The sequence below is a fragment of the Lytechinus variegatus genome, chromosome 16, assembly GCF_018143015.1.
Source record: "Lytechinus variegatus isolate NC3 chromosome 16, Lvar_3.0, whole genome shotgun sequence".
NCBI lineage: Eukaryota > Metazoa > Echinodermata > Echinoidea > Temnopleuroida > Toxopneustidae > Lytechinus > Lytechinus variegatus.
This window is the reverse complement of record NC_054755.1, coordinates 16,188,016-16,300,705: the sequence shown is the minus strand read 5'-3', so window position 1 is coordinate 16,300,705 and position 112,690 is coordinate 16,188,016. Positions and strand designations below refer to the sequence as shown.

Genomic DNA, 112,690 nt, shown 5'->3' with positions numbered 1-112,690 from the left:
ACTTCTTGAGGTGCCATGAGCCTAATTACATCAGGAGGGCTCAAGATATTCGTTCGACCCAACCCATTCGAATTTTTTTCAATTTGATGTGGCTGATTGACAAAACTGTATGAATATGATTCAAAATCTAACACTGATTCTAGAAATGGTAACTACTGAACTTCCTTCGCCCAAATTGGGAAGATAAAAAATTGACTTGGAACTATTTTTTTGACTGGCGGACTAATTAGGGCTATTTTACTGTTTGAGTCGATGAATTTGATCCATTCATAGTTATCTTCATAAATGGCAATTTATTTTTAAAATGAGCTGGCTACGCTACCCTTTCCTGGTCAGATATGGAATGCCAGATATATATCCTATCCAATGGTAGTAAACATTCCACCCTCTAATTTCACATTTATTTTTTATGAATTTTTCAAAAGTGCCATTTTAACACACAAGTCTATGGGGAATGTTTTACGCGTGTGACACCTTGACTAAATCGAAGATAGTGACCTACTTGTCCGCTAACCGTTTCACGAAGCCCTCTTTACCAAGATCGGGTACAACAACCTCACTAAATATTTATGACACCTCCGAACCTGTCATAACTTCTTTCTTAATGACGTAGTGGCATCACGTGGGTAGACTATGACATGCAAAAGTGCCGAGAAATCCGGGCGAGAAATTTGAAAATTATAATCTTACGTAATCAATCATAGGCCTATATGTTGAAATTACATCCCAAAATAAGTGGGATAATGCATTCAATGATCATTGTAATACAAAGTAACTATGAAAACTGTTGGTAAAACGCCACAAAACCATTCATTTTGAAATAGTAAAATAATTTAATCGATAAAAATTCTACCACGTCAGGCCATCCATAACTGGACTTGTATTTGTCGTTTTCAGACCCTAGTGACATTTGGATAAATTCTAATCTCTAATTTGTGCATAGAATTTGTCAAATCGTAAGAGCGGTATCAAAGATTTATAAAAAAAAATGTTAAACTATATTTCGATGATGTTTGGAATCGTAAAACATTGCATAATTATCATAATTTTACAAATAAAACCGTTATGGTTTACTTTCGTAAACTATTAAAATTGGATATCCCGGGGGTACCCATCTCAACGTCCACATATGATTTTTTAGTCATGAAATAAATTATTCATAATTCCATTTTTCAGCAATTGAATGCCCCAGTCTTCATGGTCTAAGTATGTATGATGCATAATTTACCTGTGCTATTATTTTTAATAGATGTAATTCCCAATTCATCACAATATTTGCAATTTTGTCATAATTTTTCTTTTTTGAAAATTATGCTATTTTGTGACTAAGGCTACGTCTCGTCTGCTCTTTTTACCGATAGTATCGATATCAAGGTATATTAGTTAGGAAGCCTTTCGTGAAACAGGTTTAGTAAGATTGGAACTAACTCCGTAGTTTGTGGATAAAGATATGACTAACTTGTCCAGGTGTTGAGAAACGGGCCCCTGGCAGCAGTCTGTTTCGAGGAGTTTTTTTTTTAAATTTGTCCTCGTACACAGTTGGTAGTGGAGCCAACGGAGTTGCGCCTGCGGCGCAATCAATAAAACAGAGACCGAATAGCCGCTGATTTTCCTAGCTAGAGAAGAACTTTTTCAGATATTCGACATTTATTGCTGAAATAAAATGATTTAAAATTGGTACAAAACTCATATTCTATGGCCGTTGATATACACAAACTACAATATATAATAATAAATAGTTACAAAATTATGGCACTATGGCAAATTACTGGCAACCACAATTCAAAACAAGCCCCAAGTACAGTACAGAACAGTGGCGCTGAATTCAATATATTGCAAAAACACCTTTTCAAATACGTCTCTCTAAATTTGTCTCACCACCTTTACCCCCACCCTATAGCTGGATCAAAATGTTTTCCGATTGTATATACCCCCTCCCCCCCTCGCGGGGGGGGGTCAAATGTATTGCTGTACACACGCGTGGCCAAATTATTTCAAAACACCCCCTAAACGAGTTTTTCTCTATAAGTTTTTCGCGGGCTTTATTTACACATTTTTGCCCCTAAACAAGTTGTCGGCCGAATATGACCCCGGGAGGAAGCTTGGGGAAAAAACATACCCTTATCACGTTTGGCTATAGTCTTGAGCTAGAAAACTGAGTGGAAATTTTAAGGACTGTTTTTAGGAATTCATGAAGAGCAGACATATCCCAATGAGCGAACGTATTTTAAAAGGGGCAGTCACCTTAAATAGTCATGAAAAAGAAGCATAATGTCACCACATCAAACAATAATATAACTCGAAGTGCGAGAAAATATATTTTGTGTATATTGACTTAAAAAACGGAAGGTTTTAGTTCAACAGGATTATAAATCTCACAACGCTACCACTATAGGCCTTAAGCAAATTGTGTTTCAAAAAGTTAAATTATTTTCATGTATAATGATAGTAACATAACATAATATACAATAATTAATTCTTCCCCTCTATGTTTCTCTTTCTTTCTCCCTCATTTTCTCTTTTACTCCTTTTTTTGGGGGGGGGCACGTGGGTCAGAAATCACCGTCATCGTTGGTGATTAGCTTTATTTACTCAAATTATGATTTCGACCGTAATAAATCGTAACCATGGCAACAGAGATGTTCGGATAGGCCTTGTGATGGCTCGCATTCTGCCACTTCTATTATTCATTATCATTGTACTTTTTTTTTTTAATTATATTTTTATTGGAGAATCATCGAGGATCACAATATATACAAACAATTTTTACATGATTAGAAAACAAAATCAATAAGGCAGAATAACAGCAAAATGGTGCATTGATCAAAAGCGAAGTTCCGAGACAGAAAAGGATGGCCAGTGTACAGACCTTAGTTTACAAACCTCCAGAAAGTCACTATTTCACTGACATCGAAGACCTACAAAAAACAGGTAAACAACGCGCAGCTATGGCCGGAATAAACAAAGTCGAACGGCAGGGCGATTCATGTAAAAAATACAAATTGCCTTCCACCGCCAACACCCAGGCACCCCCCCCCCTTTATCATTGTACTTATTTCTCTCCCCAATTTACGCCCTGCCCTAAATCGAACAGGTCTGAAACCCATTGTAACCCTCACCTCAGGCTCATGGTCCTGAAGATAAAGGCGATTTAGGTCCAGGAAAGAATTGGCGAGCCCCCCCCCAAAAAAAAAAAAAAAAGGTGTTCACCACAGAATATAGGCAAGTTTGTTTGATTTCTGCCATACTATACCATCCCACAAAGAAAATCTTGGGGTGCTTTTTACCCCAGTAACCCCGCTCCCTAGGACTGTGCCGAGCCCTAACCCTACATCTTATACGAAAGAAAAACCCCAGAGCACCCATCGATGAGCAAGTCAAGTTTTTTTTTATAATTATTTGAAATATTTCGTACAAACCCATTCATGGACTGCTGTTATCATTTAAATTGTTACTGGGAGAAACGAAATCATAAAGATCCATGATCCGATCATGTCTTTTCTTCCATATTTTCCGACAAGCAAAAAAGGAAAAGTTGTACAAAGATCACCATCTTAGACTTTGCCGTCGAAAAAACAAATAAAAAGGGGTTAATAACTCAATTACAGATCCCACTTGATGCCACGGAGGGGGGCGGTGAACTTTACCATCAGTTGTTCCGTTAATGAAAATGATTAGAGCCTTTCTAACGCTCTTTTAAAAAACTTATAGGAATCATTATTTCAAATTTTGCTCCCAAAGTGCCCTTCTTAGCTAAAGTTATTCCTGGATCCATATACAAAGCAAACGGTAGCTAGGCTTATGCATAATAACACCTTACTGTTCTTACATAGTTTTTCACTTGTAACAAAAGGGTTTTCAGAAGGTTTCTTTTATCATCGAACATTACAAAAAACTTTCACACCCCCAGACTGCTTAATATCAATTACGAAGTCTGGGACGCCCAATTTTATTAGAGATTGATCCCTAATAATTATTGTTTTGGATTGTAACACATATAGCGTAAAGCCCCTTTCACAATTGGTGGTGCATATACTTACAACCGTTGCGACTGTGTACAACATTTTACCAAATAATCGCAAACGATCGCAAGAGCGATTGTGAAAGCCCTTTTATATTTACACAGACTGTGGACCTATCATACGTTCCGGCTAATATATATGTGGTCTACATAATTATATCTCAGGTCTACGATGTGATGGAAAACATGGTTATTCATTTACGATAAATAGCTGATGAACGTAAAAAAAGAATACCCTCTTTTACAAATTTGCAGATTTTTTGATGATTTATTTATTATTTTACTGTTTGACATTAGAATGTTAATAGCTTTTAAAAAGAAGTGCATGACCCCAAGTGTATAGAACTACTTTCTCCTACTACTATCTACTTCTATACACATTTCTCAACTAAATCTGGAAATTTTAATGAAATGTATGCAGATCTTGACGAATCAGTCAGTCAATTTTGTGAATGAAGTCTAACTCCCTTGATTCCGTCGCATTCTTTACCTGACTTCCAATTTGGAAATCTCCGGGGACACACAGGAAAAAAAACAATCACAATCGACCTATTTACCAGGAACCAAGGAACGGTTTTTAAGTTGGGACCAGCAATGCAAAAAAAAATCTTAATTAGTTGGTAATATTTTTTAAAAATTTGTTTACTGAAAAAGTGGAGCGGGAGTGAAGGGGGGGGGGGCGTACAAACCCCGGCTTACCGGCTCCGCCGCCACTATCGTGCCAGTGATGATTATAATAAAGATCTAGGGAGATTGTGGTAAAAATCTAGATTTCTACTTGATTTTAACTGCAGAACGTACTTCATTTACTGTTTAGTGCAAACTTGTGCGAAGTACTGCCTATGACTATTCAACTGAATGATTATTCAATTTTCGAAGGCGACAATAACGAATAGCGATCGCCGGTGTCATCTTTTGTCCATCCATTTTCTGAATTGCACGGAAGGCGACATATACTGCTTATGGCACGTGTTGGTTTGCAACAGAGGAATACAGTCGTGTTATTTTATATAGATAAAGGTAAGAAAACACAATATTTAACAATTCACGTCGCTGTCTGCGAAATAAAACATACAGGGGGGGGGGGGCGTGGTGATGTTTGTGCATCTCGTTTTATTTCGAGTATTACTCTATATAGAACATAATGACATTAATGACATAGTTATTAGCCCTAGATTTCACTTCTACGATGATAAGTGGTATATTCTATCTATCCTTACTATTGAAACATTCTCAGATACATTTGATAATTTAAAAAAATGCTTTATTTAGAAGCCTATCATGCCTGTATGGCAACCAAAATATAGTAAACATACATGTAAACAGTAGGCCTATATCAAACTAGATATGAAAAAAGGAACATCGTAGACGTATAGAGATAAAATATAAAAGCGCAATAATATATCGAACTGGATGTTAAACGCACAATCATTAATGTTGTTCAATTTGATTTAAAACAATCATAAAGATGATCATGATAATCACGATAATTACATTATGAAATAAGCCTAACCCGTATGAAATTTCAGTAAAAAACATGAAACGTACCGTAAGTAAAACTAAAATAACACTCCATTGCACGGTCCTGATAACGATTTTTTTCACTGGGGGTGCTCTAATTAAATCTAAAAAGCAAAGCCAAAAAGGGGGGGGGGTCACTAAAAAAGGTAGGTCAATTTGGTCCCGAATATGAAAAGCCCAAAAAAGGTTTTTCACTAAAAAAATAAGGCCAAATCGGTCCCGAAAAGTTTGATCATCTAATTAGCTTTTCAACAGAACTGACTTTTTACCAATTTGCAAGGTTCTATAGGCCAATATAATATTAAACCATTGTAAAAAAACTGAACACTAACTGTATCAGTGATCATTAATATATGACGACCAAGACGAAGAAAAAAATATCAGAAAAAACAACGAATCAGAAGGGTTATTTTTTCGGGGGTGGGGGTCTGGAGGTGGCAGTGTATGTATATCCTTGGTTATAGGATAACCATCATCATGAACATTGTGTGATTTGAAATTCGGTGTTGACTTATTGGTGTTGGTGTTAGGTCAATTTTTACACGACTATAACGCCAAACATTAAAATGAAGATGGTCCTTAAAAGTCGTGAGTTTTTGAGATGTCAATAATGTGAACTGGATCAGTTTTACAAACTCAGAATAGATTTTAGAGCGAGGAAGCAGTCCAAATTTCAACACCATTACCACCAATTCCAACACCGAGCTTGAAATCACCCAATGGGCCTTATTGGCTATGCAGACGAGATTGCAACACGATAGCTATATTTTATCCATATGTCATGTATGTAGGCTCGTTGTGTTCGTCCATGTATAGATCATTCGATCGTGTGTTATCATTATCAAGTTAATTTCAGGGTGTACAGCTTTGTAACGACAAAGTCAGAGTCAATAAACGTCGTCCAGCTAGAAGCCAGAAGTTCGGGTCAAATTTATAACCTACTTATTTAACACTTCTATCCCCTTATCCTATTCAATCCGAACAATTATGGGTAAAGAAATGATAGGCCTACCATCAATGTAAATACGCTTTTCATTTGAAATGTCACACATCATAAACTTTGAAAGATGTCGTCAATTCATTGTGGTCTATTATAGATTGAAGAGGTCAATGATGCCGGATCGTGCGAGTCATCATAAAGGAGACAAAAGTGTGTCATGTGATACGATGACGTCAGATACAGATGAAGACGGAGGAATTTCAAATGGAGTGATGACGTCAGAGCCAGGTGACTCGACAGGTGAAAAGCTTCATTGATTTTGATGGTCTAATTTATTACGTAACATTCTCAGAGTTCTTCAGAGATTGACTTGAACTTCATTTTTACAAATAGACATAACGACCAAATTAAGTACGTTATATACCAAGAATAGCGTACCAGCGGTCGATTTGGGTTGGTTTCTTTGGTTTCACTTGGTTTACACATTTGCTCTGGCTACAATCGCTCCAAAACAGAGACCATTGAAAGACCACTGAAAGACTTAAAACTGAGGAGGTCTTAAACAGCGGTCTTCAAGATCACTGAAATTTGTCATCTCTGCGGAATGGCTCAGAAAGACTCTTGAAAGAACTATGAAGGACTGGTGGATGTTTCTTGTCTTACTAGTCTAGTCCTATAGAGATCTTTCAGTGGTATTTCAGAGGAACTTTTTCCATGGACTTTGCCTGGTCTTTCAATGATCTTTGAATGATCTTTCTGGTCTCTCATGAGTCTTACAGTTTTCTCCGCGAAAATCTTGAGAGACTGTCGAAAGATCATTGAAAAATTATTAAGAACTTTGAAAATTTATCGAAAGCCCGCTGAAAGACCGCTGAAAGACCAATTTCCTGTAAGATCGTTGTAAGACTGTTTTGAACCATTACGGTTTTGGAGCCCATGAAGACCTCAAAGACCATTGTAGGTTCATTGAGAGACTTGAAAAATCAACCAGTATATCATTGTCTTTCAAAGGTCTTTCAGCGGTCTTGTTCTCTGTGGAATTGGGGTTTCACAGTTGACATGAACAGTGTGGATTTGCAGCGGATCAATTTGTCGCCCGAGCAAATATCATGGAATCGTAGCTGGAGCACAAAGGAAGCATTTTCAAACGTATTATAAAGTGGAAATCAACATTAAGGCAATTCAAATTCAGAGGGGTCATATTCAAAAATAATCATTTGTAAACGTGAACTTATAGCAATGTTTAACAAATTAAACAAAAGTCAAATTCATGATTTAATTGTGATATTACGGTTTCTTGATGAATATTTTCCTTTTTTGGTCTTTTTTCTCGGCCGTGAGCCCGTGAAACTTTTGGGGTACATAAGTTCTTTCAGTTTCATGCCCTCGTTTGAAATAAACTTTCTTCAGTATCTTCTTCACTTATATAATAAACATAAGTAAAGCCTACTAAGAAAATGAAATGGTATCCAAAAGGGTATTTGCTGAGAGGTGTATATTAAAAAAAAGTGTCATGTTTAAAAGATAAACATTCATTCATTCCGGGATTTTTGTTTCTCTTTCCATCCAAGTGTTTTTACCAGTTTCAGAAAGGAATGGTTTTATCCAATAACAATAAAAACAAGAAACTTAGGAGAAAGGGGAATAGTAATCATGCGTATTTGCGATAATCATCACTACCATTATTTATTTCCATGCACAAAAATTGATCACACAGCATCAAATATATTGACAGTATTTAACGGTGAAATAACAAACAATCCTTGCATGGGAGGGGACAGTCATAAGCACAAGAGCTTGAAAAGGGACACCCATGGTCATGGTCGTATTCTACTCCCTCCTTATCATTATGATCATATTTGATTTATCGTGATTATCATAATGTGCTGCCATAAATTATGACAATGTAAGTCATTCCCCACCGGAAATATAATTGGAGCCCCGGCATCGACACCTATTTACATGGCTTCATTTTTTGACGAATCTATGTCAAACAGAATTTTTAATAATGATGACTGATAATTATGAAGTTCTTGTACAACGCATCCATGTTACCCTTGAACGTGTCAGTATGCGTTTTCAAATGGATATTTTTACCCTGGCTTTAGACCCTCTTCAAAAACATGTTTAGCCCGTCAAACCTTTAATAGCACTAAGCATACGTGCAAATATACAAACAAGTTCATCCATCATATTCACAATAGTCGGGAGTATGTTTCCAAAAGCATGAATCCTTTCTTTCTTGACAACTTTTTCATATAACTCTTCACCCGTACCGAAGCAATGACAGTTTACCTCGTAATCCCTCGTATTGACTTTTACGGATGAGAAACTGCTGACAGTAGAAACTTTGAAAGTAATGTTCAACCATTGAGTTTACTCGTCGTCCGTAAAATATTTTTGTTTGTAGACGTATCTCTTGATTATTTGACTTTTAAAGCCAGACAGCAATCTAATGCGTCTGCTAATAACAATTTGTTGATGATATTATTGTGGTGAGGTGATCGATAATGTTCTTCTCTTTTTTCCCCTTTATTCTTCCCTCCCCCCTTTCTGTGTTAAAGGTAAAGGGAGGTAAACGTACATTCAAATTCAATCTCGTCCATGGTATGGGATGGCCACGCTCCAGGGGAGGGGGCAAATGGTTGGATATCCCGTGAAGCAACTATCTAAAGTGGAAATGGAAAAATTGAAGAAGCGTGGGGTAGGGGGTAGGGGGGAGTAGAAATTAACTATCATAGAGAGAGGTCTGACTTGTAAAACCTCAATCATATACCCCCGACTATTCATTTGATTTCAAAACTGTGACGTCACTTTTAGATTGTCAAAGTCGCGATCAGGAATGATGCTACTGGCGGCAGCCCTATGGTTTTAAAAGTAGTAGCAAAAAAAGAAAAAGAACGACAGGGAAGAGAAAAAGAATTCAACTATAAAAAAGAAGTCTAATTTGTAATAACTCTATCGCCATAAACAAATATCCATAGTTGTTAATGTTACGCTTGAGTTTATGCTGATAAGTTATCTGCCTTTTCAAACGCCTACTCTTAATATATCAATTTTCAAAGTAAATAAACAGTATTATATAGGCCTACATTCATTGTTTATTTTAAAGATGCAATAAATGAAATACTATTTAGTTGATTTTTAAACTATGACGTCATCTTTTTGGCCTTCCCCCATCCTATTGAAATACACTGGCGCAATCCCTGGGGAGCGTTTCATCAATATTTTCATCTAACAAGTTGTCAGATCTGACATCTTTCCATGATTTTGATTGGCTGAAAGGCACTGTTCCTGTAATAACTGTAGGATAAAATGGGACTTGTCGGATAAAACGTCCGACAAGTCCTTTCATGAAACGTCCCCGGGTCTTAATATTTCTTTGCAACCTAAGATGATAAATCAAGATTGCCCTAGTATTCAATAAGGGCATGTTCCCTTAGTAATTCTACCTTACAAAGTTTGTTTTTCATATTTTCTTCTATTTTACACAAAGTTTTTGTGGTCCTACATTTGATATTTCGAGTAAACCCACAACTAACATGGGCCAAAATCAATTTTCGGCGAGATTCCTTAAATATACGTTCAAAATAGCCTCGATTGATTCTTCCGCTAACTATTCTATACACAGAGTTCGTTCGTTTATAACGAACTCGTGAAAGGAACAAATCATGAAAATTCATTAAATACAAGATATGATATTTCGAATAAACAATATAAACTAACATTAGAAAATGGGTCAAATTTGTGACGCGCAATTGACATTCGGTTAAACTGTCTAGTATAGTTCATTTTTTGCTGTGCCTGAGCTAACCATTCCATCAAACATTAATCCTCATCTGAATGTATAATGCACCTCTAGCCTTGAGTTGATGAGTTCATGGTCATTTCAGTTCACTGGATTTGAATACGGAACAAGGCTTCAATGATTACTCAGCCTTTTGTTAGAATTCAAATGAACACATTGCTATAGATATATTCATTATTATATCTCAGTCATTTGGTTATGAAGGGAATGAAATCTATTTCGAACGCACCCCCCCCCCCCTCCCCGGTGATTATCTGTACCGCGTGCATGTTTCCCACGGGAGGAAGGTATATCTTACATTCATCAATATTTTAACCAACCTCTTAATAAGTTTTAGTTAACATGAATTATGAAAGAAAATTCTCCCTTCGTTTTGTATGTAATTTTCTTTTAATTCTTATAACCAACCAACCTCTTTTTTCTATGAGTGTGGAGGCCCAGTGTGTGTGGGTACACATGTATGTGTGTGTGTGTGGGGGGTGTCCAGAAAATCATTTAAAGGGGTGTCTTTGAGCATTGTGTCTCAAAATCTTTAATCAGGGGTTGTTACCGATCTTCCCAGAAGAGTCCTGAATCTTAGAGGGTTTTTGTTTATTGGTGCCTTTTTCATTCAAATACCTGCATACAAAAAGATTTTGCAGCATGGCTTTCCCAATGATACAGAAGCCGATGATGGGGAGGGGGGGTGGTAACTTTTATGGATTCCCTCTCAGACGCTGGTAATCTCGTAATAGTTAGTAATACTAATAGGGGGTCAACAACCGAACGCATTTCTACACACTTAAAATGTTGGGCAACATACTGTCCACTGTGTTGGGGGTAATGTATAATGATTAAAAATATATATTCTGGGCAATTATTATCCAATTGAGCAAATTTATACCCAATTATCAGCTTTTTATTACCCAAGTATTAGTTTTTATTACCCAACTTGGACATATTTTAACCAATAGCTGTTTGGACATGATATTGCCCAGGGTTGGTTAAAAGTGCGGCATATTATGATTCATTTCTCCATTCTTCTTTATTTCCTCCTTCTTATCTTTCTCTTCTCCTTCTTATTCTTTTTCATCCCCCTCGTATTCCTCCATCTCCTCCTCCCCTTTCTCCTTATTTTCTTCTTCTTCGTCGTCGTCCTCTCTTCATCTTCTTCCTCTTCTTTTTTTCTTCTTCTTTTTTCTTCTTCTTCTCCTCCTTCTTCTTCCTCTTCTTTTCCTTCTTCTCCTTTTTCTCCCCCTTCTTCTTCTTCGATCTTCTTCTTCTTCTTTGATCTTCTTCTACTTCTCCGATCTTCCTCTTCTCCTCCTCCTTTTTCTCTTCTTTTGCTTCAGCTTGCATCCGTACATGGTCTGCGTTGAAACCACCCACTTTTTAATATCACGTCCAAGGTTATTGTGTACGAGCGTGTCGTCCGTAATAGCATTTATTTGCCCCCTCCAGCCCCGCATCCTCAACTGGTGTAACAGGGCAGAATGAAGAATTTTCCTTTAACGCCACATTTATCCTTATCTTCCCTTAGATGAAGGCATTGTAATATCAGTCCTAAACTTACCACCGATGAGCGAGACAACGCCGCCGAAAATGACGACAGCGACGATGATGATGACGACAGATGGCGGGGCAAACAATCAAGAAGAGGACTTCGAAAATAATAAAAACATTCATCCAGATATTAAAGGAAGAAATGGATTCAAATACACAGAGAGTATCAAGGTACTCATTCCCGTCAGATTGAAGCCTAAGTAAGCATTTTCTCTTTTCTCTGGACGAATATTCCAGTTATTTTTTTATTTTTATTTTAACCTGTTGACTGCCGAGTTCTGTAAAACGCGTAGGCTTTGAAGAGGGAACGTTCAGTTGTGGTAGGTGAAGGGTTAAAGCGGACACGAACTGGCACCTTTAATAACACCCCCTCCAGTCCTGATAAACTTCTCGTTACTGACCATGCTTTTAACCCATAATGCAGCATTCTGAACATCAATTGTATTATAACCCCAACTTGAATGATAACCACTCTAGGTCAGTATACCCAATGCATTCATATCATAATATGTCTTTCCACTTTCTTCTCCTTCTCTTCTTCTTCTATTTCTTATTCCTCTTCTTCTCCTTCTTCTTGTTCGATCTTCTTCCTCTCCTTTTTTCTTCTACTCCTTTCCACCTAAAACAATTCCAGTTTCATATAAAATTATAGGCTAGTTTATTCTCTGTATATATCTCAAAAGGGATAATTTAAAGACTATCTGTTTATAACACGCAGTCAACGAGAGATGAAATACAGTGTTGGAAAGTTCGCCCCCCCCCCTTATACATTGTTATATCATCTGTGATGACTTTTTATACGCATGAGGAGAATTCGCTATAGATGTAAATTTGGCGTCGGTGACATATAACAATATTTTGCCATTATTATTCGTCATCCATAAAATATTCATCACCACAATAATTGATTAACTTCATATCTTTGATGATCTGCAGTGGGGTGATTTATTATTTCCCCCTCCTCTGTGACATGGCGACGTGTAACAAAATTATTTGATTATACCAAGACGCTTTTGTACACCCGGATGTGCTGTACCTCAGGGCCACGCAGCAATTTCAATAATTATTATTTGAAAATAAAGCTTAGAAATATTGCTTAAGCGAATGTTCACAATTATACGTGATATTCAGTCTTAGTAAAATTCAGTTTATGGGAAGAGATCTTTTAATCAAACCTTTAATCATTATTATTTGAAAATAAAGTTTAGAAATATTGCTTAAGCGAATGTTCGCAATTATGTGTGATATTCAGTCTTAGTGAAATTCATTTTATGGGAAGAGATCTTTTTATCAAACCCCATTATTTGAAAGTAAAGCTTAGAAATATTGCTTAAGCGAATGTTCACAATTATATGTGATATTCAGTCTTAGTGAAATTCATTTTAGAGGAAGAGATCTGTTTTTTTTATCAAACTCGATCATAGAATTGTAAAGAGAGAGAAAAACATCAAAATACTCTTTCATTTACATGATAACTCCCTTTTTCAAGTGTGGTTCAAAAAGTGGGTGAAGTCAGCCCTGTCGCAGGCGTTTCTCATGCTTGGAAAGATGCAAACCCCTGGGGGTTCCATAAAGTATCATGTCTATTCATCCTTACAGTGATTTATTTGAAGTTACGTATTGCAAGAAGATTTATTGTGAGGTAGAGGCGATGTCCAATGCAACGTGTGGTGTTTTGCCAGAGTTCTTTTATGCCTTAACTTTTGACCTGGAACGCTCAAATCTTTTGTTTGAAAATTGTATGAAGATCGAAGCCATAGAAATCAAGGCTTGTATATGTGTGTCAATTCTCTCGAAGATTATGACGATCGAGGGCCTGCATAATGTGGATCCGGGTCTAACCACAGCTTACTCTCCTCCAACAGCACACTTTTATTTGTATTTATTTATTTCGTTTTATTTATACAGGGTAGCCCCATCAGTAGTCTTGTACTGTTTTCCAGGGGGCCATATAAACAAATATTTACAATATAACAGACAAGTAAATAACATAAGGGAAAAAATAAACAGAACATGCAAAATAATCATATTGCTGATGTGGTTTACCGTACACCATGTGGAGTGTTATAGAAACAGTGGATAGAAGAAGAGAGAGACTCGACGTTTCGGACAGGTTGACTGTGACAGTCAACCTGTCCGAAACGTCGAGTCTCTCTACTACTCATCATCTCTACTCGCCGACTCAAGCCAGCATCTCCTCATCAGCTCTACTACTCAAGCTGTTCTCACTCAACATTCCTTCTGGTTTACAGTCCTTTTCAGGACTATTTTCAAGAAAGAATACTCTACTCTCAAATCTCCACTTTCTCGCCTATCCACTTCTCTTCTTCTATCCACTGTTTCTATAACACCCCACATGGTGTACCGTAAACCACATCAGCAATTGTACTTGTCACCATGCACAGGATGCAAACCTTCAAACAACATCAAAATAATCAAAAGGGAATACATGGAAAAAAATATGGTACATGAGTACAATGTAGGGAAGTAACGTTAATTCATCTTGATTTCAATCAGTATTACAATAGAGGAAAAACAACCCCCTCCCTCTACATTTCAATTATTTAAATTCAGGTAAATCAATGTGATTGCTACTCAATGTGAATCCTACATACGAAAATTCATTTTGCAGTAGTTTCTGCATTTTATTCATAAATCAATGATAAATTAACATGTACACATAATTCCAAACATATAAATGAATACAATTTAAATGTGACAATTGAAGAGATACATTGTAGATAATACTGAAAAGACTGATAATTAAATCATACCTCAGCGTGTGCTATAGTGAGTTCGGTAAAATACAGAGGTCAGCTAATATAAGCACAGAGGTGCTTGATGCAATATTAGCAGCCATTTACTTGTGGAAAGAAAATATGCAAATCATCAATTATTTTTAAAGAAATTAACAGAGAAACTCATAATTACTTCATGTGTGACAATCTTAAACGTGTATTGCATGTAATTAAGATAACACATACCTATCAGTAAAACCTATATCTGTGCTTCACATATTGATGTCTGCATGTTGCAGAGAGTAAAGGGCTATTTCCTGGAAGAGCATCACTTGAAGTACTGGGAACAAAAAGCATTCTTACTACTAGCACTTCTCACTGACAGGGGTAGGCATTCCAAAGTAAAGCACCATCGATTGATAGTGCACGTTTACCACACTCTGTCTTCACGCTCACTCTTCATTTTTTTTAACATCCGTAAAGTAAAGAAGCAAACACTGAAAAAAGTACACCCATGACACGTTTTTATTACGGATTTCATTCAAATAAATTCAAGATAAATACAACAAAATTGACAAATCTTCATTTTACATCGACAAGAAAATACAAAAATATTTACCAAAAAACTGAAGCAAATAAGGATGGAATGAAATACCTTAAAATATCATATATTTTTGTATATACAGAAAATGAGCTTAGCCCCGACCTTCTATGTAACCTAATAAAAACATGAAATTAATATTGAATGATTTGCAGAAAGAAATATAATCATTGTCCCCCAATCTATTTTATATTAAGCTATCACATGTAAAAAAAAACGCGTACATTGACATATACACCCATATACACGCACAGAGCCAAAAAACGCCTACACACATATACATTAACAAACATAACTATATACAAATATGTTTAGGAACATTTAATTTTTACATAGGGTACATAAAAAATCTGCAAATCAGATTGACACAAGAGAAGGGGATTTTGAAAAGAACTAGTACAAAACCAAATGTCAACAATCACACCAACAATTATACAATCGCAGCACACTAGACACATTCTACCTGTTCACATATAAATCTTTATTCACCTTCATTTCATCCCATTTCTGTATTATGTAAACTAATATTGCCTGACTTTGATGCCAGGCGCCTTTCTTCTTCCATACAACCCGTGATAAATGTCTGTATCTTAATGAAAGAGGGTACCTGGTCTTCAGCTCTAGAATTGAAAAGGGCATATTTTATAAACAGAATAACATAATGAACACATTTATGTCTATTAGAATTTCCAGGTATAATCATAAGAATATATCCATCCAGTTCACAGTTCTTGATTTAACTGTAAAAAAATGATCAATACAAAATTGCAACACAGGTTTAACTTTCATACAATCCACGGATATATATGAAAGTATGATTCAGTTTCTGTACAACAAACCAGTAATCTTATCTCTCTATCCTTTTATCTCTCAGAAAGGAAGTGTACTCACCGATGGATCACTCCGGGCTTCTATCGTACGTATGGATATCATGGATGTCTTCTCTCTTCTTCAAAGCTTATAAAAAGACTCTGGAATACTCCGACCTTGGACAGATCTCCAAGTATGACAGGGGCGACTATAATGCTGACAGGTAAATTTCAATTTAAAAATATATCATTTACTTTTTCGTTTTGATTCATTGTTTTAATTTTTTATATATATTTTTATTCATTCATTTATTTATTTATCTATTAATTTTGTTATTATTATTTATTTATGTATTTTATTTCTTCATTCATTTTTATTCAATTTTGTTTTATTTTATTTTACTTATCAATTTTAATTCATTTAATTTATCACCCTTTTTTCGGGGGGGGGGGGATTCATGGCCCCAAAGTTCCCGTGTTTAGAATATACTTTCCCTAGGTAACCGTGACATAGTTCTAATGCCTGAAGTGTTTAATTGCTGCGATTATTTGACAGTTTCGAAGATGCGAAATGTGTGGGTAAGTTTATATCACACCGGTCATGTTAATAGTAGTACTCAACCAAAACGACGTTTAATATATAATTTCTATGAATTGATTGTGCAGGTCCTACGTATTGGATAAATCACTCGATACATCTGAAACTAACTCTTCACTAATTAACGAAGATATAAGAGACCCATGGTAGAAGCGAAATGAATAACTGATCAATGTTTAACTAATCGTATATAATCATAATCTTTCATCGTAAACCATATTATGCATCAAATCAGAGGTCGCGAAAGCGGGGAAGGGGGGGGGGGGCTGAGGGGCTTCAGCCCCCCACACTTTTTTTCCAAAACCGTGTACAAAAAAAACGAAAACATTACCATATGACAGTAATTTTTTGCATGGTCACCCTACCACACACACACACACTTTGAAAACCGTTCAGCGGCCCCTGCAAATAACTTACTTGAAAAATTGATTTGTTTTGAATTTCCACAGACTTGAAAGACTTTGGAAGGAAGAGGTTGATTTGAAGGGGAGTGAAGAGAAAGCTTCCATCAAGAGAGTAGCCCTTCGATTCGTTAGAACAAGACAGATCGTATCAGCTGCCGTGCTAGTCGTCGCTCTTATGGCATCTTTTATCACTTCTGTGAGCAGTCAATCTACTTAAAGCCCATTTAATAATAATAAAAATAATGATAATAATAGCCAATTTTATAAAGCGCTTTTCCCAGAATGGCTCAAAGCCCGTTAGAGCATATTATTACCCCAGTTATTGGATTCATTTAAGTCCCGCACGAAAAGTGCACAATGTCCACTCCTTGGGGAACATTCCTTGCATTCCTCGCAGCCTCATTATGGCGCTGACAAAATCAAACATACAATATCTTTCGCTTCCTAACAGGTACCCATTTAGAACCTGGGTCGAGAGTGGCAAATTGTGGATTAACTTGTGGTAAACCATAACAAATATGACTACAAATCGTCAATGAATTGTGGAAGTTATAGAAGCTCTTATACTAGTTTATATCCTAAAGGTGCTCGGCAATCATTACTTTGTATTCTAAAGATTACTTACATTGTGCGTATGTCGGGCTGCATAGAATATCAATTACTGGTCAAAGCTATGATCATGATTAGACATTATGTGGAGTCCTTGGGGTGAGTACATTTTTGAATCACTTTCCCTTCATTCCTCATATACTCATTTTAAAAATGTCTTCTCCTTTTATAGGTAATCCTTGTACAAAGATTACTTGAGTACACTGAAGAAGAGGAGGTCGATCTCGGGCACGGTATCGTCCTCGTTGTCTCCATCTTTATTCTCCAAATCATCAGGATCACGGGTGATGTCTTTTCAAGAGCGTTCAACTGTAGGACAGCCACACGACTTCGAAGTGGGATGCTGACTATGGCGTTTCGCAAGCTGGCACATCTAAGGAGTCTACAGCAACACAGTGTTGGAGAGGTAAAACTTGGGGATTGTTTGATCAGTCGGTCAATAAATCATACAAGCAATCAATCAATCTAGCAATCAATCAATCAATCAATCAATCAATCTAGCAAGCAATCAATCAATCAATCTAGCAAGCAATCAATCAGTCAATCTAGCAAGCAATCAATCAATCAATCTAGCAATCAATCAATCAATCAGTTCATCAAACAATAAATCAAGAAATATTTAATCATGCTAGCAAGCGATCAATCAACCAACCAACCAATCAAGCAAACAATCAATCTAGCAATCAATCTATCAATCAATAAATCAACAAATAAAATTAATCAAGCAAGCAATCAGTCAATCTCCCAATCAATCAACCAATCAACATTCAATCCAGCACTCAATCAAATAAACAATGAATCAAGCAATCAATGAAACATTTAAACAATCAGTCAGTTACTCAATTTACCATAAAACCAATCATTCAATTAATCAAACAATCAGACAACAAATTGACCAATCAAACAATCAATTAGTCAATGTAAAATCAATCATTCATTTATTCAATCAATCCGTCAGTCAATAAATCGCTATTAGCTGCTAATAAGTAAATAATTACTTGATTAATCATCAATAAGTTAGTATGCCAATCAGTTAATCAATCAAATAAGCTGTGTGTAAACAAGATAATCGATCAATTCATTGATCAACCATTCGTTCATTCATTCATTCAATCAATAAATCCGTCGATCAATTAGTCGGTAACCAACACAATACCTATTCAATCATTCAGTCTGTCACCAAGTCAATCAATCAATGAAGCAAGCAAGCAATCTCATCTCTTCATTTTATTAGATCTTATTTATTATTAATGATCAACATGGCGTCGTCATCACCTTGTTAACTATGTTGGATTGATAGAAAACTTGTGCTTGAATTAATTCTAGTGAATATATTCGCAATAAATTCATGAAATATGAGACCATAATTTTCTAATCATTTCAAATAATTTCAACGGATATCGATGACTAACACCGTAGGATTATAAAGCCCATTGCTTCTTTATTATTACCAGATTGTGAACGTCTGTGCCAACGATAGTCAACGTCTCTTTAACGTCTGTGTGGTGGGGAACTTCCTAATCTCATCGCCGACTTTACTTCTCGCAACCCTCATCGCAACCCAGTTCATCGTCGGAACGGGGGCGTTGATCGGGACACTGATAACATTCATCTTCTTCGTGCCTTTGCAGGTAAAAAAAAACGCTTCTGATCCCTGGGGTCAAGATGAGGGGCAGCCCGGGGGGGGGGGCTTTGGCTTAGGGCACTGGACTTCCACAAATGTTTACACCCCCAAACGCAAAAAGAGAAATTGAAACGAAGGGGGAAAAAGGATTAGTTTTTTTATCATGTCAAAATCTGTTTGAAAATTAAATGTTCATTGTAAAAGAACAAGTCATTTCTTTGCTCGTTCGCTTCGCTCATTTGCATAAAAAATAGAAATGTTGCCCGATTCGCCATACTGTGATCCCTCAAATTTATGACTACTTGTAAGCAATCTTGGATTCTGCATCATAATTATTCCAACTTCCCCCACCCACGTAGTATGGATTGCTGGCGCACAGCACACGGTAAATCAAATTTATTTAAAATACTTTACAATGTTGCAACAGTTACATTATTCGATGCACTTTGTAAACTTATTTTGTTCATTTTTTGGAAGGCAACCTAAAATAAACAATATACATTTCTTGTCTCCTGTTATTCAGAGCATCAACTGCTACTGTCATGTGTGTCTGTAATATTTTTTCCGATTAATAGGCGGTCGCAGGCAAGATCATCTCGAAGATCAGGATTAAGTGTATCGAGATCATCGATGTTCGCGTCCAGAAGATGAACGAGCTGGTGACCTATATTAAACTCATCAAAATGTATGCTTGGGAAATACCTTTTGCCAAGACAATAAGAGGTACGCCATTCTAATCTACAATCAAGCTTTTCCAATGTTCATTGAACATCATGGCCCCATGTCATAATAAGCAGTAACTATTGTAACTTTTTCATTATGACAACTACCATGGTAACACGGCTGAGCAGACGATCAAAATCAAGATTTCGATGGTAGTTGGCATATTGGTAAATTAATTATTGTAAGTCTTGATGAAACGGATTTTTTAATTGTGTATTCGCTTGGTCTGAGAGCAGTTGGGCTATATCTCAGTCTAATTCATTTACCATTGGGTGTTATTTGCCATTAAGTATACATTACACACTCCTTTGAAGTTTCAGATTCTGTCGTATATTATGCGCTATATAAGCATTTATTATTATTAATATTTTTCGTCTGACAAACTATGAGATATTGTGACAACTTTCTTGATATTGCTTGTCCGAGAAGCTATGTTATTATGATAAATATCGGAGGACTCGAATACTACGGTGAACGTGAACAATTATTTTACAAAGTGTTTTTTAAACTCCTTCAAAAAGACATAATTTAACTGACTGCACAGGATGACCCTCAAAACCAACTGCACACCGATGGCATCTTACGGGAAATATAATGCAACAATGTTTAATCCGTCTTTTAAGACATAAAAGTCGGTCTTGTCTAACATTGGTTTCAAAAGCAAGTAACCGATTTACAAATGATTTCCGACAATAACATGATATTGTGTGTTGTTGTTTTTAACCATAGTAAGCATTGTAGTAATAGTTTCATCGATATCAAACGATCATTATCTATCATCTCTTTATCATTTCACCTCCTTTTTCTTAGATTTACGCCGCCGAGAAAAGTCGCATTTAGAAAAAGCGGGAATGTTACAAAGCTTCAGTCTGTCGAATGTTCCCATCATTCCAAGTCTCGCTTCTGTCTTGTCAATCATTATCCACATCTCTATGGGAAACTCACTCACAGCAGCTGAGGTAAGGCGTATATAACCCCATTGGCCGCGAACCGGGTGGGGTTTACAATTTTGTCTGGAGCCTATGGGGGTGTCTCGCCCCCCCCCCCCCCACCTCCCATCCGCTTGAAGGACCAAACATCTCATAAAATCGCCCCTCTTGGTATTGTTCTCTGTAAAAGAATAATATATTAATCATTCTTATATATCCAGGGAGCCGACTTCCGGTCCTATGAAGCTTGAGGAAGATATGGCAGGAATGGTTCGAAACCCAGTTATAATAAGTTCTATGTAAAAGAGATGCATTGATGCATGCGATTGGCGATGATTCTAAAAAGTAAGAAATATTGGGTGATAAACAAAAAAAGTTAAAGCCGTGGAGTTTAGATTACTTATAGAGCATCTGCACTAGATACCTAGCTGGAAACATTGTAAAATAGTGTTTAGGAAACTGCTCCCAGGAAAATAAAGTCTAAAACATCCCTACTACTCTGAAGATGTTATTTATACATCGGTTAATATAATATAGTAGCGTATACACGGCATGGTTGAGTCACGTGGTTCGAGAGAGATCCTTTAGCAATACAAATGAGTCTCGTGTTAGGAGTCTAAAATCTTGAAAACCACTTGTGTTCTGTCTCTGTTTTTTCTTCTTGATAAATTGGTATCATGGGCAGTTATTCCGTCATTTGTAAAATCATCTCTCTGGCGTTGATATCAAATGCTAAACATGTCTCGTCCTCATTCTCTCACTTCTATGCTCTTTCCCCAGCCATGAACCCAAATAGGGGACACGACGTTTGCTCCGGCGACAATTGCTCCGGGGTTTATTTCGTCTAAGATGGGGTTAGGGGTAGGGTTGCAATATGACATTATGGAAGGTCTGGGTTTGGTCTAGGGCTGAAGATGGTCATTCCGGTAGGGTTGTGGAATAAGAGCGGAGCAATTGTCGGAGCAAATTTCATGGAACCAAAATATGCTACCTTTTTGTATCCCTACAGGCTTTTACACTGGTATCACTTCTGAATGTTTGTCGAGCAGTAATTGGTCCCACTCCTTTCGCTGTCCGTATGCTGGCTGAATCTACAGTAGCACTAGATAGACTCAAGGTATGTAGATCCATGCCCCATGGTGATAATGGCAATTTTTTTTGCGATTGCAACGGAGACGGATTCTACAACACAGTAAATCTATTGAAACTACCTGTCAAATCACAATGAATAACTGAGAAGTCTTTGTCGAAAATGGATGAACCGGGACAACAGATCGTCCTAAGATTCAGAACTGACGAAAACTTGCAAATATATCGTATGTTGTTTTGATCGTTTTGATCCTGGTATATAGTGGGCTATTACGTTACCGAGGAATAATCTTTTAAAATGTTGTCAAGTTAACAACAATGAAAATAAATGTATTAAAAACGAAAGCTTTAGGCCGCGATGTAAATGGGTGATTTGATTGAATTCTACCGTTATCACTGGATTCCATTGCGGACAGTTAGCCCTCCCCTTTCCCTAAAAAGTTGTTCCACTGCTGAGTTAACACAAAATATTTTTTTTAAAGCAAGGAAAAAGAAAGGAAATGAAAGGGAGGGGGCAAAGTGTTGACTTTTCTTCTTCTTTTTTGGACATTATATAAATGAAAAAATATAAAACTAACAAATCTATTTCATTTTAAAAAGAGAAAAATCTTTGCTGGCTCACTCGTGACCCATAGATAGATAGATAAATGGTTTTATTAAAAAAAACAATTCATGGTAGCCCAAAGGCTAAATTTACATTGTTTTACATTGTAAAGATCTTGTTACATATACATGTAAGATAAGATATATACAAAGACCATTTTGAACAACATGAAAATTTCAAAGTAAACTATCAATATGCAAAAATCATAAAGATACAGACATACATAAGCCTCCAAACCAATTAAGTTAGAATAATAAAAGATAACTCATAAATATATAATGCAAATTAAAATCAGAATTAGAATTGAGGACAGGTCTGGAAATGGGCAACACCAGAGCAACGGACGCGACTCCGAGACATACCCCTACACCTCCGAAGCGCTACAGCCCAGAAATGCTCGGTCCCAAACAGCCACTTCTTAGCTGGACAGGCGCAAAAAAACCACCAGTCGCACACACGACGAGAAAGGCGCCGAGAGAAATGTATCCACCGGGAGCAATGGGCATGGCACAAGCTTGTCACACCCATCACTCCCAGGGAAACACACTCCTCCCAGCCACCCAACCCGATCGGATATGCGACCATAAGTCTAATGCGCCCGTCCAACCACGCAACAGCCGTCCGGAACCACACACCCCAAACTGCAGCACTCCGAAACCATAGGGGCCAGTCCCGATGTCGCGTCCGCCGCTCCGGTACCGCCCACACGACACCTATCCCTGCAAAGTCATGGCATAATGTCAATTGACATACATGTATGAATGAGATGTGAACTATACATACACACTGGTATTCCCTGACAGTGTAAGTTGTTATTGCACAATATAAATCAAACTGCTGCCCTAAAGAATTTGCATGGGCAGTGTACATTTCACACTCCATTCCAAAGTGAAGGAATTCTTGGTCATATGAACAAAGGAATCACTTAAAACTGGACAGATTAAGAGTTTTTGGAATGATATTCATTCAGGATATTAATAAAATATGGAATTGCACTCTTCTGAAACCTATCAGTTTTACAATGTAATTGTGAGTATTTTTTTACATGTCTTAGGTTAAAATCAATATTCCTAGCAACAGGTAACCAAGATGAGTACCTAGGATGTTTCTCTAAATTCAAAGCAAAGTCTAAACATAACTTAACCCTCCTTTGTTCCAAAGTTGATAAATTGCACATTTCTAGTGATTCCTCATAAGCAATGTACCTGGAACCAAGTATGATTTTAATTGCACGTTTTTGTATTTTTTCTATGTTTTCAGTTTGATTTTTAGTAAGATTGGAGTGGAACAGAGGAGCACAATATTCCACAATGGGTCTAATGTATCCAGTATACACAGTAATAAGATCATACATGGGTAAATTGAACCGTTTAAGTTTACGCAACATGAACAGTCGTCTATTGCATTTTTTTATCATTTCATTAACTTGAGAGTCCCATTTTAGGTTTTGTTGAAATAAAACACCCAAAATTTTAACAATACTGGTCTCATTCATTGGTATTTGGTCGATATTGAAATTTTGGTGTATCGGCTGTTTCATGAATGAAATAGTCATAAAAACACATTTACTAGGATTGAGTTTCATGTTATTAGCCAAAGACCAAGCAAGCAAAGAGTCAATCTCTCTTTGCATCTGAGAAGGTTTGTTTTGATTTCTAGCTTCTACAATTGTTAAATCATCCACATACTTATAGAAAGGTAGGGGACAATTGTTACAAGCATCATTTACCATAATCAAGAACAACACAGGGCCGAGCTTTGTCCCTTGCGGAACGCCCGCATTACAGTCCTTGACATCAGAAATGTGACCATTATATTTTACAGACTGTTGTCTGCAGTACAAGAAATCAATGAATAATGAGATTACACATGGTCGTACGTTCAAGCATATTAATTTGTGAATAAGAATATTATGATCAATTCGATCAAAAGCCTTAGAAAAATCTGTCAACACCATAGTTGAGATGTTTTTTTGTTTGTCAGCATTTGTATAGAGATTATGAAGCATAGAAATAAGATAATGACAAGTAGAGAGACCTGGACGGTTACCAAATTGATTGTTATCAATCTGATCGCATATATCCTCCAACAACCACTTAACAATGAACGATTCAGCAGTCTTAGCAAAGTAAGATGTTAAGGCTATTGGTCTTAGATCAGACACCACAGGAGGAAAAGATTTTGGAATTGGTACAATTTCAGAAAGTTTCCATATCTGTGGAAAGATACCTTGTTTAAAGGCAGTATTTATAATATGACATAGTGGAAAACATAATTCATAGGAAAACTCTCTAATAATTCTGATAGGTAGATCACCAGAAACAGTTGACTTCTGCAAATTTAATTTGCGTAATTTATTGTAAATATCCAATGGTTGTACTGTTGGACATTCAGAGGGTGATGGCAAATAAGCTGGCAAATTTGACCTGTCAAGTTTTGGAAGGTCAGATGCAATCGATAAAAACCTGTCATTGATAATATTTGCTACACACTTAAAATTTTGAAGTTCCTCATATGAGAGATTTGGTATATCAATATGTGTTTGAGATTGAGAACCATGAGTCATGAGTTTGATATGACGGTACCAATCAGCTGGATTATTAAGTTTAAGTTTCTGTATTCTTTTATTATAAAATTTATCCTTTGCCAAGTCTATGGCTCTCTGTACCTTGTTCCTATAATGTTTCCACAATGTTACATTATTATTTGAAAAAGCTTCTTGCCTATTTTCTATTAATGATTTAATTTTGCCATTAATCCATGGTTTGTCATTTTCATGAAATTTAATAACCTTAGTGGGAAATGTCAAATCTATGTGGTATTTTAAGACTTGCAAAAACATGTTACACATTACAGATACATCCATGGTATTGTACAATTCATCCCAAGAATAATGGGTTAACCAAGTTCCAAATTCCCGAATTCCACTATCAGTTAAAGGACGTACAATTTTTGTCTTTTTGCTCTTTTGATTATGAGATAAATGTCCATAATAATGAAGTAAAGGACACCAAAGGATACAGTTGTGATCGCTCATTCCCAAAGGTGACAAAATCCTCACTGGATTATAGGCAGAGCCAATATTAGTAATGATTTTATCCAGAATGTTTTGACCCCTGGTGGGTTTATCAACAACCTGCATGTAATTATTCAATAAAAGTACTTGACTGATATCTAAATCATTAAAATCACCAGTTATTATAAATCCAGCAGAAGAATATTTTGTCGATAAAGAGTCAATAGTAGACAAAATGTGGTCAATGTAAAGTTCAGATTTTGGATGCTTAGGAGGAAAATATACAGTACACAAGATAATGCATGATATTGACCGAGGTAATCGAGGTGGTCTTAAACGTATCCAAATAATCTCAATGTCATCGCGTACTTGAACAGAGAGACGCTTCGGATTGTAGATATCTCTTATAAAAGCTGCTACACCTCCTCCTTTCTTGTTGATACGTTGTTTGGAAAAGGAACTAAACCCAGGTAAGGAAAAATAATCAATTGAAGTGTTTTCATCTAACCAGGTTTCAGTTATGGAAAAAATATCAATGTTATATTTATGAACAGCAATGGCTATTTCATCAAATTTATTCTTGAGTGAGCGAACATTGGTTAAAAATACATTTGGTAAGTTATACTCAACTTTTTGCAATGAGTTATTATCACGTTTTAAGAATCTCAAGTTGCTCAGACAGACATTAGTTCTTCTATGGTTACGAGAAGATACACGCGGTCGTATTAATACCGATATTGACTTGGAAGTTGAGCATTGCTGAGAACGCGAAGGGCTTTGAGGTCTTCTTCTTCCATGCCCTTTACTTCCACGATGTGTTTTTCGCTTACGTGAGATTCCCAACTTATGGAATATCTATGTTTGATTTTCTTCAATATCCTTGAAAATAGTGAAAACGAAGTCATGTCCATGGTCAACGCTGTCATATTTTCTTAATAATTATGCCACTGGTCATCATCTCAAACTTTACTTGGTTGCAGTCAATTATGACCATGGAAAAGGCCAAACCGAATGAGACGCTTGAGGATACGAGTACAAACATGGCTGAAATCAGAGGAGGAGAGTTTGGATGGGATTCTTTTTCATGTAAACAAGATGGCACGCAGGAGGATACACTGGTGGAAACAACTTCCGAAGATAAGAATCAAAATGGAATCATCAACGTGGGCTTTAGCTCTGAACCAGGTAGGCCTATTCGTCTTGATCTGTTGTTGGTTAAATGTTAACATGCCATGTATAGTGAGTCAAAGTATTATTGACATTTATCTGTTAAATTGTTTGTCAATGTAATAATTTATCTATCAAAATATCTGTTCATTCATTCGTTCATTCCAATCACATGAATTACAAGAACGTAACATCCCACCGCTGCCACCGTAATTACAAAACAGAAATAAAACTAATCTTCGGGAGGAAAATGTAGATAAAAATTAATGTTTGAATGTTTATACGCCAGCTTGTATTATTTAACTTCTAATATTTTTTTTTCGAATCCCTCCCCTTCTCCCTCCCTCTCTTTCTCTTATCCTTCGCTTCTCTGGATTGCTTGCGTTCTGCTAGAAATAATAAAGAATGGTCTACACACTGCTGCTGATTCAAATGGGATTCAGCGAAAGACATCTGACGTCAAACAGCGCGATTGCAATGACATCACCAATAAATCCTCAAGTAAAATTGTACCTGTCCTTTTCGACGTGAACTTTGACCTTAAAAAGGTAATTGACATCTCACCCCACTTATATACATAGGTGTGATTTCACCTGTCTTTGAAAGCTGCATTTTTGTACTGTTGGATCGAAACACGATTACGTAAATTTGTAACTTTGTATTTCTCTATCTTTGATATAATTGCCCAAGATGTTTTACATGGGCGATACACGGATCACCACACCATTTCCTAAACATTGAGTTTATTTGATAAAAAGGCTCGCTTTGCCACATCGAGAATCACTTTTTTTATTTGTGAAGTATGTTTTATCATTTTAGCTGCCAAATCTATGAAGAACTTGTATGTTTTTATATAGCATATGCGATTCCACGGTCAGTAGCATTACACTTTTACGTGTCTTTTCTGATACTTGGTGCTGTCAAAGGGGTTAGTCTTTCCCAGTCTCTCTGTAAAGTTTATACTGTCACTTTATATTGGCAACCGAGGCTTTAAAAATACATACAGAAAGATTGTATGCTATGCAGGGTGGACCCCATGACTCTCCCAAAATCGGCCAGTCGCATTACACAAAGAAGACCAATTTCAATACCTGCAAAACGTTACTTACACATAGAAGTCTCAAATAAGACATTTGAATAAGGGAGGCAACTTAAAGTTTCTTTTGTTGATAGAAGAACTAGAGCCAGTCGCATTAGACTTTGTCCGGCATCTAAAATTTTACATTTTTTCTAACTCTTTCCGCACCCTATATTTGATGATTTTTCTTAAATATTATGTAAATGACCATTAAATTATCCAACTGAAAATTTTACAAAACATGCAATAGTTTTCTCTTATATTGAATTAAGTTCAATATATATATATGCGTCGGCTATACATTTTTGGGGATGATTAGGATTGTCGTATAAGGATATGAGTAAGATTTTTGTGTGTCTTATTTTGACACCCTTTGTATTAAAAAAAAATCCATTTGAGTTTTAATAGAAGATTTTGATCCAAACTTGAAATAGGGACACTTATACTTTCACTGAACTAGACTTTATACGACGGAATCAATAATTTATTGTTACCCTTTCAGGGAAAGTTGGTCGGTATATGCGGACCCGTCGGTAGCGGCAAGTCCTCCTTGATCAACGCCATCTTAGGTCAGATGGAGAAGGTCAAGGGCTCTTGCAAGGTCAGGGGGACATTTGCCTACGCTGCCCAGGAGGCTTGGATCTTCAATGCAACGGTCCAGGAGAACATTCTCTTTGGCTCTCCGATGGACCAGGAACGGTACGCCATGGTCCTAGAGGTCTGCAGCCTCAAACAGGATCTGGCGATCTTGACCAATGGAGACCAAACAGAGGTAATCCCGCAACTTCTTTCCTTATCAACTATTACTTTGGCTATTACTCTTTGAACTTTTGTGTAATACCTGCCGACCCAGGGAGCGTTTAAAGAAAAGAGATGTCCAATGTTTTTTTGTGCGTGTGCGTGTGTGTGTAAACCTGTGTGTGGGCGCGTGGCGGGCACAAGTGTGTTTATTTGTGTGAATATATGTGTGCCCGTAATCTAGCTCCATTTATCAGTCATTTTGTCAAAAGTAAGCAATCACAAGATGAAGATTTTTTTATCTCGAATGTCGAATAATGTGTTTTAAAAGATTCTAGGGAGACTATTAAAGAGTAAATACTAAAAATAAGAAATTATGGTGTTATCACAATCTTTAGAAATGGTCGGGTTTGAGTGTGTGTGTGTGTGATTGAACGTTGCGAATGTGTGCCGTGGCGGCTTAAGGGCGGGGTGTGTATGTAGCTGTGTGGTGGTGTATTTGGGTGTTGGTGACGGTGTGTGTGTGGGTGCGTGGGGATGAGTGAGGATCATTTATTCCACTTTACGAAAAATTTGTCTCCATGTTGGATATCGATTTCGTTTGTAGATAGGTGAGCGTGGGATCAATTTGAGTGGCGGTCAGAAGCAGAGGGTCAGTCTGGCTCGGGCTGTGTATGCTGATCATGATGTTTATCTTCTTGATGATCCGCTGAGTGCCGTAGATGCCCATGTCGGAGAACACATCTTCAAGAAATGCATAAAGGGCGCCTTGAGCAACAAGACTATTCTTTTCGTCACGCACCAGCTCCAGGTATGAAAAATATAAAGTTTGATTTTATTCCATTTATTCATTGTATGTAAGATTATTGTCCCATTACAATTTATTATTTATTCAGTATCTAATCCATAAAATATTTGGTAAAGGGCTTGTTTACAATCAGTGTATACCGAGCTGTCTCTCATTTGACTAAAAAAGTGGCTTTACCTTCCCTCAATTTTAGCGTGTGAGTTGCAAAAAATATTTATTTATAGTTTCAAATCGTGGGTCAGTCACGCATTTCTATAATTTTTGAGGTTAAATCTCTAATACAATCTTGACTGTTCGGCCCATAGCGCCTTTTCTTGTGGTTACATGCTTGACACTTTGTTTCATAAGATGATTTAATTGGCCACCCCAAAATAATAAAAGAAAACACTTGTGGTTCATTAACAATAGAAATTGGCCTTTTAACTGGCCCACGGATGTAGTCAGAGGGTTGGTAGCTTGTTCCACAACTTAGCAACAACGGGGATAGAATTACGTGACCCACATCAAGTAACACGAATGCGATATCCACTCCTGTGAATGATTTACATGTATATATAATAACGATGATGATAGTAATTGATGGCATTATACGCGATAGCTTTTAAAGAAATTAACCTTATTTGGTCCCATTTACCTTATCTGGGATGAGTCCAGCACGTTGCTGACAAATCATTTGCTGTCGGAAATTAACGCCATTGGTGTGATTCGAACAAATGACCCTACAATTGAAAACAAGAGAGTCGCAACTACAAGACAACGACTTAGCCTATCAATTTCACTCCCATCTTGAATTCGCTGCACTGTCTCCCTATCAAAAATTGGGTCAGCTTTAGGATCTTGTTGCTTGCTTTTCATAGTATTCTTGGATCAGCACAACGATACAGTCTTTCATTTATCAATTACTACAGACCAAGCAGGTCTTTGCGCTCATCCACTTCTGGCTTCCTTGTTATTCCAAAAGTTTCAAAAACTTGGAGGATCATTTGCTTTTGCATGCCCTACGTTGTGGAATAGCCTTCCTGAAGACATAAAAATATGTACCTCTGTCGAAATCTTCTCAAAGCTTTTTTCTTTGACTCTTAGCTCTTTATGCACCTTGATCACTTTACAGAGTGGGTTTGGCGCTTTATAAGACACATTATTGTTATTATTATTATTATTATATAAGATTTCAATTTACATTACCCCTGACTCAGTACTTACAAGACTGTGATTCTGTAGCCGTAATGATAGACGGACACATCAGGGAACAGGGTACTCACAGCGAACTAATGACACAGAAAGGAGAGTATGACAGACTTATCACCACTCACTGCAAGAGACTGGAAGACATAGTCGAAGAAACGGAGGACGAGATAGAAGATGATGATGAAGAAGTGTTCCTCTGCCCTCCTCAAGCCAAAAGGTACTTAAACATAAAAAAATGAATTTTTTCTGTGTAAATTGCCAAATTGTTGGGCTTTTAGTTAAGATACGTCCAAATTGTTCCTTAAAATTGCAAAGCGCCAACTTGACCTTTTAAGTTGGGGTTCGTAAATTTGCCCAGAAGCTCCAAATGATCTTAAAATTAGTGGAGGCCATGTTGATGGGCACCGTATTGAACCAAAAGTGAAGGGGTGCCTAATTGACCAAACTTAAGTGGGCGCCAAAGTGACATATATTAGAGGGCGCCCCCTTGGGTGATCTTGAAAATTGGAAGAGGGGGGGGGGGTAGGAGCAGCGATGAGGGGAAGGGAAGGGGTCTGTGAATGATAATATAATATTGATGTTTCTATGTGTTTTTCGCTTTTTTATCAACATGAATTATTATTTAAATATGCTGTCTGTATAATACCTACTTCTTTTATGTTTTATGTACGCAGGGAGCACAGGCGTATATCGTCTACCACTGTAGCACACAAAACTAACCGTAGACGGATATCATCTACCAGTATCAGTAACTTCTTAAATGTGCCGTTGCACACACGTACCAGATCATCGACATCTAGTATCAGCAGTTTCAGTAGCTTCGATGATGGTAACATCAACATTGACCAGGAAGGTACGATATTGTGTTAATTATTTTTAGTACAAATACGAGTAGTAGTTCTGTAGTAATAGTAGTAGTTGTAGTAGTAGTAGCAGTGTAGTAGTAGCAGTGTAGTAGTAGTAGTAGTAGTAGTAGTAGCATAGGCGGCGGAAGCGGGGGGGACGGGGGGGACGGTCCCCCCTAAATTTTTTGTTGATGACCTTTTTTTTTTTTTTTTTTTTTTTTTTTGCTTGTCAATTTATTTTCCTACGTCCCCCCTAAAAGTTTTGGGTTGAGAACCTATTTTTTTTTGGCTTGTCAAAAATTTTTTGGTTGTCCCCTCCTATAATTTTTTGCTTCCGCCGCCAATGAGTAGTAGTAGTAGTAGTAGTAGTAGTAGTAGAAGTAGTAGTAGTAGTACTAATAGTAGTAGTAGTAGCTCTAGTATATGGGCGTCAGCGCAGAGGATTATCTTTTATTCCTGGGCGGGGGGGACATCTACCCCCATACACAAGATAATCCTCTGTGCTGACGGCCATGAGCAGTAGTAGGGTATTATAAAAGCTAGCAGATTGTATTGATAGATTGTATTAGTGATTTTGCTCAGAATATTGATGTTATGATTTACATCAGCTAGATCGTCATGTAAGTCCTTAGTCAAGGGACGTGTTTCATGAACTAATTGGTCAATGAAGTGCATTGACTTGAGTATTATTACAACCCAAATGAGAATTGGACTAATATTAGACTAAGCCTAGACGAAACGGCAATTAAACCAAACTGATAGTAGGCCAAACGTGTTTTTCAATGTGGCATTAGACTCTCTCGGAAATAGACCAACTGTTTTGAGACCAATAGCATACAAACACTTAACCTTACAGGACATCTGACCACGTCAGAAGAACGATCCCACGGTTCACCTTCGGGAGAAGACTACCTTGGTTACATCAAAGCCATGGGAGGCTTCTTCGCTGTTTTCTCAATCCTCTTCACTTACATCGTCGTGATAGGGATGCTGACAGTAAATAACTGGTGGCTAGCATATTGGATTGAAAAGAGTAGCAACCGACCGGTGAGTGCATGAAAGTTTTAAAGACAACCCCAGTCAGAAATAGTATACAATGATGATAGTGATTAATATACACCATTTATGAAGCTCTTATACTGCAATGTTTCTGAGCGCTGCATGTGCCTACTTTTTTAAACCGGCTCTAACACGGCTACTCTGATCAGGCGCCTGAGTATTCAAATAATTTCTTCATATCGGATACCCACTTACTACACCTGGATGCAGAGTGGCAAATGTAGATTAACACCTTGCCAAAGGACGTGAGTACTGTGGTGGGAATTGAACCCTGATCCTTGGGGTTAAAAGTCCGGAGACATCCACTGAACCACAATACCTCTACACGATAAACGCCTTATTGCCAAAGGACGATAGTACTGTGGTGGGATTCGAACCATATTGTCTCACACAGTGTCCCACAGTGTGTTCACACTGTGGAACACAATGTGCATTAACATTTTAACAGTGTGAACAATATTACATAGTCCACTATGTGAACACACTGTGAACACCCACCTTGCTCGTGTCCACAGTATTACATTTTCTTTACACTGTTCAATTCGAGCATTTAAGCGTGGGTCACTTTTTACATGGTCCACTGTCAGAAAACATTTTGAATACTCGTGTTGTTAAGTTCCCACAGTGTGAAATCATCTTCACACTGTGTAATTTGAGCATTTTATCAGTGTGAATCACATCTTTACAGAGTACACACTGTACACATATTATTTGATACTGTGTTCTTGAAAGGTAAAAGGCGGTTCATGTACATGGACGCTTTTTTTTCCTTTTTTTTCTTTCTGTATGATATATAACCGCTAAAATCTTGGAATGAGTTTATATTTTGTCAAAGACTAGTCTCAATTTCAAACAAAACCCGCTTGGAAGAACACAGTTTCACAAAGTGTGATCACAGTGTGTTCGTATATTGGAATATGAGAAAATAATATTCACACTGTTAAAATGCTCAAGTTAAACAGTGTGAAGATATTTTCACACTGTGGACACCTCGACAGTGTGTCTGTTCACAGCGTGTTCACACGGTCGAATATGTGATCCACATTGTTGAAATAATCACATTTAACAGTGTGAAGATATTTTCACACTGTAGACTCCTCGACAGTGTGACTATTCACAACTGGTTTGGGCGACTACTTGAATATGGGATACACATTATTAAAATGCTGAATTTCAACAGTGTGGAGGTGATTTCACGTTATGATCCACATTGTAAAAACACTATAGCACATACTATGTGACAATTTGTTATTTCTAGTAGGGAATAAAGGAAAGACAATCTGCAAAATTCAGTTTTCGCACTTACTAAGATTCGAACCCACAAGCCGTCGAATTTGATCGGTCATGTTGGCACTGGGGCGTTAGGCTATAGGCCTTCATGTACCAAATGCCAAACAGAACGTTTGAAAAACTATGGTAATCATGACAACAACATTATTTTCCCCATTTTCTATTACCATATAACAAATGATGCACAGTATAATGAGACGGTCAACGGGGAGGCCCCAACGCTAGTGAATGATCCTAACCTTTGGTTCTACATGTTGGTGTATGGAGGAACTCTGCTTCTGATATTCATCGTAGCCGCCTTTAAGAGTGTTATCTACATGAAGGTAAATTATTTTTGTGCAATTTTAAAATATTCTAAAATGTCTACCTATTTTTTCAGAATAATTTATCAAACATATGTGAAACCAACGATATTGTCAAGTGTCAACCTCCCAGTTCACAAGAGAATGTAACAGTAATTTACCATTTACATATTGTTTAAGCATTTAAATAAATCAAAGGTTTAAATCTAACAAAATAAAGATCGGTAGGAATAATAGTAATAATCCTCAGTCGTTTGAAAGAACACTTAAAAAAACGTTTTTGCAATTTGGGGAGAAGTTTATTATCATATCTAACGGCCGTGCGCCAGCAAGGTATTTTTCTATTTATCACATAACGTATTTTTTATAATGTCTCCTCACTTTTTTTTTTCATTATTGTATCGTTCTGTAGAATTGACGTCATAGAGGTTTCCTTGATTTCAAGTTTTTGATAGATGTGTTTGTTTATCTTGTTTGCTTTCCTCATAGTTTACATTAAAGGCGTCATCCTCGTTACATGAGAATCTATTTCGATCTGTCATTCGAAGTCCAGTCAGCTTTTTTGATACCACCCCTACCGGACGAGTTCTAAATAGATTCTCCAAAGACATAGATGAACGTAAGTAGACTTAATTGTAGTCTGTTTTCTTGTTGTCCGTACATTCATCCCTCTATCTCGTTTTTCGATAGGCTATTTGGACAGATCAACTGCATCCTTGGTCCGTGTATTCATATTCGAAGGGAGGTCATCTGATTAAATTTTCGGGTAACCGGGTCAAAATTTAAAGAACTTCTTGAGCTGACCACGGAATGTGGCAATCCTCAGGAAAGAAGCTAGCTTGTCCCACAGGTTAGCAACAACATCACTGAAATGCATATAACCAGCACATTTCTTGTTATTCTCTTTTGTAAAGGGATATTTTCTCACATAATGACACTGATTAGATTAACATAATTCAGTGAACTCCTGGAGTAAAATAACCATAAAGATTGTGTTTGTTATCTTTGCATTGTTGGTGTACAGTCAAAATCTAACATAAGACGTAAATGAATTAATCAAATCAATTATTCTTGAAAATCATTTTTTTATTCGTAGTCGACGTCATGCTCCCAATCAACATGGAGATGAGCCTGAATTATCTCCTTACGATCGTCGCATCGTTGATCACCATCTCCATCGTCTTCCCGTATTTCATCTGCGCCGTCATCCCTGTCGCCATCGTCTTCGCCCTCATCATGGTCTTCTACCGCAAGGGCGTCAACGACCTCAAGCAGTTGGAGAACCTGAGTCGATCACCCTGGTTTTCCCATATCGGATCTACCGCTATGGGTCTGCCCACCATTCACGCCTATGGGAAGACCAATGACGTCATTACGAAGTGAGTCCTGTCTTCCTTGCGTGCCCAAGAACCGTACGGGGTTAATAAACAACCTAAAAAGGTTCCAAAGTGGATGTTTAAAGGGTAATTTACAGCATTTTAGGGAACCTTCAAAGTTTCTAATACAGGACAAGCATAGGACCCTCTTCGAACATTTTTTTTTCCTAAGAGTGTTCTATAAATTAAGTTCTAGAAGCACCTGAAAGTTAAGTGTTACTCGGAAACGGATGTTGTCCATCACCTAGAATGGAATCTATTTTTCGTCACTAACAGGACTTGTGAAATTTTAGCATATAAGCTCACGTGTTAAGTCATCACATTACTTTCTCAGACCGACAATACCCGAGGCAATTAAACCAATACTTTCTATTCAAAAAAATGTTATCTGCGCCCAAGAGAACTAGCTGTATCATAATATTTCCAGTACTCTTCATTCTAAGAGCTACTGGCGAAACTGTCTGAGAAACTGAATAGTCTGACTCCTTGATTTGATATCAAACAGATGTGAATGTAATAATGAAAATGCTGATGAAAATGTTAATGACGGCGCAGAACTGATAAAATATTCGATTCATTTTCATTTCAGATTCGTTGATCTTCTGAACACGAATGCATACCCTCTGATGCTGTTCAGAATGGCGAACCGTTGGGCTGGAGCAAGACTTGAGCTTCTTGTTGTTCTTGTAGTCACCATTACGAATCTTCTGGTTGTTCTCTATCACGGAAGGATACCGCCCTCAACGGCTGGTTTTGCCGTCTCCTACGCAATGCAGGTACTTTTTTCTGTCCGTCACCATGCCTTGTCTTCACGAGGCCCAGGAAACGTTTTGCGAAGGTTTTGCAAGGACGCTGACAAAAAACTTCGCAAAGTCCATAATTTATATTTTAAGCTAAAATTGCCCAAAATGTGCGCTTAAGTAGACCCATTAAGAAGATTTTTATTTTTATTTTTTTCACACAAAATTACCGGCAAGCGAAAAGCGAATACAAAAGTTGCAAATCTTCACAAATTTATTGTGAGTCCCTTGAAAGTAGGCTTAATACACCCACTTTTTCGGTTCATTGATGATGGTAATGGTAAAAAAAACGACACACTGTATCGGGTTGCTTTTTATAACACACTTATGTAATTAATCAATGGTAATTGTTGCCACCTTTGAGGAAAAAGAGATGGTAGTTTATAATTTCTCCAGGCAGGGGTACTTTACCAAGAGTACCAGATAAGTTTTTGACCAATAAAGGACAGTAATTTTTAAGGGGTTTGCGAGAAGTAAGAGCGTCTTTTACCGTTTGAAAGCAGTATAGGTTCATCTTTGTTAATAGAGTTTTGTTTTTCTTTGTAAATATTTTTGAAACACATTCATTTTTTTCTTTTTGAAAATGAACACTTCTTAAAAAAATAAAATCAAATTTCGTGATAGATTTTGTTACTATCATATTGACATACGTCTCCCTTTCATCTATTCATTTCTTTCTTTACTTTGTATTTGGGAAGGGGTGGGGTAGGCTATTCGATTTGTTTTTTATTAATTTGTTTTTTTTGGATCAGCATCTAGATACGCTATCTATACGCAATAGATTGCTACATTTCATTATTTTGAATTATTCATTTTTTAGTCAAGCTCAAGCCTCAATTTGATTCAATTTAATTATTTTCTTTGTCATCACAGCTTACAGGAATGTTCCAACTTACAATGAATATGCTGACTGATACGGAAGCACGCTTCTTCTCTGCTCAACGGATAATGCAATACATTAGGGTAAGTTTATGACTGCAAAATCTACAGAAAAACATCAAATTGCAAATTTCAACCACACAACATATTCCAATTTCACGACAATTTACAAAAAAAAATACAAAGTGGGTGATCATTTAAAGTTCCCCTCTGCAAAGAATATCCTGCGAACTGAAAATAAAATATTACTACTTTTCGTTTAAAATCCCTCTTATACTAATCTATTCTAAACTTCAAAATAATTGTTTTACCAAATGAAAATAATCATTAGTATTATAACGATAACAATGATGATATTAGTCATCATCATCATCATAAGTTATTGTAATTATTCATGTTATTATTATCATTATCGGCCTTTTTATTTTTCTTATCATTGTCATTATTATTGTTATCATTAATATTTCTCTTATTATCATTATTAATATCATTATTATTATTATTATTCTTGTTATTGTTGTTGTTTTAATGTTAACATTAAAATTAATGTGATCATTGTTATCATAATTATTATCATCATATATATTATTTTCATCATCATCATCTTGATCATCGTTATCGTTTTCTATTATTTTCTATAAGGAAATTGATTGGAACATTTTCACGCCATCTAACAAAAGTTACGAAATTTCATGCTGATTTGGGAAAAATACACCCATTCCGCATGGGTGGAAGAAACATTTTTTTCTCATGATCAATGCCCATAAATGTTATTGTTTTTGTTTGTACAAAGGATCTCAAACCCGAGGCCCCAGAGACTACCCAGACGAGCAGGCCTGAGAAAGAGTGGCCGAGCCAAGGAGAGATTCGATTCCATCACTTCCGGATGAGATACCGTGAGAACCTACCACTGGTCCTCAAGAATGTCACCTGTAACATCCGAGGGGGAGAGAGGATTGGTATCGTGGGAAGGACTGGATCGGGTAGGTGTTTAAAGGCGACCGCGAACCTTACGATTGCTCTGCGACCTGATTTCACAATAAAATGTATTAGAATTTGATGATAACATTGAGACTTGTAATATCTTACTCTGTAATGTTCTAAATGCATCGTACGAATACCTATATTCAAATCTGTGACTATGCTATCATCCTTCTTAGAATAAAAGCGATTTTTTAGTCGTAATGACGTCATATCATTGGTTACGATTTGAAACTAATTTGGCTTTTACTCCAAAATAAAGGCTTGTCATCTTTCAAAGTGGTTATAATAGTATTCTTTCAATTGATTTTAACCTCAAATGAAATGATATGTTCCATTCACATTTTCAAAAATGAGTAAAATGCTATTTGTTCCAAAATCGGATCGCGAACAGTCGTAAGGTGTGCGGTGGCCTTAATAGCAACTTTACGAACGACTGGTGACTCTTTCTTAAGAGTTAAATCAACACCTTTTGCACATCATTTACCACAAGAAAGGATCATCAGTCGTTCGTAAAATCGTTTGTACCCTACGAGCACCTTTATGAAACACCCACCAGCTTAGAAATCTGAATATTTTCGAGTTCGGTAAACAGAGGCGGGGAAAGTTGGAGCTATAGAAGCCACCAAGTTTCACTATCAAGAAAAGGAGCAGAAAAGGAAAGAAATTGAAAAGGGGAAATACATTGATACCTGATGTCAAAATCTATCACGAAACCAAAAATATTTCTATTAAACACGTCAAAAGTTTTGCTCCTTTCGTTCACATTTCATTTTAATAAGAAATTTCACCCCGTACTTCGTGTCTTGTCAACCTCAAATGCTTGTGTTAAACACGGTACTGGCACCACCGTATTTTTTGTGAAGTAAAGAGGAGAAAATAATTAAAGAGAAAGAAAAGGATCAAAAGAAAAGGTCGTTTAATTCGTTCAATACCTTAAAATATTCAATCGAAGAAGACACACTGGCGTCACCCCCTGTTCATCTGCAACCCCCCCCCTCTCTTTCCCCTGTCAAAATACTTTTAGCACCCTAACTCGTGGAAATGGTGTATCAAATGTTGGTCTCGTTCTTTCAGAAGTGAATCCATGAATTTAGAATAGGGGCAGAGAATATGATTTTTTTCTTTTCTTGGCTATAACGGAAAAACAATACAATGTAGAATCACGTTCTTTTTCGCGGTAAATTACCAATTCGTCTATTGCCAACTCGTCCATTCATCATTTGGTTTCCCTTCATTTAGTGTAATGCCATTTCGTCTAACAACCATTTGGTCCAATAATCACTTTGTCACATCACCACTTCGTCTACATGTATAACAATTTCGTATTGTGACCAGTTGGTCTTATACCCATTTTCTTGATTAATTTCTCCCAGTTATATTTAGTCCAACTAGACCACATGTTATATGAACTAAATGGCTATTGGACAAACTTGATATTAGACGAAATGGAGAGTGGACGAAATGGCAATTAGACCATGTGGATAGTGGACGAATTGATGGTAGAACAAATGATAATAGATGAGTTGGTATTAAACGATTTGGCATTAGACCAATTGAAAATATAGAATCGAGACAGTGTCGGATTCAGGATATGATTACATTCATAACTATTATCAAATGTGATTTACTAAAACGTGTTTAATTTTTCGTTAATCTCCCAGGGAAGTCATCTTTAAGCGTTGCCTTGTTTCGTCTGGTTGAAGGCTGTGATAAAGGCTCGATATCCATCGACGGGGTTGACATATCAGAACTTGGTCTATTTGATCTTAGATCTAAAATGTCCATCATCCCCCAAGATCCAGTTCTATTTATTGGTACAGTCAGGTAAGAATATGGTTGGCTTAACATTTAATAGGATGGAATTTCCTGAATGCCCGAAGGCAATTCCGTAAAATAATCAACCTTTTTGTACATCCAACCCCCATTTGTCTCAAATTTTACAGAAACTGACCAAATCATGGTCCATTATATACTGTCAAAAGAACAAGAAATCAGAGACAGAAAATATCACGAAAGTCCCACATATATGGGGTTGGACGTACGTACGTACATATCTTATGGAATTGCTCCCGAAAAAAAAACTAAAAAGCTATATACAAGGAATAAATCTTTTATTGCTAATATTATTTTTATTCATACTACGGTTATTATTATTTGTAATACTATTACTAATATCATTATTTCTACTACTGTGATCATCATCATTATCATAATCAATTATAATGAGAAATAACGTTGTCTCTCGTATTTGACTTATTTCTGTTACAAGTTTCTGCTTATTTAGGTTTTCATATCCTTCATGTGACATCAAGCGGAAATTTATTTTTTTTCTGTTATTATCAAATTTAGATACAATTTGGACCCTTTCGGTGAAAAGAGCGACAGTGATTTATGGCAAGCACTCGAAAAGGCCTACCTGAAAGAGAAGGTGAGTATCGTTTAGTGTCATGTGACAAGACAGTCATGTGACAGATCACCTATGGCATGTGATACGGCGAACTATCCTGACCCAAGCATCAGACCACTGTATGTTCGGTGAACATACAAGACAAATGTGCGGTTCAGTCTAAAATTTCACACAGAATAATCGTAATAAACATTGCTTGTATTATCTGACTTGATCATAATACGCCATATAGATAATATTTTATTTAGGGTCGTATTTCAAAGCAAAAATAAAGGTATGTTGGCTTACACTAAAATCATCACTCGGTCGTGATAAAAAATGCTCAAAATCTACCATGATTAATTTTTGGTACGTGGTCAAGTCATTTATTGCACTTTAACAATTTTAGTGATTATAAGATTTGTTTCTACTGTTCAGATTAGCTCGCTAGAGGGTAGTCTTGAGGCACCCGTCACTGAAGGAGGGGACAATTTCTCGGTTGGTGAGAGACAGCTGATGTGTATGGCAAGGGCGTTGCTTCGGAATAGCAAGGTAGGATATTGTGTGTATGGAAAGCCGAGTGTGTGCTGAATACATATCCAAGATTTCAGAGATTTTCTTTGTATTTATAATTTCAATATAAGACGTAATTAGGTCTACACCTTCATTAAAAAAAATCCTCTATTGATGATTATACAAAAAATTCAATTTTACCATTAGTATCATGAGCCATTTTTTAATTGATTAAAAAATAATTTTGTGTTCTGTTCAATTTATGCACAAAAAAATTTACGTTCTTTCTCATTTACATATCAAAAAGCAAAATTTTCATTCTCTCTTACATGTGTTTTTACGCTGTCCGGAGGTCACATACTTTCTTAAAACTTTATTGGTTAATTTACGGTCCTTTCTCTGTCTTATGTGCAAGAAGTTCTCATATTGTTGTTTTTTTTATTAACTCTTTTATTATCTCTCACAAGATTGAACAAACTTTATTTTCCATAAAAATTTCAGATATTATTCTTGGACGAGGCAACAGCGGCAATCGACACAGAAACGGATAGCTTGATCCAACAAACAATTAGAACAGCGTTTAGTGACTGCACCACCTTGACTATAGCACATCGGCTGAATACAGTACTAGACTCAGATAAGATCCTAGTTATGAAGGACGGACAGGTGATTAGCATTTTCTCTCTAATTTGTATGTTTTTTTTTTACGGCTTTTCAGTCAAATTTGACTATTAAAGCCGCGTTTGTGTTTGTAGTTTATAATGTTTCCTTACTCTGTATTTTCATGGTGAATGAAGTTTGTTTAACTGCAAAGCGCCTTTGTAAAGCAGTTTGCTATTTACTTATATATTTATTTATTCAATTATTTATTTATTCATTTATTCATTCATTCATTCATCATATTTATACAGGATTGAAAAGAAAATAGATTTCAGGAAGTGTGTAAAAACTGAACAGTACCGTGCAGTATTAAATCAATAAAACACAAGAAATGAATATAAATGTGTGTGGGGAGGGGTGTATATGGACCTGGAAGTGGGGACATTTCTTGTGTTTTTAACCCATCAACCGGGGACATCAGACAAAAGGTGACATCCCCTTTCCAGATAGCCATGCCAATTTTCTTTTATCTTAATTCGATTACTCTCGTATAGAAAATCCCTTTTTTTTTAATCCATTATATCGGTCAAACTCATGTTCTGTGTGTAGAAGTAGGACGCATCCCCAATTAAAAATCGTGCTGTTTGGTACCTATTTTGTCCTAAAATGTGTCCGTTAGTGCATGGATGATATTGACATTTGTGTGTGTGTGGGTGTGTGTGTAATAGTGCACACACACGTCCTCACTTTCCAGTGTGTTTTCTCTTTGATACTTTTGAAAGTGAGGGTGTGCCAGTGTAATACAGAAACATTAGAAACTGAATGAAATAATAAAAAGTGGAGAATATTTGGCTGTAATGAACAATTGAAGGATTTTATGAGGAAAATACACAGCAAAAACTGTGGTGTTAACCGGTGTAAATAGATGACCACACCAGTATTTTACACGGGTGTTAAATTGGTGGTGTTAGTTTTACACCTATAGGTGTTATTACAACACCTATGGTTGTTACATGTTACATGTACACTCTTCGGTGTTATGTTCAATCTCTAGGGTGTTATTTTAACACCTCAGGGTGTGGTCCTCTATTAACACCAATTGGTGTCAGTTTTAACACCACAGTTTTTACAGTGTAGAGTAAGTGAAATAATTCATGTTTTTATCGACCTATACAGGTTGCCGAGTTCGACTCTCCGGGAGCTCTCCGTGCAAACCCCAAATCCATCTTCAGCGGAATGTTATCCGCAATAGCAGCTGAAACTCAGGACATCTAGTGCAAAATAACTTCTCAGGACAAATGACGTCACAATGCAGTGTTACCGTTTCAGAACCCCCCCCCCCCCCCCCCGAGCATTTATATTGCATATCGTTTTCATTCTACACCGACTGTTTGCTGCACGATTTGCCAAATTTCATTACATGATAATCAAATAATGTTATATTACTAATGCGTTTAGACAATCTGTGGAGCGCACAGACGCACATAGCCATGTCGCGTTGAAAATTTTAGTCTCGATTTGATTGCAACAGTGTTGAAAGAACTCCGGATTTTGCCTTCCTGGCGCTTGGAAGCGCGGAAATCAAACTAATTGGGCGTTGCTAGGAACATGCATTTAATCGCAAATCGATTTTAGTCTCCTAAAATCAATTGAAAGTCATGCATTTTATTGCAAATTTGCACTTGATTGACGATCTACTTATTGCATCAATAAGTATAAATTAATTTGCTTTAATTAAAATCTATCAATCACTTGTAAATAAGTGATCATAATATCAAATAATCAAATAAGTGATATTCACCATTGATTATTTAGCACGTAAGAAAAGGGATCACCAGTCGTTCTTAAAGCCGCACTTAACTCACGACCATCTTTATGAATGACCCACAGGCAGTACAAGAAAAATTTTATCTCAGGTATAATTACCTGTCTGGAAGCTTTGCTCAGACATTACCTCTACCTCTTAAAGTTCTACTTCCATTACTTTTATCAGCTGCATTCTTGACATTTGAAAATGATATTATCATGTCACTTCAAAGTATAGCAACAATCATTGTATCAGTTTGTTTCCAATGTAAGGAGCTTGGTGTTATACCAGCGAAAAGCTGTCCCGCCGAGTTCCTACCGGGGGTACCATAACAGAAACAGAAATAAAAAACAGTGTTATCAAAAAGAATAATTATACATTTAACGTCAATCCTGACCATTTTGTTTATCGTGGCTGTCACTTTTATAATTTTCACACCAGCGTATGTTAGCAATAAGTATACCGCAGTACGAACTTGTGCGCGACTTGACCATCAAAACATTCATCCATCTTTCTACAACTTTTCATGGCTTTGCTTTAAAAATAGCGAAATAATGATGCGAACTGCGGGAGGATCTGTCAAAAAAGAGATATTTGAAATGCAGCTGAAGTATAGAATTAAAATTCTAATTAAAATTCCAGATATTAACTGATATTCTTTTAATGACAATGAAATTAAAGTAAAGATATTGACGTGTATATTTGTGTAAAAGTGATTCTTTAACAATATAATAATATTATAATATTACGGGTATATTTACCCAGGGAAGCCACTTCAGTTCTTAAAACTGTTCTCCCAGCGAGCCCTGCTATTATTATTACCCGGCTTTATAGCTGGGCTGCCTAGGTGCTCAAGCATTCATTGAACATCTTCCTACTAAGCCACCCCCCCCCACAAGTATACCTACCATCAGTACAATACCTTTGTGCTAAAAAAACAAATTATCTTCCATTAGTTAGTCTAGTTAGTCGGTGTTATATTAGATAGTGAATATGGATATTCAATGAATAACATGGATTAAGCTGACTATTCTGACGTGTTGAATTATTATGTTAGTGGCCCCAATATTGAGTAGTTTGTATTTGTGTGCGGCATTTTGTAATGGACGCTATATGAAGTGTCTTGGATTGGATTTGATAGCCTTGGTGTATTCTGTGTGATGTTTCTGTCCCCTTGTAGTGTATTGCCAAACTTTAATCATTTAGTATTCTAATTACAAATGTAATTGTAAAACCTTTATAACTTCCATTATACCTCGTTCCCACCAGGATGCGATCCGTAACGATTGCCCTTTCATGGCTAATCGCATTTTGTGGGAGCCAATCAAAATTTCTTTTACAATCAAAGAGCTTGCCACGACTTACCTCAAGATCTAATCAACCCTGACACGATCATTTCGAATACTACGCGATTTAGATACGCTTTCAATCGTGGCTCCGAATCGTTGTAGGTGGAAACAGGTATTATGTATCTCTGCAATTCATTTCAAACCTCATCTTCCGGCATTAATAAAGAAATTGCCAAACTTTAACTCCATCATTATGCAAGTTTTGTACAGATATAAATTGAGCGTTTCTCCATTTTTTTTTTGGTTGCGCTGCCTTTTAAGGTAAAATGTATTGTACTGACAGGAATTAATTGGAAGATCTATCTTTCATGCTCTATCATTGATTTCAAGCCTGTACTGTTTGGTATCTTTCATTAACATGTACAAAATGTAGATAAACATTGTGTTTAGCTTTCATAATTTGACAATGCTGCTTTCCTATATACCTATCTGGTCTTTCAACGGCTAAAGGATATTGCCAAAATTCAGCTGATTTTTTTTAGCATATATTTTTTAAATGCCATTCAATGCAAACTTTGTCTTTCGTGTATGTATTAAAAATTTCCAAACTTCTGTATTCTAATTATTGTACAAAATTGTTTAACTGAACATTATATACTAAACACCTTAACCGTCATTTTATGCAGAACTTTGTCTCGAATTTAATTATTGAAAATAATTGGATCTATTCTATTTTTATTGTACAAATATGTTTTTTCTGAATTATCAGGCCTCCGATGTGTCATAGCGTAATGTGTAAATCTAGGATCTCTTTATTTTTACATGTGTTTTTGAAACATTGCGATTGTATTGTGTCATAGACGAGTGATGATTTATAGTGGCAAAGTCGCTGACCTGCAATCAGTAGATCTTAGGTTCAAATCCGGCTGGTTCCCAGATTTTTTCTGACGTCTTTTAGAACTATTTTACAGTAACACGCTATCATGTCATGCCATGCAGAATTTCTATTTTGGTGAATAACTCAATTATTTGTACTTCTTTATGAATCTTCTATGAATACATTTTTTAAGTGCCATTCAATGCTTTTATATAAGCTCAATGAGTGCAAAATTTATTTCAAACAATTACTAAAATAAGGAAAATTACATTGATTCACAGAGACCATTGTAAAATAATTTTTTCAACATTTTCATTTTTGTGCCCATTTCGTCATTCGAAAGTAGCTGTATATCATATACATGTTACCCATGCTAATTATTTCTTATTTTTAGATCAAATAATTATAAACATTAATGTTGTTAGATTTTGGTTTTGTATAAGACTCACAATGTATATTTAAATGTCACTTGCTCATTTCAATGCAGATTTCAGATTCCATTTATTTTTTTAACATTCGCCGAACTTGTTGAATTATTTTGTAGAAAGATATTTTGTTGCAGTGCTGTATGTAGTATTCAAAAAAAGATTTCCTTCAGGAAATAATTGAATATTTTAAAACTTAATTCAGTTGTATTTCCATGTGCAAATACAAAACCTGATATTTTGTTGAAAACCATTTTTGACGCTTGCATTTTAAGGGGAATTTGGTCGTATAAACATTGACTGACGAAATTTGATCTTCAATTATTTCGATTTTTTTAAGTATACATTCCATAGTACAAAGCATTTTATGCGAAACTCGTCTTTCGTATAATTACTGAGAGTTTTCAAATTTCCAAATGAACATACATGTAGTTTCATCAAGTGATCAAATAATCATATTTCTATGTGTATTCTGTTGCTTCCATTATGTGATACCTTGGATAATACAAGAATTAATATCTCAGGTCGACATTGGAAGTCGTCAAATTCTATGGGCTTCTATTTTTGTAAACAAATGTCATTAAAGATGTTTGTAATTGAAGAACATTAAACAATGTCTGCTTGATTTATTTAGAGTTTTATATGTATTTTCTTTATACGTTTTGCTTTCCATGTATCATACTGTCGTAGTATATTCAGGTAAGAAAGATTGTCTTTACCTATATTTTCCCCAAATACATTGAATTACAGGGGTTACATAGGGAGACATAACGTGTGAATTTGTTTTGCTCTTTTCTTCGTCAAATTCTTACTCCTTTCTTCTCTTTATCTATTCCATTTTTCACTCCATGAAAAGTCAAAAGGACATTTGCCCCTGCCCCCTGTAACACCATCCTAACTTAGTTCTATGTCCTACTGGTCAATAAGTGTTGATTTACGTCAGAAATTCCACACATAATTATTTACCAGTGGGAATATGACAGAACGACCTTTGAGCCCTTTTTCTTTTATGGTTATTTCTTTCTGTCCCAGCCAATGGCCTTATAATGAGATCTATATTAATCGTTCGTCAATTCGGAACAAATCTTTGGATGTATTCTTTTATATATATTTAGCAGACCTTCCACAATGAAAAGGCGTAAATTATAACTGTTTCTTTGGAAGGATTGAATCTCTAGTTTTAATATGTTATCAGGTAGAGGCGTCATGGGGGGACATATCGATCCCCCCCCCTCCCCCAAAAAAGAGACAACCTGAAAATATAGTATGCTATTAAACTGTGGGTTTGAAAATGCTTTGCAAAGCACTGTAAAACAAATAAACTTAGCATACAGATATTTTTACATACACATTGGACAGTTTGGTATAATCTGGTGCGTAGAGCGGAAAGTTTGGGGCTTTTTTCTACCCCCCCCCCATCCGAAACATTGATCAACGCCCCTGATATTAGTCGTACATCGAACCCTTTCCAGCATCCCCTTAATAGATTGTGTGATAAATATATCAATATTAATATGGCATTATTAAAATCACGTATAGCAAGAAGCTCATTGTTAGAAAAGACGCGATTTAAATTTTGGAGAAAAACAGTACTTTTTGTCATTATGTTAATTTGTATAACAAAGTTATCAATCTTGATATCCGTGATATTTTATCAGGTTGGATATTTTGAAGTAGCATAGCAAATGGTTCACTGTTCGATGAAAAGACAAGGCATGTCGGACTTTTCGCGAAAAGAAAGTGGTTATTAATGAGTTCAATTGGACATATGCTTTTTGTTAGCGTGTATTCTTACACATTCTCACTGAAAACATATTACCGGTATTACCCAAAACCGCTGTCAAGAAAGTACTTATATACATGCATGGAATTGTCTTTGAGCTAGTATGAAATGTCTTTACGTAAGAACATTAACGCACATAAATTTGTAGTATTTATGCAACAAAAGCTTTTATCTCAGTATTTCTGCCATAATGCTATTTTTTTCAAGGCTGTTGGCAACGATTGCTTGACTGTTATTAACGGCTAATGAGCATTCCTTCTATTTGCCTTTCTCTTTTTTTCTTTTTTTTTTACCAAGGAGCGCTTATCGTTACTATGGTTTCGAGATGCAACTGGTAACTGCGTTCACATTGCCGCATACATCACCCGCTCAAATTGAGTGGAAATGTGTAAAGCCAGCGGCGGATTAGAGTGTGTGTTTGTGTGCTTTCGTGTGGTGCGCATGTGTGTGCTGTGGGTGTGCTCGAGTATGTATGTGACACATGTGTGTATACATATAATTAGAAAGGGGGAGAAAGAAAGAAATATGATTAATCCACATAGTCTACGTGTGTATGACATTGCAGCTTATTTTTCTTAGAAATTAGGGATGTCTTTACGAACAAAATGCTATCGGGTATGGTGCGTGTATTCAAATTTTAAATGTTATGCTGTTTGGTTAGGCACTTTTTATGTGTCTAGAAGACAGTTATTTGAATACGATCTAAATTTTTGGCCTAGTCTTCTGGTTTTGTTGGCCTAATCATTTTTTGTGAAATGTTTTCAAATCAAACTAGAATGATATGTGTGTGCGTGGTCTTTGGTCATGTGGGTGAGCGTATGTGTTCAGTTTTGTAATACTTTAAAGGTCAAGTCAACCTCAGAAAATGTTGATTTGAATCAATAGAGAAAAATCAGACAAGCACAATGCTGAAAATTTCATCAAAATCGGATGTAAAATAAGAAAGTTATGACATTTCAAAGTTTCGCTTATTTTCAACAAAATAGTTATATGAACGAGCCAGTTACATCCAAATGAGAGAGTCGATGATGTCACTCACTCACTATTTCTTTTGTTTGTTATTGTTTGAATTATACAATATTTCAATTTTTACGAATTTGACGATTAGGACCTCCTTGCCTGAAGCACAAAATGTTAAAATAATGGAATTCCACGTGTTCAGGGAGGAATGAAACTTCATTTCACATGACAATGACGAGAAAATAAAAATATTTCATATTTCATATAATAAAATACAAAAGAAATAGTGAGTGAGTGATGTCATCAACTCTCTCATTTGGATGTAACTGGCTCGTTCATATAACTATTTTGTTGAAAATAAGCGAAATTTTAAAATGCTATAACTTTCTTATTTTACATCCGATTTTGATGAAATTTTCAGTGTTATGCTTGTTGAATTTTTCTCTTTTTATTCAAATCAAGTTTTTGTTGGGGTGGACTTGTCCTTTAAATATCTTTGTAAAAAAATAGACCAATGTTTGTGTGTGCGTTTAGGTTCCGTATACAGAAGAATGAACATGTTTATAGGCCTATTATTTCATTGGTAGAGGTAAGTATACCATGCGAACGCCATAATTCAGTTTACCAGTTGTATGTGTATAATGCATTAACCCAATGGCGTCAAAACATTAAAAATTGGCGTCTCGCGCGCGTAAACCTTCCGGGGGCCCCACTGCCAGAGTGCAGCGCACACTTAATTTAATCACGTGTTGCGTTTTGTCTCACCATTGCGTTTATTACCATATACCTGTGCACTGAATGGATGTATGATTGGTCAGGGGAGGCGGGCTTAAAGTCATTCGCATCGCTCGGTTTATAAAGAACGACGGCGAAGAATTGTCACGAATCAAAACTGATGTGCCTTCACTGCAAGCACGCACGGTTACTATAACCCGCCATTTTTAAAGTGATCGGTGGAGACTCGAAAATTCAAGTTCTCTTCATCTGAATTGTGCGGGCTCTCAAAGACAGTCGGAAGCCAAAGAAACGCCTTTCCTGTATAAGAGTTCCACTTCATCCACAAACAGGTAAGGTAACGTATTGATTTAAGTTGTCTTCCACGTGACCTTGCATATCGGGGGATGATAATTATAAAAATATCCCGCATTTATGTAGTGCTTAACACATCGGAACGACGTCCCCAAGCGCTTTACAGATATATCATTACCCCGTTCATCGGATCCTTTTTTTTTGTTTTGAATAATCCTTGCATACCCGCAGACCATGTATGCACCTTCTCCACTCCCTGGGGAGCATTCTAACAAGAGTTGGCATGCTACATAAGCTTTCGCATCCTACCGGGTACCCATTTAACACCTGGGTGGAGAGTGGCAAATTGTAGATTGACGCCTTGCCAAAGGACGCTATATGGTGGGATTCGAACACACGACCCTCTGATTACAAGGCGAGAGTCAGAACCGCTGCACCACGACTGGTTTTTAAAGATAGCATCAAAACAAGTCGAGCCATGGGCCTGCTCCCTCCCTTTAAGTACAAATTTCATACAAAATTACTAAAATACCATGCAAAATACCTCAGACAAGCTTACTTAACTAAGCCAAATAATTGTCTTGATATTAATAATCATCTAAAAGTTTACATTCTTTGTCAATGGATGCTGTAAAGAGATCAAGGGAGAATAATAATTGATATGCCGCTGGTCTTAGTTAAAACAAGAATACAAACATTTTATATGATTGGATGAATTTTATATGATTAGGATGAATTCTAATTTTAATGCGTAAATCGCTTTCAAAATAATCTCAATTCTTTGGTCACTTTGAAGTCAGTATCTCCATTTAAATCAACAAATTTGTAGTGCTGACAAGCACGCGTTCCTAGCCACTGCCTCAAAAGCAGGGAAATGATCTCCACAACTCTGAAAAGAACGCAGTTTCATTCAATGTATTCAAGAAAAATCATAAAACACATCTTTTCCGCTAATCCCGCTTGCTACATTGGTCTTTCAATGTTCTTTAGTGTTCATTCGCATTTATAATGATGAATGTTTTGTTTCATTCTAAATACCTTGCATGTAATGAGCTTTGCATACCTATCTTATTTCTTTATCTCCTTCATCTGTTTTATTGTTGTCTCTGATGGTTTTAAAGGAACTGATTGAACAATCCCCTCAGGCTTAGTGTATAATTCCAATTTACTTTTATACTGCATTTTATAGCGTATATGACTCGTGGATGTAATTGGAGTAAAATGTCTCGATCACTTAATAATGCATGAATACAATCGTGCACGATGAAATTGATAGAAGTCAACAAACGGGCAAGCACATTTGAAGTACGTGAGCGGGTGTATGCTATTCGAGACGGAAAATGCCTGGAAATTCAATCTCATATTTGTAAATCAGCCGAGTGAATGTGCTTTCAGAGGATGCACTCAGCCTGTTTTCAAGAATGGTAATTAGATGGACAGTACAGATATCGGAGGGGGGGGCGTCCTTTAACGCTTTAAAAGGAAATAAAATGTGTCTCGTGTCAATATGAGCAAATGAGGACGAAATATTCCATATATTTCATTATATGATTCACTTTTCCAAGGCGAGCAAAAAATGGGAAAAAAATTATAGGAACAGCGAATGTTTCTACCAAGAATAGATTTGCCTTTGATAAGTATAGTGTACTATATTATCACAACTTCACTTTCCAAAAGCTAGAAGTGGCACAATTATGACGACAGGTTTAACGAATCTAGCGCCACAGGAGGAGATGAATCAGAGGTAGGGGCAATATTATTTATCTGAAAAGGGTCCAATAGAAATGTGGGAAGGGTATTCATAGTAACTTTTTACTTCGATGAATGAAAATAAAATGTTTGCAGAAATTAGACTCTGATTAAAACTAGAATATAAGGAGGCGACGGAACATTCGAAACGAATCCGCCACAAGGGCAAGTCCGCCTACCACGTGATTTTCCACTTTGTTGTGACTGTATGAAGGTTTTGTTGGTGATGTACTGTTAACCTGCCCAAAGGTAGAAACATACCTTGACGAGAAGTCATCTTCTCGGAATTCTAGAAAATTACGGCGACTCGTCCATTTCGAGGCCATCTTGTAGAAAAAATAACATTTTCAAATTTTCTTTTTTTATAGACTCTATTGAATGCAGTTATAATATTTTATTTTAGAAAGGTGTGATATTTACTTACTGAAATATGCCTTTGATACTTCAAAATATGTTGTATATTTTGCGAAAAACAAGATAAAAAAATGGCTAGGACTATTTCACTCCTTTTGCAAAAGGGGACAGGTCCTCCTCACCTCATCTTCGTATAGACCCATAGCCCTATATAAAAATATTATATAAACATGACATGACATTAAGTATGTCGATATATGTGCTAAATTATGATAACTTTACATAGATTATGGAACTAGAAGTCGTTGTTCCGATATGAAGAAAAAAGATGTTTGGTGTCTATGAACACATCATTTTGTTTCATATATCACTGTTTTCTCCTATGGGCGAACTCAACCCGCCTATCCGGCGATCTCATTAATTTTGTAAAAATCATTGATGAGGAGGTTGCTAGGTCTGTACAAATAAACTAGACGTACTTCAAGGTAGTGTGTTAAGCATGATGTTTGTAATAATGACGTCTATCAAATTTGAAAACGCAGAAATATTTAGAGGAAATTAAAGAGCTTGTTTTATTCATTTCATCCAAGATTATAAAACAAACATTAGCGTGACAATTTAGTAATAATTCATATAGTAGGGGAGAGCGGGGCGAGTCCATCCCCCTATTTTTCTCGTTCTTCTAGAATCGTCATTTCTTTAGCAGGAAGGTCGTGCTTTAGGATGTATAAAGGTCTAGGTAATATCTATATAGTACCTTATTTTCGGCGAGGACATGCATACGGTTTTGGCAAAACTTGCCGTAAAGAAATTTTTCTCCTGTGTCTGCATGTGTCTGTATGGGGATCTCATATTTCCTCGACGAAAATATTACCTAGATCACGGAGATTTCTGTGTTAAAAAAATGCGTTCAAAATACTGTAGAAAATGAAAGCGGCAACTAGTGAGTTCAGCGACCAAGCAAAAGCTTTTGTCTTTTAGGAAAGCAAAATCGAACAAATTCAAACATTTCATTGGCATTCAAAAGTGGAATTCGCATGGCCTGAAAAAAAAATAATTAATTCTCTTTGAAATGCTGAGGCGTTTACAGGCTGTACCTAGAATCACTAGAATAATGGCTGTGTTTGATTATTCGCAAAATTAATACAAAGTGTGTTCTATAGAGATAGGTCATGAGGCCGACATTGCTCGAAAGAAATATCAGAAGTTTGGTTTCTAAGTATTACAGCATATAAGCAACAGCATCGAAATGCTAAATTACTTCGAGCTTGTCGCGTTTTCTTATTCCGACGAGTACCAAAGATTCCAGTGGATCGAATGAATGCGATGATGTGTTTTACACTCCAGTCAGATTCTCAAATGTTATTGTTGATAAATTTGTCAAATCCTTCATGCGGCGATAAACGCTTTCGACAGTCACGTACTTAAGCTGAATCATCTCAATTATCTAAAAAAAAAACGAAGTATCCTTTTCTAGGAGCTCAATGTGCGATATAAGCGTATTAGAACTGTCATTTTTATTTTGTCATCAAACTATATGTAATTTGAAAAAAAATCAGGTTCAATTCTTTATTAAATATCCATTCAAACATAATCCAAAGTAATATATAAATCAGATCCAAATTTAAGGATAAAGAAAAGCAGTAGAAAAAAGCGTATGAAAAAATGAAAATTACAAACTAATCAAAGTCAAAGAATTTGCTGATTTCTAGTCCAAATTCTTGGTTCTATTTTCCAAGAAAGGTTATTACGAGGTTGCTGTAATTCCCATATCTCTAGAAGGAAATAGAAAAGAGGATATTTTTTATCTTTTAGTTACATGTATGTACATCAGAAAGTTCAATTTTCCGTAAACATTATGTACATCGGGAAGGTATGTTTTTCCTGTAACCATGTAAGAGATTGAAGATTAGGTTTACTCTGTCTTAACTCTAGATAATATAATGATGAATTCCTAATAGTCAAGCAGGGGTCGGTTACATGAAAGTTACTATCAATGTAGGTTTAACATTAAGTGGTAACTTCCATGGAATCCTGAATTTTGATTGGGTTTTGAGCCTTGTAACCATACAATTGGATGACAAAGTTACAATACAACGGGGCCCGGGCTATAATTCTACAGCACTTCAAAGTATTATATGGCCAGTCGTCACTCGTACAATACAAATCAACAAGCTATTTACATGATTAACAGAGCAGCACTTAAGTACATGTATGTCTAAATTTGTAGAGACAGATACATAAGACAAATTAAATATCAAATCTCCATTTTTTTTAAATGTACAGGTAATTTACCATTTTTCTTCGCCATAAAATATTCATTATCCTAAATTGATTTGATACGAGCTTTGAATTCCACAATATTCGGGGTTTTGTTATTAAATTTACAGAAGTGAACATAGTATTTGAAAGTAAGAAAAATGAATGTTAAAACTATTTTCTCCTTGAATACCAAATATCTTTAAAAAGGAGGAAATGATAATATTCGAATGTTGTTTTCTTGTAACAAGTTCTAGGCCTGTATTCACTATACCTCTGACAATTTTATTTCTTTTACTGTTCGCTTCCCTCCAGTATTGACTTTGTATAACATATACCCACGTACAACAAAACGAAAAAAGTGAAACGTGATATCGCAGCTATTGGTAGAAAAAGAACGCAGAAGTAACCTATATCTCGGGATTATGGGGATTTTGAAGGATTTTATACGAGTATTATAAGAAAGAGTCGAAGAAAATGAACGATTGTTAATGGGATTTTATTGACCGCACTTACACGCGACCGCTAACGAATCCGGAATGGGGGGAGGGGGCTCAAGACATCCTCATAACGTAGAAGTTTCATAAAAAACCCCACTACCTACAGGGGCGAATCCAGCTCCCGCCAGTAGAGGGGGGCGAATTGGTTTTTCACCCATATTTTCCCCGATCGGCCGCTTAGAGCTGATTATTGTTTGTTTCTTTGAAGGGGTTGTTTTCAAGATTAAAAAAAATGATTTCTTACCAATCCTCATTTGTTGAAAATGTTCAGGAAAACTGAAATTTATTGTCATGACTGTGGGGAATGCACATAACGCAACACAAATAGAAATTATATTTCTGTTTCCTCTAAGAAAGAACTTTTCAAGGATATCTGGGATTTCGCAGCGCAATCACTTCTTACATTGTTTATTCTAACTATACTGACAATTATTATTATGATTCGTGAAAAAATAAAAATGATGATAATATTGCTAATAATCATGATAAAATAATTAAACTGCTATTTATAATAAACTGTAATGATAATTATTATTATGATCTTCATGAAAAAATAAAAACAATGATATTGCTAATGATTATGATATAATGATAGTAATGAAACTACTATTGATAATAACAAAAATAGAAATTGCAATCATGATGATAATGATGATGATCATGTTAATGATGATGATTATGACGATGATGAAATAATGATGATGATAATAACATTTGGTCGATGCATAGAACTTATGAATGTCAGGAGATGTATCTTTGATTTTTACCGCCCTAATGTGATGCTTATCAGCTTATACTGAAAGCGATCTTCTTGATGCCTAAATTTCCCCGCTGGAAAGAAAACAATTTCATACAGCGTGTTCACATTATGGACTTTAAGAACATATTATTCACACTGATAAATGATCAAATTTAGCAGTGTGAAGAAATGTTCACACCGTGGACACCTTGACAGCGTCATCACACGGTGGACTATGTGAATATGTGATTCTCACTGTTGAAATGCTCAAATCTCACAGTGTGAAGGTGCTTTCACATTGTGTTCCAAACTGTGGGACTCCTTCCAGTAGGCTTTGGTGTTGGGGCATTTCGAGATCATGAAAATATTGCTAGGCAGTTTCCAGTAGAATTTTATTATGCATATTATTTACGAAAATGATTTTCGTTGACCCCAAAGGCATATTTTCATTTTTACTTCGAAAGGGGGCAAGGGGGAGGGACCTTCCGCCATCTTAAAAACCGCATGGCCCAGTTTATTTTTTTATACATGTGTAAACACATAGGCCTACATGTGCACGTATACTGACATTGTGGATAAACTTATGCAAAAATCGAGATAAACAGTATTTACAAAAGTCATATTGAATATTTGAAAACTGAATTATTTTCTCTTTTTTCTCTCGGATGTATCAATGCAGCATTTCTACCCATTGTATTTTCTCCAAAAATAAAACCGAGTAAAAGCGAGCAGTGCTGTCCAAGGAGTCGTTAGAAAAAGAAACTTAAAAAAAAAACCTGGTGTGCACTTTTGACGCTTCTTCAGTCCTCACATTCGGTTTTTATTTCACTGTACCATCTTCTCTTTCTCTAACTTGCGATGTAAACTATAATCAGATCAATACCATCTCAGAACATGTGATATTTATTTTCATTTTACATTTCTACATTTTTGTGTCACAATGAAAAAAAAAACCTTGTTACGTTGAAAGAGACTAACATGCACTGTTCAGCCTCGTCTCGGGTTCCCTGTCCAAAAATAAAATCTATGAATTGATTTTGAAAATATCAATTTGGCATTAGATGGTTGGCTTCATCATAGTGAAACATGAAACCACTCCTAAAACAATTACGTCGTTGCTATTCAAAATTTTATTGTGAAGTGAATTTCAACTGCATCGAAGTGGCTATTATTGTCCGCACTCAAATACATAAGTGCGATAGAAGCATGCATTGTGTTTCTTTTATAACTTGTGTGAATTCAACTTCTATTTCAGACAATGTCGAGACTATAAAATATATGCATTGCCTTAGTACATGCTGTCTATGACTGTATGGGGAGGGGGGGTCGAGGATTTGTGCGTGTTCAATTCTGAGCACGGGAAAGCCCTTGAGCTAGGTAATTTTGTATGAATGGCTTATATCTTCCATTAAATCAATGGCAATTTTGACATCCATTGTTTCATACTAACGTGAGCACGTATTTAAAAGAAATTTCATTGGTTTGATATTGAAAAATAATCATCAAAATCGAATTTCAAGATGTTTGAAAATTTGAACAGACTAACGTGTTTATTAAAAAAAATGATGTTGACATCTTGAGTGTTTTCTTCTATTTCATTTGAAATCAGATATAACACCTCTATTTCGCCTGAAGAATCATTTGAATAAATTCATAAGGGAAAAATGCATTCTCTTCATTTCTAAATTAATTTCTGAATATATCAAAACGAAAGAAAATCTACATCAAAAGGTGTGGCTTGTTTATTTAGATTCGAATGCGATAAAACAAATTTATGCAGAAACTACCGTGGACGCAAGTTCTGTTGAGCGGTAAATTGATATCAACGAAAAAATGCAACAGATAATATCAGACAATCCAACTCCCAGCGTCCTTCAGCGTCTCCCATTAGTATAATTGCATGAAAATAATTTAGTCACCAAAGTCGAGCTTTTCAAGCCTGTTGTCTGAAAGATGAAAACAAAATACAATGAACGTTATAGACTCGTAATCAGGTCGTAAGTCAAGTGTGGCGATTAAATTTTTTCATCAAACTAATCGATTTTAGCATTTCATTGAAATTCACGCGAGTTGTGCGCCGATCCAAACATTGTATTATTTTAGACCTTGGATATATATTCTTTAAAACATTCATAGGGATATGATGGCAATGAAAAGAAATTATAATGGTATTGTCTGTAAAAATGAATCGTTTTGGCTTTTCCAAAATAGGAAAGCGTTCAATTACATTTTTTCATTTTGCTTATGTAGTGAAGCGAATGTGCTTTTCAATGCAATTGTGTAATATACAACTATATGAGTGCATTAGAAGTGTTGAAGTAACGATGAAATGATTGTCAAAAAGCAACGATGGTGATGATAACAGTTAACGGTACTTGAAAAGTGATGATAGTAGAAAGTTAATAATAGGAGATGATAATAATAACAAAATATTAACAATGATAATGATACTACTACCACTCTATATTGTTACTACGACTAATGATAATTATGATAGGGGAAATAAGAACAACAAGAATGTTAATGATGATATTCATAGTAATGATAATAATGATCACAATCATAATGTAAGCAAATTATTATACCATGGCTTTACCTTAATCTGGTTTAAGTCCACCACAATATACATGAATCGCTTGCTGAATGAATTTAACACCAAATATTTTCTCCGAACCTATGACCCTCTTTCTTGAAGTCGGTAGTCAGAGTCATGAGTGCTCGTCGTTTGCATTAGCATACAAATTAGTGATGGTACTGGCAAGAAATATCCGTTAAAACAAGGTCCAGGATTACCAAGGTTTTCATAAACTGTCTTGAAGGTACACTGTTTCTGTTTCTGTTTGTGGTAACTCCCGTAGGAACTCGGCAGGACAGCATTTTTTGCTGGTAAACGCCAAGCTGGTATATAACCAATTACCTATGAAACATTTTACGTCTAGGTTAATCAGCAATAGTGGCTGACATGATAGACAACAGATATCACTCTTGGGCGTTTTTATCAAAGTGGAGACAATGGCAGAGTTGGGATTCGAACTCACGACCTTGCGATTATGAGTCCAATGCTCTAACCACTGGACCACACGACCCTTTTCGGAGGAAAATGCCATTGCACTTAATAATACCAAAGCAAAATAATATTCAGAGAGTTTTTTTTTCAATAATATATAGTGATTTAAATCCTTATTTTGAATTACCCTTTGCATCAAATTCTATACAATACGTCTACATCTACCTTAGATCACCTTCAAACAAACTTACACGTTCTTGTCAGAATACAGGCCTGGTCACGTGCTATAGCACATACCAATCAGCAATTAGCATCCAGTATATAATGACTTCACAATGGCAGCGAGCGAGTCCTTGATGAATTCATTATATGTCTCAATGTCATATTACTGAGTACTTCATGTTATATCTTTTTAATAATTTGATTAGGCAAGGCAATGATCCATGCCGTCTATAGTAGTACTATAGTAATAATAATAACAATAATATACAGTTCTTGTATAGCGCATATCACATTATGAATAATGTCTCTATGCGCTTCCAAAGGACTTGTATATTATTACCCCAGGTGAAGCTTGGCAGCCGTAATTACTAATATTACAGGTACCCATTCACCTCACCTGGGTTGAGTGCAGTACAATGTGGATGAACTTCTTGCTGAAGAAAATAACGACATGGCTGGGATTCGAACCCACGACCCAAAGTCAGAAGACTAATCCACTGGGCCACAACGCTCATTGAGAAGTAATGTTAGATTAAATCACCAAAGCTGTCTAAACCTATGTTGATTATGAAATGGTGATGTGGTTCAGCGGATCAGTGTCCAGACTTTTAATCACAAGGACCTGGGTTCGAATCCTACCGCAACACTCGCGTCCTTACGCAAGGCGTCTATTACATTTCTGTTTCTGTTTGTGGTAACTCCCGTAGGAACTCGGCATGACAGCATTTTGCTGGTAAACGCCAAGCTGGCATAAAACCAATTACCTACGAAACATTTTACGTCTAGGTTAATCAGTCATAATGGCTGACGTTATAGACGACAGATATCACCCTCGGGCCTTTTTATCAAAGTGAAGACAATGGCAGAGTTGGGATTCGAACTCACAACCTTGCGATTATGAGTCCAATGCTCTAACCACTGGACCACACGACCCGTTTGCCACTCTCCACCCAGGTATAGTAAATGGGTAATGGTGTGCATCGCTTTGAAAAATTGTATTAAGCGCTATATTGCATATTATTATTATTAAATCACTCATAATCAGTCATAATGGCTGACGTTATAGACGACAGATATCACTCTCGGGCCTTTTTATCAAAGTGAAGACAATGGCAGAGTTGGGATTCGAACTCACAACCTTGCGATTATGAGTCCAATGCTCTAACCACTGGACCACACGACCCGTTTGCCACTCTCCACCCAGGTATAGTAAATGGGTAATGGTGTGCATCGCTTTGAAAAATTGTATTAAGCGCTATATTGCATATTATTATTATTAAATCACTAAAGCCATCAATCCAATGGAATCAAATCCAAAGTTCATTTGATATGGTGCCTTTTTCTTTCGGTTACAAAGCGCTGCGCGCACACTGCTCCATGTTTGGGCCACTTAAGCAATAATTAATACCTCGGTCACATTTGCTCTACGGCGAGTCAAATAACAGCCGTTTTATTTATTTTTATTCAAACCACCTATATTTAGCTGGTACAAAAAATGTTTTCGACTCGCCCCAAGGGCCGCCGTAGAACAAATGTGACCAAGGTGTAAACACCTCAATACCTATGTACCTTACTTAAAGCTTTATTTTGCGGTCTCTTAAAATGAGCTGTCGATATGTAATTTTGTTTTTCGTTTACATTCTTCATTCCTGAAAACCTTGTGAAATTATGAAGAAAGTCGAACCATGTGCTCGTAATTACAAGCTCCCAAGACGTCCCTGACACCAATCACGGTATTCTTTTTTCGGTCGGTAGGTTGAGTAAATGAATACCATTAATTTTACTCAACAGTATTATATTTTATTTGTTCTGTTATACAGAACGCCTATTCTGTTATTTTCCATAGTTATGCTCATTTCATTTTATTTTTTTTTTCAATATTAGTATTTATGCTCTATTCTTTGTTTATATTTGAATATGTTACCATGTTTTATATATGTGTTTGTTCACGAAGGGCCTCAACGAAAACCAGCTTGTTGCTGATTGAGCTACCCTTCTTTTAAATATTTGAAATAAATAAATAAATAAATAAATAAATAAATAATTGAGAGAATTTTTAAGCCATCCGAATCATTGCTTCGTCTCAAAGTCTCATTTTAATCACTGAAATCACTGAAACCATTGACTGAATTTGACTTTTGTTGTGTTCTACACAATGAATGTACTGGAACTTAGTTTATCATGTCCTGCTTAGATTTTCTGATCATTCATTATTTTGTATCATACACCGAATGTGACCTATGGTTTTGGTTTGTAGTGCGCAATAATGAATATCTTTAAGTGAATTATCAAAGCCGTTCATACCCTCGTTACTTAAAACTTCTTTAATGATTGCTTACACCGCCCGTCATTTTCAAACCATTTATTTTTGTTTATACATTTTTATTCTATTTTGGAGGCCGTCTTGCATTTACAGAAATCAAACCTCAGTTTGAATGATGAAATCTTCATGATCCTGGTTGTTTACTTATGAATCCTTTAAAACCATCTCTTGAAACGACCATTGAATCGAACCTTTGTGGGTCAGCAGATCACATGTATGAAAACTTATAGAAGTAAATGAGAAAAGTGGTCCGATTCCTGGCTGTTTAGCGGTTACTAAAATCGACAACAGCATCTTCTGTCTGATGTCTTTGGTCCGCAGTTCTTAATATACGATAGCTTTTTGTCAATTTTTATTATCAAACTGGCACCCCTTTACTGGCGTCTATAGTAAAAGCAGGGCCCGTTGGGAGAACAGTTTTCGGAACTGAAGTGGCTACCCTGGGTAAATATGCCGTTATTATTATTACTTTTTAAAGAGAGTTTTCAATAAATAAGGAAATTCTGTTTGAATGTTTTTATCGAGGTAGTAGGCTTCCGTGCTTCGGTGTTCATGTTCCTGATTTTTATCGACTGTACAGTGGCGTAATGAACAAATAATTTGACGTTTCCCAAACATGGCGTGTGGGGAACAAACAATAAACAGGTTAAAGTTGCGTGCGAGCAAAGATTTTGTCCTTTTCGATACACAAATTCATTATTGTGATAAATTTTTACATATTCAGAAAACGATATCATATTTCACAATGTTTTCTTTCTTTTTTCTATTACAATTTTTCTTGGACGTGAATTCCCTATTTTTTTTTTTTGGGGGGGGGGGTGGGGTCCGGTGGTCTTCAAGTCCCAATGTTTGCGTTATTGCTGCTATGTATTGTTATGTTACGTTAAAGGGGAAGTTCACCCTGACAAAAAGTTTATTGTAAAAATAGCAGAAAAAATAATAAAAAATATTGCCGAAGGTTTGAGAAAAATTCATCAAATAATTAAAAAGTAATTAGAATTTCAATTATTTGATTTGTGACGTCATATGCGAGCAGCATTCCTACATAGCGAATGGTAAATAATCAATGAAATGTCATTTTCTCAGAAAATTGAAAATGGTTTTCACGGTACCTTTTGTATATCAATAGACAAATTACTTCACACCCGATCATGAATAGAAAACAAAATTAAGTCATCAGGAACCATACAGAATTCGAAATTCATGCATTTTATATTACATAACACATTGGGCAGCTGCTCGTTTATGACGTCACAAATCCAAAACTTTGAACTCTAATAACTTTCTTACTCTTTAACGGATTTTCCTCAAACCTTCACCAATATTTTTCAATAATTTTTCTGCTATTTTTACAACAAAGTTTTCTTCAGGGTGAACTTCCCCTTTAAGTATATCCATATATAAATTACCCACTATAAATTCACAATATTTATTGGTATAATTATTCACCAATGGCGTACTTAAAGCTTCTCAGTCATCTCTCAAACCAAGACCAACTAATGGATGGTGGTGGGAGGTCAACAGCGCATATTAACGAATACCTTGGAATGGATTATAAATGGCGCTCCACATGTCAACAAACTATTCATCATCGCCATTTCAATATTCCAAGGTGGCTGATATTATGGTGTCAATAGAGTAGCATCCGTCAACCCATGTATTTTATGCTCCTCGCGACAGCCACTCAGTTTGGCGCGTGCAATCACCATAGATGCTTAAGTCAATAGGTTTGTTTGTTCTTGCTATGCGATCCCTCATCTTTGCCACCCGCCTTCAAGAAACGGGTATTAATAGCCTTTAAGAACAGAAGGCGACGCGACAGGGATGGGGAGGTTGTCCCTGTGAATTTTCAAGTGGTGAAATATAGAAAAAGGGGGAGAAATGAGAAAGAAATGGATTAAAAAAGAGAAGCCTGGACCGTGTAACCCTTCAATACATTTAGAATTCGATTGGCGTTACGTTTACAGGTCGCTTTGCTTCCCTTTCAAAAAACATTTTGCCCCCCCCCCCCTCCCCCTCCAGCCTACGAGTGGGGTAGGTTGATTAGCAGGGAGTGGAGGGGGCTCAAAATGTGTGTTAAATATTTAGGTCGTGGATGTAGCAGCATCCGTACTAGTAGTTCTAGCGTTATTTTTTGAAAATGTTCAAAGAGAAGTGTTGAAGCAGTAGTGGCAGTAATAGTAGTAGTACTAGTAGTAGTAGTAGTACTTGTAGTAGTAGTAGTGGTAGTAGTAGTAGTAGTAGTAGTAGTAGTAGTAGTAGTAGTAGTAGTAGTAGTAGTAGTAGTAGAAGTAGTAGTAGTAGTAGTAGTAGTAGTAGTAGTAGTAGTAGTAGTAGTAGTAGTAGTAGAAGTAGTAGAAGTAGTAGTAGTAGTAGAAGTAGTAGTAGTAGTAGTAGTAGTAGTAGTAGTAGTAGTAGTAGTAGTAGTAGTAGTGGTAGTAGTAGTAGTAGTAGTAGTAGTAGTAGTAGTAGTAGTAGTAGTAGTAGTAGTAGTAGTAGTAGTAGTAGAAGTAGAAGTAGTAGTAGTAGTAGAAGTAGTAGTAGTAGAAGTAGTAGTAGTAGTAGTAGTAGTAGTAGTAGTAGTAGTAGTAGTAGTAGTAGTAGTAGTAGTAGTAGTAGTAGTAGTAGTAGTAGTAGTAGTAGTAGTAGTAGTAGTAGTAGTAGTAGTAGTAGTAGTAGTAGTAGTAGTAGTAGTAGTTGTAGTAGTATAGTAGAAGTCGGCCTATAGGTGGTAGTGGTATTAGTAATGATGTTAGCAGTAGTGGTAGTAGTGTTCCCATCGTCATCACCATCATTCATAACCGGCATTATTATCATCATTATTATCATCATCATTATCGTCATTCTCATCACTTATTCACTCATTCATCAATATCACATTTGTTACCAATCAAAAACTAACATGTCGCCACAAAAAAAAACATGATATGTCTCGTGAGTACATGTATCTATCAAAGATCATGCACACAAAAAAACTATTTCATATATCAATGCGTTTGAAGAAGCTCTTCAAGAGGATTTCATAATGTTCAATGTATTTTTCTCGGTCATTAAGAGCTGGTTGGATGTAAACATAGGTCTATGTATTAATAGAGACAGACTCTTTCGGTTGACATGGCAACACCTAATGGGTATACCGACGGGTTTTCATTAATCAAATAACGATTCAGAATCCCCTTTGCTTATTAATTTTTTTCCCTTGAAAATATATTCTCTCCATCACACATCTCGCTCTCCCTCTCCCTCTCTTTCTGTCCCTCACTCACTCACACACACACACACACACACTCACCCTTACCACTCTCTCTACCCCTCTCTTTCTCTTCTTCTCTCTCTCACACACACACCCACCCTTACCACTCTCTCTACCCCTCTCTTTCTCTCCCACTCTCACACAAACACACACTTATTCAATATACCCCACTCTCTCTCACCAACATACACACCCACAATTTATTGCTTCCAGCCTCTCTCTTTCACACACGCATATACACCGACATATTCTCTTTCTGTCACCCTCTTTTCCACACCCCCCCCTCGAACCCCTCCCTCTACCACCCATCTTCCCCTCTCTCTCTCTCCCTTGCTCCCTCTTTTCTCTACTCTCATCTTTCTCCTTCACTCCGCCAACCTCTTCGCTCGCTTTCATTTTCATATCTTTTGTTCATCCATATCCGTTGACGATTTTTATTTCTTGCTCGGTCATTCCCTCAAATCCATGCGATATATTACCACCCCAGACCTATTTGTTCACATCTTGCGTCTCTATTAACCTTGTTCATTGTGTTGACATTTACGCCCTTTGTAACAGGAAACTCTGAACGAGCCTGATACAGAAGCATCTTGGCAATACCCAAGATCACTCTTCATTATATCTCCGAATCTGCCAGAACTAAGAGCAACATGTCAGCAGGATCTAAAGGCAAGAGTGGAACAAGGTAGGCAAATCAAACTGATTTTTTTAAATTCATTTTTTGTGTTCGAGAAATAAATGTAACCATTAAATAAACAATGACGAATCAGCTACATTCAAAACTGAAATGAACTAACAGAATATAATTGAAAATTAGATTCATTTTTTTAGCACTTTGAACATATCATAATGGATAACCGTGGGAGTAAAAAAATCCCTGATTCAGTTAGGGGGAATCCCCAACCCCACCGAGACCCTTGCTGAGTCTACCACTTTTGCAGATTTCCATGTTGGCAATCATTTTTTCATCTTTACAAACCTATTATCTTTGATGTGTTTAGCAAATTTGTGTTTCCTGCCCCCCATCATAAAATGACCGAGTGCTTTTCAAAAATTATTTTCCAAATGGATCTTAATGGATACACACACACACAAACATACATGTATAGACAGGTAGAAAGATTAGTTAGATAGGTAGACATATAGAATCTGTTTCTTGTCTATCTAAAAATAAATTCAAAATGACAGGGAAAACATGACGAGTGCAACCAAATAAGAGTGAAGAGGCGTTACCTACACTTGAATGCACTCGAAATGACGTTTGAGAGGACAACTGGTAAATTTGATGCCGTTGATTTCCTGTCAATTTCCTGTTCTAACAAAAATCATAATTTGCGAATATTATCGAGGTGACTGTCGACTATCGTTGCGTTGAAACCATTAGCATGCATGCATGGCCGAATAGGAAAGAAATGAAGAGGATTTACTCTTTCCAGTATAATTTTAATATCTTTTTTGTACTTGCACTATGCAAATATTTCACCTGTACATCCAAATATGTTACCACCCACACGCAAACATCCGCACTCGCACGCACACACACCCCACATACACACTTCGACATGCGTGTCCTGACATTAGCAATAATTCCAGTAGTGAAGTAGGCAGATTATCTAGAAGGAGAGAGACGGTAAAGAAGAAGAGGAAGAAGAAGAGGAAGAAGAGGAATAAGAAGAAGAGGAAGAAGAAGAAGGAGAAGAAGAAGAAGAAGAAAAAGAAGAAGAAGGAGAAGAAGAATAAAAGAAGAAAAACAATAAGAGCAAGAAAAAGTAAAAGAAGAGTCGTGTGTTCTATTGGTTAGAGCATTTTGACTCATTAAGGTTTTAAATTGGTATCCCTGGTCTTCAAATGCCTCCAATTTGACTTAAAAACATGAATGAAAGTTACAAAAGTGTGTTTGTTCCTGAAATCCTAGTACGGATAGCTTCCTCTTACTACGAAGGTCTTCATACAACCAAGTAGCGCATAAAAATTTAAATTTTATGCTTATTTCGAGAGGTTTTGTTCATCATGTGCTGTTTTTTTTTCGTGCTTGTCATCCTTATCCTCAAACGACGTCCCCCATCTTGATAACTCAGCAGAAATACATTCTGGTCCGTTGCTAGGTTTCTGTTTTCTTCTCTAAATTAGATGCCAAATAATTCATTCCTTATTATGGAACGTCATCAATGCAGAGCTTGTGGGTTTTAACCTTTATATAAAAAAGAAAGCCCTTGAACGCGGCGTTTTGAATAGCCGAATCGCGTCAGCTGGTCTTCAAATAAAATACTCCAATCTCGCCCTTGACCGGAATAATATGAAGGTATTATTGGCGCGCAATCTCTCTTCGCATAAGAGAATTTGCTTCCATTTTAGGAATAGCTTTATGTGTATTGCTGATTGAGCATTTTCCCAAATGCAATAGCAAAATACATACTTGCATTTAGACAGGTGAAGGCGCCGGCAATAGTACATTATTGACATGAAATGCAGAGGCCTTTATTGAGTGTTATAGCTTGTTGCCCGTTGGCCATTCATTTCAAAGAATTGTATTTCATAACAACTTTATATAATGACTGTGCGGGAGATATGTTTATTTCATTTCCTAGAATGATTTGAAATATTGCCTTCGTTCGAGACATTTAGGCTTATAGTTACCCTGGAAACATTTTTTACATAGGTGCTGATGTATATGTGAAAACCAAACAAAAGATAATTACATGGTTTTCCGTACAGGATAAATTAAATGGGGAAAAAAGGGAGAAAAGGGGGTTTCGCTATACAGAAAACGAAGGTGATTTGGGTTAAATTCATGGTATGTAGCATACATACCAGATTTCCAGGGATGCTGCCTATAGTGCACAATCCACGCACCAGCCCCCCCCCCCTTGGCAAATCACCCCCGCTTTCCAAGGCCATATTATTTTATTCGGTGCATACCCATCCAATTCGAATATACATTCATAATGAGGTTTATAATATTGCAACCCCTCCCCCTTATTCCATACCTGCTAATCTTTGTAGCAGTATATTCCTTTTCCATTTTCAAGCACTAGTTTCCGGACTTACTATTCGAAAAAAAAAACCAGAAAGTAATGTTGGCGATACATGACATTTTATTTATCGACACAAAGTCTATAAAAAATATAATCGGAAACAATTTTGTACTAATACACCTTCGAAATTAACATAATATCTGTTTAATTGCATTGTTCCATGCATGAGTAAAAAGTGATGGGTCTTGTATGATAAATCCATCATTACTTTCCTATCTGAGCGACTTACCTTAGCTTTCCTTTCCTCAGTACTTTTAAGCCCAGGGAGAATTACAGTTAAGAAAAGGTAAATTGAGTTTCATTTGATTTAAAACAGAGGATTGGGCCCCTTTATTGACGTTGTCATGGGTATTTCTTCCGCGTGGCTTTTGCGGTAAGAACTCGAAACACACGGCAGAGAGGCTTTTACGACAGAAAAATCAATTTCGAAGCCCAGGCAAGCGGTCAATGATCGAATGTACCGTAAATAACACAGAGGAAGGCAATCGGATTGTATAACGATGCTACGGGGGGTAAAGACATCCGTGTGCAATGGCGGCGTATCCGGATAAGTACAGTCACACCTGTTTAACCGAATCCAGACTTGACATAAACTCACGTTCTTACCTTTGATGACAGACTAACCGGTCGTATCGGAGTGGGTTCCGTTGGTGTGGACATAGTGTAGGATGGTTATTTTGTCCTTTTCCTATTTTGTTTATTTCCGTTGACTTGTGTTTTTTTCAGCTGTTTTACATTTTGTTCCGTCTAGACTTGAGTTAATCTGCATTTCATTTCAGTACTGCCCTTGCAGTTTGAACATTATGAAGTTATTTGAGTTTAATGATATTCGGTTGTCATTCATTCTACTCTGAATGCCTTTCCTCTGATTCTCTTTTGTCATCTTCATTCCTTCTCTATTCTCTCTTCAGGTGTTCCACTCATTCCATCCCTCACCTGACTCCTTAGTTTCTACTTCCATTGTTACATAATCGCTAGACATCTTTGTCATCTTCATCTCAGTCTTTATTGGTTTATCTAATGAATTGGGTTCTTACATTTTAGTTCAACCCTTCCATTCATTCTATTTTGATTGGTTGACTCTACTTGATTTGAATATTTGTAAATTATTATGTAATTCTGAGTTTAGCTGAGGCATAGTCGCCCAGAGATTAAATCAGTTCACTACCAGACTTCTTCGGTTTCTGTTCGATTCATTTTGCGTCTCATATAGTTTCACTTATTTCCCATTTGGTTTGATGATCGATTGATTTGAACTGCTGATTAGAATTCTCATTTCTACACACCTATAATACAAACTTATAATTTGTCTCAACTTTACAACTGGTGGGAGCCAAACCGAACATGTTTTAATTTTTCAACCTTACAACAGCATCCGACAGTTTCACCGGTGTAACCGACTCCATACCAAAGCTAATTGCATTTTTACCCATAATGAGAGAATATCATTCGGTTCGTACTCGGTTTCGTGGGTGTGACCGCGCATACCACAGTCAAACCGGTGGAACCGATCCCCATACCGACAAATGCTAATGCAGTAATATCAATGAGAGCATATCGGTCAGTTCGGACTCGGTTTGGGGGGTTTCACAGTGACATACCACAGTCAGACAAGTGTGACCGAAACCCGATCGATCAAGTATGTTAGGTTATTACCAGTAGGATAACATCAGCCGACTTGAAGTTGGTTTCTTTGGTCAGAATGTAGCATTAGGAATAGCATTCGCTTGTCAGAGGCAAACTGGGAGTTCTCTACTGGAAAGAACACAGAATCCCCACAATGTATGCCACTGTGTGTTCATAGTGTGTGACACAGTGTGAAATCACCTTCACACTGTTAAATTTGAGCATTTCGTCGATAGACGACCATGCGAACACACTGTGAACAGTCCACTGTCGAGGTGTCCACAGTGTGAAAATATCATCACACTGTTGAATTTGAGCATTTTAACAGTACGAATAATATTTTTACAGAGTCCACACTGTGAACACACTGTGATCCCATTGTGTTCTTTCCAGTGTGGTTAACCCGTCTCTTACATTGTATGTGACGGGACACTTTTTCGAAACTATACCTGCATTCAATTTACGGGAGAGCGATAGATAATTAAACAAATATTGATATAACACTAGATACACTACATATCACTATATTTCAAAAATGTAACTTCTTTTAAACCACATGTCAAAGAGTGCAAGTTTTGCCCGCATTGTGACACCACCTTACAGCTCCCAACCTGTTGATACCACATTGTCCAAGTTAACAAAGCGAGCGAGAAAAAATAATTTCTTCTTTTCGTCAGATGGAGTGATTATGCTGTGTCTCCTGTAAACAAATTTGATATTCATTTATGTCCCGTGATGAAACATTGAGTTTGTATTAATTTATGTTCAAAATGAGTTCTAATAGAGGAAATAAACTTTATGGCCCGTATAATAAAAAACAGTTCCTTGTATAGCGCATACCACAATTATGAATAATGTCTCTATGATTTATGTAACAATTGGCTCTCCATACTTTAACCACAACTTTAAACATGAGTTTAAGTTAAACCCGACTTCAGAATACGGGCCTATATATTTATTACATTTTCACATATTACTGCTTTTCTGCTTAGAGAGGATTAAAATACATGTAGTTATGTAAGGGAGAGAGAAGGAGAGAGAGGGGGATGGAATACATTGTTCATAGAATATAAAGCATGTCGGTTGTAACCGTTAGCAACTGCGAGACAAAAAGTTTGGAGGTCATTTGCGAAACTGGGTTTTTGTTGGAATGTTTTTCATTTCCATTTCATTTAATTTTGCGATGTAATTTTGCTTTGCATTACCTTCATAACGTAGAAAGCGTGTCTTAAAAGAGCATTATGCTTTTATACCGCGCTGGAATGATCTTAAACAGTCTTATCAAATAAAAATACACGAATTTAGTAAGTGACGCACTATAAGCGTTGCCTTTCGCTCTATTAAAAAGAGAGCACATTTTTTTTCCATGGGGAAAGGATATTCATGAAACTCTAATAATTCAAAAGGATTCTGCCTCGATTATGTTTGAGCAAAATTGATTCATTTAATTGATTAGCTACTCTCAAAAATGAAATCTATCCCCTTAGCTACAATTAAAAATGTATTGAGTGAACTCTGAATAATCAATCATTGTTCCAGAGTACTCGAGAACATAAAACTCCAACCCTGCTCAAGGTACAGTATATGTTGGGGAAACGGATTTGGAAGTGCCCATTGTGTTGTGTGGCTGTGAACATAATGCGGGGAAAATTTACCATCATCGTGTAAGGGGCATGAACACCATTTATTACAGAGAGTTTTGTTACTGACTTTGCAGAAATCATATTCTTATTCTTTTTTTATGCACATTACATTATGGTAGTTATAAACAAAGCAAATCGTATCAAATAAATGAAATATGATTTCAGCTTTTTGACATATTATTTCAAAATAAATCATTGAATAAAATTAAATGATGAAGAACCATTTGCTAGATTGGCATTCTACTATTTTAGAGATATAGTTCATAATAATCAATAGATCTGTTTACCAGGGGTTTTCTTTGTGGAGCGTTGTGGCCCAGTGGATAAGTCTTCTGACTTTGAAACAGAGGGTCGTGGGTTCACATCCCAGCCATGGCGTAATATCCTTCAGCAAGAAATTTATCCACATTGTGCTGCACTCGACCCAAGTGAGGTGAATGGATACCCGGCAGGATTAATTCCTTGAATGCATGAGCGCCGAGAGGCAGCTCGAGCTAAAGCCGGGGTAATAATAATAATAACAACGCGCCTCGGAATAGAATATTTCTAGATAGATGGCGCTATATAAATGCATATTATTATTATTTATAGGGACAGTGGCAAGGGAGTGTAAACATGATGACGTCATATTCTCCCAATTTAATTATAGGTTTAATGCTTTTAAGAAAATATTAAACACGCACACAGAAATATATATAAACAATTTTTATAATCATCATCATCGATGCAAACTCAGTTTTCATGAATATGTTAACTTGAAAAAGAAATAATTTGAAAGCCTTTGACTTTACCCCCCCCAAAAAAAAAAAAAATGTTTGTTGAATCTTAGCATTAAGAGAAAGCCTGTAGGTAAATGAATATTTTGCATATAATACAAAATAATTTTAGTTACTTTCATTTTTAAATTTATCTCCACCATCATGATCATAGTCATGGTGATGATGATGATCATCATTATCATTACCAGAATCATCATAACCATATCATCGTCATCTTCATCATCATCATCATCGTGATCAAAATCATCTTCACAAAAAAATCAGCATCAAAATCATCATCATATTCAATCCCATCTTAAACATCATAATTTACTTGCTAACAAAATTTGTTACTTTATAACATGATACATCCTAATAAGTAGCGTTTTGAATTTCCGTTTCATTTTGAATCGATGAGTCTTTCCACTGCCTCGCATCGTCGGGTTTTTTTTTAACTCGATTATCAGAAGCACTTCGCTCGAAATAAAAATTGATTACACTCGTTTGTGACCATGGAAACAAGTTCGTTATTTTTCATCCACCACCGTGGCTGCAGTGGCCTGACACTCCTTTTTCTCCCTCATCTTTTGTAGAACTCCACGTCTGTGTATTTATGTCTCTCTCTCTTTCTCTCTCCCTCTCTCTCTTCTATATGTCTCCCATCTATCTCTCTCTCTCCCTATCTCCCTCTCTTTCTATTTTTCTCTATTTTTCTCTATCATCTATATATATCCCATCTCTAACTATCTCTTTCTCTTCCTCTCTCCCTCTGTCTCTCTATTTTTCTCTATCGTCTATATGTCTCTCATCTCTTTCTCTATCCCTTTCTCTTCCTCTCCCCCTCTCTCTGTTTTTTTCTCTATCGTCTATAAAATGTCTCCCATCTCACTTTCCCTATCTCTCGCTCTACGTCTACTCCTCTAAAACACACATTCGTGTATTATTTTATACATTTAACAATTAAAGTGGTTTTTTTTTATTCCAAATAGAAAAAAAATTGTTTAAAATTCCAAACAGAAAAAAAATGCAAACTCATCACAACGTATAAATATTCCATTTATTATTCTAACATTCCATTTATTATTCTAACATTATTCCCACATTCATATTTTCTTTTGTTATTAATTCCAAATCTTATTAGGTTTCCTTTTTTACTGCTTATACATCTTTTCCCAATACAATGTACTTCATTTTAAAGTTTATATTTACCTGGCCAATTTAAATGTATATCTAAATACCAATTTACTACAACTTCTTTAAGTTGTCCTGTAATTACGTTTCAATCACACTATATTGGATTGTTCTTATACATCAATTTCAATATGCTTTTTCTATATGAATTATTGTTTGTATTAAAATAATAATAATTTATATACATATTTTTATTCTTGGGTGTTTACATACAAGTCCAGGTCGGGGAGGGTAGCCTGCGGGCTACAGTAATTTATTTAACTTTTTCCTTTTCCAGGCAACTTGGACTTGTTCTGTAAACATCCCTTTTCACTTTGTAATTGTATATTCTCCTGTAAATTGATTGTAAACTTTTTTTGTTGAAATGCCGAATAAAATAATAATAATAATAATTTATGGCCCACCTCCTAACAAATTATTGTCACCATAATATGATACAAAGAAAGCATTGAAAACATGAATCGGCAGAAATGAGACTTTTGATGAAATCAGTTTGTAATTTGAAAAGATAAATACAACAAAACATAATCATGGAAGATAATAGCGCTTTATAAATAAAACGGTTATCAGTGAATGTAGGAAATGAATGAGTGTGTGATATAAAGCTAGGAGAGGAATAAAAACGGAATAGGGACATGTACAGCAGTCTATGTTGATTCTCTGCATTTAACTTCTTTTAAAGTATTTTTATTATTAAAAAGGCTTCCAAATTATTTTGAATCTACATGTATATAAATCAACTTCTCTGGTACTTCTTTGCTATTGGTAAGGCTTGGTTAACCACTCCGCAATTTCTTTATTTCTTCATTATTTCTTCTTTCATTAATTTATGTATCTATTTGTTTGTTGATTTAGTAAGCTACCTTAGTTATATGTTTCTTTTAATCTTTCTTCCTTCGTTCATTCATTCCTTTTATTCACTCGTTCCTTTCTTCTTCTTTCACTATTCTTTCTTTCTCTCTCTCTTTCTTTCTTTCTTTCTTTCTTTCTTTCTTCCTTTCTTGCTTATTTTTTCTTTCTTTATTTATTTCTTGCTTAATCTTTCTTTCTATCCTGGTGGATAGAACACAGTATGACCATAGTGTGTTCACATTGTGGACTTCGTGAAAATATTATTCACACTGTTAAAATGCTCAAATTCAACAGTGTGATGATATTATCACACTGTGGACACCTCGACAGTGTGACTGTTCACAGTGTGTTCGCATGGTCGTCTATGTGAATTGTGATTCACACTTTTGAAATGCTTAAAATTATCTACATGGAGGTAATTTCACATTGTGTCCTAGTCCCACACTGTGAACACACTGTGTCACATACTGTGTGACAATGTTTACTTTCCAGCATTATACCTAGCTTTATTTATTTATTGATGTTATTCTGCAACCCCCCCCCCCTGTTCTAACGGTAAATTGCCAATTCGTCTACTTCCAACTCGTCCACTCACAACATGGTCTACTTTCCTTTAGTCTAATGCCATTCCGTCCATCAACATTTTGTCTAACAACTATTTATTCCATTAACCATTCGGTCCAATTATCACTACGTCTAATCACTATTTCGTCTATTACCATTTTGTCTCATAACCAGTTGGTCTAATATCCATTTCATTTTCATTATTTTTGCACAATTTAACACTTAGTCCAATTAGACCAAATGGTAAATGGACTAAATGGCTATTGGACCAACGGGTTATTAGACGGAATAGCATTAAACAAGTGAAAGTAGACTATGTGGTGAGTGGACGAACTGGTGGAAGACCGAATGGTACTAGACGAGTTTGCAATTGGACGAATTGGCATTAGACGTATTGGAAATAAAACGTTCTAACATTTTACTCCATGTTTCCATTATTTCATGCGTGTCGCCTCGTGACCCAGCGATATCCAAGAAGCGTCGTATCTCCAAACACCATCTCTTGGCGCTTCGTAAGGTTCAATAAAACAATAGACCCCACCACCGGTATACTTTTAAAGTATACCGGTGGTGGGGTGTATTTTTTTCCTTTCGTGACATATTGATCGCTTTTCCGATAGCTGAAGAATTATTCATCGTTGGCAAATAAAATTTCGTCGTAACCTGGGTTCCTTGTTATAACTGTTCTTGCATGAAATTATAGCGGGAACGTAAAGGTTTTATGCCCCCCCCCTCCACCTCTCTCCCTCTATCTCTCTCACTCTGTTTATCTCTCTCACTCATATCTATTTGACTCTTACCATCCATCACTGTAAGCAACGTATCCTCATTGAAAGAAAATCTGTCTGACTTTGTCAAAGAAAAAGAAGAAGAAGCATAACAACAAGAAGAAGAATGAGAGAAAAAGGGAAGAAGAAGTAGAACAAGAATAAGCATAACAACAGGAAGAATGAGAGAAAAGGAAAAAGAAGGAGAAGAAGGAGAAGAAGAAGAAGAAGAAGAAGTAGAAGAAGAAGAAGCATAACAACAAGAGAAGAAAACGAGAGGAAAGGGGAAGAAGAAGAAGGAGAAGAAGAAGAAAGAGAGGTAGATGAAGAAGAAGGAGATCAGATGGTGATTATGACGAAGAAAGAAGGAGAAGAAGAAGATGATGAAAAGTGAAGAATATGAAGAAAGAATAATAAAATAAGGATAGATACAACAAGAAGAAGAATAGAAGAGGAATAAGAAGAAAAATACACAACAAGCAAGTGCATAATGGAAACACATTTTCTTAAAATACCTCGGTGGAAATGAGTTTTCCACGAAATGTTTTTGATTTTGCACTCATGCAGGAAATTCCCAGAGGTTTTTATTTGGTGATTTTAATGTCATTTTGGTATTTGATGTACTCCCAGGTATTTCTTGATGTGAAATGTTACGGGGTGAAAGGGTAACCTTACCTACGCCCACACTTTTCTTTCCTTTCATGACATTTAATTCCATATTTATCCACAATAACTGCAAAATAAACATTTCCACATCTTAAGATCATGAAAAATCGATTCAACTTACAGTGAAATATAAAATTCAACTAATATGTCAAAGCCACATGGAACAAAACAATATTTTAGACAAACTTTTTTTCAGTTAGGCTCTTATAACAGTAGCCTACATAAGGGGGGTGGGGGCGCTTGGAAAAGGGGGGAAAAGGCAAAGCATATGTTAACTATTTTCTGAATATTATGTCAAAATCTAACATAAAATTTATTTCATAATATTTTTTTTTAAGAATTGCTCGCAACCTTACTTTATGATTTTTTTCCCGGTACGCCATATCTGGTCCCCTAATTTGTTTTGGCCCATTACGCCACTGTGCTATAGTAAAAAAAAATACATTCGGGTAAGTAACTTAAGGTTCATTTAATTTTATATAGTTTTCTGCTTGAATGGAATATGAAATGATGGCGATTCTTTTGTTATATAGCGATAAGATTGATCAAATTTTTAGAAAATTATAAACTGATTGGAGTTAGCAATTCGCCGCGATTTATGACAGTGAATGTCCATAGTACAATATACATATTATGTCTGTTTATTAACAAATGATCACATAATTTGGGCATGTATCATATGTAAATATAAATATTCATATTTCAATCTACTGAAATTTTCTAGTACACCTTCATAGAATTTTTTTTAATACCATTCCCATTTCGTGTAAAGCTCTCAACTTATTTCATGTCACAGACCATTGCCTTGAATGTGTGTTTGATTTATGATGATTTTCTAATGCTTTGCCATACGTTTCAATTCTTTATTATTTAATTTGTTTGTTACACATAAATTTAATTACTTTTTCTCAATACGTTATATGGTAGCTTAAATTCAGTTGATATCTAAGAAGTGGTGTCCTTGAATAAACTTTGGGTATGAAACCTGATTGGTTTTTCATCATTATTTGTTATATACTTTGCTGTTTGTTTGTTTTTGTTAAGCCCGCACATCACCATGACAAATGTCATGTACAACAATTCATTTTAGACTCTCAAATTCAACCAATTGACCTACCATCTTTGTTTCTAATTTGATAAATGACTAACTGATTTGACTCAATATGCTTTCTTTCTTAAAGTATTAATTCGATAACTCTCTTCATATTACGATGAAGGTTAATTATATAGAAGTATTGTAATTACCTGTTTAAATTTATTGCTACTTTGTGTTGTTCCATGTAGGCACCAGCCAATGCAGAGAACATCACGACAGAATTTTCAATTCTTTTAGGTGATCCCCAGGCATTGGCTGGTGCTCAATTTTACATTTCTTTTGTAATATTTCTACTGCTGTCATGCTATCTTGCCTGGAAATGAAATAGATAAATAAATAAATAATTGAATAAATAGATAGATTACTAAATAAATGATTAATTAAATAAATAAATGAATAAATAAATAAATAAACAAACCACACCACCGCAACTGCGCGCTCATCTCCTGCACATGCATGGGTTGCCTGTACTCTATCAATGGCCGAGTAGCTCTTCATAATAGGATTACCATATGCGCTCAAGTAGGCCGTCAGACAATATTAAGAATGTCCAGTTTTCAGGTCTCAATAATCAGTTTCATGAATTCCTAATAGGTCATCTCGCGCTAAGGGAGAGGAATAGAGAAAGGGAGAGGAATATAATGAAAAAATAAATATCCTTACAATGCCCCGATGCTATAGGTCGAAATAACAATTTTATCAAAAGATCGACTCGCGCTTAAATTAGCGCTTTTTAGATCGTTTTATCAATTTTGTTCAGCTTGCGCTCGCTCATTCTTGATATTCATTATAAAAGAAATGTATTTAGAAATTAATGCCCAGATTCTCGGTCTAAATCTCAAAAACACACGCCCACATGTTAATTGAGATATGCAAATTGTTCTTATTATCCAGTTTCATATCAGAATATCAAAAATTTTCTTCTAGCGGTTTGCGCTTGCATTATCAATGTAGGAAGATACCCAATTACTCATCCTTTTCATGATTTACAAAACATGAAGAGAGTGTCCCGTTTTGAGGTCATTTTCCGCTCGCGCTTCTCGCTCGCATCAATTGTTTAATTACATATCTACTCTGCTCATGATTACAAAAAAGTGCTTAAAATGTCAATTTTTAGGTCATAATGTCAAAATTGTTCAGTTAGCGCTTCGCGCTCATATTGTTTGATCGTTGAAATATGTGTCGTTTTTCATGGTAACTACAAACAGTCCTTAACAGGTTCCTTTTCAATCAGGCAGAACGTATATTTCAAATTGCTGCTCGCGATTCGCGCTCGCAGTAATCATTTTGTTGCATGCACATCTGTTCACGATCACAAACGTTGCTCAGAATATTCAATTTTCAGGACAAGATACATGAAATTTTCAACAACAAAAATCGCGCTATTTAAATTAGGGCTTGTGTGAGATTACTCTTTATTTATTTTTGTAAGTATAGAACTAAGGAGTGAAGAATATCAATTTCTAGCGGCCGATCGGGGGAAAAAATGGGTTAAAAATTCCCCCCCCCTATTGGTGAAAGCTGGATCCGCCCCTGAAATCCCCAATTTAAGGAAAATACGTAATGAACGCATAATCATTATTTATGGCTGAAAATCTCAATATTTTGATACCATATTTATGTGGTATGTCTTCACGCTTGGATAATCAGCAGGTATTCTTTGAAAACAAATTTTGATTTGCACCAAAGTAAGGCATGACTACATTGGATGAATCCAGATGCCAATGATGTCACAATCCTACATGAGTTAGTAAACATATTTGCACATCTCTTTTCAATAAAAATTAATTTGAGAAATTGATCATAAACAGTACTTTTTAAACTATTAAAACGTAAATTATTGAACAGGTGTTTAAAATAGATTTTAATGCAATCCAAAATTTACATCACTGCAAAGAATACTTACTAATTATCCAAGCTTGAAGACATATCACATAAATTTGGTAATCATAGGAGAATATATTCTTTCAGACCATATAAAATAATTATGTGTTCGTGACATACTTGGTCCTTAATTTGGGGATTTTTGAGGTGTCAATTTTTTTTTGTTTTACTAACACGGTATATGTGTAATATTTATCACCCCATCTCGTGACGTCATCGCTAAATTTGGTTGTGATCTTAATCTAAGATTAAATCTTATGTGGAGTATCTTATGTTGAGCATTTTTAGATAACCACCTAGACATGAGGCGCCAGTATTGTATTATAACTTCGGAGATCTGAATAGTTGAATTTTGAAACTCGTATCAATTCAATGCTCCAGATTTATCAGTTCAAATAAATATTGATGCAGTCGTTTAATTTAATTATAGTTACACTTTAAAATCATTGTGTTCACATAAAGCTCTTGTGATATGTATGTGTGTTTGTGTGTCACAAGGGTGCAGTATTCTAAACACTCTTTCCTAAATGAACGATGAATGTCATGTTTGACAATCTTTATATATGTGTGTAATCTTCATCACTGCATCTCATGACGTCATCGCTAAATTTGGTTATGGAATTAAATTAAGATTAAATCTTGTGCGGAGTATTATTAGAACATCACTAAGGCATAGGGCACCAAAAATAGTATGGAAACCTCAGAATGGTTGATTTTTAACAATTTTCTTTCATTTCATTTATTGAATGATAGTGATAAAATCATTCACATTAATTATACATGTAGTTGCCGAGGTTTACCCCTATCTTTACATTCTTGCGTAATTCAACTCACACAGGGAATAGATTATCCGTATTGGTCTGAGGTTATTTATTCCACGGGGGTGCCAGGGTTTTTTTTAATAAAAAGGGCAATATCTCCTCAGGTTGAAGTCCTTTAATTTTAATATGGGTATTAAAGAATTCACAAGCAAGACCTCTTTTAATATTGTTACTTTCTTTTTATCTATATTTTTATTCTTTTTTTTATTTTTCCCTCCTGAATAAAATACCCCCGCCGACTGTAGTGTGAATATCCCTGGCGGATCCTTCATTAAGGTGATCGAACGACTGGTGATTATTTCTTAGGAACTACATCCACACTAATGGAAATTTGGTGCACACAAGTTACCTTAAGAAAGGATACCAGTCTTTCGTAAAGTCGCTCGTAACTTACGAACAATTCTATGAAACAGCCACCTAGTTTATATTTTTTTTTTTCAAATACAACAAAATATTGACTCTCCATTTTTCTTTCAATAAAACAAACTGTAAACTTACCACCTACAAATTCCTCAGCAAAACTAGGAAATACTGGACATTATTTTGGCATTAAATAACAACTTGTAAACCTGCCACTTTCAAAATTCCTCAGCAAAACTAGGAAATGTTGGACATTTGGCATAAAGTGATAGTGGATGACCATTAACAGGCTGAAGACAACGAGCATGGTCGGCAATGTAATTTTTTTTTAAATAAATCGTGCATTATTTTATTGACGGAAAATCATTAATATTTATGATAATGTCATTCTCTTTTATATTATTTTCCACAGAGTATTCAAGAAATCGAGTGCTAATGGAAAAGTGAGTATGGTTTTTATTTTTATTAATGTAATTGTTTGGTCCTCTCAAACCTTCATAAGAATATTTTTTAGCCTAGACCACAACTTAATCGACAAGGACCAATGGGTCATTTCATGGAGAGGTTTGACACTTATTTTCACCGACTAATTGATCTTAGTCATGAAGATGCAAGTATTTGCGGTAGCCACTTCAGTTAGGAAACTGCTCTACCAGCGGGCCCTGCATAACATAATATGTTATTATTACCCTTCTCAAATCCTCTCCTTCTCCAATCGAATTTGAATGCTGAGCACGTATTGCAAAAAGACAGAAGTTTCAATTTTTATAAGTCTATTATTACTCGGTCAGGGATCGAACCCACGACTTCCCGTTTATGAGGCGGCCATTTTAACACTGAGCCACCATGCTCGTGGGGGAAATAAATGAAATTCGAGCATTTTTCATATAATTTTTTTAAGTTTCCTTATTGCAAAAGCCAATGATAGTTTCGTTTATATAAAGGGAAGCGCAACCTGAAGAAAAGCCTATTGTAAATATTCCAGACAAAAATTATAAATCAATATTCGTGAAGGCTTGAGGATAATCCATCAAAGATTAAGAAAATTATTAGATATTTATTTTTTACTTGTGACGTCATGAACGCGCAGCTGCCCAATAATCAAGTTGTGGAATATATATTGCAATGCATAAAATTTCATTTTTAATAGCTCATATGACAGCGGGTCTAATCAACTTGTTGATATACTGAATGTACAATAAAAACTGTTTTCATTTTTTACCACACAATATATAAGGAAGCTGCTCGCATAATGACAGCACAAATTAAAAAAATCGAATTCTAATAACTTTTTACATATTTAATGCATTTTCATCAAACCTTCACCAGTATTTTTTTTATAATTTTCTCTGCAATCTTTACAAAAGACTTTTTCAGGGTGAACTTCCCCTTTTAAGAAATTCTGCCGAGCGTGGTGTCTTGTTTGCCCGATCAGTAGATGACTGCGATAAACCACAGAGATTGCATAATTTGATATTCAGTGATACACACCTCATGGCGGTGCGTTGCCGACCAGAGGAGATAATGATCAGTGACTCGTGGTTTGAAAACGTGAATGTACATCGGGGCGGGGTGATGTCGAAGGGGGCGTGTACATTCCTGAACGGTTGGGGAAGGGAGGGGAGGGGTGTTTTTTCCATGACAATATCTTTAGGCAATGTACGTTATTATATGAATTGATGATGGTCGGATCGTGATATAATTTAGATTAGTATCTTAAAAAATCAAAAGAAGTTCAAAAAGAAAGGAGTATTTTTTTAATAATATGGACTACGGATTCATACTCACTGTCCATGACAATTTCTTTAGTCATCGGCCATTATTATAGCAGTATGTGATAAAGAATTATCAAACGGGATAAACCAAAACACAGTGGGGGAAAAAGTGGTGAATGAAAAAGGGCTTTTGATAAAATTAGGGAGGTGGGAATGGATCATAAACTCTTCTCCATGACTATTTTTTTTTAGTCGAATACCATCATTTTACGAATTAATTATGGTCTGATCGTAAAGAATTTCACAGGAATAATCGATTCACAAAAAAAAATTAAAGAGACAAATTCAACAGGGATCAAAAGCAACAAATAGGGCCTTTTGTCATTTTTTCACATACAAAAGATGGGAAACTTGAGGTGAAAAAAGCACAAAAGATGAATTCCCCCACCATTGGCACGAGAAACTCGTGTTATTATATTGGCCTATAATCTACAATACAACGAATGGATGATAATCTTTAAAAATCTGTTTCACTTTTTTTGAAAAACAAGCTGCAGAAAAAGAAGTAAAGGAGGAAAAACTGATTTATATTAATGTTTGATGGATATTTGTGATGAATATCAAATAAATATATTTAATCTTGATTTTTTTTAAAAATCATTCTGACTAGATAAGGTTCAACGCACTGTCATTTCAGAATCCACAGCATATTTTAAATAAGGAGTTTAATTACAGAATATCATTTCCAACAATATATCTTTGGCTCGCGAATCAATTCATAACTTGGATCTGAAGTCTGAACGGTTGTGTAACTGCGCTGAGTGGATTTTGATGCATCAATAACCCCGTCAATTACGCTGCCAAATAATACATTAATTCATCCGCAGTCCCACGTATTAACCAAAAGCGGTACTTAATTCTCTTCAGAGGAAAACATGACAAAAATGAGATGGTAAATATGATAAAATACACCGTTTTCGATTCATTTTCCTCGATCTCCATACAGCATGTATGATTATTGAAACGTCTCATGTGAAATACAGCGAGCAATAATGGCTTTCTCTGCGTTGGTGAATATTTTGCAGTATCTAGATAATATTTTTGTCAAATTCAAAAACATATATATCGCTGCTGATGTATACGGTTGGAATTAAATCGAAATGAAATGAATGTTTTAAGCTTGTTTCAAGGTTGAGTTGATGAACATGTATATGCAACCCTCATTGAAAGCATTTTTTAAAAATAATCATTCGAGGATATATATTACGCGTGTTCAGATGAATCAATTAAAATGAATAAATCATTGTAAATATAACAGGGTTTTTTTTTGCTCTCGGGCCTTGAATAAGTTGTGGGGAGCAGCAATTCCTATCACAAAAAACAGACCGGTTGTTATTTTACCTTAATCTTAATGGACTTCAGTCTAGACTGAATGCTGATTAATTATTCGAAATGCAATCAGAACAAAATGAACAAAAATTATGTAATAAATGTTTTCCTTGGAGAGATCCAATTTTTGAAGAAAAAGGAAAAAATGAACTTTTGATATTGTGGATACAAAATATTGATGAAGATTGTGAAGAAAAAAATGTGATAATTAGACATCAGTACAGAAATGATAATAATAATAATAACCAATTTTTATAAAGCGCTTTTCCCAGAATGGCCCAAAGCGCGTTACAGCATATTATTACCCCGGTCATTGGATTCATTTCAATCAAGCACGAAAAGTGCACAATTTCCACTCCCCGGGGAGCATTCCTTGCATTCATCGCAGCCACATTATGGCACTGGCAAACCCAAACATACAATATCTTTCGCATCCTACCGGGTACCCATTTAGCACCTGGGTCGAGAGTGGCAAAGTGTGGATTAACGCCTTGCCAAAGGACGCTAGACCGCGGTGGGATTCGAACACACGACCCTCTGTTTACAAGGCGAGAGTCAGAACCACTACACCACGGCTCTTCCACTTTTCAAATGAAAATGAATATTTGAAAATATGGAATTATGCAATCAATAAAACCTGTGACAGAGTACATTCTTTTAAGACATTATCTAACAAAAAAAAACTACCAAAAAATATATAAAACTTGACAATTGACACTCTTAAGGATGTGGATACAAAATAAGATTTGGAGAACATAAAATGTAATGGCGCGACATTAATAATAAACAAGAACAGAACAGACATGAGTATATGAAATATGTGACAGGTTTTCTGGTTGTCTCTTCAAAATAAACGGAAATGAAATGACATCTTTTGCCCTCTACTACCATAGCAACGCCATGGTGTTGGACTGTATAAGGAACATACCGATGTTTATATATGTTCTGCGAGCCCAATCATTTAGAAGTATGATTGTGTGTATAGGATATGTGACAGTTTTTCCGATATTGTCTTTTCACCATACTTAAAATATAGTAATAACTTGTGTTTTCCACCTTGTTATGTTGCCATGGTAATGAAAACTACTAAGGAATATAGTAATATTATGTTCTGTTGGCCAAATTGTTTAGAGGTAAACTTGAGTGTATAAAATGTGTGACAGATCCTTCTCAACACGCTCATTCAAAACGTAAAACATAGTAATAGTTCGTGTGTTTTCCCGCTTTTTATATTGCCATGGCAACACCATGGGGATGGAAACCACTAATGAACATTCAACAAACAATGGTCAAATCATCCATGTGAAATAAAGCTATGTTTAGGATTAAAGGAGAGTGTGTAATTACGATGAAATGCTATTTGAAAGTGTGGCGAGAATCACCTAATTATGATGAATAGAGAAAATGAGGCAAAGCTCCTCGGTAGGATTGATGGTGGAATAGAAATAGTACACTTGTACAACTTGGCGCTATATTATCATTAAACAATATGGCATCTTTAAGTATCTCCAAAACATGCCGTTGCTGTGGTAATAGCGTTTTTTAATGTAAATAGAATGTTTACACGCTCTCAATAACAAGCCATTTTTATCTCTCCCTCCCTGTTAATAATGCTAGTGTTCAAGTAGTGATAGAAGTAGAAATGGATTATTATCATTAACAAAAGTAGTAGTAGCATTAGAAGTATTAGTAGTACTAGAAATCATCTTCGTCGTCGTAGAATCAGTGGTGGTAATAGTAGTAGTAGTAGTAGTAGTAGTAGTAGTAGTAGTAGTAGCAGTATATTTCAATTCAATTCAAAGTCTTACTAATTCGCATAAAAATGCACATACAAATATTAAAAAAATATGTTTTCCAATTTACAAACAAACATATTCAATATATAAAAAATACACTTTAAAACATTTATTTAAAGAAAACAATCCCAAGTGGTGATGGCAGTAGTAGTAGTAGTAGTAGTGGTGGTAGAAGAAGAAAAAGAAGAAGTAGTAGAAGTAGAATTAGTAGAAGCATCAGCAGCGGCAGTAGTAGTAGTAGTAGTAGTAGTAGAAGTAGTAGTAGTAGTAGTAGTAGTAGTAGTAGTAGTAGTAGTAGTAGTAGTAGTAGTAGTAGTAGTAGTAGTAGTAGTAGTAGTAGTAGTAGTAGTAGTAGTAGTAGGCAGTAAACTCTGAAAGTAAACAGGCCAAATTTCATATGATGTATATAGACAGTAAGGTTTAGTCTTTAAGACTCGATGCTATTATGCATTTTGGACTGAGAAACCAAAATACCATAAGATTGGTATATAACTGGAGGAGATACTCATTACGTAACTGATCTAATTGGTGCGATCTATGGTGACACTGTGTGTCATTCATTCATTTAATGAATCAATTAGCGCCTCACTGATGAACATCGACAGCTGATAACATCAGCGTTCGAAAATGAGAGAATAACAAACTTCTACTGTATACAGTATAATGTTGATTCTGTTCATTTCTTTTTCACCTCCATATTTTTTTGTGAGTATGCATCCATTAATTTTATGTTGTACATTTTTTAACAAAGCAAACATTTTTTCCCTCGATATCCTCTTAAGAATTGTAATCACTTGGAGAGCAGAAATATCATGTTGTGTTATTCGTTTGAAAGCAATGGACATGTCACTGTGAAAAGGCGCTATACAGTGCGTCCCAGAATAAACGAAACCGAGATTTAGCGATCATTTATCATAACTTAATCATAAATAGAATAGACAAATGACCTACCAATTTAAAGCTTAGAATCTCCTCTTTCATCTGATATTACTTAGGTTATTTCTTATTCACGCATGAGTGAGCAAAAACAATTTGAAGAAAGGATACCAAAAACTCATTTGGCGGGGGTATCTGGGTTTCAAAAAGAAAACCACATTTCTGAAAAGTTCAATATCTGCTCTTTAATTTGGTACCTCAATTACAGAAAATGGTCAAGAAATAAAAAAGTTCTGGTCATTTGAAATAAGGCTTGTATTTCCATAATTTCACGAGATAAACGTGTTTTCACCGGTTTCCCAAAGAAGCTTTCGGATGGTGAACAAAAGATTTAATGCATGGCTGATCGTCAACAAAACGGAGTGTCGAGTGAGTTTGAAAGCCAGCCTGGAGAACCTCTTCATTCAAAATTATTGAAATTCAAGCCTTATTTCAAATGACCAGAACTTTGTTATTTCTTGACCATTTTCTGTAATTTAGGTATCAAATTAAAGAGGAGATACTGAACTTTTCAAAAATGTGGTTTTCTTTTTGAAACCCAGATACCCCCCGCCAAATGAGTTTTTGATATCCTTTCTTCAAATTGTAATTTGAGTACCAGCAGATGAAAGAGGAGATTCTAAGCTTTAAATTGGTAGGTCATTTGTCTATTTCATTTATGATTAAGTAATGATAAATGATCGCTAAATCTCGGTTTCGTTTTTTCTGGGACGCACTGTATTATGGCTTAATGTATGTTTTCATATAAATGCCAAAATTTGTGTTCGCAAATTTTCCGTCTGACGTCTATTTTTTCGGGATTATTATTTTTTTTTTGGGGGGGGGGACATTTATTTTGCTGAATACTCCATTCTTGCTTCTCTTTCCCTTTTGCGCTCATTGTCTTTAACCATTCGCATTGTAAAAATGTTCATATTTTCAAATCTAAATTGCACTATATGCTTTCAGTCAATAATATTAAAAATGTGGGGGCGTCGAGGTATAGCGTTGTCTTTATTCCCCTCCATCTCTATCCTCTCTCTTTCTCTCTCCTCTCATTCCCTTCTCCCCCCCCCCTCTCTCTCTCTCTCTCTTCCTTTTAATTTTTGTCTCTCCCTCTCCATAATCAGATCATTCATTTTATGAAAATCTTAGTATAACAGACTTAATAATGCTTATTTTGTTTTTTCCCTGTATTCAGATTACAACGTATCTCGGGAAGCGAGATTATGTGGACCATAAAACACACATCGATCCTATTGGTAACTAGACCACATTTTTATTGTGATTGATTTTGCTTTCATAAATATTTCACACCATACTTTCAATTAATAATATTCATATTTTATGCATGAAAGTCTTAGGTATGTTAGGATCTATACCAGGTAATAGTTCCTGGTGAAATCAACTAAAACTGAGTCCAATGACCTGATTAGGAAACCTTAGTGGAAGATGCTTTTCTTTAAAGGACAAGTCCACCCCAACAAAAACTTGATTTGAATAAAAAGAGAAAAATTCAACAAGCACAACACTGAAAATTGCATCAAAATCGGATGTAAAATAAGAAAGTTATGGCATTTTAAAGTTTCGCTTATTTTCAACAAAATAGTTATATGAACGAGCCAGTTACATCCAAATGAGAGAGTTGATGACATCACTCACTCACTATTTCTTTTGTATTTTATTATATGAAATATGAAATATTTTTATTTTCTCGTCATCGTCATTAAAATGAAGTTTCATTCCTCCCTAAACACGTGGAATTCCATTATTTTAACATTTTGTGCTTCAGGCAAGGAGGTCCTAATTGTCAAATTCGTAGATATTGAAATATTGTATAATTCAAACAGTAAAAAACAAAAGAAATAGTGAGTGAGTGACATCATCGACTCTCTCATTTGGATGTAACTGCTCGTTCATATAACTATCTTGTTGAAAATAAGCGAAACTTTGAAATGTCATAACTTATTTTACATCCGATTTTGATGAAATTTTCAGCATTGTACTTGTCTGATTTTTCTCTATTGATTCAAATCAACATTTTTCTGAGGTGGACTTGACCTTTAAAAAAAGAGCTTTTCCTTAGCACTTCTCAAAACAACTGTTCAATTCAAATTGTTGCTATCTAATCAGTAAACGTTTGTTCAGAGACTTTTTTCTATAATTTAATGCCTTGAATTGCAAATTTTGTGCATATTTACATTCGAATTCCATCTTACATTCCGTATAGTAAAATAAAGGGGAATTAAATATAAAATCGTAATGACGTATAGCAGCATTATAGTCGATTTAGAACGAATTAGGACTTGATCCAAATAAATGTTTATCAGAGTTTTCATACAGTTATGTTGAACCTCCAACATGAAGATTTTATCCTTTGTAATATATTTTCAGTTACTATTCAATGAACAAGTCGTGAGGTGTACGTTGGCCTTAAGTCACGTTTTTTCTTTCCCTTCTAGATGGTGTAGTCTTACTGGATCCTGAGTACCTCAAGGACCGAAAGGTCTTCGCTCGACTGGTTGCCATCTTTCGGTATGGCCGGGAGGAGCTGGACGTCCTAGGTCTAAAATTCCGCAAAGAACTGTTCCTATCTCAGCGACAAATCTACCCACCCTTACCAGAGAATGAACGACCTTTGACCCGGCTACAGACTAGTCTTACCAAGAAACTTGGCGACAAGGCCTATCCATTCTTCTTCGAGGTAATTGCTGTAATAACACATTCTAAATGAAAATAATAATAATAATAGTAAATATAAAGTACTTCCAAAAGAACGACATGATACTAAATTGAAGACAAAAATAAAGAATAGAACATAACATTTTAATAAACTGAACATGTTTCGAGGTGTATCCATCCTAACTGTATAAATACCAATGACTCTGTTTATAATTTTCAGGCTGAGGATGAGGTGCGACACTTCGAAACATGTTCCGTTTATTAAAATGTTATGTTCTATTCTTTATTTTTGTCTTGAATATAGAGTTTTTTTAATAGGAGAAATTATAATTATTGTAAACAAATTTCGACATTACTCCTATGTGTTTAAGAGCGCATGCTCGATCTGTAACGAAAATCATAAGTCAGAAAAAAACATTTGAACCAGTGGGATTCGAAGCTGTCATCTGCTGCTTGCCGACAATGATAATAATGATGTTGATGATATAATGAAACATTATAATAATGAAAATAATAATAATAGTATAATGATGATAAAGATATTGACAATAATGATAACAAGTAATGATAATAATCATAGGAAAAATGGTGACATTAATGATAATAAATTCATGCGGGGGCGTCATGGTCTATATTGGTTATGACTTGCGTCTCTCAAACTGAGGGACGTGGGTTCAATTTCAGGTGAGATGAACGGGTAACCAATAGGAAGAAATTTCTAGAATCCTTGAGCGCCTATATGGGCAGCGCAGCTAAAGTCGGGGTAATAAAAACAGCGCTTTATATCCGCAGGCAAAAAGCGCGTTATGAAGCAGCTGTTATTTTTATTATAGTTATTATTCATAATAATGATTATGATAATGATAAGGATAATGATGACAATAGTAATGATAATGATGATGAAAATAATAATATTCAGTTCTTTTGTAGCATATATCATTTACGTATCAATGCGATTCGAAAGGGACTTGGATATTATTACCTTAGCTTAAGTCCTTATCTACTTCTGATATAACTAGTATTTCCATATCTACTTCTGATATAACTAGTATTTCCATATCTACTTCTGATATAACTAGTATTTCCATATCTACTTCTGATATAACTAGTCTTTCCATATCTACTTCTGATATAACTAGTATTTCCATATCTACTTCTGATATAACTAGTATTTCCATATCTACTTCTGATATAACTAGTATTTCCATATCTACTTCTGATATAACTAGTATTTCCATATCTACTTCTGATATAACTAGTATTTCCATATCTACTTCTGATATAACTAGTATTTCCATATCTACTTCTGATATAACTAGTATTTCCATATCTACTTCTGATATAACTAGTATTTCCATATCTACTTCTGATATAACTAGTATTTCCATATCTACTTCTGATATAACTAGTATTTCCATATCTACTTCTGATATAACTAGTATTTCCATATCTACTTCTGATATAACTAGTATTTCCATATCTACTTCTGATATAACTAGTATTTCCATATCTACTTCTGATATAACTAGTATTTCCATATCTACTTCTGATATAACTAGTATTTCCATATCTACTTCTGATATAACTAGTATTTCCATATCTACTTCTGATATAACTAGTATTTCCATATCTACTTCTGATATAACTAGTATTTCCCTTTCTACTTCGACTCTGATATAACTAGTATTTCCATATCTACTTCTGATATAACGAGTATTTCCATATCTACTTCTGATATAACGAGTATTTCCATATCTACTTCTGATATTACTAGTATTTCCATATCTATTTCTGATATAACTAGCATGTCCATATCTACTTCTGATAGTGATGGTGGTGGTAGTGATTTTTTACCTGATTGCTAAGAAAGCATGAATGCTTGTAAGCAAACAACCAGAGGACCGACGCGTCACGACGGCTTGAGGTCCTCTCCGAAGGACCTGGTACTGAGGATTATTGCCTTACCAAAGGACACTAGCTCACCAATTGGGAATCGAACCCGGGTCACCGGAATATGAATCCCCGCTCTACCGACTGAGCTATCGCGCCGCCTCATAGTATTTCCATAGTATTTTTATATTTACTTCTACTACTTCTGTTGAAAGGGTACCAGGTAAAATATAAAAGCCTATGTATTAAGCCTAGTAACTGAATCTTGAAAATTTCGTTGGAATGCTCCGCAGGGAGTGGAGACAGTGCATACATGGTACGCAGCCATGTCAGGTTTCGATGACTGGGGTGATACATATATATATTTAAATCACTTTGTTATTCCGATGTGTTAAGCCATATAACAGTGAATATTATCATTGAATTACATGGTGTGTTTTTTTTTCTTTTTCAGCTGACAAAGAATTCTCCTTTCTCAGTTTGCCTTCAACCAGCCCAGACTGACATAGACAGAAAACCTTGTGGAGTCGAGTACTCACTCCATACTTTCATTGGCGGTAAGCGTATAATCATAAAAGACTTACACATTTCATCTTAAGTAATACCCTCAGATTATTCGCTAAATCGAACGGCCTATCAAGATCATCGTTGCATGCGCATTTGTCTCAGAATACCGGAAAGGAACCAATCGGAATTGTTCTTTCAAATTAATGACTAATCGCTAACCTTGCTGTTACCGGGATTTGATCAGGTAAAATATGTACTGTAAAATGATAATCAATTTTCATCGCAAATGAATAGACCTAATATGCTCCAAAACTGATGCACAATTGCAGACAGGGCTGGATTTTTTTTAAATTAAAGTATTCTATTTTTGAAGACAAAAATAAAGAAAAGAACATAACATTTTAATAGACGGAACATGTTTCGAGGTCTCGCACCTCATCCTCATCCTCAATTTAGTATCGTGTCGTTCTTTTGAAGTATTCTATTTTTAACGTCATCCCTTTCTTGTTTTTCACTTCTTTTTATTTCTTTTTAATTCATCTATTATCACAGTAACTATTTCCATTCATTTTTATTGTATTTATTTAATTATTCATTCATTCATCATTATCATTATTGGGGGCTCGCAGAGAAGTACATCAGTTTCAAAACTCAGCTCTCCCCTTAATTATGTTTCCTCATTCCCCCACTGGCAAATAATAAAGAGCACCATTTTCAAAACTCAGCCCCTTCCCCCTCAACTCTGTTTCCTTATAATATCCCACTGGTGTCACGCTTTTTTGCTAGTTCATGATAAAAAGGGCAAGGACTGTGAGGCTGTATATACAATACACAATAAACTTCAGCTTGGTCACGACAGCGTGGGCTTTATGGTCGTCAATAAAACTGGGTTAGATGTTGAATTATTTGCAGACTAATTTTCCTCCTTCAGGATTTCAGACTCATTTTTTTATCTCTTTGTTTGGAAGTCTACCGGCACCATTGCTCCCAGTTTTTTTTAATTTTGAAATGAGCTTGTGTTGATAGAGTTGTGAACATAGGCGGCGGAAGCGGGGGGGACGTGTCCCCCCCTAAATTTTAGGTGGGGGGGACGGTCCCCCCCTAAATTTTGTTTTGATAACCTTTTTTTTTTTTTTTTTTTTTTTTTTTTTTTTTTTTTTTTTGCTTGTCAATTTTTTTTCCTGCGTCCCCCCCTAAATTCACGTGGACCCCCTTGACACGTGTGTTGTCCCCCCCTAAAATTTAGGTTGATGACCTTTTTTTTTTTTTTTTTTTTTTGCTTCTCAAAAATTTTTGGGGCGCTTGTCCTATTTTTTACATGTGTCCATCCCAAAATTTCAGGTGGACACCCCCTAAATTTATTGGCTTCCGCCGCCAATGGTTGTGAATGCAGGCTTAGCTGCAAATATTAGTAAACTGATTTTCAAGACATTTCAATACTTCATTTACATTCAAACATGATACACACTATAAATCAGATGAATTAAAAGGCTTTCATACATGAGGATTAACTTATATACCACGCTTTTGTGGAGTGCCTGCTTCAACTCTTTACCGAGAAATGAAAAAAACAAAAAAACAAGAAACCAAAAAAGTGTTGTTTCGACACAATAACAAGGAAAAATATGAGTATAACAACTATATTTTTACAAAATATTTGGTACATTTTCATATTCTTGCAGCTACCTATAATTCGGCTTAAAGGCCTGAGATTTTGCATCATATTTTCTTCTTCTTTTTTCCTTTTTCAATATAATAAGTTGCATTTTCGAATGATCAGGATACGAACCACTGTTGGTCTTTTTTATGATTCATTTTTCCCGTCATTTATGTGACTTTTTTGTGTTTAAAATTTTACAATCAACTGTTGAAAGTATCATCAGTGTCCTCTTAACGCTAAAAAGAATGAAAAACTGACATGGAACTTTCTAGAAAAAATTAATGCGGAAGTCATTTTTTTTTAATCTTGTAAGGTCCTCTTAATAAATTGCAGTATTCCTAGAATCATCACGATACAACTCTAGCTTTCAGTACTGTTACTGAGCAGAAAAAAAGTTGCCGTTGGGGGCACTGTACGGAAATTGACGTTGATTTGATTGAGAGCTGTAGGCATGCGCCTACTCAACATGTTTATTGTACAGTATAAACATGTTTAGAAGGCATATATAATGTAATGGTACTATTTCCCAACACAAGAAAAATATCATAGTTGTAAAGAAAAAATATATATTATTTTGCCAATTTGAGAAAAAATTAGAAACAATTATCTTTCTCCCAATAACTAGCTGATAGAGAATAAAAAGACCATGATCGCTTTTAAAATGATATTTTATGTGTGAAGCTTTTTGTCAATGTCAGGCAGATCGTTGACGGGTACACGTCAAATATTTTTTTTTTCTGAAGGCGTAATAAATGAAAGATGGTTCGTTCCCATAACATTTATATTTGTAATATACAGGGAGAAAAATTAAAGCTTAAAAGAAACAGGAGATGTTGGACACCCCCTCTCTCCCTGATCTGCAGCCTATGCTTGTTATATATTAATACCGATCATTGATTGATGTAATGTCTGTTCAGATTCATCAATTTCATGGAAAGGTCACGTGTCAAATGAGAACGGATTCACAATGTTATAACATTAATCTACTTAATCACAAACACATCGTTTTTTTATGTTTTAAGCCAATTGTAATTAAGCTAGATCGAGATATTTTCAAGTCTCCGACGATGCCTCATTCAAAAAGTTGAATGGTTAAAGTGATTGGTTAACATTGGTTTGACTTTTAAAAAATTTGAGCTAGAAGGTCACACTTGTCACCTGTGTCTGTGATATGTTCCAAAAATGAAGCCCAAAAAAAATTGCGTTCGAAAATGATTATTTAGTGCTTCAAAAATTGAAATATAAAGTGACCGGAAACACCATCTTAATTTCACCCAATACACTTATGTGTACTATTTAGGTGTCTATAAGACGCCTATTTACAAAATCGGGGTTTGCCCCTTAGTTTTAGCTTTTCATTCTCAATAATGGTTGTTTTCAGGGTTTATTAGTTCTAATACATGCACTTGTACACATGTTTCTTCTTGGTTTGAGAATTTTTTTAATCGGCTGCTCACAAAGTTAAATAATACCTTTAAGGATACTACAGTAGAGTTAAAGAATTAGATACAGGTGATCAACAGTTCATTCTTTAACTCACAAAATGCAAAGGATCATTTTGAATTACTGAAGTATTATTTAAATTATAAACAAAATGTTAAGAAAATAGCATTGATCAATTTTGAATATTAATTGCCTTTAAAGTTGAGCATCAAACTGTTTAAATTTTCGAAGAATGACTGTAAGTTCAAAGAGAAAAACGTTTGTATCAAACTGATACACCTTGTTTATGAAATTTTCCTTTTAATGTGTAGATCATATAAACGAAGTTCCAAGCAAGCGACGATCAGTAGAACTAGCTATACGTAAGGTCTCCTATGCTCCAAGACGAAAGGGTGTACAACCGAGTGCAGAGGTTTTCAAGGAGTTCCTGTTCAGCAAAGCGCCTCTACGGCTTGAAGCAACCTTAGATAAGGATGTAGGTGCAGTAACCGTATGAAAGGACCCCCTCCCTTTTCAATAATGTGAACCTTAGCTCCATACCCTTTAATAAATCTAACATTGGTCAACCAAGCTCAAATTTTGGTGCCATATAACGTTCGAGTCTATAATCTCTCCGTATATAGATGAAGTTTTCCCGTCAGATTATTTTTTTTCTCGGCAGCAATTTCGAAGTGTATTTCCATACAACAGAAGAACAAGGATACATTGAAAATATTCTACAGAAGTTATTCAGATGGTTTTTTTTTTCGTGTTTTGCATCCCAGCGCATTAAATGAGTGTAATATTGATAAACAATATTTCTTCAGTATGTCTTGTCTATTACGATAAGTTTGTTTTCCAAATAAGTAAATAATTCCAATGAGATTTCTTAGTACACATTTAAACACTTTGAACTTATGAATGATCTGGTGTTGTTTACATTTTGAACAAAAGTTAAATAGCAATGATCATTTTTTCTAACATTTGTTGATTACAAGTTAAACAATGTTGTTTCAAAGGTTGATTTTATTTTTACTGTTGACATATTTTTAATTCATGTTATTTTTTTCTGATAGGTTTATCATCACGGGGAAACCATATCGGTCAATGTCCACGTTTCGAATCAATCGTCAAAAACTGTTAAGAGGGTAACAGTGACCGTGTTCCAGTTTGCAGACATTCAGCTCTTTGAGACCGGGTCTTTCAAAAGTGATGTTGCCAAATACGAGGCTACGTAAGTTTAAAGTTAGGCGTATTACATTTTCATCACAGCCGCGATGGCGACTGTAATAATGATAAAAATGTGAGGAGGATTATGAAGATGGTGATAATTATGATGATGATGATGATAATAATTGTCACCATCCTCATCATCATAATTATTATCATGATGAAGATGATGATGATGGGAATTATTGTAGTTTTGGTGATAATGATGACAGTGATGAAGATGACGATTTTGATGATGATGAAGATGATGATGATGATGATGATGGTGATGATGATGATAATGGTGATGATGATGATGGTGATGATGAGGATGATTATGATGGTGATGATGAGGAGGAGAATGATGAGGATGATGATAATGACTACGACATCGACGACGATCATGAAGGTAATGATGTTGATGGCACTTGAGTTAATGATCATTTATAAATCCATTTCCTGTTTACCTCATTCAACAGAAGCGAAAGTGATGGAATGCCTGTCAGACAGAATCAAGTTCTGACCAAGGTGTTCAAAGTCAAACCTGTGCTGGAGAATAACAAAAATCTGGAAAAGCGAGGCCTGGCCCTGGATGGCAAACTGAAACACGAAGACACAAATCTTGCATCCTCAACGAGGTGAATAATGCTGCTGCAGTCACTTTTATTTTCATTCAAACCACCTACATGTATATGTATCTGGTACAAAAATGTTGAAACGGCAATTTTCGACTCGCCTATACAGCCACTGTAGGAGAAATGTGACTGCGCCACAAAGGAATCTAAAGAACTGATAATGATGTCTAGATAAATGCAGCCAAATTTACAAAGCAAAACGCTGCAAATTTCATCAAAACCTGGTTATACATGCATAGATTAGAGTGACATAATTTTATGCTGACTCAGTAATAATATGCACATCACATTTTTGTGAATGTAAATGACGCTTTGAAATTCTATTTCCTCTATCATTTTATATCATATTTTAACAGAATTTTAGTATTATGCTCGTTTGATTATGACCTTTGGTGAACTCAAACCAAGGAATGGAGGGATTTTCTGGTGTTTGTTCAGTTTTATACTCGTTTGATATATTTATATATCGCCTTTGATAACTTAAAATCTGAACATCTTAGATGCAGAAATGAGAATGAGGTAAATTTTGGTGTATTTTCAGTGATACACTCGTTATATTATGGCCAAATATTCATTCAAACCAGAATAAAATTGCAGAACGAAGTAAGTTCTGGTGTTATTTATTTTTTATCTTATAGTGACCGAAGTGACGTATTGAGTGACGAGGAGCTGGGTATCACTGTGAAATACAAGGTGGAAGTCAAAGTTGAATTAACAGAAATCTTATCATCGTGAGTATCGTACTGATTAATATTATTTGATAAAGAGTCAAATAATGTGGAATGCCTACTCGAGTATCATCTAACATTCTAATCTTGCAGAAGTGCTGAAGTCATTTTCCCCCCAGCCACCGATGTGCGATTTCAGGGGCCACGAAACGGTCTTGAAGATGGGGGGGGGTTGACCATAAAAAAATCACAATCAAATATTCATACTAACGTTTTTTTGTACACGGTTTGGGAAAAAAGTTGGGGCTGAAGCCCCCCCCCCCCTCCCCCGACTGTTTCAGCCGCCATTTAAGTTTAAATATTCTATTCTTAATTCTAGTGCCTTCTCTCGGTCTTTTTTTAAAGGTATATTTGAGCATTTTTCTTATATAGGCGTATTTCTTTGTTGGATATTAGTAAACTACAAAAGAAACATATCGCAAAATTGTCAGCAAAATTCCATGCTTTGGAAGAAGTATTTTAATGTTGTTCATTTCCCTAAAAGTTTTGTATATTCTTACTTCCATCTATATCTTTTTTTTGTGCTTTGAAACATTTGTATAAAAGTGCTTTATAAATTTTGTGTATTGTTATTCAATATTACATAAGGGGGGAATGTGCAAATATTTTAATTTGATCGGCAACTGGTTTAACATAAATTTTCATGTAAATTGACAAAATTTATCTGATTAAACAGATCTTTATTTTGTATCCTACACACTTAACTTTTACGGTACACTCGTAACCAACAAAGTAACCAACAAAAATTGAAATATATTGCCACTTTCAGCGTGGTAAACTCGATCAGGATGACTTCGGCCCGGTAGGTTTAGCTCGACAGAGTGCTCTTGGTGAATCTACTTTAGGCAAAAGTATACTAACAATAGATAAGATATCAGTTATCATCGGTAACACCAACAATATTTTGAGGTAAACATTTCTGCCCACATTCGTACTTAATGATACCTTTATTTTATGTTTTGTAACTAAATAAAGATAAAGAAATGTGACAAAAATGTTGTGAGACTCATTGTTCTGTAAAGATAATGCATATTCAGAATTATTTTCTCCTGCTAATGAGATATTATTGTGAATGCTTTAAATGAAATTGTGTTTATTTCCTCACGTTTATTATGATTCTTGCAGTCCCTTATCTGTGGAGTTGCCGTTTGTCCTGTCACACCCACCACCACCCGCACCCGCACCAGAACCAGTTATGAAAACTGAATCAGGTAAGTCATGCAGATATTTTGCTGCATTCCTTAAAATCATTTGCAGCAATGTTTACCCAGTCCCGTATACTAAGCCAGGGTTTTCAATCAGGAGAAAGGAAAAGAAGAATAAGAAAAATAACAAGAAGAAGAAGAAGAAGAAGAAGAAGAAGAAGAAGAAGAAGAAAAAGAAGAAGGAAGAGGAGTAGATGAATAAGAGGAAGAAGAAGAAAAAGAAGAAGAAGAAGGAGGAGGAGGGGAAGAATAAGAAAAGGAAGAAGGAAGAGGAGTAGATGAATAAAAAGAAGAAAAAGAAAACAAGAAGAAGACAAAAAAGTAGAAAAATGAGGAGGAGAAGGAGGAGGAAAAGAAGGAGGGGAAGAAGAAGGAAGGAAAGAAGAAGAAGAAAAGGAGAAGAGGAGGGAGAAGGAAATTGAGAAGAAATTCATCTATACAAAGTGTGGATATCAGTATGTAATTTTTGTGTGTGTGTTTCAAACTTTCTTCATCAAAACAATTGTTTTCCTTTCAATTTTATTTAGGCAATGAACAAGAAGTCCTTGATCCCAATCTCATCAAATTTGATACATCGTAAGTATATATACATAGTCCATTTTATCTTGAAGTAGAACAGTAAAAAGAATCACATCACCAACTACAACAAGTTAAAAAGAAATTTAGAAAACTTAAAATTCGAATGAAGAGAATATTACATGTATCATTATGATATCTCATGCATAATGATTCCAATTCATGATAAAAAAATATAACATGCTGCATACAGGCTATTGTCTAAAAATGTTTGTATAGCCGGTAATCGATTTGAAATGTTGTTATTGATATTTATAATTGTTTAGATATCTTACAAAATTTTGTATGTCGCCTTTGCCGGGATCATAGTATTTCAGGATGAACCATTAATACTGAATGAAAATGAAGTTCACGCAGTACCACATCAAGTTGTCACTGGGACATTTATTTCCATTTTTTGTTTGCTTTTTCAAAAAATATTCATAGATCCATAAATAATTATGAATTGTTGGATCTGCTTTTGATTTGGTGGTAAATTCAGAACGAATTCAAAGTGCATCATATCAATGATTTTTTTTTATTTTGGTTTAATTAACATTTTTTTACAGAGGAGCTGCCCCCATGTACACTGATGAGGATTTGCTGTTTGAAGACTTTACTCGTATGTGTGTGAAAGGAACAGAAGGTCAGGGCACAGAAACATAGGCTTAAACACAGCGTATAAAGGGTCCAAGTCACATTTGAAAATTATTCTGGTTTAATCCTTTGGCCATGATGAGGATATTGATGAGAAATCGTGAAAGCTAAAGGCGATTTAAAAACCAAGGCTCTCTTTCAAACAACGAATTTACAAATGCAAAGATATTTAGTGTTTAAGGTGATATTAGATTAATTTCAATTAATCAGAGTTGGTTAGAAGTGTTACTAGCCTAAATACACTGTACTTTAAATAATTTGGTTAACATCTTTTTTTGAAAATTTTGTCTTCAATTAAAAGGTCACTTTTTCACCGACAATGGCCGTTATTGATTACATTAGATTAACATTTCACTTGGGACACTTTCGAAAATTTCTTCTGCCTTTTTCCCCTTTGTTTTCACCTCTCCCCTATAGAGGTTTTACCTTATGTTGTTAACATGGTTGATATTTATTATTAGTATGAGCTATTAGTTTCAATATTTGTTATTGTCATTGAGAACAAATAATTTCCTTTTCTGGCTGGCGAATATAACTATTGGCTATTAAAGAAGTGGTTGAATTCTTTTTAACATGCATCCGGGTGCCTTAGCAAATGGTGACGTCATCAACGATCAAGGTCACGGCCCGCATTGGTCATTGCCATAGCAATGACTTGACGTAGGTCACAATGGAAGGCAGTTGAAGAAGAAATTATTCATATTTATGTATATAAGATAACGAACATTTTACTGTTTTGATATTTGTATTCAAGAGCGATATGGCAATAGAGTTGGTCACATAGCTAACAAGGTAGTGCGTGCTTGGCTGAATGGAAAACGGATATAAAAAGTGTGCATGGATGTATCCACCTTTAAATCTTGAAATGTAAAAATCTATTTAAAGTTTCAAGCACGTTGTTTGGGCCCAACACTCTGTTTGTTTGAAACTCTAAGCAATTGTTTAAACCTTTTTGGCAATTGTGTAAACATGTTTTTCAATTCTTTAAACTGTTTAGACAACTTTTTAAACTTTTAAACGTGTTTAAAAAATAATCAATAGCTGTTTGAGTGACTGGCTTAAACAACTTGCTTAAAGTTTTAAACAACGATTTTAAGTTTGGGTTGGTTTTGTTTTATGTAACTGTACATAGCGTAAGACTCGTATTTAAACCTTCACATGAATAAAATATCCGGAAGTGATATTAGTATTTCACATTTTAATTTTTGTCGAAAGAAAATAGATGAAAGAAATTCAACATGCATATCTGTAACATTCTTTAAGATGATCACATAAAAGCGAGCTATGGTTTATTTTTGAACAATTATTCTGAATGTATTTTATCACAGCTGAATTATTATCACAAAGATGCAGGGCATCTTCCTTTAGGACCTCCCATTTATTGAGGGATATTTTCTTACACAATGCTTTTAGATTTTAAGGTATGTCGAGAGAAAATAGATGAAAGAAATTTAGCATACCGTATACCACAACAAGATAATCGCATGCTTCGATTGATTTAACAAGTTAGATGTGGTGTGCTTATGATTCCGAATGTAATACACATATAGCTGAAAAATTTGTATCAAGTGATGCAGGGCATCTATTTTGAATAATTATTGATGACGTAAAATAATTGTTTCTACTATGCTGGGAAAAGTTCTGTTCTCAGGTTTGAGTGCAATAATTATTATTAAGGTGCAAATATCTTGAATTCAGTGGCGTAATGCGTCAAAAATTTGAGGGGGCTAGATATGGCATATCGCGTAAAATTTATAGACAGCTGCGAGCAAGCAAACATTTTTGACATTTCTATGTAAAAAAATCCTATTTTGTGATAGATTTCCGACGACGTAATATTCAAAAAATGTTATCACATTTCAACATTCTCTCTTTTCTTCTCTCTTCTTTTTTTTTCTTGGCCGTGAAAGCCCCCCCCCCCCCCGTCTGTACGCCAGTGCTTAATTGATGAACAAAACACAGGTCAACATACCGGTTTTTTGCCACTCTCCACCCAGGTGTTTAAGAGTGCCCTGTATTGAATATTTATGCGGTCTCGGTTGAATGATCATGCTCGTGTGCGTCCTGGCCAAAAAGGGTTGTTGGAATTTAAAAGTTTGATACCCACATAGATGGTGCTAAAGCCTTTCATATGACATTTTTTCAGATTTTCATTAAACGATCTTTGAAGATTCATTGAATTTTAAGGTTTTGGGGTAAAGAATTTGAATTTAAAAAAGTTGCATGTGCTCGATGTTTTCCATAATGTGGAAAAAGTAACCGGGTACGTAGATTCTAAGTATATAATATAGTTCGTCTCAATTCAAATTCCATAGTGACTTTACAATGTTTTCACTTATTTTGAAGTGGTTAAATTCCTGTAAATTTAATTATACCAAAATAAATACGTCTTTTAGAAACATAGAAAACAGGTTCTTCGAGGGGTGTGGGGTACAAAAAGAGTAAAATAATAATTATGTATATTTTTGTAGACCATGATTCCTCGTGTCATTATAATGAATCACGTCTGGGCCCTGTTCCACAAAACTTTTCGTCATTGACAATACAACAAATCTGCTCTCGGCCAATCACAATGTAACATACAGTTATTTACTTGTAAATGACAACTGGATTTATGGAACGGGGTCCAGCACACTTTACAGGGGTACTATAAACAATTAGTCTGGAGATTTGATCAACGCATGAGTAAAGGGACCAGTTTTATATAAAGATTGATTCATATTAAAATCATCTCCAGATTTGTTCTTAACTGTGTACTTAAGAGATAGGAGTTAAGAACAAAGTAGAAGTTGTGATTGATCTGAATCCATCACATTTTTATGTGAGACGTGGAATAGGTCAGTTGGTTTTAATAGGAAATTGTTGAGAGCTACGTAATCTTAGTTCGTCAAAAAAAGTCCATTAATATTAAGTATCCTGTGCAAAATGGCAAAGAAAGAGCGTAAAATAAGCCAGTTCGTAGTTCCTTTCTGCGTATGATCAAAATATTCTACGCATGATCAGAGGAAGGTCATTTGTACTAAAGTAACATGGTGCTTTAAAATCTAATGAGATAAGCACCAACTTTGATGTCTTGATTATTCATATATTCTTTTGAATTGTATAGTTTTCATTTAGGCCTACATCCACAAAAACAGCAATGCGTCTACGAACGACTGGTATTTCACACGCTATGATCTGCATTCAAAGTAGGAATGCAACAAATACCTTCATAACGTGTTCATTGGTGTGCTATTCTAGTCACCTGGTCTATTCAATCTCTTCATCCTGCTATGTAAGGCAAGCTTACGTAATATCTTGCTTTGAAATCTGCCTATATCATAATGAAAGAAATGAAAGGTCATTTGACCAAAATTGTCCATGAAGTAACTAGGAACTGGTCTATTATATGGAAGGTCTTTCGCTCCGGCTCTTAATTTAGAAGTGATTAATCTAAAATGTACTTGCTGGTTCGGACTTTTTCCTTATCTTATACGAACACCGCGGAAACTATTGTTATAAAAGTGCAATCTCAGAAATAATTTAATAAGGGAATACAATATTCTTTTATTTTCAAACATAAAATAATGATATTTTTACTACATGATTGTATTTCAATGAATCAACCTTTCTCATTCTTCTATTCGTTAAAATTTGTATTATACGGAACTTTTGATTCCTCGTGTGCAATGTCATCTACTAAGCTGAAACAATTAATCATTCCATATTTTATTTACATCGAGGATTAGTTGTACACTATGTCTACTTCGTACTGAGAGTGCAACGAATGTTAATCATTTCACATTTATACATGATTGTATATGAATATATCGCACTAATTATTCAGAGATTTTATCTTTTATATAGATCAAGCAAATTTTAGATTCGCTTTTATTGTGACTGATGTGTGATTTATTAAACGGTAAAAATCTAGAATCTGATCGTTATTTGTGTTTTGTTTCGTTTATTGCATTAGTAATGCATCTGGGCCCATGCTGAATTTTGTAATTCCTTATAAGTTTTGCATAATGGTTGCCTTGTTCCTTTAGGAAACGTGTATTAACTATATGCATATTTCACACACAATTCATCCCTGAAATGGAATAAAATAAATCGGCCCAGAAAGGGGCGGTGCCGGGTTATTTCGGTAGAGGGTGGGGCAAGATGACCTAAAGTTGACGTCATTGTTTTCTTCATTTTAATCATAAAAATATTGTAGACTCTTACGGCCCAGATAGCACCTATTATAACCTTCATCCTTATTTCTTCCATTTTCCCCCACCTGTTTATATTCTTTTCTCTTTTCCCCCTTTTAAAATATTTTAAAAGTCACAGGGGCAATCGCCCCGGCCCCATATTGCACCGCCTATGGGCCCAAAATAATCATCAATCACTTTCTATGGATTGTTAAGATTTGGGGCAGTGCTGCAGGGGGGCAAGGGGCGGTAACCCCATTTAGCCACCCCTCTTAGTAGTATCACAAACAAGGGGGAAAAAGAGGGGGACAGAAACAGGACTAAGAAAATGAAAGAAAGCAGAGCAAAAAGAGAGAAAGTTTGAGTTCTGAGTCGTGCACCCTATTTATCTTGTTATTCATCTTTTATTGAAATAATAATAACACGGAACTTATAGCGCTTAATACAATACAGTTTCTATGTACTTTATAAATAAAACAACGTAAATAAAACAAGTACAACATAATGAATTTACATCGAAACAAAGTATGAATTGAAAAAAAGGTCGTCTTTGATTAGGTTTTCACGATTGATCGTACATTGAAGTCAATGTAATCAATCGTAGAAACATGTTATACGATCATTGCTAAGCTTTGTGTTACGGGACCCTGGTGTACTGATGATGTCACATACCCACTTTACCTCTTCTTAAAGGTCAAGTCCACCTCAGAAAAATGTTGATTTGAATCAATAGAGAAAAATCAGACAAGCACAATGCTGAAAATTTTCATCAAAATCGGATGTAAAATAAGAAAATTATGACATTTCAAAGTTTCGCTTATTTTTAACAAAATAGTTTTATGAACGAGCCAGTTACATCCAAATGAGAGAGTTGATCATGTCACTCACTCACTATTTATTTTGTTTTTTATTGTGTAAATTATACAATATTTCCATTTTTACGAATTTTACGACTAGGACCTCCTTGCCTGAAGCACAAAATGTTAAAATAATGGAATTCCCCGTGTTCAGGGAGGAATGAAATTTCATTTCACATGACAATGACGAGAAACTACAAATATTTCATATTTCATATAACAAAATACAAAAGAAATAGTGAGTGATGTCATCGACTCTCTCATTTGGATGTAACTGGCTCGTTCATATAACTATTTTGTTAAAAGTAAGCGAAACTTTGAAATGTCATAACTTTCTTATTTTACATCCAATTTTGATGAAATTTTCAGTGTTATGCTTGTTTAATTTTTCTCTTTTTATTCAAATCAAGGTTTTGTTGGAGTGGACTTGTCCTTTAAGTCATCAATTGAAATCATAATCAATTCATTTATTCATTCACGTGTGAATGATCAATTGACGGATTCTGGTCAGGAGCCAAGCCTCCCGGAGCCTCACAAACTTCATGAAGGGGGCGTGGCACGAAAAGTTGAGTCGGGGAATCCCCTCGGCTTGTCCAGGCACGAGTGCTTTCGATGACTGCATGTTTTGTATTCTGTTTCAACCTTGCATGCCTGGTACGTATCTACGAAGCAGCGAAAGTATCGTTATCGCAGTACATGCAGCAGTGGCAATTGACGCATGGAATGATGGATGGGTGACGTGAGGCTCTAATTTGATTGTTAAGTTTGCAGAATAAAAAATCTCATGAAATTAGCGTGAACACTCTGATCCAGACGAAATAGATTCTAGTTGAAGAGAGGAGTACACTCAAGCCAGGGTAAGCGCGCATCTTTTTAAATTTTATTTTATATCTTTCAATTCATTCCCAGTGCATGCTGACATAATTCAGTCAGTGACACAACACAATATTGAAGATATAATATGACAGACTGATTCCGCGGACGAGGTCTGCTCTAGGAGTCTAGCTCTGATAGTGATAGATCTAAACCAACAACCACAGTAATAAAAAAATAACCTTGGTATGAAAGTATGAGTGCAGTAGGCCCATAGTGGTCTAAAATGTTGAGTGTTGGCAGTGACTTGTCAGGGTGTTGCAAGAAAATATTTGCGATCAATTGCAAATTTTATGTCACAATTTTACAACTGACAATGACATGACAGATCAACGTTAGAATACCAAATCATATTGAACTTCTTGTTTAAAGGAGCAGATTAGCAATCAATCACTAATTTGCAATGCAAGACATGATTGATTTAGGGACCAAAAATAGACTTGCAATTGATCGCAACACCCCATTTAGTAGTTTGTGAAATCACAGGTCTGACTCTGATGACAATTTCACTATGAAAAGGCAGGTATCAGAGGAAAACAGAAAACAAAAGGCATATTAGGACACTAGTATAGATGAATGAGAAGAAATTAATTAAAGGGGAAGTTCACCCTGACAAAAAGTTTATTGTAGAAATAGCAGAAAAAATGATAAAAAATATTGCCAAAGGTTTGAGAAAAATTCATCAAATAATTAAAGTTAAAATTAGAATTTCAATTATTTGATTTGTGACGTCATATGCGAGCAGCATTCTTACATAGCGAATGGTAAAAAATCAATGAAATGTCATTTTCTCAGAAAATTGAAAATTGTTTTCACTGTAACTTTTGTATGTCAATAGACAAATTATTTCACACCCAATCATGAAAAGAAAACAAAATTAAGTTATCAGGAACCATACAAGATTTGAAATTCATACATTTTATATATTCACAACACATGGGGCAGCTGCTCGTTTATGACGTCACAAATCCTAAATTTTGAACTCTCATAACTTTCTTACTCTTTAGCGGATTTTCCTCAAACCTTCACCAATATTTTTTACTATTTTTTCTGCTATTTTTACAACAAAGTTTTCTTCAGGGTGAACTTCCCCTTTAAGAGGAGAAATATGAATGTAAAAATCTTGAGAATAAACTTTTTTTAAAAATGGAAGGAAAAGATAGAAGACCGATGAAAGAGAAGAAGAAAGGAAATCAGGGAAGAGTGAAGCTAAGGCACAAGGTGAAAGATTAAAAGAAGATGGATTTATTATAAGGTAATTTACATCTGACTTTAACAAATTTTAAACCATGCTGTCATGCATATTAAAAATGATTGCTGATGTTACTTACAATCTTGTGTAGTGCAAATTTGGGTTTCTTATACTTTAAATACTACTGTTTATAGAATAAATTTATATATCATTATTAAAGCAATCCAATAAGTGCATGAATATTGTGCTGTTTTCACCACACTCTCCTTTCTATTGATCTATTAATTAATTTATTTTCTCATTTATTTATATATTTATTTACTTATTTTTATATATGTATATTTATTTATTTATTCATTCATTTATTTTATGTAATTCATTTATTATTTTCATTGCATATAAACCAAATGAAGCTTTTTCTAAATTATTATAATTGTCATTATTAGGGTCTTAATTATATTTTTTATTTCTATTTAAATTCCTCATTCGTTTATTAAATAATTTTAATAAAATGTATTAATATTTATTGGTGGGAATTAAAGGGGAAAAGGTCTTTATTCTTGTGTAGGCTGTTTAATCCCTCTGAACTTTATGTCACCCCCCTTCCCTGTTTTCCATCTCTCTTTACACTTTCTTATTCCTTTCTCTTTATTATTATTTTTTTTGGGGGTGGGGGCTCATTAAATTTTCCACATGAAAGTGTGCCCCCTTCCTTTGGAAAATCTTGTATATCCACCCTGAATTTTCAAACACTTTAATAAAAACAAAAGAGAGGATAGAAGAAAAAAAATTGTTTAAAAAATAGAAAATATATCTGAAAGAAAGTGTGAAAGGGTAATGTGCATGCAATTCAACGTTTCTCCCCTTTTTCCCACCCCCAATAACTTGGGCTTAAAAAGTGAATATGGTGCTGAACTGAATTTTTCCTACATAGCTGTGAAATCCAATCTGTTTGTCTAAAAAATCTCTTCCTGTTCCTTTTCCTCAACTCTACATGTACTGTACATTATTAACTTTGTATTTTTAATTCTCCATTCCTGCCCCATTGCTTACTTTTATGTGAATCATTTCTTTCCATGCATTAATATCATGATCAATATTTTAGATGTTTTTTGTTCCTCACTTCATTACGACAATGATTACAGATGAAGTTAAAGGAAAAACATGATTCATTTTCCTATTTGTTTTCACTTATTTTGTATTTCTCAACTATTGCTTTTTTGACAAACAAGTACCCTTCTGCACTTCATCCATATATTTAATTTCTAACCAAATGGAAATTATCAAGTGACTGCTCAAGTAAATCAAGTCAATTTAAAGGGATGGTCCAGGCTGAAAATATTTATATCTAAATAAATAGAGTAAAATTCACAGAGCACAATGCTGTTCATCAAAATCAGATAGCAAATAATGAAGTTATCAATTTTTTAATTTTATCAATATTTTGTGAAAGCAGTCATATGCACATCGTCATGAATATTTATTAGATGGGCTGATGATTTCCCAACTTTCCTTTTTCTTAATATGTTATTACATGAAATAATATTTCTTTCATGTTTTCATACGCCCGTCTTGACGGGACGTTTTATGGTATCATGCTCGGTGATACGCGATAACTTCAGTTTAACTTAACCTAGGCTCATATAGTTTGGTGTGTATGGTACTAGCATGAATCCCAGGAAGCCTATTGATTTGAGGTCAAAAGGTCAAAGTCACGGTGACCTATTTTCATTGTACCCTTCTGTAGTATTGAGAGTGGTGTTGGCTCAGTCGGTAACTTCATATTTTCACATTCTGGAGCTCCACAATTGTAAAAGACTGCTACACAGAAAGACTTTTGTGTAGCAGATTATTGTTATTCATGCACTGCAAAAACACCAATGTTCATTTAACACTGGTCATCCTGGTATCTATATCGGAATACACCAGAGACGTGTTGACACAACACCACTTTAGAATCAAACCAATGTTGGCTTAACACTAATTAATGTTGCCAACACTGTAAATGCCAAATGGTGTTAACTTCAAACCAATCCGGTGTTGCTTCAACACCTTTCTGGTGTGTTCCGATCTAGAAACATGTACCACACTGGTGTTAATTTAACACCAGCTGTTCTGCTGCGTAGAATTGAATTGAATTGAATTTATTCAAACCAGTCAAAAAAAGTACAAGGACTGTAAACAACATAATTGAGAGCTTTCCTAAAAAAAAATGCTCATCAAATGTGGTATTGAAAAGCAAAATTATTCCTTATTCCCTTAAATCATATTTTTTCCTCATTTCTCCTATTCCTTTCTAACCTTTTTATCATCAACATCAATATCCTGTGAAGAACAGGATGTATAGGATGTCAAGGTCCTGTAACATATAGCTTAGTGATTGATCACAGGGCCAATTTCTGTGATTGATTCCATTGATTATTGTGTATGATCAATTGTAAGAATCTGCCCTATGATCAGTCATAAGGTTTTGTGTTACCTGATCCAGGTTGAAAATAAATGCCAAAGTTTAGTATCCCTGTCATATAGATGTACATAAGCTTTCAATCTATTCAAAGGAAAATAGTCTGGAAATACTGTCATTGTTTCCCCTTTTACATTTATAAAGTGGAATGCAATATAATATTGATACATGTATATTAATTTGTGTTCAATCTTTGTAATTTAAGTATAAATTCAAAAGAAAATAGTTATGAATACTGTCACTGTTTCCCCCTTTTTACATTAATCAAGTATAATGTAAAATAATATTGATAGATCTACATCTAATTTGTAATTCCAAGGGCCCTGAATCCAAAGCCACCAAGGAAAAACCTCTGGAGTGGTCCATTTGTTACAAATTAAATTGTGAATTTTGTATTTATTTTCATTTATATATAGAACTATGATTATATATGGCCTACTTCTTTGATTATACAATTGATATTAAACTGAATGAACCCATACCATATGGCAGCATGTCAGGGATGATTAAGAATGAAAACTAACCCATCCTCCTTTAATCCTTATTTTAGCATGGCTCTGTCACATAGCTATCAATCTTTATAGAAGCAGGTGCACCAAGTGATAACCCTGTTTTAAACTATTCCCATGTAGTACAATTTGAACCTGCTATTGGCATTCACAAGATTTAAGAGGCTGGCATAACCTTTGGCCTAGTGGGAGAATGATAGAGGAGAGAGGAGAGTGGGGCGAAATGGTGTAGAGAGAGTGTGAGAGAGAGAGCGACAGACAGATACAGGTAGATAGATACAGGTCGATAGATAGATAGATAGATAGATAGATAGAAAAGAAAAAAAAGAAAGATAGATAGATAGATAGAAAAGAAAAAAGAAAGATAGATAGATAGATAGATAGAAAAGAAAGAAAGAAAGAAAGAAGATAGATAGATAGATAGAAAGGAAAGAAAGAAAGATAGATAGAAAAGAAAAAAGAAAGATAGATAGATAGATAGAAAGATAGATAGATAGATACATAGAAAGATAGATAGATAGATAAATAGATAGATAGATAGATAGATAGAAAGAAAGAAAGAAAGAAAGGGAGGGGGTAGATACTGGGATGCTGAAAGACAGATAAAAGGAGGATTTGAAGGAGGGGGAAAGGGAGATGGAGAATAGGAGAGACTGAAAAGGAGGGAGGAAAAAGAAACAATTGAAACAGAAAAGGTGAGTCAGGGATAGAATAAGGAAGGGAGACTGAGAAAGGAAAAACATGATGAAAGAGAGAGAGACACAGAGAGAGAGAGGAGAATAGCAAGGAGGATGGAGAAGGAAATAAGAACTTAATAAGGAAATTTTACAGAGAAGAAGAAATTTTAATGGAAACACAGCAGGGTAGAAAGTATGATTATCATGCAATGTATTATTTCAAACCAATTACTATTACCGGTAGTCAAGCACTAAAAATGCTCTTGACTGTTGCTGTTTCCTTGAATGATTTTTAATGCACACTATGATATATGCATTGTAGGCCTACAGTATATACTTTTTATAGGCACAATTATAAGGGTGGTAGTTTCATGTGTAATATTCTCTTGGGATGACATCCTGGAAACTATTAAAAAAGATTATAAATATTTATGAGAAAGAAAAATAGTGAGAAAGAGAGTGAAATAGAAAGAAATAGGAGGTGGGAATAGATGAAAAAGGATAATGAACAGATTGTCATGAAACACCCAGATAACCTCTTCAAAAACATGCACATGTACATCATATTTGAAGATTTCATACAAGAAATTTATTATTATCAGATAATACTCAGTAAGATTTTAATTAGTCTCTATCCTTTATCAATCACAGAGCTGAGTGACAGGTGTGGAGAAGAACCAATGTTTGCATCTGTCTGTTGCGTTGCTTCGAGCATCTTTGTTTGTTTGTTTTGGAGACAGCACATCTTGACCTTATCCAGGGTGTCTGCGCACCACCACTAAGCACACCCCTTTGATTGTCATCACCCTTCGAGGAAGAAGCCTGCACCGAATCCCGGAATTGAGCATCTTCCCCAGACGCAAAACATTTACCTTTAAGGAGCTTTAACATGTGCTCCTTGATTTACCCATCTCAGTCAGAACACGGATGCACTCCCACACACACACACACACAAACACACACCCACGCACTGCCACCCACCCTTGATATCCCCCACCGTGTAGTAGCAGACTGCACTCTGTACACCGGCAGACCCTGTGTGTCTACACTATGTCACCGTTGACTGTCATCGTTTAATATTGTCTGCAGGCTAGCTGCTGTGCTGCGAGTGAGTGTTATCCAGGCTCCCGTGTGTGTATGATCCCACGCATCCTCGGTACAAGAAGGGCTTCTCCACCTCTTAAGCAAGTCGTGATGAAGCAATCAAGGAGCTGGCTAGGATAGGATAACAACCACCCAGGAGATTCAATAAACCAATTAAAACCTCTCATCTGGCTACCAAACGTTTATAGTCTACACTGTATACCAAGCCTGGGCAGATAGCACAGGAAGCAACTATCCCAAAACAGGTTGATAGTTTTTGCTATTGCATAAGAGGCATATATATTGCGGTGCATACAGTTACCTGAAAGGAAATCCTCTACCTAGACTCCTGAAGGAGGATTGAATGCAGCTTGAATATGAAAGGATTAATTTCATGTTGAAGCATCGTTTTACATATACATCTCGTAGTAATGATACAGATTTGAGTGATTATTGAGACATCAGCATTAAGACGACTGCATTAAGAGGGAAAGAAAGGACAAAGAAAATAAAAGCTTCGCAATACAACTTTTTGATCATCAATTTTTGTAAACTTTGGATAGTGAATATCACCATGGCAACTGAAGGAGGAGAGACCAATAGTTCGTTCCAGGACCAGGACCAATCCAATGGACCTAATTCTGATAGCAGGTCCAAACAGGGAACGAGGTATGTTGCTGTTTTTGTAGTTGATAATATTGATGATTATAATGGTGATCAAATTTGCTGTGATGGTGCTATGTCATTTTTTTGGCATTTCAGCAATGTTTAATTTCCTTTTCTTATAATGTACGCTCTCAAATAATGAAAGGATGGAAAGCGGTAAATCTCCTTTGAAAATGGTCGAGGAGTGATTGCATTTTTATTAAGGATGAAAAGCACTGTCCTGGGTGCTTTTCCACTCTTTTTCCACCCATTTTGCCTTTTGTTTTTAGTGCAAGCTGAGCTTTTAAAGACTGGTCTACACAATTTCTGTGAGAAAAAGAAGAGGCAGACAAAAATTGTTGCATTGCGTTACATAATATACTATAGAAATTGCACAGAACCTGCTGGAGCCTGCTACATGATAGTGGATTGTTGTTGCAAGCTGCGATGATGCCTTTTTTGTCTTCATCAGTTTTGTCATGATTGCCATTCTCAGGAGCTTCCTTCATTAATGTAAATTAGACTTTCAGAGATTGCTGATTAATTTCAGGATTTGTGTAGGTGGAGATTTCAGAGTAATTTTGAACAGCAATTATAGATGGGAAATACATATTGATGCCATTGTTGTGTCAATTACACTGTACATGACATGCGTGGATGTACATTTCAAACACTTTAAAACAAGAAATATTGAACTTGGTATTAATTATTACACATAATTGATTTTTTTGTATTATAATTGTTAAAAGCTATGGTGGCTTATAAATCAATGATTTATTAGCATTCATGCTGTTACACTACTTTATGTGTATGGCAGAGAAATTTAAGGAATAGTATGACGAGCAACCCCTTTCCCCCACCTTTATTATTGACTTAATCACTAAAAAGTCAAAACTCCTAACCCCACCCAAATACACATATAGAGATGGCCTTTTACACTTACAAGCAGACCTGTTAAAACTGAACTTGACTGTATAATTACCTTTCTGATTGAAATGATGTTTCATCTCCAACAACAACAACAAAAATAACTTCAGTTCTAATAGCTATATTTCCACAGGGCTTTTAAAGTGATTGGTTAACATTGGTTTGACTTTTAAAAAATCTGAGCTAGAAGGTCACACTTGTCACCTGTGTCTGTGATATGTTACAAAAATGAAGCCCAGAAAAAAATGCGTTCGAAAATAATTATTTAGTGCTTCAAAAATTGAAATATAAAGTGACCGGAAACACCACCTTAATTTCATCCCATACACTTATGTGTACTATTTAGGTGTCTGTAAGATGCCTATTTACAAAATCAGGGTTTGCCTTGTAGTTTTAGCTTTTCATTCTCAATAATGGTTGTTTTCAGGGTTTATTATTTCTAATACATGCACTTGTACACATGTTTCATCTTGGTTTGAGAATTTTTTTAAATCGGCTGCTCACAAAGTTAAACAATACCTTTAAGTTAAACACATAGGGTGTAGGTCTATAAGTCATGTAATAAAGATTATTGATACCCTTATATTTGGCTGAATTTTTAATAGCGAAATAATAGTCTTGTCAATGTTATGTTGATACACATAATATACATGTACATGTAGGCCTACAGGTTTTAATGGTTTCATAATAAGTACTCTCTGAATCGATGAATGGTTTTAAAATTTGATGTTGTATATTCGGTTTGATGGTGCTGTTCTAAAAAAAGAGAACTTGCCATTGTAAAAAGTAAAAAGATAAATAATTATAAATATTATTTTTTACTTTGTAGATTAAGGATGTTATTGAATGAGATTGAGGAGATACAAATTTAGTTTGGATATAGGAAATTAGGTTG

At 35.4% G+C, this 112,690-nt stretch overlaps 2 protein-coding genes across 3 annotated transcripts; both read left to right on the top strand.

The window, feature by feature from the left end:
- Positions 1-4,698: 4,698 nt before the first annotated feature.
- Positions 4,699-43,013, top strand: LOC121429616 (multidrug resistance-associated protein 5-like). 2 transcript variants are annotated; one of them, XM_041626738.1, is made up of 28 exons: positions 4,699-5,041; positions 6,640-6,782; positions 11,810-12,032; positions 16,046-16,204; positions 17,028-17,178; positions 17,764-17,997; positions 19,046-19,222; positions 19,791-19,938; positions 20,749-20,897; positions 21,877-21,984; positions 26,557-26,761; positions 27,137-27,291; positions 28,324-28,593; positions 29,167-29,370; positions 30,564-30,772; positions 31,230-31,408; positions 32,257-32,447; positions 33,938-34,072; positions 34,541-34,670; positions 35,148-35,430; positions 36,017-36,203; positions 37,101-37,190; positions 37,900-38,089; positions 39,752-39,914; positions 40,440-40,518; positions 40,915-41,028; positions 41,491-41,655; positions 42,766-43,013. In XM_041626738.1, exons 2-28 carry the CDS (start codon positions 6,653-6,655, stop codon positions 42,862-42,864), a joined length of 4,527 nt encoding a protein of 1,508 aa, XP_041482672.1. In that variant the 5' UTR covers positions 4,699-5,041; positions 6,640-6,652; the 3' UTR covers positions 42,865-43,013. The 2 variants fall into 2 exon arrangements, with proteins under 2 accessions (XP_041482672.1, XP_041482671.1); XM_041626737.1 differs by lacking the exons at positions 4,699-5,041; positions 6,640-6,782; positions 11,810-12,032; positions 33,938-34,072 and having other exon boundaries at positions 16,052-16,204.
- A 6,502-nt stretch (positions 43,014-49,515) lies between these two features.
- On the top strand, positions 49,516-100,817 carry LOC121429834 (beta-arrestin-1-like). Its single transcript, XM_041627074.1, has 13 exons — positions 49,516-49,797; positions 64,724-64,850; positions 79,841-79,871; positions 86,445-86,505; positions 87,706-87,947; positions 90,270-90,372; positions 93,737-93,900; positions 94,481-94,638; positions 95,093-95,251; positions 95,887-95,979; positions 97,102-97,187; positions 97,709-97,757; positions 98,306-100,817. The coding sequence occupies exons 2-13, from the start codon at positions 64,816-64,818 to the stop codon at positions 98,400-98,402; spliced, it is 1,278 nt and encodes a 425-aa protein (XP_041483008.1). The 5' UTR covers positions 49,516-49,797; positions 64,724-64,815; the 3' UTR covers positions 98,403-100,817.
- The last annotated feature ends 11,873 nt before the right edge of the window (positions 100,818-112,690 follow it).

What these genes read in the sequence shown, in the direction of transcription:
- LOC121429616 (XM_041626738.1), top strand. Translation starts at nt 6,653, where the DNA reads ATGATGCCGGATCGTGCGAGTCATCATAAAGGAGACAAAAGTGTGTCA. An exon ending in CCAATGGAGACCAAACAGAG is followed by an intron (nt 28,594 to 29,166) that starts GTAATCCCGCAA and finishes TTTCGTTTGTAG; the next exon opens with ATAGGTGAGCGTGGGATCAA. An exon ending in CATCAACATTGACCAGGAAG is followed by an intron (nt 31,409 to 32,256) that starts GTACGATATTGT and finishes TTAACCTTACAG; the next exon opens with GACATCTGACCACGTCAGAA.
- LOC121429834 (XM_041627074.1), top strand. Translation starts at nt 64,816, where the DNA reads ATGTCAGCAGGATCTAAAGGCAAGAGTGGAACAAG. An exon ending in AAAGGCAAGAGTGGAACAAG is followed by an intron (nt 64,851 to 79,840) that starts GTAGGCAAATCA and finishes TATTTTCCACAG; the next exon opens with AGTATTCAAGAAATCGAGTG. An exon ending in TTAACAGAAATCTTATCATC is followed by an intron (nt 95,980 to 97,101) that starts GTGAGTATCGTA and finishes TGATTCTTGCAG; the next exon opens with TCCCTTATCTGTGGAGTTGC.